This window comes from Saccostrea echinata, unplaced genomic scaffold (genome assembly GCF_033153115.1).
Source record: "Saccostrea echinata isolate AGI-Se365-2 ecotype Australia unplaced genomic scaffold, CSIRO_AGI_Sech_v1 ptg000011l, whole genome shotgun sequence".
Classification (NCBI taxonomy): domain Eukaryota; kingdom Metazoa; phylum Mollusca; class Bivalvia; order Ostreida; family Ostreidae; genus Saccostrea; species Saccostrea echinata.
The window spans coordinates 149083-293261 of NW_026889760.1; the positions used below are offsets into that span (position 1 = coordinate 149083).

At 33.1% G+C, this 144179-nt stretch overlaps 6 protein-coding genes and 1 long non-coding RNA gene across 7 annotated transcripts in view; 5 read left to right on the forward strand and 2 right to left on the reverse strand.

The window, feature by feature from the left end:
- The window catches only part of LOC133184888 (uncharacterized), a 3564-nt gene extending 337 nt beyond the window's left edge, over nt 1-3227 (forward strand). The window contains exons 1-5 of the long non-coding RNA XR_009720861.1: nt 1-209; nt 647-720; nt 1212-1260; nt 1749-1816; nt 2684-3227. The exon at nt 1-209 is cut by the window's left edge and continues 337 nt beyond it. This is a non-coding gene — a long non-coding RNA (uncharacterized LOC133184888). The remainder of the gene's footprint in view (nt 210-646; nt 721-1211; nt 1261-1748; nt 1817-2683) is intronic.
- A 17867-nt stretch (nt 3228-21094) lies between these two features.
- On the reverse strand, nt 21095-24922 carry LOC133184889 (retinal homeobox protein Rx1-like). Its single transcript, XM_061319963.1, has 4 exons — nt 24857-24922; nt 23917-24018; nt 22947-23146; nt 21095-21428 (listed from the first exon to the last, which is right to left on the reverse strand). The coding sequence occupies exons 1-4, from the start codon at nt 24920-24922 to the stop codon at nt 21119-21121; spliced, it is 678 nt and encodes a 225-aa protein (XP_061175947.1). The 3' UTR covers nt 21095-21118.
- A 7056-nt stretch (nt 24923-31978) lies between these two features.
- LOC133184839 (uncharacterized) lies at nt 31979-35795 on the forward strand. Its single transcript, XM_061319917.1, has 5 exons — nt 31979-32140; nt 32514-32628; nt 32759-32890; nt 33070-33125; nt 35658-35795. The coding sequence occupies exons 1-5, from the start codon at nt 32012-32014 to the stop codon at nt 35793-35795; spliced, it is 570 nt and encodes a 189-aa protein (XP_061175901.1). The 5' UTR covers nt 31979-32011.
- Nucleotides 35796-36573: 778 nt separating this feature from the next.
- LOC133184890 (uncharacterized) lies at nt 36574-39626 on the forward strand. The gene is made up of 3 exons (XM_061319964.1): nt 36574-36914; nt 37478-37530; nt 37738-39626. The coding sequence occupies exons 2-3, from the start codon at nt 37479-37481 to the stop codon at nt 39336-39338; spliced, it is 1653 nt and encodes a 550-aa protein (XP_061175948.1). The 5' UTR covers nt 36574-36914; nt 37478; the 3' UTR covers nt 39339-39626.
- A 1678-nt stretch (nt 39627-41304) lies between these two features.
- On the reverse strand, nt 41305-51012 carry LOC133184892 (traB domain-containing protein-like). The gene is made up of 8 exons (XM_061319966.1): nt 50947-51012; nt 50106-50261; nt 49161-49313; nt 48457-48555; nt 45549-45694; nt 43457-43617; nt 42769-42868; nt 41305-41517 (listed from the first exon to the last, which is right to left on the reverse strand). Exons 1-8 carry the CDS (start codon nt 50965-50967, stop codon nt 41388-41390), a joined length of 966 nt encoding a protein of 321 aa, XP_061175950.1. The 5' UTR covers nt 50968-51012; the 3' UTR covers nt 41305-41387.
- A 24930-nt stretch (nt 51013-75942) lies between these two features.
- On the forward strand, nt 75943-78421 carry LOC133184891 (uncharacterized). The gene is made up of 2 exons (XM_061319965.1): nt 75943-77279; nt 77819-78421. Exons 1-2 carry the CDS (start codon nt 76265-76267, stop codon nt 78382-78384), a joined length of 1581 nt encoding a protein of 526 aa, XP_061175949.1. The 5' UTR covers nt 75943-76264; the 3' UTR covers nt 78385-78421.
- Nucleotides 78422-92242: 13821 nt separating this feature from the next.
- LOC133184840 (toll-like receptor 4) lies at nt 92243-94596 on the forward strand. Its single transcript, XM_061319919.1, has 2 exons — nt 92243-92915; nt 93346-94596. Exons 1-2 carry the CDS (start codon nt 92271-92273, stop codon nt 94594-94596), a joined length of 1896 nt encoding a protein of 631 aa, XP_061175903.1. The 5' UTR covers nt 92243-92270.
- Nucleotides 94597-144179: the final 49583 nt, after the last annotated feature.

Below are 144179 nucleotides of genomic sequence, written 5' to 3' on the forward strand. Positions count from 1 at the left end.
ACCATACAGCTGTTATGGGACTTGGACAGTCTAATTTCTGTAAACATACCTACATGTACATGTATGTGTCAAACACAGAAATATACTTGGTCTACACTGGAAAAGGAAAAAAGAACATGTTGTCACCCATACCTGATAGGGGAGACGCTATTATGCAAACCCGTTAACCGAGAGGGTCAAGCTGAATGAGGTTTTGCCTGTTGGAACTGGTAAGAACATTATACAGTTTAAAAACTTAAGGAATTTTGCTAAACCATTGAAATTAACTTAATTTCTGACCTTAAAGTTTTCAGAGAGACACTGTACATGATATTTGGGTTGTCAATAAGAAATGAAACAGATTTATATATAAAAAAAAAAAAAAGCATGTTGGGGGTTCCTCCCCTTAGTGAGGGTTGAGAGGGCAATACCAGAGTAATTGGGGAATTATGTCATTATAGGTGAAGAAATTCCCCAGTCCCACAGGTCTTAAGGACAACCCTATACATGTAAATATAATATCACAAAGTGATATCATAATTGGAAATATTTACTGACTTTGTGTTTATAGTTTGTGAAAACCTATTGATATCAAGTTTATACAACTTACATGTCCAATCTATAATGATTTATATCTATCAACTAATTTGATTCCTAATTGTTACAGGTATATGCAAAAGATGTATAGAAACACACTTTAAAAAATCAGTATGGAAGTAAAGCTGAAGGAAGAGCTTAAAGGTACATATACATATACTGTGTGTTTATAATTATATGTAAATTTTAAAGTTTTATCAAATTATTTCTAAAATTTACTCAGTAGCTTATACATCAAGTTTCACTTATGAAGCAAAATTACCTGCTTTTATTATGTTATAGCTGAAATACATGTAAAAAGTGAAAACTCTTGAGCAGAAGTCCACTTGCTAATTCTTGTTCTCATTTGAGTATATTTAGTACTCACATAAATTAAGGATTCTACTGTAAATGTTGATGAATGGCTTTTACACTCAATAGTTTCATAATATTGATCATTTCACATGTAAATGATCCAATCCTGTTTGGAAATAAAATTTCAATTGCATATTGTTTTGAATTAGTTCTAAAAATAAAATCTCAAGTGTGATTTCTGTTTCATTTTATGTGTACATAACTGGTTATAAGTATTCATGTAACTATGAGGATTATTAAGTATTGTATAGTTAATATTAAAATTAATGTTTATTCTTTAGCAGAAATGTGTTCCTATTGACAAGGCAACAATTGAATCAAACCAAACAGGTGATCACTTACTGTAATATAATATAATATTTTTAAGGTTCTACATAATGATAAAGATAATGTCAATGTTTAATATCTCAAAAAATAAAATTAACAAATATGTTTCATTTCCACACTGAAAAATATAACCAAGTGGACATTGTTCTCATGCAGTTCAATGACATGAACCAGAGTTTGTACATGTGGTTAACATTTTATAATGTATACATACAAGTTACTATAATCATGATAATATACATGTAACTGCTCATTCACATTACTGATAAGTAAAATAACAAAGAACAATTTATGTGAAGTAAGGTCTAAATGGTGAAGATGCCTGAATATGTGACTGATAAACTGAAAAGTCCAGTCCATATAGTTCAAGTTTTGAGCTTTAAAATTATTTAATTATGATTCATTCAAATTGTTTCAGCATTAGCATTTTTAGCATTAACTGTAATGTATAAGGGTATATATACTTCATGGCTTTTTCAATTATTTTACAGAGCAAAGAGTGGAGGAAAATGGAAGAAGTCATGGACTTAACAGAAAACATATGACCTAATACCTGCAGGTAACAGCCTCCACCCCCCCCCCCCCCAATAAATGTTTATTGGTCTGTCCATTGGTCATTCTGTCTGCACATGTATGTACTATAACACTTTAATTTGGGAACAATATCTCTTAAAGCCTTTGAGCTTTTGCAATATCATTTCATATCACAACTCCTTACAGCCTAGAGAAGATCCCTATTGATTTGAGGTCAAAAGGTCAAGGTTGGAAATTCCTACAATACAAAAAAAACTCAAATAATAACTTTAGTTTCCCTTGAGCTTTTTCTGTTAAATTTTATATCATAATTCCCAATGACTTAAAGAAATCCCCTTTGATTTCAAAGTTAAAAGGTTTAGTTGAAAAATTCATATCTTGCAATAAATAATGTCCTGGTGATAACTTTGGTTCTCTTTGAGGTCTTGAATTTATTTCTTTAATAAAAAAAGACACCAATTGACTTTAAGGCCAAAAGCTGAAAGGTTAAGGTTGACCTTTTTCTTTTTCCATCTGCATTTTTTTTTTGGTCCAGTTCTTCCATCCTCATTTTTTTCCATAAGTGGGGGCCACAATTCTCTGAATTAGCTTGTTTTATATTTGGATCATTTGCAGGTTTGCATTAAACTCAATTAGCCATTTAAGGCATTTGGATCTCTTACAAAATAGGAAATAAAGGTGATTCAGGCTAGCATTGCCAAGGTCCCTTTGTTGTAAAATTGAAATTATTCCCTAATTCCCAATGTCATTTAGAACATCAAAATACATGCTCTTTTGCTTTTGGGTATAAATGAAAATTTACTGTACTAAAATGTCTTCTTTGATTATCATAATTATTGCAATATCAATTATGAACTTTAATTCAAACATCAATTTGTCATTGCTTTTACAGATTTTGAATTCATATCATCAGTGCATATAAATTGGTCAAAAGATGAAAGATCTCAGCATAAATTGTTCAATCATGCAAAGCATATCCTGTCAAATGGAGATTACCCTCCCTTAAAGTGCCAAGTATCTCAGAAATTGGACTATTTGCAATACTGTTCAGGAATATTTTACAGTCAGTACATTTAGCAATAGGGCCTGTTGCACCATGCCAAGGTACAGAGTTGATGCTTCAAGCTGTCGACGGCATTCCAAAGGAAAAGGATGAAACTTTTTTTTAGCTCACCTGAGCCGAAGGCTCAAGTGAGCTTTTCTGATCGAAATATGTCCATTGTCTGTCGTCGTCGTTGTCGTGGTTGTAAACTTTTCACATTTTCATCTTCTTCTCAAGAACCACTGTGCCAATTTCAACCAAACTTTCCACAAAGTATCCTTGGGTAAAGGGAATTCAAGTTTGTTCAAATGAAGGGCCACACCTTCTTCCAAGGGGAGATAATCATGAATTTGTGAAAAATTGATGGCATCACCTAAAAACTTGTCAAGAACCACTGTGCTTGAAAATATGAAACTTATATGAAAGCATCCTCAGGTAGTGTAGATCCAAGTTTGTTCAAATCATGACTTCCAGGGGTAGGGTGGGGCCACAATGGGTGATCAAAGTTTTACTTAGGAATACATAGGAAAAAGCCTTTAAAAATCTTCTTCTCAGAAACAGCAAAGCCATGATTGATCATATTTAAAAGGAAGCATCCTCAAGTAGTGTAGGTTCAAATTTGTTCCAATCATGACCCCCGTGAGTAGGGGGGGCCAGAATGGTCGATCAAAGTTTTGCATATAATACATGTACATAGGAAAAATTTGTAAAAATCTTCTTCTCAAGAACAGCAAAGCCATGATTGGTCATTTTTATATGGGTGCATCCTCAGGTAGTGAAGATTCAAGTTTGTTCCAGTCATGACCCCCCCTCCCCCCAGGGGTAGGGTGGGGCCACAATGGGTGATCAAAGTTTTACATAGGAATACATAGGAAAAAGCCTTTTAAAATCTTCTTCTCAAGAACAGCAAAGCCATAATTAGTCATATTTAAATGGAAGCATCCTCAGGTAATGTAGACTCAAATTTTGTTCAAATCATGACCCCCCCCCCCCCCCCAAGAGAATAGGGGGGCCATAACAGGGGATCAAAGTTATACAAAGGAATACAAATGTTATATCAATAAAAATTGTCTTGTTAAGAACAGCATAGCCATTATTTGTCATATTAATTCAAATATTATTATTTTGCTTTATTTCAGTGTAGTAGCTTCAAATGAGTTTTTAATTTTTTTTTTTTTTTTTTTTGACAATTTAAAATTAGAGATCATCTTAGTAATAAAATTTTTTATAATGTTGCTGTCTTTAAATTTTCTCTGTAAAAGTAACATGTACATGTACATGATACATTTGGTATTTTTCAAATGCAGTTGAAGGAATTTAATTGAGCATTGTCAAATATTTCATTTAAATACTAGTTGTGTTTTTATGACTTTATGGTATTAAAAAAGACATAAACTTTGTTCTGTTCATTCATTTGTATATTTTGTATAATTTTAGGGCAAACAAAATCAGCATTTGTATAAAATGTTTTGCATGTTTAAAAACAACTTTTGCAATGAAGAACTGTATGAAATTTGGGCAACACTGTGAAAAAGTGGATTTTATTTACTGATGTGTTCACACTTTTGAACACTCTCTCTGTTAAACTTGCAATTTTATGTATTTGCAGTTTTTGCAATGTGCATTTTCATGCTAAGGGATCCTGTAAAATGAGCCCCATAGCTACATGTATAACCAGTTCATTGCTATAATACGTTAAGCCTTGTCAAAAACTCATGATTTTTAGCTCTACTGGTTAGAGACCAGAAGAGCTTATGCGATAGTAAGGGGTTGGTCGTCTGTCTGTCCGTCAACAAAAGCTACTCCTACAGTTTTGGTCTGATTCCAATATTACTTGGCACAAGTAAAGTACACTGAGATACATAATTTTTTTTATCGGATTTTGATTTTGATGAACGGTGTTGCTATGAATACTAAAATAGAAATTTCTGTAAAATTCTTTTAAAATCTACTCCCCCTTTAGTTTTAGTCAGATTTCCATGAAAAGAGACCAAATCAAGGATCATTATTCTATTTATTTCTGTTGCAAAGTCAAGTCCAACTGCTACTTATCTCTTCCTTTGTTAGAAGTACAAACCAGTAGAGCTACAGTCTCGAAAAAGACTTCTGGTTAAACAAATATTCAAATCATGCATCTTTGTGACATTCTGGATAAATATAAGCTAATTTCAGTCATGAAGATTGAAGGTCATGTGCCTGAAATGATTTAACGTTCAAAATGTAATCACTCTAGTCCAGTATGCCTTTCTACCCAGATACTGTGTAATTTTGCTAGGGTGAAAAAATCAACTAATTCAAATGTGCCACCAAATTGCCTGTTATTTTTACTTAAATATCTTAAAACAAATACTTCTTGATAAAAAATATAATCACTGAAGTGTCTCTTAAAATTCTATGCCTGTTTTTTCTACAGAATATCCCTTAGAATTATTGTGACCTTTTTGCACTTGCAGTTCTGCACTTACAAGAGTGAAAACTCCATTAATTTAAATTTGCAACCAAAATCCCATTAATACTAAATAATATATTTAAAAACAATCACTTTTTAAAAATATGAAATCAATGGAAGCGTTTCTTGGAATTTTATAGCTGTTTTTCTGCAGACTATTCAAATATCTTTATTTCTTACAATTATCGTGACCTTTTTGCACTCGTAGCTCTTCACATTCAAAAAGGTATGTGGAAAAAATTCTGTAAATATTTTTTTCAAAGGTTTTAATTCCTTAAATCCATTAGTTATGAAGATATTATGGAAATTTTTTTATACACAAACAGAATATGTACAAAAGGTGTTATTTTTCCATACTGGGTATAGAAATAGGCTGACGATAAACTAATTCTCCCTGTATCCATGGTAACAAATCAAATGACGTCACCAAACTTACGCAGTAAGTAAGTGACCTTGATCTCACTTTGTATGCAAAGTTTCAAGAAATTTTGAAAAACTTGCTTTCATAGCATTCTGCATGGTTTTCTCGTAGACACGCATTTTAAAATATACCTTCAGGCTCGTAGAATGCGGAGGTTATGAGTATATAGTCTTTTGCTATAAAAAAATTTTCTTTAAGAAGCTTTTTTTGCCCCTTTTTTTGCTATTGTTAGATCAAGCACTGGCAAATTCTAGAATTTGAAAAAAATGTACCAAAAAGTAAGAGAAAGGTCCAAGCCCCCCCCCCCCCCCCCAGTATTTTCGAGTTTGGACAGTTTACATTTTTGTTTTGCTTGTCATATTGTTTGGGACCCCCTTTTTTAAATCGTTGCTAGGATCTGACCTTAGTAACTTTTTTGAAAAGGCAAACAAACTTGTACCAAATTAAGAATGAAAATCCCCTAACCTAAAAATAACTGTAAATTCCACCTTATGCAACCCTTCCAATGTAATGTTATTTAAATTCGACCACCACGATCGATTTTTTAATATTTACTGCCTTAATTTTCTAGAAATAGAAAACTGGTCATTCGGGAAGGGCCCGCAAGATAATATCCTTTAGTTTAGAGTGGGATCAAAGTGATGGTATTACATACATATGTACATGCGTATATATAATAACTAAATTGATAAAGAAAACAAGAGGCCCAAGGGCCTCAACGGTCACCTGAGTACAATACAACAATTTAGAGGATCATAAACTGATAGATGAAGCTTTGTTACCCATAAGCAAGAAAAATAGTATGATTAGCATCAACAAAATAATTGGTCTAGTATCTATCTGTCCCCCATTTATCACTATTACCATGCAGACTATTAACAAAATGTCTATTTTTTAACCCCATATTACATGTATTACTTCTCACACTGCCCTCTCTTGGCCTTTGAGGAATATTTATAGAGATAAGTTATTTTTGTCTTGTTTTATTCATCTATTATTTCCAAGTCTACCTGATCATTAAAACTATAAAAGTACTTTTTGTATTATACAATTAATATTCTTGCATAATTCTCTTATTCTATTAACCTTTCAAATACATTATTTAAGGTGATTAATTAACAAAGGTGAATGGCAAAGAGGAATAACTTTGCTCAACAGAATACAAGTTAATAGAGCCCTGGCCAGGACCAGAACACTTGACTAAACGGTCCAGGTTAGGGATGTACGATTTTATCGGTATACCGGTATATCGTGATTTTTATTTGCGTGATACTGTCGTGATATGGAGACAAAAATACCGGTATTTAGGTATATAGTTATAAATTCCAGAAATTATTCATTTATTTATTCAATCTTTCGAATAACAATTACAGGAAGTGTAAAAAAAAAATGTTGAAAACGGTAAAAGAACGGCATTCTAGCATCCAAAATTACTTGATATTATCTAAATAAAAAAATGAAAAAAGTGAAATTATGTTTTTCCAGCATATTTTTCAGAAAAATTATGAATATTCATTTAAAATCATTGTAAAAATTGCTTGTAAAAATGTCATGTTATTATCGTAAAATTTAGGGGGAAAATCGTGATATATCGCGATACGAAATTTTTGGCAATTACCATGTCTAGTCCAGGTGTTCAAAATTCTGGTAAAATTAACTTTGCATATTGAAACTTTTACTCTGTTTGCCTCGAATATGCCCAGAAGCATAGAAGATTTTCAAAGAAATGCATTTTCACTATATTATTACATAAATAAAGCCCCACCCTAACAACAGATCATTTGACCCAGGGGCCATAAACTCACAATTCTGGAAGAAGCACCCTTGCTCATCATAACTATAGACTTGTTTCTTTGCATGCTTTATAACTAGTTGTAGAAAAAATATTTTTAAAGAAATTATGCATTTTCACTATATAATCAATAGAGTACCGCCCCCCCCCCCCCCCTCTTCACCAGAACCCCTGACCCAGTGGCCATGGATTTCACAATTTTTGAAGAGGCATTCTTTCTTATCATAACGATGCACTTTTGTTTAAATAATACCAAGGAGCAGAGAAGAAGATTTTGAAAGAATTTATGCATTTTCCCTTTATAATCAATAGACCCCCCCCCCCCCCACACACACACACATACCAGAACCCCTGACCCTGGGGCCATGAAATTCACAATTTTGGAAGAGGCAACCATGCTCATCATAACTATGAACTTAGTTTATTTAATACCCAGGATCCGGTTGTATCAATATTTAATGAATAATTAAAGCTTCATTAAACTGATCATTTTTAATGTGTCATTAAATTCCGTTGTATCAATGTTTTAATGAACGAATCGATGCATTAAAGCTTCATTAACTTCTCTAATTTTAATGAAGCCAAGAGGGCTTCTTTAAACGCTCATTAACAATGGCGGCCAACGTAATGTTTGGTCACTTGGGTAGAAGAAGAGCGGATAGGGTTTTTAGAGAACGTTTTTCTGTACAAAACATGAGTGAAGAGGAAAGTCGGAGGCGGTATCGATTTGGAAAGGAATCAATAAAACAAATCGTGGATTTACTTGACCCAATAATCGGCCATAGGACTAGAAGGTCGCAGGCATTATCAACAGAATTACAGGTATATAACTGATAAAATAACTCACTTTGTCATGTACTGTCCATACGAAAACAGTCAACAAAGACCACAACCTCCCCTTTCCCTTGTTTTTTTTTTAGTTGATTACGTCACATATTGCGTCACCTTGGTGGCCGGATCCTGACAATATTTACCCATATAGTACAAGAATAATTAATAATTATTATGCATATTATACATAAACATGATTATACATACATACATACATACATACATACATTATTTGAATAATCTTGTTTGATTATACACAGGTGAACTGTGACGACAAAATTCTTGAGTGATTCTAAAATATTAGAGTTATTCCCCTTTGTGCATATCATGTAAGCATGTCACAGGTGCTTGGAAACTGACGATCTGCAACTATATGCTAGTATCATATTTTTTTTTTGGGGGGGGGGGGTGGTCTATATATGTCCTTGTACATGTATAAAACACCAACCGACTGTGCCTGGGATATCAAAGGCCAGTCGAATGTAAAAATATTCTGTTTTAAAATAAAAGTGTGTGGCTGTTTTAAAAACACATTTTGTGATACATTTAGAGGAGTCGTCGTCGTGGTGGACCGTGTTTTGTAGTATTTGAATCATTTAAAATCTTTCCTCTAAGATTAAATAGACAATTTATGTAATATCTTGATTTTATTCGCCATCATTATGGAAATATGCCGTATTAATGAGGTTGATTTATTTATTCAATGTATGAAAAATGGTGAAGGCCCACATTAATAAAATCTGTAACATAAATTACTAAAAAAAATGAATTAATATACATGTATATGCATGTACACTGTACTACATTTGTATGAAATCCACATATGATTATATATATACATATATGTATAGTGCCAAAAATTACATGTTTAAGATTTAGTTTACAGAAAAATATGCAATTCTACAATAGTAATTTTATCAAATTTCATTGTTAATATTGTTGGTCTTCACCATTTTTCGTAAATTGAATAAATAAATCAACCTCATTAATCCTGCGTGTTTCATTATCATTTAATTAAATTTTGGCTGAATTAATTTTTTTTTCTTCATCAGGTGAATTTGCATTAAAGTAATAAATATTTTGGAAGGATTTTTAAATCAAATCTGCTATAAAATCAATCTACATGTAATTAAAGTTAGATGTTCCGATTCCGCTACCGCTAGAGGTGGTAGCGGATTTGGAACATCTAATTTTAATCAAATTGTTATAACATAATTATGAACTCGTTTGTTTGTTTGTTTGTTTGTTTTTTTTTTCATGATTTAATGCCGGTAAATCGAGAGAAACTGAATTTGGTTTGAATATTATGAACTTTGAACCTAAATTAAGTTTTTCAAAAATCGAAACTAATATATTAAAGAAAAGAAGATTTTGAAAGAATTAATGCAATTTTAGTATATAATCAATAGAGCCCCGCCTTAACACCTGAACCCCTGACCCGGGGGCCATAAAATTCACAATTTCTGAAAAGGCAGTCATGCTCATCATAACTATGTTCTTACTTAGTTTCTTTGATATTAACATGATTAAGGAGCAGAGAAGAAGATTTTCAAAGAATTAATGTATTTTCACTAGTATATAATCAATAGAGCCCCGCCCTTACACCATAACCCCTGACCTTGGGGCCATGAAATTCACAATTTTGGAAGAGGCACTCTTGCTCATCACAACTATGTTCTTATTTTTTTTTATTTAATATCCAGGATCAAAGAAGAAGATTTTCAAAGAATTAATGCATTTTCACTGTATAATAATAAGAGCCCCGCCCTAACACCAGAACCCCTGACCCTGGGGCCATGAAATTCACAATTTTGGAAGAGGCACTCTTGCTATTCATAACTATTACTTAGTTACTTTATTTGGTACCCAGGAGCAGAGAAGAAGATTTTCAAAGAAATAATGCACTTTCACTATACGATCTATATAGCCCCACCCTAGCACCAGAACCCCTGACCCTGGGGGGATGAATTTCACAATTTTGGTAAAGGGCTCAATGCTTATTACAATCATGCCAACAGTTTGACTGCTTGATGTCCAGGAGGAAAGAAGAAGATTTTTAAAGATTGCATTATTTTTGGTGGTTTTAGCCCCACCCCTCAGGTCCCAGGGGGCAGGAACCAGGAAATTCACAATTTTGATGCTATATGCCAAATTTGGTTGAAATTGGTTAAGCGGTTTCAGAGAAGAAGCTAAAAATGTTCAAATGTTAACACACGACGCACGCCGACGGACGAAAACGGATAGCAATAGGTCACCTGAGTGACTCAGGTGACCTAAAGATTAAAAAGAGAATTTAAAATATGGGGAGAAGGATGTGCAATAAATTCTGTTATTTTAAAAATTTAAAAATATATGAAAGAACGAATTTAAACTACTTGTACATGATAAGTAGATTTGGTAGGATGTTATGGACACGCCAAAGAATATTTTGCTTTTAATTAAGTTTTCAGAACACAAAAATGAAAATAAAGATATTTATTTCAGTTAGAGGTAGGTAAAATCAGTAGAGGCGTATATACTTGAACTTGTTTGAAGAATTAAGTCGAAGGATTTTCATTACAGGTAAATAACAGGTAGTGAAGTGTGACAATGTCTTATCAGACAGATAAACCCAGGGAGAATCACGCTCGGATCGTGCGTGCTTTAGAACTCTGCTCTGATATTTATAGGGATATTATTGTTAATCAAATTGCTCCAGAGGACCTTGAAACTAGAGCTGAGGGCAGGACGCAATTTTATAAAGGCTTAATGCGTGACGAAAAACAAAATATCAAGAATGCTTCAAGAAGACAAACACTAGAGGACCTGGACCTTTTTATCCTGTATAAGATCCTTAGAAATGTTTGTTTAATTCCGGCACCAAAGAGTGGTTGGGGATCTTTAAAAATACCAAGTCCTGATGTGGAACTGGCTGACGACATTGAAAGGATCCGATTGATAAGAAATGAAACATCAGGACACAGTGCACAATTCCAAGTTGAGGATGCCGCTTTTAGTATTTTCTGGAATGAACTATCACTTGTCGTTGAAAGAATGGATCGACGGAATTCGAAACACTACACAGGATCTCTAGAGGAAATTCTACATTGCTCCATGAATGCTCAAGTAGAGGCAATCAAAAGTAAGAAAATAAGTTAAAAAATGATCTATACAAATAATGAGATATAAGAAACTCCTATACATCATAAGGTTCTCTACGCTGACTAAATTAAGGAAAAAATTCTGGAAAATTCTGAAACGTATTTTTTTCATTTTAGAATTTGTTAATTTTTCCTCCTCATTTTTTTTCCAATAGGAATTACAAAGGATGTGCAGTGCCTTTTCAACAACACCTTTCATTGTCGAATTGATAGGATAGCAGATGAGGTTCAGAGACGCTTATGGGAAAATAATTGCATTATTCTAACGGGTATTGGTGGTTGTGGAAAAACGTCTATTGCAAAGCAGGCAGTCAAAGAATTGTCAAACAAGATATCAACAAAAGACATCTATTTTATGAATACTGTTATAGAATTTTCCTCTGTTATCGGTCTAGGAGATTTGCAAGTTGTGTTGATTGATGATCCTTTTGGGAAATCAAATTTGAATAAATCTGAATTTGATTCTTGGCAGAAACTTTTTTCCAGAATGGAAGCACTTGTCAAATCAAAAAAATGTTTCCTATTATTAACTTGCCGCAAATCAATTTTCGAGAGTGTCAGGGTATTTACAGATGGGTATGATATTTTTGACAAGAAAAATACCCTGGATCTTTCTACTGAATGGAAGTTCACTTCTGCAGAGAAAAAACATTTTCTTTATGGCAGTGTAAGATACTTTAATATAGAGGTTTATGACTCTCGTCCATTGAACACAGTTCATGGGTGTTTCAGAACAAGAACAGAATTTAAAATCCAGAATCTCATGGAAGAGGGGAAGATTACATCATCATTGATTAATTCGATAAGTAAAACAGATCCAAGAATTGGGTTTCCGCAAGCTTGTCATCTTTTTTTCAGCAACTGGGATTTTTTCAAACAAGGGCTAGACTTCTTTGTCAAAGCTGATAAAAGTTTGGTGAAAGAAATAAACTCGATGAGAGCTCGGTGTCCTGAAGACTATGCAATACTTGTTTATGTTTTGCTTCAGCTGGATCATAAAATTTATACTGAAGACAGACATGATATAGAATTAATAGAGAAAATATGTCATCTTCTAGGAATAATGAAATTATCGCCAGTGAAAATATATGATAAAGTGGAGTTTGATTTATCCAGTTTATACTTGCGAAAGAAGGGAACCGAATCACACATTTACACATTTCAGCACGAGTCAATACTGGAAAGTGTTTTATTAAGTTTTTGCCAGTTTTTTGCAAAAGATTTTTTAGAACTTGCGCCTTTTCATACAATCCGTCATTTCATCCGACCGTCATTTCATAAAACAAAACCAGGAGAAATCTGCTACATTTTATCTCCAAAGTTGGATAGTTACCTGGTATGTTTGTTTGGAGAAAATATTATTGAAAATAAGACACCGATAGATGATTTGTGGATTATTTGTGAATTCTGGGAGGAGAATCTACGATCCTTGTTAGACAGGTTGAATGAAAGAGGCATGGATTGTTTATATCAAAAAACGAAAAACACGGGGAAAAGATTCAGAGTTTGTAATGATGCAATTAGAAAACATCTGCCGTCCAAAAAAGCATCTACTTTAATAACAGTAGTTTTAACAATGTTTCCAGATGTAATATTTGAATATATGTCCTTAGGAACGTTAGTGTATGAAAGAACACCAAGCAAAGCAATGTGCCAAGCCATTTTAGATTGTAATTTTTCTTCAGTAATGCTTAAATACAAAGATTTTTCGAATGAAAATTGTTTGACTGGCTTAATCAAATTGCTGTTGAGGATGTCAGATAGTAACTTCAAGGACGTAACATGTGACGTAATGAAAGGTATGGACAATCTGATAAAAGAAATTGGGAGACTTTCTTGTCGGAAAACAGAACTTTTGTTTTGGTCTCTAGTGATCAAGGAATTTTGTGGGCAATGTGATTATCAAATTGATATGTTTGAAATTTTAGTTGAAAAGGCATGCAAATTCTTATCACCCGGCGAATGGATGCGTTTAGGTGACGTAGATCTATGGAAATGTTTAGATGCAGAGATAAAGAAAAACAGGACAGTAGTTGGTAAACGTATTTTAGAATTCTTGAGAAAGATTCCAGAGGCGGCGTTGCAGGAATGGATCATGACTGAAAAGCTAACTTCAGCGATTTTCGTATATATTTTAGATCATGTGCTAGATTTAGTCAGAGAAACCGTGACAAGCAATATAAATTGTGATTCTTGCTTTGATTTTATGAAAGATGACCCCTTTGTCGATTTATCAAAGCTTTGTAAACGATTACCAAACGTTATTACATTTCGGACTATCAAGAATGCTGTAAACCTAGGAGCTGTGGAGGTGCTTAGACTACTTCTTTTTTATGACAGTATAACGGGCATCCACTTGCAAGCAATTTCTGAATGGCAAAAAAATGATGGCAAGGGTAATACTTTGAGAGAATTATTTAAAAAAGATGACTGTATGGTAATGTTTGGGTTAATACAAAAAATTCCACAAATAATTAAACACGAAACTGTTCGAGTAGCAATAGAAACTGGAGCAATTAATTCACTTAAAGTAATTTTATCTTACACAAACGAAAAAGTTTCTCACCATTCAGTTATACAAAAAATCCTTGATACGAAGATGTTTGCGAAATTTGATGGGCATGTTAAAGTTTTGAAAAAATTGTTAGACAGAGATGACTTTGACTTGTTCAAAATGATAAATACACATGACACAGACAATGGCCACGCAGTAAGAAGGGCAATAACCAAGGCGTGTCAAAAGGATGTCCTGATATGTTGGAATGATTCATTAAACAAAGATAATGCTGAAATAATGAGTCTATTAATTACGGAAATTCCAGAAATAATAACAGGTAAAACAGTTCAAGCAGCAATAGAAACTGGAGCAGTGAATTCACTTAAAATAATTCTCACAACCGAAAGGGACCTTTTAGCAATGGAAACATTTTGCGAAACTGTGGGAAAAGGTACTCAGATGTATGATCCGTTCAATTTTTTGAGGAAAGATGACGTTGAAGCCATGAGGTTGTTAGTAAGTAAAATTCCACAATTTATAACATATCGAACAATACAGACAGCAATAGAAGCTGGGGCAGTAAATTCACTTAAATTTATTCTCTCTACCGAAAAGGATACGGAAAACGGACTCGTAGTAACGCAGGCAACACGTGTGCCGCTGCAAGATTGTTTCAGTATATTTTGGAATTTTTTTTTAGAAAAAGATGATGTTGAAATAATGAGTCTGTTGGTAAGGCAAATTCCACAAATTATAACATATAGAACAATTCAAGTAGCTATAGAAATTAACGCAATGAAGTCACTAAAATTAATTCTCACTTCCGAAAAAGTAACTGACTATAAATACTTAGAAATGAAGGCAATGAATAAGACGTGGAAAGGAACTAGCATGGACTTTGGGTTGACACTTTTCGATGATATTTCCATAGGGGATTGGAGCAGATTTTTAGAAAAAGATGATGTTGAAATTTTGAGTCTGTTAGCAAGAGAAATTCCACAAATTATAACGTGTAGAACAATTCAAGCAGCAATAGAAATTGGTGCAGTTAGTTCACTCAAAGTCATTCTCACTACCGAAATAGTAACTGAAACAATACGCGAGAAGTTGAAAGAAGGTGCTTATGATCCTTTATTTGCAAATGATGGCTATGAAGAAATGAGTCTGTTCACAAAGGAATTTCTACAAATGGAGGCAAGAAACAGGACTTGGGAAAATAGTGCTCTTATACATTGGAACAGATTATTAGAAAAAGATGACGTTGAAGTAATGAACCTTTTAATAATGAAAATCCCACAAATTATAACGGATCGAACAGTTGGAGCAGCAATAAGGACTGGCGCAGTTAATTCACTCAAAGTAATTCTCATCACCGACAAGGAAACAGAAAATGGCCTCACAGTAATAAAAGCAATAAGCAAGACTTTGAAAATGGACGCCCTCTTATTTTGGAAGGTACTATTACAAAAAGATGACGTTGAAATGTTGAGGCTGTTATTAAGAGAAATTCCAGAAATTGTAACATATAGTACGGTTCAAGCAGCAATAGAAACGGGAGCAGTTAATTCGCTCAGATTAATTCTCACAACCGAAAAGGAAACAGACGACGGCCATAAAGTTATGGAGGCAATACGTGAGACTGGGGTGAAGAGTCCTTTAATATATTGGAACAAATTATTAGAACAAGATGACGTTGAAATAATGAGCCTGTTAATAATGAAAATTCCGCAAATCATAACGGATGAAATAGTTCAAGCAGCATTAGAAACTGGCGCAGTTAATTCACTCAAAGTAATTCTCATCACCGACAAGGAAACAGAAAATGGCCACAGGTTAATAAAAGCAATACGCGAGGCTTTGGAAATGGACGCCCTCTTAATTTGGAACATATTATTACAAAAAGATGACGTTGAAATGTTGTAGCTGTTAGTAAGGGAAATTCCACAAATTATAACATATAGAACAATTCAAGCAGCAATAGAAACGGGAGCAGTTAATTCGCTCAGATTAATTCTCACAACCGAAAAGGAAACAGGCGACAGTCATAAAGTTATGGAGGCAATACGTGAGACTAGGGAAAAGGGTCCTCTAATATATTGGAACAAATTATTAGAACAAGATGACGTTGAAATTATGAGTCTTATAATACGCAAAATTCCACAAATCGTAACATATAGAACAATCCAAGCAGCAATAGAGACTGGCGCAGTTCATTCATTTAACCTGCTTTAGGGAAGAGGATGTTTGTGTAAATGTGCCTGATGATACAACAAATACCATATATTTAGATTAAACATTTCATGCCCATTATGTAACTTAACTATTTTCATGATACTATTTCTGATTTGGTCATCAGGTAGTTTTATATATATATATATATATATATATATATATATATATATATATATATATATATATATATATATATATATATATATATATATATACGAGGGTTGTTCGGAAAGTTCGTGGACTGATGCGATAAAATTAATACTATTTAGTCTATGCTTACAAAATTTTTAAGGAACATAAAACAACAAAAGATAAAGAAATGTTGTAAATTTTAGCTTGATACTTTGAATATTTACCAAATAATCATGAAATAAAAAAGACATTATATGATCAACCGGCGATGTCGCCATTTAGTTTCATGACGTCATTGTTTCTCAATGTCAGCCTTCTCTACCTCAAGCACTTATCTTGATAAAATTCCTTGGAGTTAGGTAAAGATTTAAACCCGTCTTGTTTATAAGATTTTACAATTTCAAGAACAGCTGCAAATTTTACGGTACAATTATGTCATACAACATAAGTGGATTAACAGGATTTTTGGATGACAAATGCTCATATTAAAAAAAAGAGTTCTTCTCAGTTACACTTAGGTAGAAAAAACGTAATATTCGAGGTTGCGCCGCCTGGACGTACCATTGCTTTCAAAAACATCAACAATTTATTAAAAAATATATTTAATGATGTATAGTTTATTATATAAATAAAAAATATGATGCTAATTAAACGTTAAAAAAATTCATTGATGTATCTTAAGCGGTTTTAATTTTATGGTGCTAGTCTACGAACTTTCCGAACAACCCTCGTATATATATATATATTAGGGATGGCAATCGAATACAGAATTGCTAATCGGTTAACCGCAAAACGTTCCGACCGATTAACCGGTTAATCGTATCAAACTACACATTTTCTTGACTTTTTTCAGGAAGTTCTATTCCCATGCACAAGAAGTATTAAAAAAAGATGTTAGAGGTCAAAAACATTCTTCATCTGAAAACTACAAGTACATGCATATATTTTTTATTTCAATAGACAAGAAAAAATCAGAAAACTATGAAACATGCCTGAGATATCGTGGATAATTTTCCAGAGTGGAAGTCACACAAGTTCATTCTTCATTGTCACCATAATCAAAACTAAGATTAAACTGTATCACTTAATTTACATTGTTTATTTAATAATTTAATTTGCAAAAGATACACACACCAATTCACGGTGCTCAACGGCGATTAGTATCATTAAAGAATTAGAGGACAGTCGGGGTAATGACATGATGTTTTAACAGTAATTAACACATCTCGGACTGACCAATTACCCCATAATTTTAATCTGGAGAGCCATAATTACCTCCCAATCAGCCTCAATCAATAAATATATGAAAACGCAAAATTATCAACGTTTAAGAAGGAATTTCTTTTTTAAAAATGGATTTAATAATATTGCCTTCATTTTTACATATGGTAAATTTTTTTTCGACTAACCGATTACAGTTTTTCTAACCGATTGCCATCGTTCCGACCGAGTAATCGGTTAACCGGTTAGAAATTGCCATCCCTAATATATATATACATAACATTATGTAGCATTAACGCCTTTTCAAACAAAGTTACAGCCCTGAACCGACGAAAAAAGTTGAGGTTACAGCTCTCAGTACTGTATGTAGTGTTACCATTATACCATAGTTATAGTTTTGGGGTAAGTGTTCAGAACATTAACATCAGATGAAATACGGAAAGCTTCATCCGTCTGGCACAGGATGTATGGCAGGTGGATCAAATAAGAGTTTTTTTTTTTAGATTTATTTTAAAGAAAGAAATATTTGCATACACTACTTAGTATTCACTTTGTTGGAATATATATATATATATATATATATATATATATATATATATATATATATATATATATATATATATATATATATATATATATATATGTTTTCTGACCCATGAACACATATGATTCGGAATATTGCTCTCTAATGTACATACATTATTTTCTTTTTTAATATTTTAGTCTTCCAATTAATTTTTTTTGGTGAAGTACATGTGATTTACTACCCACATACTCCTGTAGAAATTTTATGTGAATCAAACACATTATCAGGTGTATTGTTATATACATTGTAATTTGTTAAGATATATAATTACAACGAATTACCAATATAAAGCGACTCATGGTATAAATATGACTGTAATTATTGTAATAAATACTAATAAATTATGCATGTGAACTGTATTTGCATGGATCCTGTGTGTTGTAACAGTCGTCTATGTCTATGGTTAGTCCTATGTAATAACTTTGCACTTCTTAGTAAAATACCACATATTTTTTGTTACGCTTGTATCATCATTTTTTAAGTGATGGCAACAGCCAGAGATTTATGGAGGCAATGTACGAAAATGGGATAAAGATGTCATGGTATATTGGAGCAAATTATTTTTAAAAAAATGATTTTGAATTATGGTATGTTTTAATCAAGCTTGTTCAACCCTTCTTGTCATTTTTCACATATCCTTTACAGTTTCATATGTATTATTGATGCTATATATCAATTAGGGAAAATCAAAGATGTGTACCTATTTTATAGTACATGTATGTACTTTTTTGATTGCTTCATTTTCGTTTAATATAAAAGTTGTAACATAAATTATATACAAAAATGCTCAGTGTTTTACTTACATTGTCGTTTGGAATAAATACTCTTTTTAACAGTATGCATATGTTTTTCTTATCTTTTAGCTAAACATAGTAGAGAGTAGAGAAAGAACAGATCTTGTATTTGGAAGACAAATGAAGGTATAATGAACCTGTTCAAAGAAAAATCACACCTATTATAAGGAACAAATATCAGGAAATAAAATATCAGTATAGACACTGGTGCAGTTAATTCACTCAAAGTAATTCTCACTCACAACAAGGAAAAAGACAAGAGCAACAGAGTAATTGAGATTGATGAGGTTGGTATCCTAATATATTGGAACGGATTATTATAGAAAAAGATGCTGTTGAAATTATAAGTCTCTCAGTAAAAATAGAATTATGACAAAGAAAAAAACCCATAAATAACATAAATACATGCAGAGCTGTTCAAGGTTTTAGCAGCAATAGAAACTAGCGTAGTCGGTTAATTCACTTCAACACTGTTAAATTACAAATCATTATTGAAAACTTTTCACATCTTTTGTAACAAACAGCACATACTTCTTCCAGAATTTTGTGAATCGTTTTTAGTTAAGCCTTGTGAAGTTTCTTTGATTTTTAATACGGGAATTAACGGTTGCACTGTTTCAGAAAAAATACATAGCGTGCGTAAGAAATTTCTTGCAAAGGAATTTATCTTGGAACGTTTTTATAATTACATATACATTAAATATATTTGAGCGATCATAACCAAATGACTACTTTATCGTATTTTTGAAATTGGATGCTTATACGGTTTCTGAATTTCTTTTTTAGGAGTAATGCTTCGAGAAATTTGATAGGCAAAGGGTCAAAATGGTTGTTTTGCAATGGAACAGTATATATCTAGCATCAATCGGAGTAACAAGTGCATAACTGTAGGACAGATATACAATATGTCACATTACACATTATCCCTTTAGTTAAACCATGTGTTGACTTATTAGTCCCCTACCGGTGAAACCGGAGGGGACTATAGGTTTCCTCTGAGTCTGTCCGTCCGTCTGTCCGTCCGTCTGTCTGTCTGTCTGTCTGTCCGTCTGTCTGTCTGTCTGTCTGTCCCTCTGTCTGTCTGTCAGTCTGTCCCACTTGGTTTTCCGCACTTTTTTCCTAAACGCTTGCAGATATTGAGCTGATTTTTGGCATGTGAGTGTATCTTGATGAGTTACAGATCAAGTTTGCATTTCGTTCCGCTTCATTGATTTTTGACGGAATTACGGCCTTTTCAATTTTTACGGGTTTTCCGCAATTTTCTTCTAAACGCTTGTAGATATTGAGCTGATTTTTGGTATGTGGCTTTACCTTGATTAGTTATAGATCAAGTTTGCATTTCCTCCCGCTTCATTAATTTTTGACGGAATTATGGCATTTTCAATTCTTAACTGGAACCAGATTACACTTGCCGGTAGGGGACTAGTATTGCTAATGCAATACTCTCAGAATGCTTGTTTATCTTTATTTTGTGACTAACAACAGACATTGATACAAAATTTTGCTCAGACGCAGTATCGAAAGTATTTTTTTTTCATTTACACATATCAGCAGGTTTGGTTTGGATACCCCTTGCGCTGCGCAGGAAATACAACAATTTCAACTTTTATTTTCATGCTTACAGACGGACATTGTGATTCTTATAAAATTCTTAGTAAAACGTTGTTTTGGGGATTTATAAAAATATTGATTGTTGAAACTTGATAACCTAATATTTAAAAAAAAAAAAAATCTCCAATTTCCAATTTAAGAACATACCCTCTCCCCCACTTGTTTTTACCTCAACTGAATGTTTGAATACAATTAATGCGTTCATTGGTGTTTCCTCCTTTAAATCTTCTGTATTTGTAATACGTATGATGACGTATTGCCATTTTCTGTATTGAAAAAATATGTTATATTCAACTTAAGAACTGATACATTTCTAACATGAACAAATGAAAAAAAAACGACATGAACTTTTATAATTTTATGTAAACAAAACTACAAATTGTATTTACAAAAATAGCACATATGTTTTACACACATAAAACAGATAAGATCGACACTGCAGATATTAAGAAAGCGTCTTTTCCTTGTGTATCCACTTCGATTTACGTCAGCTTTCTCGGTACGCACTTGTTTCTTAAACTGAAATTTCCATTAATTATTAGGAACAGGGTCACTTCATTGTTAACAAACAAAGGCATTTTAGAATCCTAGTCCACTTGGCACAGTTAGGGAGGGAACGTTGTACGATGGCGGAAACTGAGGGACATTGGTGGTGTACTGACAACTTGGCCTGGAGATAGTCTGATGCTGCTCTGCTTGTTCTGACATCAAATGAGAAAGGATCCTGTTTCTTTGTTGAACGTCCATTTGGTCCCAAAAACTGTTCGTTGAAGGGATGGGTCCATACGATACCGGAAAAGGAAACTGGCAAGCTCTAGGCGGAAACGAGGCTTTTTGGTGATCAAAGCTGGGGTTGCTGTCTTGATGGATATATGGCATGTAGTGTAAGCTATAAAAAGGTGAAGAATAATCATGTAAAAATATTATAAAGAAAAATAAAAGAAATATATGTGTAGATTATAATTAATGTTGTTTTTTCCAGAATTACAACAAGATGTGTTTGTGAAACACTGATGCCCCCGTACATTGTACGGCAGCTTATGGCAAAGGTTAAAGTTTCTTAAATGCAAGTCAAACTCCATGTCAAGAAATCAAAAATGTTGGTACCCAAAGAAAGGTCTTGTCTGAAGAAATATACCTGTGAAATATAAAAGCCCTAGTACAAACCGTTGAAAAGTTATGGCGAAGGTTAAAGTTTTTCCGAAGTAAGCAAAGCAAGTAAGTAAGTAAGCAAGGTCAAGGTCAAATGTGCCCTAGGAGAGTTCTTGTCACAGGTGACAAATATGATCGTGAAATGTGAAAGCCTTAGAACCAAACGTTCAAATGTTATGGCCAATGTTAAAAAAATTTAAAATTAGGTCAAACTCCAAGGTCAAGGTCATGCCAAAATTGTTGGTATCCAAAGAAAGGTCTTGTCACAGGAATATACATGAGAAGCATGAAAGCCCTAACACCAACTGTTCAAAAGTTATAGCCAAGATTAAAGTTTTTCAAAAGTAGGTCAAACTTCAAGGTCAAAGGGTCAGAGTTGTTGGTATCTAAAGGGAGGTCTTGTCACAGGGAATCCATATGTGAAGTATGAAAGCCCAAAACACTAACTGTTCAGAAGTTATGGCCAAGGTTAAGTTTTTCAAAAATAGGTCAAACTCCAAGGTCAAGGTCAAAGGGTCTAAGTTGTTGGTATCTAAAGGAAAGTCTTCTCACAAAGAATGCATATGTGAAGTATGAAAACCGTAGCACTAACTGTTCAAATGTTATAGCCAAGGTTAAAAGTTTTCAAATTTGAAGTAGGTCAAACTCCAAGGTCAAGGTCAATGGTCAAAGTTGTTGGTATGCAAAGAATTGACTTGTTTCAAAGAGTACACATGCAAAGTATGAAAGACCTAGCTCAAATTATTCAAAAATTATGGCCAACGTTAAAGTTTTTTCAACAGTAGGTCAAACTACTACAGGTTCAAGGTCAAAGGGTCAAAGATTTTGTTATCCAAAGAAAGGCTTTCTCACAAGAAATACACTTGTGAAGTTCGAAAGCCCGAGGTCCAAGTGTTCAAAAGTTATGGCCAAGGTTAAAGTCTCAAAAATTTTGCAAAAGTGGGTCAAACTCCAAGGTCAAAAGGTCAAATGTGATGGTACCCAAAGAAAGGTATCGTCACAAGAAATACACGTGTGAGATATGAAAGCCATGGCTCCAACCAATCAAAAGTCAAGATTAAAGTTTTTGCTGACAAACAGACAGACAGACGGACAGGGCAAAAACTATATGCCCGCGAATCTTCGATTACGAGGACATAAAAAGGTGAATATTTACAGTGAATATCTCATTCACCATGTTCATAGCCTCTTTTCATTGGTATATTTTGCATTGAATTACGTCCAGCACAAATACTTAGTAGCAGTTGAAACTTACTTAGAAATTGGTCGGCAGATTGGGTTCTCCGGAACTTCCTGTACTTGGTTTGGTGGCGACAACACGTGTTGTTTTCCGTCACCAGAAATCACTTGGCACGAACTGCGCATGTCTGAGTTGTAAAACTGTTTCCGCATCCAAGCGACGTGAGAATCCTTAGATTGTCTTTTAAACTTAGAACGTCTGTTTTGGAACCAAACCTGCAATTAATTTTTAATATTTATACGAACATACATGTATTCCATTGCCTAAGTTACAAGCACAGTTCCCAAAGTCCAAATCCACTTTCAGTTGAGAAACCAAGAGTTAATCACGTATTGAAATCAAATTAACACACCGTGAAGACCCTGGTATGGCATATTTTTAATGAAATAAAAAAAGCTGCAGATAACGTTCTGTGATCAATCTCAAATAAACTTACAAAATAATACAAATCTGTGAACAGGGCAAAAAAAAAAAAAAAAAAACAGGGACCCCTGGAAATTCCAGAGGTGGGTCAGAAGCATGAATGATTAGCATCCCCTGTTGTCAGGTCACACCCACCGTGAGCCCTATGTATTCATCAAATAGACGGAATATTCCGTAGTCGAATTCAGTATAAAAACAAAGGCCTAACAATTGGTATGAAATATGTCAGTCAAAATACGATCCAAGTGATAGCTTATAATTGCTAACAAGTCATTATAACGACCATAGTATCTACGAAATGCTGACTTTAAACAAGGTTGTTGTAATATCAACTTATCTGTCAGTAGCCTGCCTCGGTTTAAGAATTGATCGTACTTAGAGCATAGTCTTGTGTATCGAATAAGTATGAATATCATTTATCATCATAATACATTTTTAAAAAAACCCTATCTTTTTGTTTTTGTTAACATTTCTTTTTTGATTTACTTCCTGAATTTAAAAATTGCGCTGGAATACTTAATCTAGTTGTTTGTAAATTTGGAAATAACTACATGATTCTTACCGAAACTTTATCTGTACTGATATCTAATTTATCCGCCAAGTCGTCCAAGGTTTCTGTATCCGGGTACTGTGAACTACGGAAAGCGCCCTCTAGCAACTCCAACTGAAAAGGAAATTAAAAAATATTAAGTTACCACCAGTTTTAAGAATTTGCAAAACAAGTGCATTATCATAAACAAAGATTTTTGGAGGGGGGGGAGGGAGGGGGAGGGGTTCAAGACATTTACACAAGCTTGAAATTAAAGGCGGATCCAGCATCGGCGTGATGCTTAAAATAAGAATGAAGTAATCACGGATTAGTGCCGGGATTCGTGGACCAGACTGAAGGAAAACAGAATGATCCATTATTGTCAAAGTATATATATATATATATATATATATATATATATATATATATATATATATATATATATATATATATATATATATATATATATATATATATATATATATAATTTTTTTTTTTTTTTTTTTTGAATAAAAAATTATATACTTTTGAAATTTGTAATTTTCTGAAAGTTGATATTTTAAATGCAACAAGATTTACTCTGAACGACGTGAAAATAATTTTAAAAAAATTATTCAGTAAAATCCTCTCCATCTGATTTCTTTTCTGATAATAAATACAAAAATTACAATATGACACCTCCCTGAAACAAGAGCCCACTAGTAAGAATTCAGTCATATCATGGAAAGCTGCCTGTCCATGAGAAGCACCCTCCTCTCCCCCGACAAAGGCTTATTGTTTTTGCTCGGATCCGCCCTTGAACATCCCTCCCCCCTCCGGTTAAGAATTTTCCGGAAACGCTGCTTAGAGTTTTTAATATACATTTTTTGATGGATTTTAATCCCAATTCATTGAATAAATAAAATTCTAAGTAGGCACAAGACGTGTACTCGGTCAAATAAATACATGTATATAAATAAAGCGCTACTTATACCTGTTCAGGTGAGTACTTGATCCTTGGTTTGGTAGCAGCTTTCTTGTAAGCATCAGAAACACCCATCTAAAAAACAGCACTCAATATTAGACGTGCAATGCTTTCAATATATTTTTATTTTAAAAGTTTTTCATATTTTACTTTACCAATGAATAGCCCATTGAGCTCAATTTCGGATAGGTAAAAAAATATTTTTCGCTTTATAACGCGAAGCTTTCACGAATAAACGCGAAACTTTCGTGTTTATTCGCGAAAGTTTCGCATTATAACGCAATTTTTTTTTTAACCTATCCGAAAATGAGCTCAATGGGCTTTCATAAATGAGTAATATATGTACATGTACATTATTTATTTATTATGATATATTTACCTGAAAATAGAAATGTGTTGTACAAGTATACAGAGTTAATGAATTACAGCCTATTAAAATAGAAAATAAAATCATAGATATATCACATAGTGATACATATGTATTATGGTGATGGTCATTTAAATTTTTCTAGAAATCAGAATCAGGGATGGGGTCAATTACATAGATACATTCAGAATCTGTAGGCATTTACAAAGAATTTCACATAGTACATTGTATTTTTTGATAATATTTCGTACACCCTTCATCACAAGAGACATCTGATTCATATAATTATATATCTTTATGTTATCCACTGTGTATATCAAGCTTTATTTAAATACAGAAAAAACTGAGAAAAGTAACGCAATATAGGTTCCGTTCCGAAATTATAATAAGCATTAACAGGACACCGCAGTAGCAGATCTATCGTGGTGGAAGGGGACGGGTGGGGGTGGGTGAGTTTTCAGAATGATTAAATTGGTGTAGATGTCAAAATGACCTTGGATCTCCTTATGAAAAACCGACCTCTCCTTCGTAAGAAGGCAACAGTCATGGTATAAGAGGCTGTTCATGAAAGGGAAAAGTGTTCAAACCGAAGTGTTTTTTTTTTTTGGTTTTATTTACTTAGTCGTTGATACTTACATGTATTTAGTCAAAAAATTCTGCGAGTCCTCCCTCCCCCCGCCTCTCCCACACACAAATAAGGTTTTCACAATTAAACTCGCAAGGTTTTTTTTTTGTACTTTCCTTGTCAAAAATATTTGAGCCTTTTTTTGGACAGGGTGTGCGTGTATAGACTCCTCTAGGAAAAATTCCTGGGTCCCATGTTACAAAAGAACTTAATTACGACTAATATCAAATTGTAATTTTCAAATATTTTTTTTTATATTCATTCGATAATGGATCTATTTTTTTCCAAATGAATTTAGAAAGATTTTTATGCACACAATTTTAAGAGAATCATTGATTTCGCAAGATTTTACAAACAGCTTAAGTTTTTGGTCTTAGTCATAAGTTCTTTTGTAAAAAGGGATACGTGGATTCGAAATTAACTCAGACAGCTTTCCTCGACACAAAAACCTTGATTCTTCGGAGAGGTCAAACATGTACATACTAAGCATGTATGGTCATTTGAGGTCTTCCAATATCACAATAAACATATGTATACATTCATGAGATCTTTATTTACCAACCTACTCTGATAGTAAATTTTATTTTGATATCGGTTTCGAAGAAATTTTCTCAGAAATGTCAACGTACTTAATTAAATCAAAAACATATAAAAGTACGGAACATATCACTTCGATTTATCATAAAGAGTGTGTTGCGTAAATGCAGCATATTTTCAGCAGGAAATTCCAACTGTTATATTTTAATAATTATAACTGATGCTTAACCCTAGGTCTATGTCTATGCTGTGATTGAAATATTGCCTTTTACCTTCTCATCAAACAAACAAACAAACAAACAACAGACAAACAAACAAACCAATAATATTTATTTTACATGTCGTTCAAAACCAAGTGTTTCTCATGTTTCTGTACCGAAATTGTTAGCTTTCCCGACAATTCGTTTCCATCGAATCCAAATGTTCTGAAATTTGAAATGTTTTATAATGTAACAATTATTTATCAACTTATCAAAATTTGTAAATTGTTAGATAAAATAATTTAGAGAATTGGCTCTCTCTTGGTTAATTACATTCTGTTATCCCTTCTTCAAGCATGTTATATTTTCTGTTTATTATATTGTTTGTACACTTGTACATATTGTATCTTCTCTACACTGACTTCAGTTATGAGAATAATTGTCATCGGCAGAAATTTTTGATATCCAGGATTTTCATCTTACTCTGATCTTCACCATTTTGAAAATTGCATTAGTGGCGACATTAAAAGAAAAAGATTATAATTCTAAAAAAAAAAAAAAAAAAAAAAATTCTATATAAATGCACAAATTTTGAACTCGCTAATTGTCGCTTACTACATTTAAGTATGACTTGCTCGGACAGACCAAAAGGAAAAAAACCCCACCACCAACAACATTGGTATTTCGAGAACTCTTAAAAATACTGTGGATAGCATATTTTGGAACACATTTATCTTCTCCCCTTTTATTCTTTAAAAACTCGAGGTTTCATGCATCGCAAGAGCAGTTTCCCCCAAAATCTATCTAAGGATTTTTATAATTTGATGCAGTTTTTTTTAAACAGCCAATTCTACAGTTCCTTACGTCATAGTTATATACCACTCTGTTTTAAAAAGTATTCGTGATGGTAAATTCTCCTGTATGGTGTTTCATGAACTATCAAAGGCATTTGATAGAGTGTGGTGTACGTGTATAAGGCTAAACTGAACTTTGCGTTACTGGGCCTACAATTATAGGTTCTAGAAAATCATTATACTTAGAAAAAGGTTGGGAACTTTAGAAAACAGAGGAAATAGTAAGAGCTTAACTACATATAATAACAATGAATGAAATGCACAAAAATTAGTACCCACTTGCATACATGTACAACAGGCATGTAGTATCGTTTTTGAAGGTTGGGGGAGGGCCGGGGCAGTCAGAAAAAAAAAAATTGACAACTTACCGGAAAAGACTTTGACAAGCAAAAAAGAGCAAATTGTCCAAATATGATTTAACTATACCGCATTAAAAAGTCGCGTCCGACCAGCTTTTCAAGGAACATTTTCAACAGTAAAAAGTAATGTTTGGAAAAATGGGGCAAGCTTCCCTCTCCCCCTCCCCCTTTCTACGTGGGTGTACAAAAAATACTAGTAGGCCTAATACCTGATATAGGAGGCAATTTCTCAAGACATTCTAATCGAAATACTTTAAACTTTTCTTTGCTAAAAAGAAATACTCAATAAATTTTACAGTTCCGGTTAAGCCCTTAATCGTTACCCTACATTTACCTCAAAGCCTAACCCTTACTCTTGCTCTACAGCTCTAGAGCTAGGTTAAGCTTGGATAATAGAAAGTGGAGTGCACTTCGTTTTGATACAAGGGAGGCAACTCCCGTTAATAAACTTTTTAAAGAACATTATTGTAAAATTTATAAACATTGTTCATCTGAACAAGTTCAAATTTCACAGTACATGTAATTTCTCCATGTAGACTATTAGAAGAATCATATCATTTGTGTTTCATTTGTAAAAACTGCAACAGCAAGTCATTCGGTTATGATAAATCCTTCTATCAATAAATCTGTTCATTATAAATTAAATATTCATTTGATGCTGAGGGGGTACGGCCGGAGGGTATGTGTCTGTGTGATTTCTCTCTGATGTTCAAAACGAAAAAAATCTTCAAAGTTATTCAAGATTTTTCATGAATGTCGTCTTTTTTCTAAAAAAAATCTACTTTATATAAAGAATTACAGACTATCTTAAGGCACTGAATTATTGTATTAACTTTAAGTATCCCCTTTGATTTTTTTGTAAATAAAATATCTTCAATACATCGATCTTTCTAATTTCTTTTTCTCACGAAAGTTTAAAAACAGTTTATTCAAAATCTAAAACCTATACCAAGCTAATATAATACTTAATATACCTATCATGCTCATAGACATAACTGTAAAGTTTAATCTGATGTATGTGTGAGTATAATAAAATAGAAGTCCATATACTGTAGTATCTGTACATACAGCACAGATTTCAATAATTCAATAATTCGTAAATTTTAATGAAGTGGACAGTAAGGGCAAATTTACTTTAATTCTAATTTCAAAGACAGTGTAAATCCCTTATAATGTTTTTTTTTTCAGATCAAAAATATATTATATTATATATTACGCTTTAAATAAGAAACTATATTTGTTACTCTTTTGGTAGAAAACAAACATTTGGGTCCCGAATTACATGTATGCTAAAATTATCGTGACGGGAACCATCATATTAAGCCGAACAGAATATGCGTGAAACGTCTTAGGGCGAACCATGCATTCGAGCGAAACATCCCGTTTACGCCCCCCCCCCTCCCTTAATTTGAATTTTTTTTTACAGTGTTTATATAACTAAAGTTTCTTAATTAATTTTGATATTAACGTAGAATAGACGGATTGGGGCAACATAACTTGTAGTTATTTAAAATATTTTCATATTTTTCGACAAATATATACCAAAAGTATATTGCTAAAATTAATGTATTTTTCAAATTTCATTTATATTCTTAAAAACATTACTTTGAAACCTGTAGCACTCTCCCTCTATCCTGCGTTATCAAGAGGGATTTTACACCAGTACATGCAATAAAAGATTTTGTTCTCGAAGTTACCCAGCGTTATTTATTAATTTCTTAACAGCATCTATTCTTTGAATCAAAAGTCAATTCAAAATTTAGTATAAAGAAGAATTGTTATATATTTTTTATTAGAAATATTATAGTATGTTATAAATATACAGATTATAAAATTTCCAATTTCTTCACTTTATGACCCTCAATCATCTACCCTTCTTAATGGAAAGCCCATTTTGTTTCTGTTATACATGTATGTTTCTGTTATTAGAACACTGTAAAAATGATGATATCGGAAGCCCATTTTGTAGTACAGATTTCATCAAGGACCTTAAACAAAGGAAATATTTTTTATTTTGTACAATTGAAAAAACAAAACAAAACAAAACAAAACAAAACAAAACACGCTTATTAAATATATGTACACACATGCTTTTCATAAAAAATAAACCTTACATGTATATATACAAATATTCAAATTCAGGAATTACTGTAAAAAACTCAATTGTCCCGTTACACTTAATTTAAGTGTTTGAAAATGAATTTACTTACTTTCCTTTTTAGGATATATAATTACAGTACATTTATTTTAAAAATACCTTTTCATTCTAGCGATTAACTTCACATAAGTGATAAATATAAAGAAGAGTTCTTGAGATACTGATTATACATGTAATATAGCTACTTTTATTTTTATTTGAATTTACTCTCTATAGCTTCCGACATTATTCTTCTAACGATCGCGACTTTTTTTTAATTTTAAAATTTTTGTAGTTTATAATAGATAAATTTAAACTCCCTCCTTTCCAAGAAAAAAAATAAACTACATTCAGTTTGATAATTATTACAAAAATGTACATGTGAAGAATTAGAAAAATATTTAATGATGATATCGAAAAATAAACAAATGATTAGAAAAACTTACCTTAGTTCTTTGCACAACAAGCTGTCTGGAATATTTTCTCAAAAATGATCAGTATGAAACCACTGGACACCCCTCTCTAACCGTTATCAAAATACACGCGCATGCTCTTTTCATCTTTCCGCCAATTTAAAAGCTCATCATTTCCGCGGCATAGTGCGATGTTGAAAAAGCGCGCACTTGTTACAAAAACATGGAAGCCATTTGAATTAATTAAGAGATGGGTTTTGTAAATTCACGCAAACAATGTGATTGTTTGTTGTGATAGGACACCTATGATGTGTCCGCTAAATATAAGGGGATTAAGATAATCTCTGATTCATAAAATCGTTAATTATATTGGTTTCGATAAGACTCTCCGTTTTGCGTGGTCGCGTCGTATGTTTACTGAATCAAATTTTGCTCATACAAATAGAAAAATATGCAGATATTCATTATCGCCGATTTTAATTTTGAATGAAAAATTAACACAAAATTTCAGAAAGGTGCACAGTTATTTAAATCATATTCTAAAAAGAGTTTACCATGCTTTCAGAAGTAATATTTCATCAAATTAAAGATATTTATAATCCATGCAAATCTAATAAAAGAAATAATTCGTTCAATCAAGTAAGCTTAATAAAACACATAAAATAGATAAATAAAATAAACCATAAATAAATAGTTTGATTTTATTTTAATATAAGTTGTACTTGATTTAAAAATTTATATTCTCCACATTAACATCAAGAAAAAAAAAAATAAATCAAAGCATTAGTTTAATTAAATTAGGAAATTATAACATGATATACATGACCTTGTAATTACAAAGACCTCAAGAATTAATTATAATTTGTCATTTCATGTTCTACCTCAAAATAAAGGAGTTAATTTTTAAATCATATTAGCCCCGGTCTTCTTAAAATAGAAAAATTCAAACCACTATATTTCAATATAATTTGCAATTGATCACATCTGTATTAATTAATATTGTTTTGGATTAAAATCACGTACAGATTTCAAATGTAAATATTTTAGTTAACATAATGTTAGAAAAAGACACTGTAAATTTAATGACCTTTCATTGACAAGATACAAGCCATAGCTGTATTTAGAACACATTCAAAAACTATATAGATTTTTTTTATATGACCGAATTTTACTTTTTTCTGCATTAAAAATGAGTTAAGAAACCAGAAGCAAGAGGGAAGAAAATAGGCCACGAATAAAATTTTCACGTTTTTTTTAATTTTTATTTTATAGAAGTGTACTTAAAATTCCATTCAGTTTTTAATATCATCAAAGGCCATGTAGAGTAAATAGCAAATAAAAACATCTATATAGCTATTTCTAAATTTTGATAAAGAACGCAGCGGGATTGTTCGTCGAGTTAGTAAATATCAAACCTATAATTCGACTCAGGACTTCGAAACCCTATTCCTTTACTCAGTGGTTGACAAAGCATGCAAGAAAAAAGTATATATGTTATTTTTGTACTCTAACATTGAAACATTTCCTTCGCGCTGGTAGTTAGAATCATTTTTTTTCCGTCACAATGTGTCTACGTCACTGTTAAGATTTGTTATGACGTAACAATACAAAGCGTCAAGTTACCAGGCTTCTGAAGATAAATTGTCAAAAGTAGCAAGATATCAAATACGAAATGGATATCACAATCCAAATAGGATCTGCAAGTGCAGTTCTGCGAAGTTCACAATTTTTCCTTGATCAGCTCCGAAATTATTTCGAGCATTTTATCGAAACAACTTGCCTGGAAACTTTGTTGGAACTGGTATGTTTCCTTTAGTCATTTGATCTTTATATTTTGTTTGTATTTTACAGCAGTAAACTTTATCATATATAGTATTGCTTTCCATATTGGGCTTTCAAGGTAAAAAAAAAAAGGCCGCAGCTTTATTTAATTGTTAAATTAATTTTTAGGAAATTTTATTAATATTAAAGTGCTTAAACAAATGGAAATATTGAGAAGACACAAAGGGTTTATGAGGCAAATATTTATCATATACATTATGGGGAATATCTTTATATCATATTACAAAATTCTCTCTCAAATAAAATTTTATTACATTATAAAAAAATGTAATAACCTAACTGGCAAATTTGCTTTAAATTGTATTTTCTCAGTTTAATTTGCTGCTTTTCAGGGTCCGTACACAATCAAAACAGAGATGATTCTGCAGATTGTCGAGAGAGGAATAGTACCAGAGCATGCTACATTTTTCAAGTCGAACGAAAAGGAAGACATGAAGAAGTATTTCGGTAAGAGAGAGAGAGAGAGAGAGAGAGAGAGAGAGAGAGAGAGAGAGAGAGAGAATTATACTGATATTTATTAATGCTGTAAACTTGATATCCTAGCCTTTTACCCTCCACTTTTGTTGTGTTTTTCTAGTGGCACTAAAGAAGAACTTGGTAATGGCCTATATAGCTACAATCACGGTGTCCAAAGGGGAAATCACGGAGAAGGACGGACATTCCATTGATAATATTTGGAGAAAAGTGGCGGAAAACGTAAAGGAAATAGGTACGAAAATCAATCATTTAATTTACACCAAAAACAGAAATCAGGATATTCCATAAAATATTTCTTTTTCTGATAAGAATTAGAAATGAGTTTTAAAAGAAATGAAATTTAAATGTTCAAACAATTTCAATATTCAGGAAGCCAATAGAATTCTGACATCATTTTACGGCATATTTCAGACGAAACAAATCAAGTGGAGAAATTACTCAGCGAAAGTGAATATGTGAAACATAATGTAAGTCTACTACATTGTAAGTATATAACTCTATAATTCTGTACAACGATAATTTTGTAACCCCATAACCCACAGAATGGGACATTTTAATCTTACTAATACGTTGTTAACCCCCCCCCCCTCCAAAAAAAAAAAAAACAAAAAAAAAAAAAACAAACAAACTATGGAATTCCATATACGACAGCCAACTGCTTACTGCCAACTGCTCACTGCTTACTGCCAACTGCTCACTGCTTACTGCCATCTGCTCACTGCTTACTGCCAACTGCCACACATATTTGAATAAATTTTCATATTTATATTGATATTTATTTGAATTTTCATAAAACCAGGCGCGGATACTGGAATTTTTTACAAGAGGGGTCCACCCCAGTAAAAAAAAATCCAACTCAGAAATTTCTTGACAAGAAAAAAAAAACTTAAACTCCTTTCCTAAACGAGAAAAACCTATTTCGGCGGGGGTGGGGGTGGGGGTTGACATCTTCTGCTTCATATCTATGACTTTTCATATCAACTTAACACGGATCTGCGTTTTCTAGGACGGGGGGGGGGGGTCCAAGGTCACTTTAAGTTGATTTAGTATATACATTAAATAATTCTAAAAATTCCAGGGGGTGGTCCGGACAACCCCTTCCCACCAACCCCATCCCCCCCTCTAGATCCGTGTATGTAAAACATAACTTATTTGGGAAAACAAAGAGATATAAATTTTTAATTTGAGGAAGTATTTCACTATAGGAATTAACGGAAATGGAAATTTATTTTCAAAACATCTTCCCCCGTGAAACAACAAATCATTTTTTTTTTAGTTTCTATTCATCCCAAAGGTTTTCTCTTAGGGGGGGGGGGGGCACGTGTTTTTGAAGATTAAAAACTGGAAAATAGTCATTTTATTACCAATTTCAAATGAGATAACAAATAAAAAATGTTTTTTACAGATCTAACAGATCTAACATTAGCCATTAAAACGATTTACATAAGACACATATAAAAATTCCCACACATAGGTACTTTTTTTAGGGTCAAAAGAAAATCCGAAAGATATTACAGGATATTTTAAACTAGGCAAAAGTTGTTTGTTATTATAACTTTCAGTAATATTTCTAGTATAAATACATATACCAACAAATGTTATTCGAGACCCTTTTAAAAGTTTGTTCTTTTGTCGTATGTGACCCCCCCCCCCCTTACCCGCATCAAAAAAGCTATCAAATTATTTGCCTGCAACGAAATGCAGAAATTAAATGTTTTGTTTTTAAGAAGAAATACCCCTTCTTCCGATTTACTCCTTCCTCGTCTTTACAGTTTAAAAATTCCTAAATCCGCCAAATTTTGTTATTTGTTATTACTACGTACACTAACTCTCGATTCCCGCCTACATTTTCCACCAATTAATTCAGTATAAATGGCAATTTGGACATGAAAACTTGTTTGAATGCAAAGAAAAGTTCATTAGTATTAAGTACTAATTTTAAAAACCAGTGACAAAAAGAAGTTGCTCTTATTTACAACTCCTTTCATAAGGGGGTAGAAAATTTTATCACTTGAAATCAGGCTAAAAACATCACCATTTTCAAATACTCATGAAAATGAAAATGGATAAATGACTCTTAAATCTCACCGTATGTTTTAACTTGTGTAAAATTTAACATATGAGATTGATAAAGTGATAAAGTACATTTTTTTTTGGTTATCTCACTTGAAATTGGTAATAAAATGACTATTGTCCTGTTTTTAATCTTTAAACACGTGCCCCCCCCCCCCTCCCCGTAAGACAACAAAACCTTTGGAATGAATAAAAACTGAAAAAAAGGATTTGTTAATTCACGGAGGAAGATGTTTTGAAAATAAATTTCCATTTTCCGTTATAGTGAAATATTTCCTCAAATTAAAGATTTATATCTCTTTGTTTTCCCAAATAAGTTATGTTTTACATACACGGATCTAGAGGGGGGGGGGGGGTCGGTGGGAGGTGGGGGGTCTAGACCACCTCCTGGAATTTGTACAGTTATTTAATGTATAGGCCTATACTAAACCAACCAAAATTGACCTTGCAACCCCCTCTCCCTTGAAAACGCGGATCCGTGTTAAGTTGATATGAAAAGTCATAGATACGAAGCATAAATGTCAACCCCCCACCCCACCCCCCACCCCGAAATAGCTTTTTCACGTTTAGGAAAGGAGTTTAAGTTTTTGTTTTGTTTTGTTTTTTTCTTGTCAAGAAATTTCTGGGTTGGAATTTTTTTACTGGGCTGGGCCCCTCCTGTAAAAAAAATCCTGGATCCGCGCCTGGTTTTATGAAAATTCAAATAAATATCAATATAAATATGAAAATTTATTCAAATATGTGTGGCAGTTGGCAGTAAGCAGTGAGCAGTTGGCAGTAAGCAGTGAGCAGTTGGCAGTAAGCAGTTGGCTGTCGTATATGGAATTCCATAACAAACAAAAAATATTGAAAATTATTTAAGAGACTGATCTGCCTCTGAGATGATAAATGATAATCTTTTTTTTTTTTTTTTTTTTTTTTTACAGGTGATAAGACTCCAAAAGAAGATTCTGAAAAATAAACGAAATGGAGGGAAACACACAAGAAACTTTACCTTATTGAAAGAGTCTCGTTTTGTGCGTTTTATGCGCTTTTTTGCTAGACACATGCGTATAACAAAATAAACAAAACTTTCATTACCTTGTTATTTATTTCAGTATCTCGGGAGGCAGTTTTGTCACCTACTACACGAAAAGAAAACTGTAGCCTGGCGAGTCTTAATCTATAAAGCGATATCCAAAAAAAAAAAAAAAAAAAAAAAAAAAAAAAAAAAAAAAAATTAATCAGTCAATTTTTAATCAAAGACGAACTTTGACGGAGGAGCATACATGTATAAGAGCAATTTTGATTTTTAAAAAAAATTTCCATTTACATTCCGAATCAATTCAGAAGGGTCACTGATGAAGAATGGGATACTAATTTAAAGGGAGACGAAATGTACACATGTATTCTCATACCGGACCTTTAAGACCGTACATTATTTTGTAACCACATACATGCAATTTTCTAAAGTATTTCTTGAAAGACGGTTTAGCCAATATTTTTTAAAAAATACATTTTATCTCTCAATCCCATTATCCAAAGATGTGTTTACATGAAAAGTGACATTAGTTACCCCCCCCCCCCCTAGAAAAAAAAACCATGATGTTCATGTACATGCACAAGAGAAAGAAGATGTTTCATTGGACATTATCACAACACTGGAACCAAACAGAAAACAATACACAGCTGGTCAACTTCTGAAATTTATCAAAGTACATGGATATATCCTTATTTAGATGCAGGACAAATAAATACATACAACATTATTGGCTATGTCCTGCAAAGATAAGTATACGCCCGATCATTAATAGAAGAAAAAAAATCCAGGCGGAAAAAGAAATTTATCTCATTATGGTAATAAATTAATTTCCAATTCAATTTCTGATCGATAGAGAAATTTTTATTATGCATGTACATATTATTTTCTAAATTTGTAATTAGCGACTCCTCAGTGATTAAATTTATTCAAATAAATTCTCTTAAAAACCGACGGGTCACTGAAAAATGTAGCAGTCCTCGTGTCGCTCTTCAATGTTTGAATTCATGATTTTTAATAGTCAAAGACAAGTAGTTGGCAGTGCATCTATATGATGAAATTTTTACGTAAAGTGGATAAAAGTTAACTGTAGCTGGGATACGGATTTTATAAATTTTGGAAAAAAACTTGCAAGGTGCAAGACGTGGAAATTCAAGCAAACAAGGTAAGCATTCAGATTTTCTTTGTCTCATGAGTTTTTTTAATTGTTGCTTATATACGGTATATATGAACCACAATAGTTTATGATGGTCTAACTACTTTTGTGACAAACAGAACTATTAGTTGAAAACAGCTGAAAATGTACAACATACAATGTCATGTATGTTTCAATTAAGATTTACTTTGACGGAGAGAGAGAGAGAGAATTTAAAATTGGTTAATTCATTGTCTCGAATAAATGCATTTAAAAACAATTTGCCCCTATTACACTCTGACCAAGACAAACCTGATGCTCGTCAGATATTCGACATATTGACAAGAACCGCGTACAGTAAATTCAAAATATTCATCGGCTTGCACGCCCATGTACCATGCTAATCATTATTGTCAAGTGGGCATTACAAGTTGTCATTTACACATGTAAAATTCACAAAAATGCAAATAAACAATTGACTTCGAATTGTTTGCTTTGACAGTCCGATGTACACTTATAAACAAAATTTATGTACTTAAATACTTATGATCATTAATTGTATGTATACTGAGGTAGACTTGTTCCTCTTACAGAATGGGACGGGTTGGTGTTGGAAATTTGGTCTTTCTGGTCTCTGTTATCACAGGTAAATTGTCATTTTATTGAAAAAAGAATGGAAATGGACAATGTAGATCATTACATTAATTTTTGTCCTCCTAATTTCTTTCAAAAATTAATTCTACAACTCTCATGTTAAAAATTATTTTCAGCAAGAAAGAAAATAGAAGGAAATGATGTACTATATTGTATGTATAAAATTCAATATTGAAATGATTTATTTTTTCCTTCACAGGAGTAAAGGCTCTAGTTTCAACAAATAAACCCGGAAAATGTCCACTCCCTACTTACTCCAACGCTGGGGGAAACTGTAAGAGTGACAGAGACTGCTCAGGCTCCCTGAAGTGCTGTCCCCACACGCTGGCTGGGTTTGCTTGTATGAAACCGGAAGCTTCGAGCGACATCAAAATCGCTCGACCGGGAGAATGTCCCGTTATTACGGACACCAAGACTGGAATCTCGTGCGAACGGGACGCGGACTGCATGGAGCCGCAGATATGCTGTACATATGGACAATCCTCAATATGCCTTTATCCTACTATCGTGAACACACTTCCAAAATTTAAAGAACCAGTTTTTAAGCCCGGTCTACACGTTCTGAGTAGTCGTTTGTTTGCAGTCAATCGATGGCTGTTACGAAAATTGAAATTAAGGGCACAGAAACGTCAGAAAAAGCCCACACGACCGAAAAATGTCAACTCACGAATCCAGAAACTTTTAGCGAGATTGTCACCTAAAAAATCTACACAACAGAGGATATTTCAAAGTTTGAACAATTTTATTTTTCGCTTTTTGCAAAAAAGAAAGAAGCATTTCAAACCTTCCATAAAAGTGTCCAAAATTAATAATCCTGTTAATGTAACGACTCTGTCAGAAAAATCCAGCAATACAACCTCATCACCGGAGCTTATACATCCAGGAGGCGTGCCAATTGTTTCTAGACCAGACATTGTCGAATCTTCAATACAAGGCACAAGTGTCCCAGAAGTAGCCCCGGAAGTTTACCCCGAAGACTATCCCGTAATTATCCCAATTGATGAACTAACCTCATCAATAAGTACAGAAAGTCCGAAATCAGTTAACACAGATAGCCCGATTTTTGATATATTGAAAACACCAACTTCATTACTTCCAGCAGGAGAACCTGAACTTTTTCCAGAAGAAAATCCAGTGATCATTTCTGTGCCAGAAGAGTTAGTTACCCCGGAACCGGAACCATCTCTACCAACAAGCACAGCAGTTCCGGATATCAGTACTTCTATGAGTCCAACTGTGCAATCAACAGATGTGAGCTTAACTCAAACGTCCGCATCTATGGCACTGCCATCTAAATTTCAAGTCCCTTCAGTTGACATAACGTCAGAAAACAGCATAGCTGAACCTGAAACAGCGCGTAGAACTTCCCCATCCTCATTTAAACCTGTTTGGCATATCATCGATCCGATGTCTAAACAAAAAATACCTTTGGGCCAGTCTTCCATTCTTGACGTTGTTTCTCCGGCTGAACGCATGTACGAACAACACATTAATGAAGAGTATGGGCCTCTTAAAGAACCGAGCGATGCTCAAACTTCTTTTGACAATCATTTTGCCAGCTACCTCCAAAAAACAATGCTACCACCGGAATCTAACAGTATCTATCCGGAAAATAGTTTATTATATCCGGAAGTGGAAATCTTCAAACCGGAAAAGCAAGGTTCATGTCCTGTGAATTTAATGTATCGGAGGTGCGAGACAAATTGCAAATTCGATGATGATTGCCCAGGGGTTGACAAATGTTGTGACATGGGTTGCGGTAATGTTTGTGTGACGCCAAAAGAGAAGAAAATTTACTGAAAAGGAGAAAACAGAATTATTAGAAAGAGTACACCAATCATGGAGCCACGTGTCAAATGCTTCCCAATATACACCTCTATCTTTAGATTCCAGTCACTCTCTCAGGGCTTATAACTGTTCAAATGAGGCATATAGTAGTAGTTATCAGTATTTTATTTAAATTTTGAAATATAAATTTTTCCAATTGTACCTAAGAAATGTTAACTTAACCATGTTAACCCGGGCGCTCAGAGTTGAAAGTATTGGAGCGTTGATGCTTCTGAGAGGTCATTTTTTGAAACAAAGAAATCATCCCTGAATTCCATTGTATATATCTTTCATGTTATTTATTTGTTAATCATGTTGATCCAAAATAAATAATTTTACTTTATCTGTATTTCCGTTTCTTTAACAAAGACACGCAGCGAATTTCATTTCACTTAATTCTATTTAAATTATAGACATGACAGTTTCTTTGAAAGGTTCAAGTTTGATTGACAGGGATCGTGTCATAAAATTAACTTGTCTGAATTTTTTGCATGCAGTCGGTAAACTACAAAGTCAAAAAGGTGCGGATCCAAGGTAAATGTGTTTATTAATTATAGCGTGATTTGTCAATTCCCAAGGCCAAATATTTTGCTTATAGATATATATTAATGAAAGTATGGTATAAAACTTTATATAAATGAATCTTATTTCATTCTACAGATTATAGAAATAAGGAGTCCCTAACATAGCCTGCAAAGTCTTTGGTTGGCAATCTTTTTCTTGATGAATAGGCTATTCTCAGCATTGTTCAGCAAGGAAAGTAATTTTAAAATCTTGTAATGGGGGGGGGGGGGTCGGTTTATTCAGCACCCAAAGGCGTCGGGACCAAGGAAGGGGATAGATGCTAGTAAGAAATGCATGTAAACCTCGTCACGTTTTTTTTTTTTTGGGGGGGGGGGGAGGGGGTAGATTTTAAATTGTGTAATATAAACAGGGTTGGAATTTTGCTAACTGTATGAGGTACGATCCCTTTTTGTTGGATTACCCCCTCAAGAAGCCATTATTATCTGATTTAGTAGTGGTAAATGTTCAAAGTAGATTCCATGGCAAGACAGAATGGACTGAGGAAAAAAGGTTTTACTGTAATTATATATAAGGTTTTCTCATTTACAAGTAAAAAGTTTAACACAAAAGTAAAACACGCGTTAAATTACTGTTTGAAAATCAAAGCGAACAATCTCTCCTATATGTATGAGCGTACATGGTACGCCAATGGTCTCCAAAGAAGACAAAGTTATTTTATTCTCAGAGCTGACTTGTTCTGGAGTAGCCGACAAACCTGTAAAACAGCACAAAGTTTCGTTCAACCAGACGCTCGGCTACCTCACTTTCTACCCAGAGTTGTCGTTCCCCGCTACGCTCTGTCAACGCTTGTTATACAAAATTCTTGGAAAATTTGTAAATGATTAAAAGTTGTATCAATAATCGTTTTTAATTATATTTGTTATTGGAAAACAGGATTTATTTTAAATTATTACACTTTAAAAGGATTTTTAAATTAAGTTTTTAATTTTTTCTCCGCAAAATAGTTCCCTAAAAACTGAGAAAATATATCGTTTTGAGTGATTATAGATTTAAAATAAATGATAAATTATCATCTTTATCGATAATTACAATAATTAATTACCATTTTACTATCAAATTTTCACTGTTTAAAACTTGTACAAGAATCTTGTACAACGAGCGTTGATGGAGGTGTTGGGAGCGTTACGAAAGACAACTCTGGATAGAGAATGTCGGTTACCTCCGTAAATCTATGCTTGGAGGAGATTTACCAGTTTACGGAGAACAGCCGAGCATCTGGTTGAACGACACTATTGACTGATTGTCAGCAAGAGGACAAAATATTATGTGACAAATAAGTAATGGGCATGCATAATACTTATTTACAATAACAAAAAAGTAACTATCTGATATTAGATATAAGAAACTAAGCATGAACTATAAACCCGAAATTTATTGGGAATATCACATATGAAAATATCATATCTTTTAATAAAATTGATCTACATGCTACAAAGGTTATCTTTTTACATTAAAGTAAAGGTCCCATGCTTTCCGGACTCGAATTCTTCTCGTCATGAAATAAGTAAATGTCATAATCACAGCTCCATACTTCAGGGCTTCGTATACCTCATAATTCTTCTCTAAACTGTGAAGAAACCAAAGGAAAATTTACTAAAAATTAAATTCAATTGATAGATTTAACAAATTTCAGGCATTTAAATTTAGAACTGTTTATATACCCCCTCCCCCATCCCGTGAAAAACCCACACAATGATCTAGTATACTATACACATTTTTTTTTTTTTACATTTTCACTTTACTATTATTTTATAAACACTGTATTTACAATCAAAAAGATATTTCAATACAATATATTTTTTTTACCATTAAAAGTCCTTCATCTTTATACAATTCATGCCTACTGGGGCCAAAATAAAAAATACCTTTGTTTCCCCTAACGCGACTGACCCACTTAAATCGTGCCGACTGAAAAGTTTTTTAATAAGATTATTCAAATACTTTTTTTTATTGTTTATCAACTTTATAAAATATAATTTAATCAAAATCCGGGTTTTTTTTTTAAATCAGAACGGCGGCTTTTCTTTTACTCATTTGGCGCCTACAACATGTGGCCACAGAAGATTAGTTCGTGTTATAAAACAACGGCGATTTATCAATCTTAATATATTTTATCTTTAACTTATTAGAATCCTACACTCTTGAAACATTTCGTGAATTAAATATACCATGACTAGGGAGTGTTAAGATGGTATTTACAAATGTGTCTTCTAAAATTAACGTACGTAGTAAGCATGGCAAAGCCTGTCTCAGGGGCCCACCTTGTGTATGCATATCACTGCATTTCTTTCGTTTCAATCTAATAAACACTTCATGTATGATTCTATTTATACTATAAAAGATCATAGGAGTTGAAAATGTCTTTGTATAATTATTTCATCTTGATGAATAAAATTCAGATGTCGTTTCTTCATTCCTTTTATTTAATGGGGTAAATTTCGGGACTAAAAAATATACTCGGATGGCCTCTGGTTGAGTATCTGGGAATCTTGTCTTTTTGTAAAAATTCAATTTCAATAAATTTCCGCTGGCATGAGATATTTCACAAGTTCAATATTTGTGAATTATTTTAGCATACATTTTACTTTTAAATTTCATTTGTATGATACTTGGTTTAAAAATCGGTTTCTTTTGTTATTTCTTATTTATAAAGATATTATTCAATTGTTCAGAATGTATTATCAAAACTGCATAAAAAAATAATTTACCTACCTACCTACCCAACTTGAAATTTTAGGGTAGGGTTAGGGGAAACAAAGATATTTTTAATAATGGCCTGGTACATCATGGACTCATGGAACATACTGGGAGAACTTACCTAGCTATTTTATCAACATCTAAATCAGATTTATTCCAGTTATCTTTGATGCCATCTAGATGTTCCATTCGCACTATACCCACCACAGTTGGCGTTTTATCTAAAAAGGTTTGCAATGAATCTATAAACAAAGCCCATAAATTATACAACATGTCTATCTATATGTACATGTAAAATCTAAATAGATCATAATCAATAATGATGTTATACATTATCAATTACATTTACGAAATCTGTAACACTTTTGTCAGTTATAGAAACACTGTACTTTTTTTCATGTTCAAAATTGATGGATAAATATCATTAACAAATTCACATATGTAGAATATTTGACATATTACATGTACATACATACATAATCATAAAAAAATCATAAATAAAATAGGAGTTGACCAAGAATCCAGTACATGCAGTATCATGATGCATTAATATATTGGAATATTATCAAAGTCCACATCAAAAAAATTCCGTGAAAAAATTTCAAGCCTCTTGTAATAATTAGTATTATATCTTTCATCCCCTCCCTTTTTTGATAGAAAAACATGGAATGAATTGAAGATCTTACTTAACTTACTTAAGTAGATGGAAAAGTTATAAGCACAGTTCGTTTAAACATTACTTTTCCCAGAATAGCCAGCAGATTGGAATTTCAGCCTGTAAAAGCTAGAGTACCTGGATTATAACTTACCTGTTGCACTGGGTTCTGCGGCTTTCTTCAGTGAGTAGGCTAAATACCTATCCCTATCACTGATAAATAGTCTCTTGAACACAGGTAAGGAGCTGAATTCCTTGTCAATTTCTTGCTGCCTGTAATCTTTGTTAGACTCCAGTTCATGTACATCCTCTGGGCTGTAAACATACAAATATATGTACACAACTAGTAAACAGAACCTTGAGTAATCTAGAAGATGCTTCACAATGTTTACTTGCTGGATTATTGTTCGTACAATCTCAAACATGCTTACTTGTTTTGTGCTATCTGTAGCCTTCTATACAATACACACACTTACTTGTTTTGTGCTATCTGGAGACTTCTAACGATACAATACACATGCTTACTTGGTTTGTGCTGTCTGTAGCCTTCTATACAATACACACACGTACTTGTTTTGTGCTATCTGGAGACTTCTAACGATACAATACACATGCTTACTTGGTTTGTGCTGTCTGTAGCCTTCTATACAATACACACAGTTACTTGTTTTGTGCTATCTGGAGACTTCTAACGATACAATACACATGCTTACTTGGTTTGTGCTGTCTGTAGCCTTCTATACAATACACACACGTACTTGTTTTGTGCTATCTGGAGACTTCTAACGATACAATACACATGCTTACTTGGTTTGTGCTGTCTGTAGCCTTCTATACAATACACACACTTACTTGTTTTGTGCTATCTGGAGACTTCTAACGATACAATACACATGCTTACTTGGTTTGTGCTGTCTGTAGCCTTCTATACAATACACACACTTACTTGTTTTGTGCTATCTGGAGACTTCTAACGATACAATACACATGCTTACTTGGTTTGTGCTGTCTGTAGCCTTCTATACAATACACACACTTACTTGTTTTGTGCTATCTGGAGACTTCTAACGATACAATACACATGCTTACTTGGTTTGTGCTGTCTGTAGCCTTCTATACAATACACACACGTACTTGTTTTGTGCTATCTGGAGACTTCTAACGATACAATACACATGCTTACTTGGTTTGTGCTGTCTGTAGCCTTCTATACAATACACACACTTACTTGTTTTGTGCTATCTGGAGACTTCTAACGATACAATACACATGCTTACTTGGTTTGTGCTGTCTGTAGCCTTCTATACAATACACACACTTACTTGTTTTGTGCTATCTGGAGACTTCTAACGATACAATACACATGCTTACTTGGTTTGTGCTGTCTGTAGCCTTCTATACAATACACACACGTACTTGTTTTGTGCTATCTGGAGACTTCTAACGATACAATACACATGCTTACTTGGTTTGTGCTGTCTGGAGCCTCCTACGCAATACACATGCTTACTTGGTTTGTGCTGTCTGTAGCCTTCTATACAATACACACACTTACTTGTTTAGTGCTATCTGGAGACTTCTAACGATACAATACACATGCTTACTTGGTTTGTGCTGTCTTCAGCCTTCTACACAATACACATGCTTACTTGTTTTGTTCTGCCTGTACCCTTCTATACAATACACACGCTTACTTGTTTTGTTCTGTCTGGAGCCTTCTTATGATACAATACACATGCTTACTTGTTTTGTTCTGTTTGTAATCTTCTATACAATACACATGCTTACTTGTTTTGTTCTGTTTTGAACCTTCTATACAATACACATGCTTACTTGTTTTGTTCTGTCTGGAACCTTCTATACAATACACATGCTTATTTGTTTTGTTCTGTCTGGAACCTTCTATACAATACACATGCTTATTTGTTTTGTTCTGTTTGTAGTGTTCTATACAATACACATGCTTACTTGTTTTGTTCTGTTTGTAGCCTTCTATACAATACACATGCTTACTTGTTTTGTTCTGTCTGTTTGTTTGTAATCTTCTATACAATACACATGCTTACTTGTTTTTTTCTGTTTGTAGCCTTCTATACAATACACATGCTTATTTGTTTTGTTCTGTCTGTAATCTTCTATACAATACACATGCTTACTTGTTTTGTTCTGTTTGTAATCTTCTATACAATACACATGCTTACTTGTTTTTTTCTGTTTGTAGCCTTCTATACAATACACATGCTTACTTGTTTTGATCTGTCTGTAGCCTTTTATACAATCTTCTTGCATAAGTTATCCTCTCCTTAACACTAGGAATCCCCCAGGACTTCACTCCCAGAATCTCTTCTGGAATATCAGCTAAGTGTAGTTTACAATTTGGAATCTTCTTAACCTGCATGGTGAGGACATAAAAAATCCTTTATAAATTTTTGGAACTTAATTCATAGATTTTTCCTTTGACAAACTCCCAGCTGATTGCAAAAAATATTAATGAGTTTCACCCCCTCCCCCCCCCTATTTTTTTACATTAAAAAATTTTTTCGACATAAACCATTTACTCATTTTTTACATTTGTATTACAGTGTATATAGAATGTTTCCCTCCATCATGAAAATCTAAAGTAACTGTTGCGGATGGATTTCGGACTGACAAATCTGGAATAAAAGTTGTTCTGAATAACACTAGGTTTACAGTACTTATTGGCTTGAAGGCATTTCATTTACATCTATTACATGATAAGATATGCTTTTGCAGAAACTGTTGACAATCAACCTGACTTTATATTTGCATTTTTAAAAGAATTGTTGATTGCACACCATTGTAAAGGACCAAATCAAGGCAAAACTCTTCAACTGCTATTTCAAAAAGTATTCATTGAAATATTTAACCAGAACTTTCAAATATAGCATTTTTGGATAAAAGAATCTACATGTAGTTATATAATTATTTAACCAAAACTTTCAACTTCTGCATACTGGCACATTAAACCTTGGTACAATTAATATTGAAATACAGTGGCGCCTCGTTTATCCGGACGCCTCTGTCCCCAACGAAATCGTCCGGATAAATGAATCGTCCGGATAATTGAATCACATCTCAAAAAGCACTCTCTAAGCATGTACATTGTATATATGCACATTCTTGTTTCAAATATGACAGCAAAGAAAAAAAACTTTTAAATTATATTTTAGTTTATTGTTTTAAAAGCAGTAATTGATTAGAGAAAAAAATATATTAAAATGTAATTTACACACACACAAAAAAAAATGGATGGGCAATTTTATGCTGAGGCCTCCTATTTTTATTCGCCTTCTCTTTGGCCTGTGACTTCATGGGCTGAGCAAATTTTGATCTACATTTGTTTATTTAGCCATATATTATAATTATTGAAGCTCATATGATATGACAGAACTGTTCAGCATCATCATTAAAAAATAACCCTGTATATTCCCCGTATATTCATTACACAGGGTTACTTTAAAATTAACTGCAAGCTTACTCAGACAAAGTATTAAAAACATTCGTAAACACAAGCCATCTTCATGATTATCAATATTTTTTTTTCTACAGACGCTAAGTTTGAATTTCGATCATTAAAAATACCTTGATAAACGTAATCAACTTCTGTACGTAACGCCAGTTTTATATATCTTTTCTAAAGCAATGGACGTTTGTAAACGGTAGTACATTAAATAGAGATATTTCTTCAGTTATGTACCTTTCTAAACTGTCTTGTGGGGAAAAAAGCGTTTCAAATACATTTACGTTTTTAGAAATGGAAAACAGTATTTTAAACTAACGCAATCAACATGATAAAGAGCATTACGAAATCGCTCGTTATTTATTGTTCATTTTATTTACAGCTCCTCAAAATTCTCATGAATTTACCAATGTATATACGGTTAGCAATATGATTTTGAACAGATTATTATTTAATTAATGCACAGTATAAGCTAAATATTAAAGATAAACGTGTGATTGAATTAGGGTAAACACACGCTAATTATAGACGCTATTGTTTGTAGGTCACAGGTAACCGTCTTCAAACTGACTGCATGGCCAATGTTTTTACAACAATTAACATGAAAGCAAGCGAAGTGTGAAAAAGTCGTTTCTTGAAAAATTACCGTCCGGATAAACGAGTCATTTTTCAATGAACTATTACGTTTGTAGTAGAAATTGACTGTCCGGATACGGAACGCGAATTTCCGGATTAATGAGACAAAATAACGTGGAAAAAATCGGTTCCCCAAAAATATCGTCCGGATGGTGAAGCATCCGGATAAATGGCGTCCGGATAAACGCGGCGCCACTGTATATGACATGGTAGTGCTGAAATAAATCTTTGAACTTATATTTTGGTACCATCCTACATAGAATGTTCAATCTTTGTTAAAAGCCACTTGTGACGTCACTCTTTTGTTTGAGCACTCCATTATTTTTCAGGAATGGAGAGTTGCAAATTACATTGAAAACGGTATTTGCTATGTTCAAATTCTCCTACCCATGCCTCTTCCAGGGAAAGAACTTAGAAAAATTCATTAGTTTATTTTCATTTTAAGAAAAAAACCATACTGGTACCGCTGTGAATTGATCCTGGTACCCTCACCATGGTAGTCAGACACTCATCTCACTACGCTATCATAGCTGTTGACAGATGGCAGATTTAAATTTCTTTATAACACTTTACTCGCCTCACTCTCTCTATATATATTAAAGCTATAAATACTACTAATATGTTAAATATATATTTATTGTGTACATTTTATATATTTTTTTATTATATATTAACAAACAATAATAACTAGCATTTAAAACAGTGGATTTTAAGTGGGTTAATATACTCGTAGTGCTCCATTCCTTTAAAGCAATGGACCTCGGCCCCTTCGGGGCCTTGGCTCCATTACTTTTAAGGAATGGAGCGCTACTCAAACATTAACCCTTACATGTTGTCCTATGGAGTATGGACCCAGTTTAACAATAGAGTTTTTCTGCATTTTTGTGTAAAATAACAAAATAATCAAAGGCTTGGGAAGATAACTAAAAAAGATAACTAAATTCACTTGAAAAATCCTAAAATGCAAACAAACACCCAAGAAAACTATCCTCAATAAATTTGCTATAAATGACCTAAAATTATCTGGATTTTCTTACCTCAGTGAAAGCTTGTCTGAGATCTGCATCAGATGACAGCCCTGTTTGCTTGGATTTCAACACCTTCTCTTTGAAAAGCAGTGCTGATACAGGTCCATTCTGCAAAAATATATATTCATGTCATTCATTTTATAATCTTAATACTATAACATTATATATTGCTCGGAAAGGAAGGGGAAATAATCTGAGCTTTTCTTCATTTGCTTGAAATGTTATTTTTGTTCATGCACGATGCTTCATGGTTTGAGAAATTTAATTACTCTAATAATTTTTCAAGTGGATTTGATTTAATATATATAAATGTATTATCTGACTTGTTTTTAGCTACGTGCAGCTAACTTGTTTTCAACTACTGGTAATTGCTCATGAAATAATTAACCCTGAAAATTAAATCTATAAGTAAAATCTTATATTTCAAGAGTAAATTCTCCAATGTATCCATTTTCTTTCAGTGAGATATTGTTAGTATATGTTGAACAATGTTTTTTTTTTTTTTTTTTTTTGACAAAGAATTTAAAGAATACAAAAAAAAAAAAAATTAAGCCATGATTTGAGAAATGTGAAAGTTGGTAAATATCCAACTGCAAGTTTAAGTAAAACTAATCTGAAATAATTTTTTTGTGCTATCTTCAAGTATATGGATTATGGACATGTGTCCTAAGTAAGTAACACTTTTAAGGACAATTAACTATGTATAGACTTACACCACCAAGAGCTATAAATAACATTTTCATGTACAAAAATGCTGATGAAATTTGAAGATTTTTAAAGGCAGTTTCTTCATCCTGTTTTATATCATCTAGTCTGGTCGAACAACACTGCAAAGACACAACACTGGGACGAAGTTGTTTGATAACCTGCAAACAGATACCAAGCAAATTAGACAATGGTGAAAATTTGCAGCGATTTAGCATACAACTATATTTGTGTATTTTTTTGACTACATTGTAGATCTATCTATAAGCTATCTTTTTTAATATTTGAATACACATCATTAAATGTTCTACAACTGACCTATAAAACTAATGCATGGCTTTTTACAATTTCACCAATAAGTTTGAAATTCCTTAATATTGGTGACCTGCTTATCATAAACTCATTTCACATCAGCCTGTCCACACCAGCTGCAGAAATGTGAGAAAGAAAAATAGATGTGCGCAAACCAGAGATCTCCGGTATATCTGTCCAAATTTTCTTTTAAAGGAGATCGCCAAAGTTCTGCAGCTACCTAAGCTGTATCTTTCAAATAAGAACATTTTTAATCATCAGATTCAGCAAAGTTGTGTATATTTTTTTCCTAGAATTTTAAACAATGTAGAGGAACTTCTCCAATTAATAGCTGAAGCTCTTGTCTCTTATATTGTTGTTAGCAGCAATCGAATATCCAAAATATCTTCAAAATTGCCTTATTTAATATACTAGAGTGAATGTGCATGTCTATATACAGCCTAGTCCACTTAACAGTTACAATAATTTTCTTCATAAAATTTTTAGATCATTTTTACCCAAGTAAACCTACTACATGTACCTTTAACCTACTGCATCTTCACAAGCATAAAATCATATGCCCTAGAGCAAAGACATTTTTTTTTGCTGCATATTGATAATATAATCATTTGTAATATGTAGTCATAATCATCAGGCCATACCTTTGATACATTATGCAGACATTTTGTACAGAATTCATTAGTTCCCAGTAAATAGACTCTGCTTCCCCATTCTGTGGTCAATACTTCACAGTTCTGTGGCAGTGCTTCTGATTCAGGAACTTTTGGTGCTGCAATACTTCCATTCTGGTCAGCTGCCTACCAAAATAACACAAGCATATCTTGTGCATTTCATTCCGACCTTGATTTAGGGAAACTGGGAAAGGACTAAAATAAGCCGTGCCTGCAGCCCAATCCCATTCCCTTTTGTGTGGCTTATGTAACCTTTGTTACTGGTTACTAACCATTACAACTGAACATAAGTGAAAGGAAGCTGGACTTGACATATAGAACCTACTGGTTTAAGAGGTTCTTTGATGAAAATTTTGTCATCATGCTCCATCAATGTTTTTTTTCTTTTTTTTTTTCAAAACTCAATATGACAAGAATTGTTTAACTTAATAGTAATGATAACAAAAACCCAGAGTTCTGGGGTTAAATGTAGTGATAATTCCATCAGCTGTCCATTCCAGATATAATTTGAATTGATGGATGATAATCATGATGTAAAATATCAGAATAAAAAAAAATTATTATGAACTCAATGATAAAATTAACAACCTTATTGACCTTTCAATTCTATTAACTTATATTTTTCAATATAATATATATTTTTTTCAAGTAATATTTTTTAACGTTATAAGCTTCAGTGTGCATATTTCGAATTTACTCTGTCGCCCTCAGATTATTTTAAAGGCAATTTAGTAATTTATTTATAGATTGAATGAAACTTAAAATATATGCCCTAATAATTAATAAAATGTAACAAAATCGTGTTCAGTACCTTGGATTTCTTGAAAAACATAGAGAATAAGTGTTTAACCCCTGTGACAGCACGCCTTAAGAGAAAAATAATTAATTTTAAAGTACATCGAGCCCGATTTGTATTCGTGTCCCGCTCCAAGTCTTGCGTCGATTTTAGCTGTTAGAACAACCCCCCCCCCCCCCCCAAAAAAAAGAAAGAAGAAAATCTGCATTTTTAAGTTTAAAGCTTGCATTGTAAATAAATATTCTTAAAGTTTATGAATGAAGAAAGTGTGTCTGGGCAAAACAATTGTTTTTTTTTGTTTTTTTTATTTTTAGAACTGGTTGAAATATATGGAATTCCATAATACGACAGCCAACTGCTTACTGCCAACTGCTTATACTGCCACTGCGCATAGATTATATTGTCTGTTTTATTATCTTTAATATCTTTAATACGCATGCTTAATTGAATAAACCCTATGATAGATTACAATAATAACAAAAATTGGCGGATTCAGGAATTTTCAAACAGTGATCGAAGGCAAAGAAGGAATAAATAGGAGGAAAGAGTATTCTCTCTTAAATACAATACATCTAATTCCATTATTTCCTTACAGGCAAATAATTTAATAGATTTTTTGAGGGGGGTGGGGTGGGGTATTAAAGAAAGAAAAATGGGGGTGGGGGTTAGTAGGATCTTGGGTTATATTTGTTGGTATATGCATTTATATCAGAAATACTAATATAAAAAAATCTTAAAGGCCTTTTACTTTACTCTATGTAAAAACAGTTGATTTCAGGCAAGGAAAAGCAAGTTCGGGGGGGGGGGGGCGCACAACCCAACATAATTCTCTTGACAATTAACTGAAAAAAGTCACAGGCGTCTTTATTGAAGGTAGAACTACTGTATATAGATATGTAAGAAATTTAGTGGTTACGCCCCCACCACCACCACCACCACGAATGTTTTAACAGATCTAACATTAGCCATAAAAATGATTTACATACACTGTAAGACACATATAAAAATTCCCACACGTAAGTACTTTTCCTAGGGTAAAAAGAAACACCAACAGATATTACAAGATATTTTAAACCATGCAGGCAAGTTATTTGTTATTATAACTTTCAGTAATATTTAGTATATACCAACAAATATTACTCGAGACTACGAGAGCCAATAGAGCTCATTTTCGGAGGTAAAAAATATATTTTTCGCGGTATAACGCAAAACTTTCGCGAATGAACGCGTAACTTTAATCGCGTTATGACGCGAAACTTTCGCGAATAATCGCGTAACTTTCGCGTTATAACGCGAAACCTTCCCTGTAGACACTTGCCTAAGTTTCCATTTTCTTTTACTTTAATGATCTAGTTTATTCGTTACAATGAAAAACCAAACACTATTTTGAACTTGGATTATCACAAGCTGAAATTTTATGTTTTTCACGCCATTGAATGTGTCTTTCCTCTTTCTAAATCTTTTTTGCCGTCACATTTTGTCTTTCTCAACGCTGTTCAAACATTTTCAAAGTCTCTGCGAGTTTTTCCAAATTGAAACTTTCGGGAAAATGATCCCCCTTTCCGGTGTAACGACGAAAAGTGACCCCCGTAGAATATTGACCAGGGGGTCAAATTTATACGTAGAAAAATGATCCTGGGCCAATATTCCACGACAAGTAGGGTCATTTTTCGACCGTAGAAAACCCTTCCAGGCCGGTAATTCTACGACTCCTCTCACGCTGAAAAATGACCCCCATAGAAATCTGACCCCCTACTTTTTCACAATATTATATAATAAAACCTGTTAAAAAACCTTCAGAAATGAGATATGATACACATTAATTTTTCCCCAAGAAAATTTCAACATATGTTACATTAAAAGTTTAGACTTGATCAAGTTAAACTTATCTATAACAGTCTGTTATAGATAAGTTTAACTTGATAAAGTCTAAACTTTTAATGTAACACATACATGTGGACGGGTGAGAAAAGAAAAAAAATATTTTGTTTTCTGGCAAACATTTTTTGAAAGTTGGCCTGGGCTTGTCTCCAAATCATGCACTGCAGTTATAGAATTTCTAACATGTTTTCTGCGTACCTCCTTCCCCAGTCTTTTCATAATTTAAGGAGGAATGCCAAACCAGAATTTTATTTAATAGATCTTTAAGACATCCCTTTTAAACTATGGTTGCAGCACTGAAATACTGATATTAGCATTTAATACGAAATTTTGTGTATTTTTTCCGAGAAAATGAAAAAAAAATGTTTTATTTGCAAAGATGCTTATTAAAAAAATCAAATTTGTTATAAATCGTAAAACTCTTTCACTCATGTACACAACCTTTCGTAGACCCCAATTAGAATATGCTTCCTTGGTGTGGGGTGGATGTAAAGTAGGGGTTAGCGAAAAATTAGCTCTTAACTCTATTAGCTTCTAAAGATGCACTATACTTTGAAACTGGATGGGAACCATTGTATGAAAGAAGAAAAAATACTAGGTCAACTACAATAACCAAGTTCCTGAATATCTAATTGATATAATCCCAAATTTGCGTTGTAATTCATCAAGTTACAGTACGAGAAATTCGTATAATTATAACATACCTGAATGCAGTTTGCAAACATTTAAGTCAACTTTCATCCCCCTTGTTATTGACGAATTGAACTCATTACCTCTTACTGTAAGAAATTCTTCTTCATTGTCTATCTTTAAAAAGTCCATTTCTTACAATAAACCTATGCCACCCTCTTATATCAGTTACGGGATTCGACGCTTAAATATATTACATACAAGGCTTCGACACAACTGTGTGTTTAATAGCGATCTTTTTCGATGTGATGCAATTTTGAGTCCCCTATGTTCTTGTGGAAGAGCGGATGATACTCATCATTATTTCTTTTCATGCAAAAAATATACAGAGGTCAGAAAAGAATGTTTTGACTCATTTCTGAGAATGGGAAAATTGCATACTGTTGATACTCACACTTTACTGTGGGGAGATGAAACGCTAAACGATGTTGAAAATGAATATCTATTTTCCATTGTACAAACATTTATTAAAAAGTCAGGTTGTTTTGGTTGATACAATTATTACTTTTTACGAATTCTATACAGCTTGTGTATTAAATAAGAAATATATTAAATTGAATATTGTTCCTCTGATTATTATGTTTTTCTGTGTTTATTTAATTTAAGCTTAAACCCATATATGTAAATATGTTTGGTATAATTTATATGTAGGGAAAGGGCGTATTAAGTTTTTTTTTTTTTTTTTAAGAACTTTTGCCCAATCCCATTTGTAAAGTTAATAGACAATAAAATACGTTCAAATCAAAGATGTTTTATGGTTTAAAATTTGCTATTAATAAATGCATAATATGAATGTCTAATAAAATGTGTACAGAGAGGTTGGATAGACATTTTAATTTTTTAAAATTAAATATTATTTATGAATATAAAACACAAAATTTGTAAATATTTTTTATACCTATGGATAAAATCTTCATAAAACTAGTCACAACTAGGGAGAATATGTTAGTCAATCATATTTTAAAAAGAAATTGAATTGAATTTGAGAAATTTTAGGGAAAATAATTATTTTAATATTTGGACCAATCCTGATCAAAATTAAACTGATCCCGATCAAAATTAACACAGAATAGATAAAATAATATTATAATTTGCTGCCTTCTTTTTGTATTTACCACTAAGAATTCTATTTGATTATCAAGTTCAATTACTTTTTAACCTGTATTACACCTAAAAAACATTTTCATTTTCTCTGAAAAAAAAAAATGCAAAAAAATTCGTATAAAATAATTAAAAGCTAATATCGGTCTTTGAATGCTGAAACCTTAGTTTAAAAGGGATTTCTTAAAGATCTATTAAACAAAATTTTGGTGTGGCATTCTTCCTTAAATATCGATCGGGATTGGCCAAAATTAAAAAGAAAATATTTTTTCTAAAATTTGGCATTTTCATTTTAATTTATTTTTAAAATATGATTGACTACCATATTCATTCTAGCTGTGACTTGTTTTTTGAACATATTATCCATAGGTTTCGAAAATATTCGCAAATACTGTGTTTTATTTTCATAAATAATTTTTTAGCAATTAGAATTAAATCTTACTTCAAGTGTTTTACAATTTATAAACTTTATCTCTATAATGTTATGTACAGTACATGTAGATTGAGGATGGTTCCTATGCGCGACAGAGGCAACTGTGGTACAATTTTTTAAGCCCACAATTTGCTTGACTTTCTTTTTTTTTTGGATTGAATGGCTCAATTACTTGAGTGAATGATTTTAATTTTCCCAGAGTCTTTGCTAGGACCTGTAATAAGGTGAACATTTACTCAAATTACGTTGATAGCCCAAAGGTTAATCATTTAACACTGTCCATTCAAAACCGTTTAGTACATGTAGAAATCTATAGTTAGCAGAGTAGAACCATTCAACAAGTAAAGATTATACATAGTTTTATTAAGAGTACGTATTTGAAAAAAACACCAAACGAACGTTTATATGCAATAAGAAAATATGAAATGCCGGGTAATCCATAGGGCAACGAGTGAGTCATGATGCAAGTGCATTTTGGTTAACACTGAAAGCAGCGACACGATGTCTGAACAAGATAAAAATCATGAAAATATAGTAAACTGAAAGCTTACAAGGGAAAAGGATAGTGAATTTCAAACCCTTATTACATACTAGATCAAATAAAGGATATTTATAAACCTCCTCTCTGCATGAGGATAATTTAGGGCATTAGCCGCACATCTATTTTTTATAACGGTACAAAAAAAATATCCAGCTTAGATTTCAAGCTGAAATATGCTCCTTGCACGTTAGTAAGCAGATATATATTGTTTTCCAAGCGTATACAATTAAATGCGCAAACATATAACGCAATGAACAAATTGTGAAACAAAAGGGAAGCAGTATTTTCTGTTGTTTGAAGTTATCGCCCTTATAATTTTAAATTACATTCATTTATTTGCAAAAATAAACAAATTTGCAAAATCCAATTTAAAGTAAAAAGATCAAGAATAAACATTTTATAATTTTTTTTCTACTAACAGTAAGAATTTTGTCTTTATTCTGGAATAAGTAATTTTTCCATTAATTTTATTGTAAATAACTTTAAAACATCTACGTATTATGCATATATAGTTTTTTTTTTCACAATACATAATAATAAATGAGTCAGACGGTCCCAAAAAAAAAAATAAAGAGAGAGGGAGATAGTGGGGAAATAGTAGAGAGAGAGTGGAGGGGAGGGAGAGGGGGAGTGAGAGGGGGGTGGGAGAGAGAGAGGGGGGTGGGAGAGAGAGAGAGAGGGGGAGGGAGAGTGAGGGAGACAGGGGTGGGGGAGTGAGGGGGAGGGGGAGTGAGGGGGAGGGAGAAAGAGAGGGAAAGTGGGGAGAGAGAGAGGGGGTGGGGAAGGGAGAGAGGGAGGGGGAGAGAGAGAGAGAGATGGGAGAGAGAGAGAGAGGAAGGGGGAGAAAGAGAGGGGGAGAGAGAGAGAGGGGGTGAGAGGAGGGAGAAAGACAGCGGGGAGGGAGGGAGGGAGGGGGGATTGAGGGGGAGAGAGGGAGAGGAGGGGAGAGAAAGGGAGGGGAGAGAGAGGGGGTGGGGAGAGGGGGAGAGAGAGGGAGACATGGAGGGGAAGGGTGGGGGAGGGAGAGAGAAAGAGAGGGGGAGTGAGAGAGAGGAAGGGGAGAAAGAGAGAGGGGAGGTGGAGGGAGAGTGGATAAAAAGAGGGGGGAAAGAGTTGGGGTACTGAGAACTGAGAACTTTTTCTCGTTATCTCTGATATCTGTTAGAAATGGATGCAGACAACAATAAAAGACATAATTATCAAGATTAATTATCAAGATTAAGAAAAAATTTATAAAATCGATTTAGGGACATCTTACAAACAAATCACTGCATAAATTGATAATATTAATTAATATTTATCTATACATGATATTTCAGTTGCGGATCCAAAGGGGGAGGGGGATATGGGGGCTGCAACCCAACCTACCATTTGATTTTGGTAAAAATAAAAAAAATATAATTAGATAAGCATTGTTAAAAAAGTTAGAAGAGATGAAAAAGAGAGTTATGTATACATATCCATGTAAATGGAATTTTCAGAATTATTAAGAACTTGTTCTGTATTATGAAGTCGTTCAAATATTTCGATGTCTTTCGAGTTCATATGGAAAACATTTTTTCAACACGTTTTAGACATCGGTTCATTTAAAATGAAATAGAAACCAACCATTTCTTTTTGTTATAATAAATCGGATATATAAACAACAAAATATTGATAAAAAGTTTTCATATATGGTAGATTATATATTTGGCTTCCTCAACAACTACGTATAAACAATGCTTTAATTGATTTAAAAAATACAAATATACTCGTATATTGCTTAAATTGATTCTACTCGTCGATTTTAATCTCAGAATAAAAAGAAGAAACAATTATTAAAGATTCCACTTCATCTTTTTAAGAATAGATGATATAAAATAATTGATACATATTATACTTGTACATGTACGTGCAAAATATAGAATAATTTTTAGCATATGTAATTAAGCAATTTCTTTGTTATACATGGATTCGTATGAATACATCAGAAATTAATACATAGTGTTCATGTAATCCTCTCCATAATTTTTATCTTGGCCATGATCTATATACAATATCTTTTATTACAAAAACACCGATGCAATCTTAATATCAATGCGTGTTGTATTAAAACGTATGTCTCTCAACTTCCCAGAATCAAGAAGCTTGAATCCCTGGACCCCCACCAAGGCTCTTCCCTGTACCCACTGGAAGTTTCAAGGTGGCCACAGATACCAGACCTCCCTATAATTTGGCTGGCTTTTCCAATGAGAATGTAATATTAAGTTATTATGTTATGTTTAGGAGGTAATGTGGTTGTGAATTAGAGATGTAAAATCGGGTGTCGTTTTAAAGCCTTATGCTTAGGTTTTCTTCTCTGCGCCTAATACATGTACGTCGAGTATGAAGAGAGTTGCACTTGTGGTATGTTGTACATAATTATGTTTAAGCACCGGTAATGTTGTTGCATATTCTGAGTATTCCGACAAGGAACTTTCTGTGTGTCTACAAGCAATTTCTGTATTAATATCACATAATCTTTTTTTCTCGAGTGACGCCATAAACCACTCTGACAAAATTTTATTCTATTTTTAATTAAAGATTGTGCCTTCAGTGACACACAATTATTAATAAAAAGATACGTAAGTTTATAAAATTTTCTTAGCTCTTGAAGATCCCTGTTTATCTATTTGTCGTTGGGAATTAGGTGTTATTAATTTGTAAAATGAATCAAACTTTCGGGAAAGGGTGCAAAAAAGTATTCTCCGAAAAGTGGGGACACGCCCCCTGCCCCTTACTACTAATAAGTGTTTGTATACACAATGTATATACAAATAAGAACGAAATGTTATTATCGAGTTCAATAAAATATATACGTATCATTCATATTACTTTTTGAAACGTTCCTTTAAGTGAAAAGTCCGCAGTCCGAAGTCAGTTGTCGGGTGTCTGAGATTCCGAAAATGTTCAATAGTCAAAGAACATTATTATAGCCTTGTTATGTTTTCCTTTAAATGGGATAAACCACCTTGTATTATTTACGTAAAGTATAGTAATACCTTTTAATTTTGTTATTTAAACTTTAAAGCTTTTAGAAATGAACACTTCATATAATAAGACTTCGTGATTTTAATGACCCCTATGTATTTGTTTTACAAAGAATTTCTTTACGAAACCATATTTTATTAAAAAATGACAAGGTCATTATTCTACGGTGTCATTTTTCTACAATCACACGGAGAAAAATGACCCAAAGGCCATAATTTCTACGAAAACGTGGGTCAATTTTCTACGTAGAATATTGACCGGGGGGATCAAATTTCTACATAGAAAAATGATCCCCGGTCAATATTCTACGAAGGTTACTTTTCGTCGTTACACCGGCGTCATTTTTAACACGCTCTATAGAAGTTGAAATAAGATTAAGGTATTCAGTGTATAATGAATGGATTCTGAACAATTTTTAATCATTTTAAACTAGTTAAAAATGCATTGCTAGATAACAATGATAGGGAAATGAACCAAATTCATATGACTGATAACATGAAAAAAGTTGGTCATTTTGCATCTTATGCAAGTTTTTGAAGAGTTATCTGCCCTTGACAAAAAATTAAAATTTTAATTTTGTCAAAATATCTGTTGTAAATGATTTATTTTATTTCATATTTTAATAAAGAGAGAGTTTATGCAAATTTTCACCGAGAGATCTGTATGAAATTCAAATTACTTTTTACAATATCTTAATATAACCTGCGCTGCCCACAGACTTCAATATAAAATTCAAGGTGAAATTTATTTGATAATAATCAAAATTTTGTAAATTCCTTTGGTGGAGTATTTTTATTTAATAACACCTTCAAAATGCTACCATGATTAAAAATATCGGACCATTTATTTATTAGGTACAAAATATTGTTATTATACACTGAATACCTAAAGATATCAGAAATTTGACAACAATGATCGAGGTAAATTTGTATATTTTTCGGAACAATTGTGTCACATCACATGAGTATCCTAATGTGAAATTTATATGACAAATTTTGACTCACTTTTGAAATACAAAATCGTATTTTAAGATTGCGCGACGTGGTCATGTATAGGGAGAATATTTTTGAGAAGTTCATGACGCTATGTTTTTGACGTTACAATATTGTTGAGTTTGCTTCGTGGGTACCAAACATGTAGATTTTAAAATTAAATAACATGAATCTATTAAATCACATGGAATGAAACTTCACACATCAACAAAATAAATATTTTAACATATAATAATGTGCTCATTTTAAATTTTTTGAAGATAGTATAGCGAAGATTTACATGGTCCACGAACTTTCCGATATATATATATATATATATATATATATATATATATATATATATATATATATATATATATATATATATATATATATATATATATATATATAAAGAATTTCTTGGATTCAACGAGTGAAAAACAATAAAATCTTAAAAGAAATATTCATTTTATTAATAAGTAGGGTTTTAAGGTTAAATGCAAATTTAACACTAATCTATCCATTTTTCGCATCAATTCTCTTTAAGATCTTCTATAGAAATGTCATTTATAAATTCATAGAAGTCCCGGTCTGCGTTCATGTTTCTTATCTGTCAGTCAAGATCACAGGTTCCTGAGTAACATGACTATATATGTTTAATTTCGCGTTTATTCGCGAAAATTTCGCGTTATAACGCAAAAAAAATATTTTTTAAATCTGCGAAAATGAGCTCAATGGGCTTTCGTAGAAATTAAATGTTTTGTTTATAAGAGGAAATACTCCTTTTTCCGATTTACTCCTTCCTCGACTTTACAGTTTAAAAATTCCTATAATGTACATGTAAATCCGCCAAATTTTGTTATTATTGTAAAACTACGCACACTAACTCTCGATTCCCGTCTACATTTTCCATCCATTTAATTCAATATAAATGGCAATTTGGACATTAAAACTTGTTTGAATGCAAGGGAAAGTTCATATTTAAAGTACTTAATTTAAAACCAGTGACAAAAAGTTAATTGCTCTTATTTCCATCTCTTTTCATAAGGGGGCAGACAATTTTATCAATTGAAATCAGGCTGTAAACATCACCATTTTCAAATAGTCATGAAAATGAAAATGGATAAATGACTCTTAAATCTCACCGTATGTTTTAACTTATGTAAATTCAACATATGAGATTGATAAAGTGATAAAAGTACATTTTTTATTTGTTATCTCATTTGAAAGTAGTAATAAATGACTATTTTCCTGTTTTTAATCTTTAAACACGTGGATCCCTCCTGTAAAAAATTCCTGAATCTGCGCCTGGTTTTATGAAAATTCACATAAATATCAATAGAAATATGAACATTTATTCAAATATGTGTGACAGTTGGCAGTAAGCGGTGAGCAGTTGGTAGGAAGCAGTGAGCAGTTGGCAGTAAACAGTTGGGTGTCGTATATGGAATTCCAAAGAAATATGATTTCTGTTACTGTCAATTAAGACTAATACTGAATGCACAAAAAAAAATTAAAAAAATCAAATTTAATCCCTTTGCAATAAGTAATTTGTCTATGACTTCTAGATAAAAAAAAATCTTATGACAGGTATATATGGAATTCGAAGACATTTTTTGAAAGACAGAAAAAAAAAGAAAAAAACCCCCTATATTTATATGAACAAGAGGCTCTCAGTTTTATTTTTGAGTGCATAAGTACATGTATATTCAATTCAATTCAATTTATTGACATCACCATGTTGACATACAGTCAAAATAAGAAATCAAATGACAGATAACAGAAAAAAGAAGAATATTATAACATAATTACATGCAATTCAATTTTACACAATTCCTTATAGTCTTTGGGATTGTTTCCTCTGCTTAAAGCATTTATTTAAGTAGATACATAAACGTTTTGTAGTATTATAATCAAATGGGATCAGTACTTTATCATAAAAAAATATCACAATGTTGAAATCAAAGACACAGGACAGTAAAGTACGAAGTGTTTTTCATTTTCCACCAATAATTTACAAGCATAGCATAAACGTTTTTCTTTAGGGATTATTGGTTTACAGCATCTACCTGTTTCAATGAATAGTGAATGTGCACTGATTCTTAATTTTGTGAGCTGTGATCTTTCATGCTTTTTCAAAGGAAACTTTACGTTATCCTGCAATTTATAATCAGTACAGTTTAAGATTTTACTATAAAAAAATAAGGTTTTCCTGGGTTAGAAGATGAGATTTTGCTCAATTGTTCAAAGGTCATATCAACAAAAGTTTTATTTAACTTAAACCTCTAATCCTTATGGGAAATATTTAAAGATGTCAAGTTTAGTTTTTGTTGAAGACTGAAAATCTTGCTTTGCCATGAAATATAACCCTTTTTCAGAGCTAACTCTTTGTCCTCTTTGAAAACTGATACTAAAAATACATTATTATATGTGGTATTTGATTCCATATTTTTTAACCTGATATAATATTTAAACATGTTTTCATAACATAAATAGTAAAGTGGATAAGAACCTAGTTCAGCATTCACTGCTAAATTTGGTGCTTTTCTATGTACACCTAGAATATCTTTGAGAATATGATTTTCAATTTTTTCAAATGGAAAACATTCTGAAGATTTAATATTTAATTTATAGTCTGTGATCCATATTTTAGATCCATATGTTATAATTGGAACAATCATTGAATTGTATAGTTTAAGTAAAACTTGAACTGGAAGATTGTTATTTCCAGGTATACTTGATTTCAGTGCATAATATGCCTTTTTAGCATGGAAACACATGTCCTAAATATTTATATTGATCTGTTATTGGTACGATGTTATGCTTAAAATAAAATCCATACATATCATTCACTGATGCTTTTCTAGAGAAAATCATTGCATTGGTTTTTCCCATATTAACTTGTAACTCCCAATCTGTACAATATTTTTCCAAAGCATTCAGACAATGTTGAAGCCCAGATGGATATTCAGAAATTAATACTTAAGTCTTCAGCAAAAACATGTGTTTAACAGGCATTGAATCTAAATACATGTGTATACTGGTAAAGTATCCGAACTATATAAATATTCTAAAAAAAATCATCCCCTTTATTATCGTCACTTCATATATGTTGCAAGTTTTATTAAATTTGATTTATAGTGCTTTATATACCTGTTTGTGCCATACCTAATACATAAAAATACTTGCTGCGTTACGTTAAGCAAACTACAGAAATAGGATAAATATTTACAAAAAAGAAGAAAAAAAATGTGGACAGCATATCAATCTCCCTCATTCAAAAAAAAATATATATATATAACTACATGACAATATTGAAAACTTAAATTATTTGAAAATTGAACATGAGAGGAAAGAAATATTAATTATAACATTTTAGAGTTTCAAAGTTTACAATTCAAAGTTTATGTGTTTAAAAAAAAAACAAAAAAAAAAAAAAAAAAACAAAAAAACAAAAACAAACAAACAAACAAACAAACAAACAAACAAACAAACAAACAAACAAACAATTAAATCTCTATATGGTCGTAACCTGACATGCAGTCATCCAAAACTTCTTGATCATCCTAAGGACTCCTTTATAATTTTTTTTTGAAAATTTGACTATCATTGTAATCACAAAATGTGTCACTGCCATAAATCAGTACTGAAAGACGTATTACAGTGTATTTATAACTCACTTCAAACCTGCATGATTATTTTCATCCGTATTCATGGTATTAGGTTTCTCTTAATTGAAAGGGGGGGGGGGGGTGCTTAAACCCAAAGTGTAAATAAAACTAATTATCGGACTGTTGCCGTGTTGTATTAATTGACGACTGCATGTAGTGTGGGATTTGCATAGCCCCCCCCCCTTCCCCGATCGGTAATTTTCTTCTTTTTTGGTTGTAATCTTTTTTCCATGACTATTTTAGGTTTTGGGGTATTCCTTGCAATTCATCCTTCTTATTTTATTTTAGAATATGTATATGATTATCGCGTGAGCTATCTCAGAGAAAATTTCTTACGAAATAACAAAGTTTAGCTTGTTAAAGTTGCACACGTTTACTTTCACTTTCTCTTTTAAACTGTGTGTGTGCACAGAAGAGATTTTTTAGTCAGACATCGATTGCAAATCATTTGTGTTCTGCCCTTTTCATTACGCTGTCCATAAGTTTAGGACCCGAAAGACTGATTGCAGAATGAATAAGCAAAGAGAGACAGAGAAGAAAAGAATGAAAAATATTCAATTTAAGATGTTTACAAGTTTGGCTTTCCAGAAAGCCATAAATGTCATCTCTTTGGCTTCATGAATGTCACAGAATAAACAGTGGAATGTTACATTATTTTTTCAGCTATTACATGCAGTAGTATCGCTTTTGAAAAAAAAGGGGGGGGGAAATCGACGACTTATCTGAACAATCTTTGACAAGGGGAAAAAGGGGCTGTCCAAACTCCACATTTTCATTTCTTGAAAGGGAGGATTAAAACTTTTCCAACAAACATATTTTATATTATAGTACATTCCCATGGGATGATTTGACGTACCATACTGCAACAAAAGATGGAAGATGGGGCAAGGACGCGCCTTTGAATGAATATTTTTAATGTTTGGGAAAAACATGGAAGGGGGACGACCCTCCTGTTGCTACATGCCTATATTATTTTACTTGTTGTAAATATGCTTTATTCATTTTGAATATTTTTTGTACAATGTCTGTAAAAAAAAATCTAACCACTGAGTAATATTCGTAAAAATTAGATATAAAACAATTGTTCTGTATGAAGATGGATAAAACCTTAGCGTTTCTTTTGACTTTAGTTTGTAGTCGCCTACTACAACAGCAAAGCAGTTTTAAAGCGCTAACTTAAATTAATCCGAACCTCAATTATAATTTCCAAAGATTTTCCTTATTTTAAACGTATCCTCTGAAGTGACTTGGCTATCGAACCACTGGGAATATCAAGGAAAACATTGAGACACTCCTGCATCATATCCTTCTGCTGCCAATATGCAGATTCATGTGTTAACGCTATATTGTGTTTATATAATATAAGTACATGTACACGTATACGCTTGTGGGAAAATAGCATGCATAGAAAGGTTATAAAATTGAAAAGTTACCATTTAAAATTAAGTATTGGCACACTGAAAAGAACCTCAATCTACCAACATCGATTTTATACGCTGTTTCACGAGACACACATTTTATAATTTTGGCTTTATTTCAAGAATACGAGGAGTGATTTTTTTTTTATAACTTTTTTCCATTAACAAAAAAATGCAAATTAGAATTGCATAAAGAATTAAATTGATAAGTTGCTTTATTTATTAATCCTTAAAAAACCTGAGCCAGGTCAAGAAAATTGTGTTTTTCCTAAAACTTTTCCGCAGGAGTAATTTTAAAGAAAAAAAGAATAGTGAAGACATCCGAGAAAATACTCAAATGATTCTTTACTATTTTTATTCCAATGCCTGCAGCACTGAGCTACTTAAATCAGAGACATTAATTTATGTTTCTGCTTAAATTGTGCTTTTAGGTAAAATTTCTTTTCTTCGAAATTTATTTTTTTGAATAAGTTCTGTTTTATTTTTCATATACGGCAGTAAGTACATATAAAAGTTAAGTATTTGCCATTACATATACGCATTTAACGTGAATGTTTTCACTGTTTTCTTTCGTCAGTAAATCTTGGATCCACGCCTTGGCTTATACATTCAATATGCCACGTTTTGTGTATTTTGATCCCCGCGCGCTGACCATCGTTTCTGCTTCTGCCAAGTATTGCCCACAATCAACAAGCTGATTATTATGGCAAATTTGGTGCGCATGATATGACCAAAAATTAAAACTTTGAAAGGTTAATATTAATAATATTTCTTACTTATGGTTAGAAGATGATCACCTGAGACCTAAAGGTGTCAGGTGTATTCGCCGAGACTATCATTCCATTCTTTGATGGTCCAAGGGAAATAGGAAAACTTTTTACGCAATAACCTAGATACAATGTTTATGTGTATTTTGAAGACCACCACCCCAGCAGTCTAACCTCTATTATCCTAATGAACCCTGTGTAGTTTTACTTTAAGATGGACCATTTTGTAATAATAAGGCAGAACGCTCAGTTTTGTTTACATCTCTATATTTAGAAATCGTGTCATCGTCAGGTCATTTGCCAGACCACCAGCTTATCGATGCAATGGCAGCTTACACTAGGACTTCACTTCCGGAAAACGAACTTAATGTGTCATCTCCCGAGGGAGATGACAATAATTAATTACAGTGTCTTACACCGTATAGTAGGATATTTTATATTCTCCCTCACTATGTTCGTCCGAATATAAAACAATTATATTCTAAGTATGATAGTAATGAAAAGAACTCATATTTTAGGAATGGTACTCGCTATAACCTCGATTCAAAGGGTAAAATATTATGGTTATTTTATTTTATTTGTTTATTATTATTTACAATATATAATGTAATGGTTATAAATTTATATTCCCAAATTTTTAGATATAACACATTGATTTTCAACGTTGTCTTTTATGTATCCGTCCTTAGCAATGTCAGAACGCCATTTCCCGTGTTCTTTAATTAGTCTGTCCGGTAAATTGTTGTTCGCTGCGGCCGTTGCCCCACCACTACGTAAACTGTGAAGACAAAATTCTTTCCTGTTTAATCAAAAAGCTGTCAAAGCATCTAGAAAAATTTCCCTTGCTCTCGTGTACGAAAGAGGAGTATTTCTCACAACTAGCTTGTACACTTTCTTAGATCTAAAATAACTCACTGATCTAAAAATATATTGATCGGAATTGAAATTCAAATCAGCAAGCTTTATGTAATTCAGTAACCAAGTAACTGGACATGTGGAATGACCTGTTTTTGAAATTATAATATTATTTGCACGCCTATAAACATCGGTCTTGGAGCGTTCGACATTCACAATCACATAACTGTCATGAAATTTTACGTTGCACATTTTAAGATTTGCTAGCTCACTATAGCGTAGAAATCCTGCAAACGCTAACAACATAATTGTACATAATCTTATACATTTGGTAAATGTGAACGACCATTTCCGAACTTCTGGATGATTTTCTGTAGATGCGTTGCAGTAATTGGTTCTTTTTTAACGGAAGGCCTTGCAAGAATCCTCCTGGCTCCTTCCATCATCATTTGGAATAATTTGTCGTCACATGGGTTTTTTAACAAGCTTAGATCGTGAAACCACTTAATGCTATAAAAATGAGCACACAAAACTGAATATGACACTGATTGTTGCACTAATCCATTTAAATACACGGCCACTGATGTAACAGTTTCGGGTAGATATTGACAATGATTTTCGATGAACCATTCTTTGAACTTCTTGAAATATATCCGTTGTATTTTTTGTTGGTCGATGTTGATTTGCTGCTCTTGATGATTTGTAGAATCTCTTCATCGTACCCAGAAAATTTCTTATCTCTATATGTGAATCGTTGTATCGTGTCCCATGAAACTTCACCTGAAATTTTGATTTAAATTATTCTTTCAATTTCATTTCTATTATATCAATATAAAAAAAACATCTGCTAGCTTACTATCATGCATTAACCTTTTTTTTACAACAATCTGCTATTACTACTTTTTTTTAATACCAAACTACTACCGTATAAACATTTGTTAATTTCCCAAATTTATAAAAATGAATGATTCAAAGTAGATCTTTAGTTCTAAATCTCTAAGACATGTACTGGAACAATTGAATCAAAATGCTGCTGCGTCAAATCAGGAACTTTTAACTTCTGCTTCTCTCCGGCAACTACAGTTTTTAACAGAATTAAATTATCACTGATACTTTTACTGGAACAACTTGTTTGTTTCATAACTGAATCTTTCACATGCCAATCATATGCTTGCATGATGTACCTATAAACTGCGACACCGTCACTGTATTATCAGCTGCATTCTACTGGAACTACATAATTATACTGGATCCACTCTGCTCACACTCATCATATGCATCGATTTTTCAGCATAATTCATACACAATCTATTCTTAAAATCAAAACGTTTGAATTGAATGGTGACTTTGCGAAAATACTTGCTTTATCCGAACCGCTCTTAAAAAAGTTTGTCGGCATATTAAATTTTATGACTTCTTTCACGAAATCATAATACTTTTGTTCTGCGTAATTCCACAACAAATGCCAGAATAATGCTGATTTCCACTTTGGTACTATCAATACACCTTTTGCTTTACATATTATCATATAATTTAAAACTCTAGATACTAATCCGATAGGTGGTACTAACCAATTGTTTTCACATGACCAGTCGAAAGCAAAAGCATCTACACCATAGGTATCTGGAACCCAAAATCTTGAATTGAATCTCTTGACTTTTTTATTTTTATCGTCAGCAAATCTGTCGATTGTAAATGGACCCCATTTTTTATCGCGCAATTGAAAAATATTTTCAGAGATAGACCAAGTATCATAATCAAAAATTTTACTAAAATAATCTGCTTGAACGTTTTCTGTTCTTGGGATCCACTCCATTTCTAATGAAATACAATTTCTTATGCAAATATCATAGATATTTACAGCTAATTCGTGTAGATCATGCTTCATGCTACCTGCTTGAGAAATATGAATGACATTTTGATTATCACTGTAAATTTTAACAAGTTTGCCTGTTAAATGATTTTTTAAACTTTCTAAAATAAACTGTACTGATTTCAATTCTCTCCATGTGGAACTTTTCTTACATTCGTTTTCTGAAAACATGTTCTGTACAATCTCTAAAATGTCCCCTTGTATGAAGCCTGCACTTGCACATGCGCTTGCATCAGAAAAAAATATTCGCTCTGGTGTTTTATTGATGGGACTAACAACCATATTTGGTAATAACTCACAGTTCTTTAACCAAAACTCTAATTCTGCTCTAACATTATGTGGAATCTTAAAATGCAAATCCCAAGTAATTCTCTGACAAACTGCCATGCATAAATGTCTTGACATCATCTGACATATGTTACCAAACGCTGGAATGAGTGAAATGATCTTACCTAAAACTGAGGCTAAATTTCTTGCCGTTGTATTCTGCTGTAAAAGAATAGCCTTTATCTTATCTAGAATATTTTGAATCTTATTACGTTGTGTATTTGGTACCTGTATGACACCTTTCTGTAAATCCCAGGTAAATCCTAGCCAGTCTAACTTTTGTGTAGGATAAAACATTGACTTTTCATAATTAGGCAAAAACCCGGCTTGTAAAAGAGTCAATAATACAGAATTAGAAATGTGATTACATTTTTCTTGTGTGGCGCATGCCCAGCCGTCATCTAAATACACTATGATAGGGAAACTTTGAGACCTCCAGTAGTTTACTAAAGTCCGTACAATTTTTGTAAAAATGTGACCAGCTGAAGAAAGACCAAACGGCAAAACTGTAAATACGTAATACTTTTGAATACCGTCTTTAAACCATGAAAACCCGAGATATTTCTGATGATCAGGATGAATGTTTATACGATGATAACCGGAGCGCAAATCGAACTTGATCATGTAATAACCTTTTCTGGCGTACTGTTTAGCTTCATTGACCCCCTCGAATTTGATTTTTTGTTTTAATACAAACTCGTTTAGGTGTCTTAAATCTAGCACTAATCTTTGTTTTCTGGTCTCACTGACTGAAACTGTCAACGGATTTACAATATATGGAATATCTGTAACTTCTATTACACATCCATTGCAAACTAATTCATTTATAGCTTTTGCAACAAAATCAGCATTATCAAAAGCAGATCTGTTGTATTTTAAAATTTTTGAAGAAGGCTCTTGAATGAAAGGTATTACATAGCCATATTTAATTGTGCTTAACACTAGTTCTGAGGAGTAAATTTTTCTCCCAAAAATCAGAATGATTGGTCAATCTGTTTTGTTTTGTTTTTTTTTTTTTTACAACATTTTCACTTTTAGCAAATTCGAACTTATCATGTGTATTATACTCAACTTGTTCAACTTGACTGCTGTGAACTGGAACCTGCGCTTGCGACAGCTGCTTGTTTTCCACGAGGGAGAACTGGCTTGAACGGACAGATTCTTGCTGTGTGTCCGGGCCTTTTACAATAGAAGCAGAGTCCGTCGTTAAATTGCTGGGATGCTCCTTGGCTGAAGTTATCGTTGCGCTGTTGTGAATAGCTTTGGCTGAAGCCACGAAAAAAGGAACGTGCATTGAATCCACTCCTGTTGGATTCTCTTGTGTACGGCTTGTATTGGTTCCTCTTTCGAGATGCTCGTATAACTGCTGTTCGTAGCTTATTAGCGTCTTCACTATTATCAGCGAGAGGATCGTCAAGATACTCTTGTACGGTATCCCAACCATGTCTGTCTGCAATCTTTAAAATCTTATTTCTTTGGTTTAACGTGTTTATCTCTGACTTGATTAGTTTTTTCAATTTCTTGAGTTTTGCCTGCATGCACGAGCGATTCTATATTCTTTAATGTTATTATTCTTTCTGAATTAAAGACAAACTGAATTTTTGTTCCCTCTTGTTTAAACTCGAACTTCTTTGGCTGACAAGCATTTGAATCTTTCAATTCTGTTTTTTTCATTAAAGTTATAACTCACGCTAGTAGAAGGTCCCGGAGGTACTGGTTCGGCAGACTGAGTTTTGCGTATTTCTCCCAGAATATCTTCCTTCTGTTGTGCTAGTGCTTTAGCAAGTGATGTATTAAATAACGAAACAGCATCTGCTGTAGAAATATCTTGTTCTTCTTGCAGAATTTTATCGTCAAAATCCAGATCTTGTCCCTGTTCATCAATCATTTCGTGGAACTCGTGTATCACGTATACCCGTAGGTTATAGCGAGACTCGATAATCGAACATGAATGAGTGAGGATATATATAGTATGTGATCACGTGATAAGTATGGAATGCAACGAATTTAATTTTATGCATTTGAACTAAATAAAAAAAAAAGATCATAAAAATAATTGATACATGTACCAAGGTAATAAATTTTATATTCCTGTTGCTATAGTCCCTACTACCATATTTAACTTTGCATCTAAGATGAATTAAAATTGTACACAAGTACAACTTCTGCTTGACCTCCTAAGGTTTTATGTCTCTCCTTTTTGACCAACTTGACAATTTGCATTCTGATGAAGACCATCTCTGTTAGAAACCAGACAACAATATAAATCTACTTCAAAATGTGTTGGTGATCTGATGACTTTTTAGCTAACCTGAGCTGAAAACTCGATTGAGTTTTTCTGATTATATTTTGTCTGGCGTCTGTCTGTAAACTTTTCACATTATTGACTTCTTCTCAAGAACCAAAGGGCTGATTTTAACCAGAGTTGATACAAAGCATCTCTTGGCTAAGGGGTTTCAAGGTAATTCAAATAAAGGGTAACACCCTCTTTCAAGGGGAGATAATAATTAGTGAAAATTTTGTGTCATCTTTCAAAAATCTTCTACAGAACCATTAGGCCAGAAATGTTTAAACTTATGTGAAACCTTCATTACATAGTGTAGATTCAAATTTGTACAAATCATGACCCCGGGGGTAGGGTGGGGATCAAAATTTTACATGGGAAAATTTGAAATCTTCTTCTCAAGTACAACAAAGGTGTGATCAGTCATATTGATATGGAAGCATCATCAGCTAGTGTAGATTCAAGTTTGTTTAATTGATGACCCCCAGGGATAGATGGGTCCACAATGGGGGATCCCCCCCCGGTAACTTTTCAATACTGAACTGAGTTGTGCTTTTACCTAGCCAATGTGCTCGGTAAGCAATGTGGCCCATGGGCCTCTTGTTTATTATAACTTAAGATCCAGAGGCTCTATTGAATACCATGTGGTACTTGTTCCTGAGAATCTTCTGAAATTTTAACCCCAAGGTATTGGTTTCCACTTCATATTGAAAGTTTTGTGCCAATTAAATTACTGTTTCCATCTAAATAATCTTGGTATTAAAACAGAGACATTCTTAAAATCAATCAAGAAGGAATATTTAGCCATATTAAATCCTGAGAAGAGGACCCATGGAGCATGTAATGAATATGTGCTAGTTTACCATGTTTACAGTAGAAAATACATAACTAAGTAGAATTTTTCAGCATTTATGTATAAATATTGTGTCTATATACAGTACAATCTAAATTGTATCAAAGACATCAGCTAAGATAAAAAATATGTTTCAAACACCAAACAACTGTAATTCTAGAGAATATTTTAATAACCGTTTTGATGACTCGGTGTTCAAAGGGAGTAAGATGAAATTTATGGTAAACAAAAAACTGAATTTTAAAAATAAATCATTACTAAAAATTTAATAAATTGGAAGTGTTTTTCAAAAGTATGGAGTACTCAAACCAAACATGAATGGAAAATCAATGTTATCTTGAACAAAAACATGAAATGAAAAATGCTTACAAGAGTTCTGACTTTTGTAAACTACAGTAATTGACAATACATTGAATACAATGATGATCTGAAAATGTAATATATCACATTAACAAAATTCAACAAAGTAAGACGCAAAACATTTAGTCGCAATTACGGTAGTCAATGACAATGTCAAAATCCCAAGGCTTCACCATCATTGAGGACAACAAATGGCATGACCATATATCACCATATATCACATTAACAAAGCAGGGTTCTCACTAGGATTTTGCTAACTTGAGTCCCAGGACTCAAGATTTCTGAGAAGGTTGCGTCCCAGCTAAATTTGATGCGTCCCAGAAAAATTATGTTGAGTCCCAACTAAAATATTGCAGTATTCTTCCATCCAAACATCAATAAAAATCTTTATCATTTTATCAGTTTGTTTACGCAATATTAACATATTCAAGTATATAAACTGGTAATGCATTCAAGCCATATTCTAAAATACACGCGTAATCAATTGCCATAAAAATAACTTGGTGATTATAAAGCTAAAATTAACTGTTGCATAATCAACTAGTACCCAAAAGTTGACTGTGTACAATCACAGGTGTCATGTGCAATGAGGCGTAACTAATCCTGTCGGTCGTCTGCACTGGGTGAAATTCACGAGATAATCAAGCCCCATTGTGTATACAAGCAGTAATTATGGTTTCTGCATGTAGATAACACTCAAGATTCAAAAGTGTTTTTTTTTTTAAGTTTGGCATGCGACACTATTATGACTGGACTAATAAACATGAAATATCTTATGATCAATCCCTGTTTAAAAAAAGTGAAATAAGTACAAGAAAAGTTGTTTCTAATGGATAAACTTTATGATAGTTACATGAAGGTTTCGATTAAATATTTCTTTGACAAATCCTAACATCTAAATTCCCCGTTTTCGAAATCTCCCGAATTTTCTCGCTAACGAGGACGCGTCCGATCACGAGTCCGCGGACGCATCGTTTTTAAGAACCTTGCGTCCCAAGGAATTTTACTGCGTCTAGGACGCAGATTCTTGCGTTAATGAGAACCCTGACAAAGTATGACACAAAAAATTCAGTCACAATATCAGTCAATGACGATGTCAAAATCCTGAGGCTTCACCATCATTGAGGACAACAAATGGTATGACTTTATGGATGTGGTCTATATACCTAGAACACTGTCTTGTAGAGAGCGACTCCCAGAAACTTCGAATTCCTTGAACAAGCTGATCCTTTGTTCTTGGCTTTGTCACTGTTTGCAGGTGATACTTCATAGAAGCCCACACATTCTCGATGGGGTTTAAGTCTGGCGAAGAGGCTGGAGTCTTCATTACTTTATCCAACATTCCTTTTTCTGCCATCCATTCCTTAGTTGACTTCGATGTGTGTTTGCTGTCGTTATCCTATGATAACAAAGATATTCAAATTTAAGTGCAAATCATAGCATACTGGACATCTACTACGTCTATATACTGTTAGCCTTTATTACATGAAAAACATCCAATTCATGCTATAAACATAACAAAATCTTTAATACTACAAAATAAATCACAATTAAAATACAGGGTTTATTTTCTATAGTTGCATTGTTAAAGTAACATACTTGAAATGATAAGTAAACTCTCACCTGGTACAATCGATACCCATTAGGAAATTTGTCTTCCACAAAAGGCAGAAAATTCTGTTGCAATATCCCCTGGTAAATCAGAGAGTCCATGACTCCATTAAAAATACAGATGTTTGTTCGTCCATGGTAGGAAATGCCTGCCCATACGTGGACCTAAAATACACATGTCATTATATATGAATTTGAAATGTTCCTATTTCCCTTTTATTGGAAAATACATTGATGTAATATGTAAATTACAGAATGGGAAAGGAGTATTTTGACTGTAACTTCAACATTATTACCATCTGATAAAAGAGAAACAGATTATGTGCTTCTTTCTGTTTTGAAAAAGGGACATTTAATTTTAAAGAAATAATATGAGCCAGTGTATGAGAAAAGGGGTCTTATGACATAACGTCATAATGCACAGAAAACGTCATAAACGTCAGAATATTGCGCGACGTCTGCATTTTCAAAGACGCTCCATTTCAAAGTGGAAATAGATTACCTACGCTATTGAACGTTATCAGTTGACCATAGTAGTCACCACCATCATGTGATCATGGATGAGGTCAATTCTGAATTTCAGGTATTTATTTAAGATAATTTTACACATGTATGTACAATTTAGTCAACAATTATTAAGATCGATTATGTAACCTACCGACGCTACGTACAGCTATAAAGACCGGCATGGAATAAGATATTGTATAGCTGCTATAGATAACAGGTATTACAAGTTTTATGAAACATCAATATATTAATTTAATACCAAGGAAATAAATATAAGATTAAATCCGAAATGAACTGCAAAAAATGAATCAACATGAGCATGTGAGTCTTATTTTCTCGGTCAGACAGGGGCGTAGCTTCCATTGTGGCAATAAGGTAACTGCCATCACCCCCTCCCATAATTAACAATACATTGCAGAAAATATTTTGTAATATTATCAGCAAATCTTTAATGTACGTTCATATCATCAAGATTGGGCTCTACCTCCTTTACCGAAAAACTCCAGGCAGGTAGTGATGGGAAAATATTAAAAATCGATGAATGTTTGACAATTATAGTTTTGACGAAATAAAAACTAAGTTTGATAAAATGTGTATTCATCTGAAAATGCGTTACAGTTTTAGTAAACATATTGATTAACTTTTTAACATCACCAGAAATCCGAGGTCGGTGAGCTTTTAAATACTTTCATATATAATGTATAGTATCATATCCACGCTATGAAATTGGTAAAGTTGACGAAAATTCTGTGCAGGACAAGTATGATAATTGCATTTTAAAACCCCTAAATCCATTTTCTGCCCGGGGGGGGGGGTCAGTCCACTAAACCTCTACCAGGGCTCTGTTTAACTTTTGGACCTACTGGGGGCTTGAAGCGGCCCATAACCCCGGACCCTATGGTTTGACTCTATAGAATGTATTTAAAGTCAAGCTACGCCCCTGTCAGAATAATGCAGCTATGATGCGTTAAAGTAATTTCTCACATCACTTGTAAAACTGCATTGTTCGGTAATAAACTGAGAAAACAATACACACGCGCACACTGCAATGTGCGCGTGTGTATTGTTTTATAAGTTTATTACCGAACAATGCAGTTTTACAAGTGATGTGAGAAATCACTACAAGGAATTTACTTATAAATAACTTTTAGTCCATATCCACGTTATTATAAAAAGAAGAAAAACAAGTCACCGGCACAATAAATGTTCACATATATGGTAACTAGTCGGACGAGTGTTTGGATTTCTTACAGAACTACAACTTTCAGATTAGATGTTATATATTAAGATTTTAACACACAATTACGTTTTGTACAGTATTTTCAATTTTACGTTTACAAATTGCTTTAAATTAATCCTTGTACTTTCTTTAAATAGTTACATGAACATTAATGAATAAAAACGTCCAATAGATATTTTAAATTTCCCTCTGTTTACGCGGTGCTTAGCATCAGAGTTGTCATAACTCTCAGAATATTGACGGACAGACTAGATAAAGTCTACAAAAAATCAAATAAATAAAAATAATAATGAAGATAAATAAATAAAATTAGAGAAAGAGAGTATATACGAATTAAAAAGTAAATCATATTCTTTTCTCCAGTTTTAAATAGTTGAACACAAATCAAGATTAAAAGAATAGAAATTAAAAAAAAAATTATAATAATAAGAAAACCATACATTTTTTGCAAAATTCTACTATTTAAAATCAAAGTGGATCTTTCAAATTTAATTCTATGTCATTTATATAGGACTAATACATTTAATAATTATAAATGAACATGAAGTACATTTAGGGGATAGATTCGTTAAATAAATCAAGTAATTTATTATATTTCGTCGATTTCAAAGATTTAATAGTCTTTTAATTTTTAGGAACTAGATGATCTTTTCAATACACACTTTGGGTTGGAATCAGCTGCCAATTCACACTCAGATTTTGAGGAAGATCGTTCAACAAGCGATCAGGACGATACACCCTCTGATCCGAATAGATTAGACCGAATACGCAATTTTGTTCTCTCTCAATCAGGAAATGAATTGTCTGACTGTGAGAGTGAAAATGAAAATGACACCCCTTCAGAACTGAATGACATTAAACAAAATTGTAAATGTGGTCAGCGTTGCTTTTCAAAGTTTGAGAATTCCGTAATTCTTGACCATGTATTTAATGTTAGAGAAATGGAAAAAGATGTAAAAGATTTATACATCATGGGTTCTATTAGCATTGCCGGGTCATCTGTCACTCGAAAAGGATCAAGAGTCCGGAACTCGTACCACTACAGTTTTAGAAATGTGAAAATTTGTAGATCGACTTTCCAGTGTTTATTTGATGTCGGGAAAAAGTCTCTCTCTAATCTCTTGAAACATTATTCAGCAAATGGGGCCGTCCCTAGACGACATGGAAATCATGGAAGGAAGCCGAAGCATGCAGTCAGTTTTGACGATGTACAGAGAGTGGTAAATTTCATTTTGGGCTACGCCGAGGAACACGGCCTCCCTCAGCCTGCAGCCCCTAGAGGTAGGGATGATGAGCCTCCCATTTTTCTTCCTTGTAATTCGACGAAGAAAGCTATTCATGGCCAGTACAAGTCGGCATGTGATACAGATGATGTAAGGAAAGTAGAGTACCACACATTTACAAATATATGGAACTCCTGCTGTTCACATATTAAAATATGCGGTCCTCGATTTGATGTTTGTCATAAATGTGAATTGCTGAGGAAGAGGGTACTTGATGCAAGATCAGAAGAAGACAAATTAGAGGCCTTAAGACAATTTCAAAATCACATCGATATAGCACAGAAGGAAAGATATCTCTACAAAAAACTGGTTAAAGATTCGCTAGAAGAATTGCAAGATATCGATCGCCAGGAACACCATAACCAACCGTTATCCTCTGATATGACTAAAGTTCACTATACGTTTGATTTTAGCCAAAGTGTTGCTTTGCCTCATCATGCACGTCAGATGGGACCCCTATATTTTCTTACTTTAAAGAAAGTACACATATTTGGTTTTCGAGTTGACGACAAACCTATGCAATATAACTACTTGATCGGGGAAAATGAAACACTTGGACTGGATGGAACGCATTCGCATGGTCCAGATACTGTTATTTCCTTGGTGCATCATGGCCTTGGCAACTATGGTTATGGAGAAAAAGAGTGCTTGATACATGCTGATAATTGTGCAGGTACACACACACACACTCTCTCTCTCTCTCTGTTTATAACCGTAAACCGTATCACGATTATGTGTAATAATCTTTTAATCCAGTGTACAATATTAAATGTAGAAATATTACTAAGCAAAAGAAAGCAGTTTTACAACAGCACCTCATCTCATTGATGCGTTGTAAGTTTTTTAAACACAAAGAATCTAATATATTATTTTGTTGCAATACCATTTATAATTTTTTTTTAATAAATATTCCGCCTTTAGAATATTAAATCTCTAATGTTAATTTCCAGGGGTGGGGGTGGGGGGGGATATTATAATTTATGACATATTGACTCTGTATGAAGGCAACCTAGGGGCTTGTATATTTAAAACTAAATGGCGAGAATTTTAAGCAGTATATGGACAGTATTTGTTAATTTTCATTTGGGTTTGAATCATGTTTGAGTGCATGAATGAAAAAAAGTATTTGTACGTTTCACTTACATCAAGATAAAATGCCATTTAAAGATAAATACAACATTTTCTAGTAAATTATTGTTCCTGTATTTTCAGGTCAAAACAAGAACAAGTTTTTGATTGCGTACTTTGCATGGCGAGTGATTACTGGTTTGCATCATCAAATTACTTACCTGATGCAGGTAGTTGGTCATACACGATGTCTGATTGACGCAGGTTTTGCAAGGGCAAAAAAGCTGTTCCGTCGCACAGACTGTGATAGTATGAGTGAACTTCAGAGAGTTTTTGATCATTCTTCAACAACAAACAAAGGTATTCTCTACGACAACGGAAGAGAGTCTACATGGAAATACTACGGTTGGAAAGAGTTTTTGGGCCGTTTTTTCAACTCATTACCTGGTATTTCAAAATACCACTCTTTCCGATTTCATGTGGACTTTCCAGGATTTGTATTTGTAAAAGAAAATAGTGATTCGGCCGAGAAAAAAATCAAAATATCAAAACCAGATGGACTTCAGCAGATTCCGGGAAATTTTCCTAGGGAACTTGCACCCCTCGGAATGTCTAGAGAAAGAGCTCAGTATCTTTATAAGAAGGTCAGACCGTATGTACGTCCAAGATGTCAAGATGAATTATGCCCTCCAGCCCAGACTGAAGAATAGCTTACCTAGGCTATTTATTTTCCATTAAAAATGTGACAAATGCCATATTTTGTTTATTTCACAAACAACAAATATTGATTGTTAAACATTTTTTTGAAAAATAGAATTAATGCAAAAGAAAAACAATTTTAAATAGTACTCTGTTCATTAAAACCGTAATTTCACCGGGGTTGATATATGACGTTTTTGACGTCAAAATACAGGATTATGACGTTTTAGCCATTTTTGCACTCTTTTGTAACCATAAAATGAAGCACTTATCATTAAGATATACTATTAAAACTTATATATTCTGATTCCTTGCGTTTTATTCTACAAGAATCAGCAAAAATCTGATTTTGTGATTTTTATGTCATAAGACCCCTTTTCTCATACACTGGCTCATATATATTTTTAGTGTAAAATATGATTTATTTATCAGATTATCACACCTTATAAGCATGTTTGGGTTTGGGTTTTCTGGAACATTTCTTTTGGATTTTCGAGCCCTCCTGATGAAAGAAAAGCCTCCCATTTGCAGACATTTCAACAGTGCTCTCATCAACAAAAATCACATCTCTAAAGTCGTCCTTACGATTAAGTGAATCTAAGCACCACTGAAGCCGAATCTAAAAAAAAATGAATTATTAAAAAACATATTACGGCAAGTACAGAGTATGTGAAATTTCTTACAGTAAATTTCATTTTGATTTACAAAGTTACAGGGACCTGGGTATTCTTGAGCAACAACCATAACATTAACTAATATTTATATATATATATACAGAGAGAGAGAGAGAGAGAGATACACAAGAAACAAATGCACATGCATTATTATATTCCAATCAACTATCATCTTTTTATATTATAACTTATACATATCATATGTGCATTAATCTACAGTAACATGTCTAAAGATCTATATTTTCCGTTCTTTAGCAGCTGTTTTGTAGACAACATATTCCTTACATTCTAAAACTGACTGAATATTTCAATGTCCAAATAAGTAACGTTGCCAAAAGCACATTATAAAAAATTACAGAAAAGCATTTATAATAATAATACATACCAGTTTGTTCTTGTTGCTGATGAGCTGACATGTCTTGGACACTACTGTCTTCCATCCGAGCTCCTGCCGTCTTTTTCTGATAAGGCTGCAAGACACTTTCAAGCCAAAGACCTCAAATAGTTTTCTTTTTAGTGTTTGGGTTGTAAGTTCATTGTTTTTAGAAATCCAACTGTCCATGAACTTCAAATGCAGAGGTTTCAATTTCACGGAATTAGCACCGACAGTCCTTGTTTTCCTTACAAAACCTCGGCCACATTTCCAGCGTTCTAAGAAATCATATATTCCCTGGCGACTTATCATGCAGTTGTGGTGAACACGTAGTCTTTCTCTAATTTTCTGGATAGGCATATTAGCTGCGTGGTATCGGACGATCGCTAATTTTTCTCCAGTTGACATTCTACCTCCTTTCGACTTCGGCGCCATTGTTCTGAATGATTCCGAAATATGATTTTTTTTAACAAAACGAAAGAAAACCTGATAAACGGAGAAAACGATAAACGGAAAACCTGATAAACGCAAAACACGATAAACGCAAAACCTGATAGACGCAGAATACGATAAACGCAAAACACGATAAACGCAAAACCTGATAAACGCACAACACGATAGGATTACTGATAAACGCAAAACACGATAGGAAAAACGGAAAACCTGATAGGCTACACGCACGATACGATAGGCCGGATACACGCACGATAGGACACGATAGAATTGTCAAGAATAACGTTGCGGGTACTGTACATCGTTTCATATTCCAAATTATGACTGAATAGTTTGCTTCATGGAAAAGAAATCAATTTCTGAAGATAGGTAGTTCTCATTGAAAAAGGCGAAAAAGGTGACGTCGTAGAACGTCACAGAGCAGCAGTTTACGATACAATTTTCTGTTGTACTCTGGAAAACGTCAGAATAAAATCTGAAAAGCTTGTAAGAAACATGAAATATCTCAAAACGGTTCATGCATATGTGTGTGTAAATGGCCCAGGCGGTATTTGAATGATAGAGACTCTCTATCAGACGAGGATGATCTGTGAGAAAACGGTTTTCTGTAAAGAATCAACCCAAAAACGTTCAGTTAGTAATGTCTTGGAAAGAGAAAGGCGTTTCACGGTTGCTGGTCTTGTGAAAGCATAGTTAAGCGGTGAAAAAAGAAAACATTGACAATCAAAATTATGCTACCGGAACAATTGTTAACAAAATGAATTTCAATTGATAGAGACACGTTTTAAATGAGCAGATATTGCACCAGACTGTGTGAAATGCATAGGGGGAATATTCTGAGAATCTCATGACGCTATATTTTTGACGTTATAATATTACTTAGTTTGCTCCGAGGTAACCAAACATGTTGATTTTAAAATAAAGTAAATTGATTTCTATTAAATCGAATGGAATGAAACTTCACACATCAACAAAATAAATATTTTTACATGTGATAATGTGCTTGTATTAAATTTCTTGAAAGTAGTACAACGAGGATTGACTTTGTCCACGAACTTTTCGAACAACCCTCGTATTAGAGTACATACCAAATAGAAGTTTATGAAAGTTTCCACCAATACCTTTCTTATAGATTTTATACATTAATGCAGATCTCCATACAGTATCAAATGCTTTGAAAAGTCAACATAACATACATCCAGGTTTTCTTTCTTTTTACACAAATACTTATTGACAAGTTTTGAGTATAAAAATGTTATCAGTGGTTCTATGATTTTTCCTAAATCCACATTGATCTTGACTTAATAGATTATTATTTTCTATGAAGTTATTTAAACGTTGTTGTAATATACTTGTGAAAAGTTTCCCCATACAACTAGTGACACATAAACCTCTGTAGTTATTTGTGTCATTAGGGTCTCCACTTTTGTACAGGGATGTGATCATTGATAAGTTCCATGATTCCGGCATTTTGCCATTATTCAGTATAACATTAAATACTTTTGCTAATAGTGGTAATAGAACATCACTACTTGTTTTGATAAATTCATTCAAATTCGAAGACTTAAAAAAATTACATTTTTTGAACAAATGGTACGCATTTTTTTGGGAGTGTATATGTAAAAAACGATATTTGAGGAAAATTTATCTCTCTCCACCCCTTCCAATTAATTTATTTATTGCCCCCCCCCCCCGAATTTGCAGAGTGTTTAAAGTATGCACTGAAGCAAATAAAAAATGATTTCGGACCCCCCCCCCCCCCCCCCAGAAAACGTGTACCTCGCGCCTGTACATGTAGCTTACTATCAAAACTTGTTATTGCAGTACTGCAGAACAATCAAATTTTGATATTATAACGATTAGTGAAACACATACATTTTGATAATAGCAAAGAAAATAACTCATTATTAGTTAAAGGATATCATCCATCTATTCGTTTTCGCCGAAATACACGTAGGCATGGAGGAGGAGTTGAAAAGTATATATTCGATGAACTTGAATTTTATGAGCGTAAAGAATCTAGAAATTCTATGGTCAGAAATACATGCCATGAAGAAAAAATTCTTGTAGGTGCATTGTCGAAATATTTCAAAAAAATATTTTGATACTTTTGGCGACAATATATATATAACTAGATGAAATCCCGCGCAAGCGCGGGGAATTGAATTTATACCACTACCGACAGAAAATATATTGTAGTTTCTACTGACAGCCTACAGGGTTATAGCAGGAAGAAATACTTTGTTCAAAATGCCGCATGTGTGTCTCCCCCCCCCCCTTTGTAAAATTTTGAAAAAATAACAATTTCATTAATTGGTGTTTATTGTGAAACCTGTTATACTATGTAATGGATATGTTGTATGCTCTTATTTCATTTCCGTCAAGGATAAATTAAAAGCAGAGAATATGCACATTTTACTGATAAATTGATTTTTTTTGGGGGGGGGGGGTAAAATTCACAGGTACTTTTGTCTTGGTTTATAAATATGTATGTTCCTTATTGATTTGTAAAAAATGTACTTTACTTTTTTTACATATCAATAAGGTTCAAACATACATGTATATATAAACCAAGACGCAAGTATCTGTGCCTTTTAATGCCCTATGAATAGGCCGAGTATTTGATACAACAGAATGTATTCAAAAAAGAAAAAAAAAACTGAAGTGTATTGATTAAAGCACAAAATTTTACAGCTTTAATTGTATTTGAACAATATCTTATTCATTAATTTTCTCTTTTCGTGTAAGCAGTGAGGAATATATACACATTTTACCGATAAATTTATTAGGAAAACCTACTACATATAAGTAATAGTCTTCCGATATATAAATATATTCACAACTTATAGTGTTATCAATGATTTACCATTATTTCAATGACCATTCACACATAAGCTTTTCTTATGTTCCTACAGCTATAATTGTCTCGTTTTTCTTTTTAACATCGGGCTCGATGCTATATGATGTTCTAGAAGCTTCCGTCAATATTAATATTAAGATCGGTGAATGACAAAAATAATTTGCACATTTCCCTTTTTAATCGGTTATCACATCTTATTTCTTTTATGTCATTCAAATCAAGTTTTGTTTGAATAATTCAGTGATGACGTTTTATGAAATAAATAAACGTTCGATTGTTGTCAGTTTCATTGAAAATTGCCAGAAACTCAGATCCGCCAACCGGAAACGCCACCGTACTCACGTTTTTGCTATTTCACGGCTGTTTATAGAAAATAAAAGTAGACTTTTAATTTAATGTACGATACTCACAATGCGAGCGAAATCTAAATACAGTGTCCCGCCCCGTTTTTTAATTATTATTTACATGTATTGTATTAAAAGTCGCATGGCACTATTTTTAGCACAGGTGCTTGTGGAGAGTTATTAGTTTACGGACATCATATTGTATCTAGTGTATTCTTAGAGGAGTAAGTAAAAACTCTGGTGCATCCGTTTCGGAGTTTATTTGCAAAATTTATTAATTTATAAGTATAGATTTATAAGCAAAAGATAAGCAACCAAAATAACTTTTAAAATATGCTTTGTTCTGCCGTAAGCTGGCATTAAAATACACATCAGCAGAAAAGACAATACCCTTAGCAGAAATCAAAATCCTGACATAGCTAAGGAACCAGCAGCAAACTTTCTGGAAGTCCAGACAGTAAGCCGAAGTATGGTACATCTGTAACTTATATACTGTAACTGTACTTTTTTCCACAGGGTCGAAATTCGGAGAAAATAACAAATTCTGTTCAATATGCCGGTGAAAAATTACGCGGTTTTCTTAGATTGCCATTGCATGTCTTCAGTGTACTTTACATGCGCTTTGACAATTTAGAGGAGAATTTGTTACCGTATACATAGCGTAAAAATTCAATGCGGAAGAAATATTCCTGCAGTATTAGACAAATCTGATTAAAATCAGATCTTTGTTACGCTCCGAAATACTGATAGTCGCTGTTCAAAGCGTAACAAAGATCTAATTTTAATCAGATTGCTATTAAACTTATCAGGAACATTCCGTGTTTTTTTTATATAATGAGACGATTATTTTCAATTTGAAAAAAAAGAAGATTATTTGAACTGTTCCGTGTTTTTTAAAATAATGAAATGATTATTTTTTATTTGAAAAAAAAAGGATTATTTAGCCCAGGAAACGTTCTTTGTTACATACTTCAAAGAAAAGTGAAAACTTTAAATTTAACGAAATATTCTTTGATACGTCAAGAAATCTCGAAATGGACTTGATGTGAATTTTATGGACTTAATGTAAAAATTATAATCAATGAGTCAGCTATTTGCAAAAAAAAAAAAAAAAAAGTTAACAGTGATAGAGTAGTGTAACATTGAAAGTCAATCCCTCTAGCACGAGTTTGAATATAAAACACAGAGCTAGGACCCCACAATTACAAATGACTTAAAAAATCGTACCTTTTTTTTTTTTACGTTTAAATACATATCACAAAAATTATCATAAATGCCCTAAGCTTAGCGATTGCAGCTTGCAAACGTTTACAGATGTAATAAAGAATGTAAATGTCTTGGTTCAATGCACAGGTCCTTAATAATTAGATCGCTTTAAAAAAATAAGGTGTTAAAAAATTTATCTTTTTTATACACCCCATTTCTTTTAAAGTCGGATTTAAGCGATCCAAAGGCCTGTGGTTCAATGTTAAGATGTATGCAGCTTTTGTTTTTTCTGTTCCATAAAAAATAATGTTTCAAAGTTTCATCTCCTGTTCTTGATTCGTGAACTGCATTAAAACTTGAGGATGTCAAAATGAATACATTTCATTTTGGATAATACGATATCTTTAGTTGAAGGATATTTTGTTTTATAACTATTGATATATAGAATGTTCGTGTAAACATCACTTGCTTATATCAACATTCATGATCATGCAGATACGTATACCATAAAATAAGTTCGAAAGAAAAAACCCTCTTGTATATGGTCACCCTGGTTTAAATTCAAAGCAATACTTAAAGCATTCAGCTTACTGGAATTCATGTTATGTAGAAGCCCTAGTTTTCTAGACCAATAAATAAAATTAATGAAGAAAACATGCAAGTTGCTCTAATCATTTCAAATCAATACAAAATTTCGACATTTTTTTTTATACCCTCACCAATTAGAACAAATTTAGATTTTTCACAATTTTTTTTTTTTAAACCCTCCCCCCATAAATATTAACTTTTCTTTAATACAGTTTCAATAGAGTTAAAAATGTTGTACACCAATAAAAAGGGGGAAAATATGCACAATCTCATCCACTATTGTCATAAGAAAAGAAATTTATGAGCGGATGAATTAGATAATCGTTAAAGATTGAATTCAAGGTGAAGTACTTCTATTGCATCGAATCGGTGGGAAAGGGGTGGAGTTAGGGACGAATGTCTTGTCAATCATCAACGAGGTTTTCAACAGTAATGTTCAGAGATTTTATGTGCCTGCCGATGTATAATATGTACAGGTACTGATGCTTAAAATATACCGACAGCAAACACTGCATGATGGGTAGTGTAAAACCTTGTGAAAAATATAGTTTTTTTTTTCACTATGAATCATTGGTGCATTAATAAATTTGGGCATATATATATATATATATATATATATATATATATATATATATATATATATATATATATATATATATATATATATATATATATATATATATATATATATATATATATATATGTTTGCTTTTTGCAAAGATAAAAGGTAATTGTCAATCGATTCTATAATTTTCACAGCGAGGTACTTTCGATGCTTTCGAATTTTGTCGTCTTGAGCCTTACCTGAAGTTTTTGATTTTACTGATAATTTGCATTTGGTTCCAAAAGGAAAAAAGTCCATCCATTTCTTCCTTTTTTATGTTCACTAGCATGTCATTTCGTCAAGATTTCGGCATTATAATTTTTAGGGTAGAGTGGTGTAACTAAGACAACCTGGGTAATTTCGGTCAATCATCTAAATACCTGTAAATATTTTGTTTATATATAGCCTATTATGTACGTACATCTATTTTATGCAGAATCAAAATGCATTTTTAATTATTGTATACTGTATTATCGATAATAATTTCATTTTTATGAGCTTAATTAAGTTGTTTACTGGAATATTACGATATTCAACAAGCATTCTGAGAGTATTGCATTAGCAATACTAGTCCCCTACCGGCAAGTGTAATCTGGTTCCCGCTAAAAATTGAAAATGCCATAATGCTGTCAAAAATCAATGAAGCGGAACGAAATGCAAACTTGATCTATAACTCATCAAGGTAAAGTTACATATCAAAATCAGCTCAATATCTGCAAGAATTTAGAAAAAAAAATGCGGAAAACCCTGAAAAAATGAAAAGGTCGTAATTCTGTCAAAAATCATTGAAGCGGAAAGAAATGCAAACTTGATCTTTAACTCATCAAGTTTAACCCACATGCCTAAAATCAGCTCAGTATCTGCAAGCGTTTAGAAAACAATGCGGAAAACCAAGTGGGACAGACTGACAGACAGACAGAAGGACAGACTTAGAGGAAACTTATAGTCCCCTCTGGTTTCAGCGGAAGGGGACTAATAAGAGGATTTATCATCCGAAAAATTATCACTTCTGAAAATATCTGTATAGAAAGCTAATCAATAGATATCCCTGGTATGACATTTATCAAATATGTTTTTACAACTAAAAAACATTCTTTTTAATTTAAAGTATTTAGTTTTTACAAATTAAAATGCAAAACAGCTGGACAGAAATCGGCCGAATTTATCTATGCATGAATATCAGGTCAGTGGATAACTTCGACCAATGAAAAATGATGCAATACAATCTGCAACAATAAGACTTTACCAGAAAGAATTCATGAAAGTATATAAAGTTGAACTTCGGTATCTCGAACACAGATGTCTCGAATACATGGATATGTGGAAGTGATGTGGAAGTCCCAAGTACTTTTTCTTTAAGTATTTTACCTTCAATATCTCGAACCCTTGGATATCTCGAAGTTTTTGTAGGTCCCATCGAGTTCGAGATAACGAGGTTTGACTGTATATTAAGAAAATTAGTATTATGCACATGTATACTCCGTAGAAAATAGTTCTACAACAGTAAAAATCATCCTTTCGGTTTACATGCGGTTAATTGCACGTACATTTGTGGCATTACTTGACAAATCAGTAAATGAGCGGCGATAGGATAGGTATACTTGATGTCTTCAAATTAAGGACATTTTGAAAATTACCGTCTCTTTGTCAGTATATTATTTTTAACACCAGTCTTTTTTTTTTTTTAATTTTACAACAGAATACTAGTAATTCGAATTATAAATGTCACTGAGTTGTACATGATGCAAAACGTTTGAATGTAAAATACTTTAATTTGCATGTTTTTATTTTTGCCGAAAGAAAAAAAAACATTACTTAAAAAAATGTTATTAACGGAGGTGAAATTTCTTGCATAGCTAACGAAAAAGGGTGAAAATAACGAACAGTGATCGATGTCATAAAAACTTCACACAACACAAATCTGTGGACCGGGCCGGGCTTAAACACGGACCCCTGGAAATTCAAAAAGGGAACCAATAGGGGTTATTTACCATGGATGTCAGACTGCATGGTAAGTTAATATCGGACCTTTCAGTTAAAAGATACATTTTTTACATAAGTATTTAAAAAAAAATGATTAAAAAAGAGGTTATAACCTTTAAAAACTTTTAACTGGATGAATAATGTAAACTTAAGCATTGCAAAATGCTCTTAATAATATTTCAATTAATTCGATACAAAATAATTGCAAAATGAAGGATACAATCTGATTTGAATAGAAAGTTAACATTTTATAAAATAACAACGTACGCGAAAGTCTGTCCTATTGAAGACTTTCTTGTACTAATGTTTTCCACTTGAGTGAATCGCTGAGTTGAAATATATAACAGGAAGTAAGGACAGCACACTATACATTAATTCAACTTGACTAAAAAAGTCGTTTTCGTACATTTTAATACATATCAGAAACAAAATCATTCATTTAAATGCCCTAAGCTTAGCGATTGCACCGTATGGGTTTGCAGATGTTATGAAAATGTAAATGCAAACAAATGCAGTCTTTAATTTGTTGTTTTCAAATGTAAATGATATCATTGGCAAAGTATCATCTTCTATTAGTGATGCGTGCACCGCATTAAAACTTAAAGATGTCAAAATGAGTAAATTTCTTATTGGAATATTTGATAGTCTTCAATGAAGTACATTCTTTTTTAAAAATGGTGTATATAATATTCATTGTAACCAACCACTTATTTACATCCATGTACAAATGTTAGAATACATATAATACATTGTTCAAGTTATTTCAAGCATGCTAAAAAGAAAATTATCATGTTTTAAATATTTTTCCAGAGGTCCATGTTTTATGCTCTGTTCAAGATTTGTATTGTTTGTATTTTTTTTTTTTTTAAAAATCTACCATGTTTGTTATCCCTTTTCATAAAAATGAAAGTGAAGTTATATAAACTTTTTGCATTGGATAAACAGCTTAAATGGATGTACAATTTACATGTATATACATGTATTTCTTTCTCTGTATGTAAGAAATTAAAATGAACGTCCATCACCGATGTGAATATTCATACACACTAGATAAAATTGCTAACGCAATACCACAGAAAATTAATATTTTACTTTTTAAAACTTTTTTATGAAGTGATTGATATATAATTATGTAACTTCAGTGAAAAATCATTGATGAATAATTACAATGTAAACTGAAGCGTAACCATTTCCTACTTTTTTGTAGGAATAAATTTCTAGTTTTTTCTTTGTGTTTGTGTTTTTTATGTTTGTACTATTTAAATACTCAGAAAAAAATCCACAATATGCAGTGTTTGACCCTAGAAGAACGCGCTAAAGCAATTAGTATAGTGTCTACAGGGGTTCTTTTGGAGAAATTTGTAAAAAAAAAAATAGCAATAAAAAGATTATGCAATCCACATGCACATTGTTGAAAATGGATTAACAAACATAAAAAAGTTTAGATAGCCACGACATTAAGTAAGCACCACACAACAATTTCGAGATTGTTCCATAAAACTGGGGCAACAGGAAGTTGGGTGGACTTGGTTTGGACACCAAGGCACTGGATGAAAACTAAGCGAATGACAGTCAATCTCTATATATTATTTGATTTTGTACAGGGAGGCTGCTTCTGGTGCAACCTCTCGGATCACTGGTCATCAATAATCACCAACCTCATATCTGGGCAAAAACGGTGCGCAGTGCACGTCGGGAAATTGATTTTTGGGCAATAAAGGTTATTTTAGGGTCCTGTTATGACACCAAGACATTTGTGCACCGTATTGGAAAAGATGACATATTAGATATACGTACCAATTAGGCAAATGTTCTTTTAACAAACAAGAATGACAAGTGATGCGTTAGCAATTTTGTGTAGTGTATATATACAAATATCACACAGTCATTATAATCATTGTATATATATAATATTACATTATATACTCAAGTAGATTTTCAACTCTGAATGTGTCTTTAAATAATCTTCTTAACATAAAAATGTATAATGTTTATTTTTCGTATACTTGTAATTTATTTGTTCGACAATCATGGTCAACATTGTATGTATACGTATTTTACAAGGAAAAGATTAATGGAATTGAAAGAATTTGAATCAAATTCTTTTGTGTATATGATACAATAAAATATGTTCGAAAAAACAAACATCATGATTGGTTAGTGATCACTCACCAAATTTTTCAATTCAAATCAATATGCACTCAGTTTAATGTGGGAACATCAACCAATTAAAAACACCCATAGGTTACATGTAGCAGGTGAATTTGTTTATGCAGAAAAGACAATACCTTTAGGCATTCTATCCCTAAAAGCAACAGATTCAATGAAATTGAATACATAACAGATGTGTACGGGTTTGAATACTCAATATATTTAGACATAATTCCCATTTATAACCATTAGCATGTAAGGGTGGGATGTGTCCTAATTTTTGACCTTGTATTTTGGTAAGAGTTATCTCCCTCTGTTTTTAATTAATTAAAAAAATCAATTAAAAAAACTTATCTGATGAAAAAAAAATGTACTCATGCAATTCTCCTTCTATTTCAAATGTTTTAATGCATCTTTCCACCACAGTATTTATTAATATTTTTATCATTTGCATTAATTTTTTATTTTTAAATAAATCGCTTGTCCCCATAGACTTCAATGCAATCTTTGTGAATTAATTACTGCTTAGTTAATTACATTTTTGAAACTTTATCTTGTAAATCCTTTTCTTCTGTCAAATGCTTTATATTAATATCAGAGTATTATGTACGTGATGGACATTTAAGGATAGAGAATTTGGTCTTATTAGGGATGGAAAACCTTAAGCGGGCGTTTAAATTCTGACATAACTAAGGAACCAATATGCGGTAATACATCCTGGAAGTCAGACATTTAGGTAGGTTATATTAAATCTATCAAACAATGAAGTTTATTTTTCTTAATGAAATGATTATTTCTAATTTGATTAAAAGAAGGAAGATAAGCTAAATATGGTCAGTGTTGAAGAAAATAAAAACAGGTGAAAAATGTAAATTCAATCACAGCGAAATGTTCTTTCATATGTCAATTGATATCGATTCAGACTTATATATATATTCTTTTAAGAGAAGTGGACAGCCTGTCCAATTCTCTAAAGAGAATACAATATATATATAGAACGATACATCGCCTGAGTAGAATTGAAAGTTAACATTTATTAATAAACAGCAACCAAAGCAAAAATCTACAAAATGAATGACTTCTGTGACTTCTGTTGTCCACATAAAGGGTTAATCTACCTTAAGTTATGTTATAAAACCCCACAAATACATTAGAATTTGAAATGACTAAAAAGTCGTATTTTTGGTTAATACGTTTTACATTCTAGTACATATCACAAACAAAATCATGCATGCCCTAAGCTGGTGATTAGAGCGTGTATGGGTTTTCAGATGCAATGAAGAATGTAAATATCTTGGTTAAATACTAATATAACATATACGTTTTTTTCTGTTTGGTAAAGTAGATAATATTGTTGTCACAGTTTCGTCTTCTATTCATTTTGCATGTAACGTCTTAAAACGTCTAATTAATATTGGGTTCGTATTAAAACAAAATTAACAATACCCTAATCTTAACTATTATAGCATTGGTTTGAAGATGTTAATGAGGAATTAAATGTCTTGGTGCAATTCTAGCTGATATAGCGTCAGATTTTATTGTTCAGTTAAAAGCATTATATGCACAGTTTCACCTTTTCGTGAAGCATATTTTGCATTAATTAAAACACTGCATAAAGGGCAAAGTAAGGTAATAGCCGAATACGACCTCTTATTTGATACAAAAATTTAAACAGTATTAAATTAATATGTCTATAGTTTGCAATGAAGAACTTTAAATTCTGCTTTATTCAGTATTTTACAACCATTATTGATTATGATTCAAAGCTTCCTTGGAGGCAACAAGAGGATTACAAAGTAGGACATTTTAACGAATTTCTTCAATTCGTATAAAATTCAAATTTGAGATACATTATATTTACATGTATTTTATACCTTGAAAAAAAAAAACAAAGAGTAAAGCTAGCCTATCTGAAATACACAATGTGTATCTCATACTGTTGCATATGGTATATAAATTTGGATAGATAAGCTTGTGCTTTCTGTATTGAGACAATGTTGCTTTAGAATTGATGAAAATATGATTTTAAACGAGAAAATGTGGAAATTGACAGATTGTTGGACCTTCCTGTGTCCTGTGTGTATCATATCACGTAAATTCAATATACGTTTTGAAACAGGGATGACAACTGTTTCTTTTTAAATTAAGAACTATTAAACATTTCTAAGAGACACCCCAAACCAGGGGCCAAAAAGAGGTCCTAGCCTATCTTGCCCTTTATCTTTATGCAATAGAACCTGTTAACACTATCCCTTCCTTGGTCAATTCTGTTATGTCGTTCATAAATTAAAAATCAAAATTTGACAAAATCATCCTAATCAATTGGTACGCGCAATTATAAATAAGCGCATTTGGAGGTAAACTTTTCTTTGTATTTGTGTTAATTATTAATTAATTTGTTCTTGAATAAGGGGAACAAGATGCAGCGCGGAAGGTACTGAAATATGATCACCGCTAAATTAGTACAATTACAGTGTATATGCAATTCTATACTTATATAGAACAGTAATTACACCCACGCACAGAAGAGTTATTTTATTTGTTGGTATAAAAATAATCTCACAAGACCAACCTTATTTTCCGTTTTGTGCATTGTAGGTTTCTGAAATGAAGAAGCTTGGTCTCCAAACACTATTAGTGACATTCTCCCTAGCCACAGGAATGGCAAAGTTGCAATGCTCATCAGAGCCTTCTTGCAAATGTCTAATGGACAGTGACGGACTGTACGCAGACTGTTCCCATCAAAATCTCACTGAATCACCAATCTTTTCACCAGACGTCAAAATCGTCAACCTCAGTCACAATAAACTAAAGTGTTTGCCTTCAAGAGAACGCATTCCAGATGGATTGGTGCATTTAGACCTTTCATATAATTTTACATACACACTGTCAGGCGATTCTTTTCAGGGGCTCAGGAACCTAACTATACTTTTATTACAACATAATAAATTACGCAAACACAATCATACAGAAGGAATATTTGAAGATCTAAGGAACATTCAAATCCTGGATTTATCATACAACATAAATTTGACATCTAAAATCCTTAGAAGTCTTTCTTTTGACCTACAGAACACGTCAATCAGGATCCTTCTTCTGAATAAAATTCACTGTGCATTTGGAATGGGGACCAAAATTCTTGTAGAGGATGTTGAATTTTTAAATTATACAAAGTTAAAGGAATTACATTTAGATAGTAACAGAATAGAAATGTTTGAGAAAACCGCAATCTGCTATCTACCAAAGACCATTGAGTTCGTATCGGTATCTGACAATAAATTCTCGTTTGGAAAATACGTTTATGATGTTTTTTGCCTGAAAAAACTGCAGCTGATCAATATTAGTTCCGAGCATTCTGTTCATTTGTTAGATGAAATGTCTAATTGTGATGAAAATTCGAATGACCCAGTGCCATTTTGTGCCTCTGAGAAAAGTTCATGTCACGAAATATCAAGAGGTCGTGTCCATCTAAATTCAAATAATCTCGGCATAATTTCTAAATTCAAACGAAAAGAAAAAAGCGACATTTTGAAATCTTCAAGTGATGTCATGTCACCAAAAAGTTGTAAAAATTATGGATGATCCAATTAATTTTCATCCTGTGAACCATAATACCGGAAAAGTTGTCCCTGTACCAGAATCATTGCAGATTATATATGCGAATAGAAGTAATCTACGATTCAAAATATATGAAGTACGTTTTATTCTAAATAATATTACTCATGTCTATCTTCAGGACAATGCCTTTTATGTATGGGATGGTCCAGTTCATGGATTGGATTGCATAAATGTTGTCAATCTTTCAAATAATTTCTGCTCTTATGTCTCAGAACACTTTTTCCAATATGCAGGAAGTTCGACAGAGTTATACCTTAGAAACAATATCCTAGGCTTCAGCTTGGCAAGGGACATTGGAGGTTTAATATTCAGAAACCTGAATAAACTGGAAATTTTGGATTTACAAGAAAATAGAATTTCAACATTGCCAAAAGCTGCGTTTCAGGGTCTTATTTATTTAAAGTATTTAGATTTGAGCAACAATTTCCTCAAATCATGGGATATAGACACCACCCATATGAGATCTGTTAACTTTATAGATCTATCGGGCAATGAAATAACTTCTTTGTCTGGTGAATACATGAAAGATTTTGACAGGTTAGGAACAGCCAATACACTAACTCTGAACTTGTTGAAAAATTCTTTTATGTGTAATTGTAGAACAATCACCTTTATGAAATGGATGGCGGAAAGGAATAAAATCAAGAAAATAACATTTTTGAATTTTGAAGATTACAATTGCACTAAAAATACAGAACACGGTGGAGAAATCTTAAAATTTGATGAAATTGAGAGACATATTTTTGATTTACAAAGAGAATGCCGTTCATATACAGCAATTATTTTTGTAACCACAGGAACATTCGTTTGTTTCCTTATCATACTTTGTACTGGAATTGTCTATAGATATAGGTGGAAACTTCGCTATTTTTATTATATGACAAAAAGCCGTTACCATGAGTACAAATCCGTGCGAAGTGAAAACCTTCCCCTTAACCAGTATGATGCATTCGTTTCCTATGCTGATGAAGACAGAGTATTTGTTCTGAGATTGATTAAAGAGCTGGAAGAGGAGGCAGGCCTAAAATTATGTATTCATCAGCGTGATTTTGTACCAGGATTCGACATAGCTGAGAACATTATAACTGCTGTAAACAAAAGTAGAAAAACGATTATTCTCCTTTCCCCTAACTTCATCAAGTCCAGCTGGTGTATGTATGAGTTACATATTGCCAAGATGGAAGAAATTTACAGTAGGAATGAAGAAAATGTGATTTCCCTTATTCTCTATGAGACTATGCCTTTGCAGGATATTCCTCTTACCTTAATGGATCTAATCAACCAAAAGACATACATAGAGTTTCCAAATGATGATCAAGAGTTTGGCGAAGATGTGTTTTGGAGTACTCTAAAGGAATCTTTCCGATGATTCTTCTGAAGTCTTCTTCAACAACACTTAACCTAAAAAATCCATTGAAATTTCTTAGTTAGGAATAATTTTCAGGTGCAGAAATAATGTACATTGTGTTTCACAGAGTATTAGAGTATTCTTGTTATAGTTTTGTAAAAACAATCAGTTGAAAAACCTTTAATCGGGTCGCCCGCGTGGCGCAGTGGTTAGAGCGTTTGCTCTAGAGTCACGAAGTAAGGAGTTGATCCTTACGTCGAGGGTTCGAATCCCACTGTGGGACGTGGAGACCGGTCCTTCGGATGAGACCGTATAAACCGAGGTCCCGTGTCGCAGTAGGTGTTGGCACGAAAAAGATCCCTCACTGCTCAATGGTCGTAAGTACCGAGCATAGGACAAAATTTGCAGCTCTCCACCGGCAAGTGGTGGCGTCTCCATATGAGTGAAAAATTCTCGAGAGGGACGTTAAGCAACAAACAAAAAAAAAAAAAAAATGATAATCGGATAGAAATCACCCGATCATTTAATTACGTGTACAACAATTTCCCCTATTACCGGGTAGTTTCTGATGAATTTGCAAATTATCTATGACAAGGTACTACTACGATCAAATTCCTTAAGGTTGTGTAAAAAAATCATGTTTCCAAGTCTCAAGTAGCTATCCACTGATTTCCGTTGGCTAGGAAGACCTATATAATCGGAACGTAATTGATTATTTATGCTTCGTCTTATCACCGGGAACTACATGGAATCCCAGGATTCCTTTCATTTTTAAAAACTTATTTGGAAATTTTATTGAATCAATGTGAGAAAAGTTGCTACATGTAGGTTTAGACTGAAATTCAAGCATATTTGTATAATGTTCCAAAGAAAAAAAAATCTTTGTACGAATTTATGAGTTGTTTAACTTGTAGAGGACATACACACCAATAAAGTATAACAAACTGAAATTATTAATTGAAAATACTGCGCCGCTTTCGCTTAGAAACAAATACACGCGGACAAACTTCATTAAAATTAAAGTTGCAAATGTTTATTACAAGTATTAGGTTTTCAGACAGTCACCCTATTCCTAATTTATCTTTTTTTTCATTAATAGGGACATTATTCTTGTTGATTTTTGCTGTGTTATTCGTACATATGGCAAAATCATGTCAACTGATCTACTAAAATCTGTTTGAAAGTTGTGCATGCCATAGGAAATTAAAAAAATTAACCCATTTATAATTTTTTTTCGTTCTGATCCCCATTTCTAAAAGATTCAAAGCTTTTTGGAAATTTCTAAACCATCGAATCATCAGATAATATCAAACTAATATTTATACTTCCTAAAATTTGATATTCTGATATAACAGTGCTTGAATTAATTCAGCAAACGTACGGAAAGGTTCAGCCATGAAGAAATGCTAGTAATAGATATTAGGAATGACATAGCAACCCTCTGCTACTAGATAAAATCTACCGGTAATTATATATGCATCTGACAACAAGTTATCTTTGGGAATTTGAAGAAGTGCCGTTTATAATAAACTCGAATAATGTAAAACAGATTGATCTAATTTCCAACCAATAACGTTCTCTTTTTTTAAAAATAATGATGTTAATGAATTATTTTGATATCCACAAAAAAACCCTTTATGTCAATGGACCTCAATTGATAGGCTCCACATATTATAAACACACGAAAAGAAAGACATGTAAAGTTCTGAAATTTAAAAAAAACTGCAATCTTGCTTAGAAACAAATGAACAAAGAATAAACATCGTCAATCAGAATACCAGAAGAGGAAAAGTTCCACAGATGGACACCTAAGGAATCGTTTACTTAATATTTTATAGTAAGAACATTGTTCTGATACATTTCTTCAGTATTGTTAATTTTACCAAGTCAAACCTATCAACTGATCATCAAACCGGTGATTACTTGACAAGTACTTCCTTTTTCTTTGCAATTAAAGCATTTCTCTATACATTCTATGCAATGCATAATATTTCAACAAAAAAGTGTATTCAGTATGAGTTTACTTGTCTATCTTATAATTTATTTGCTTGCATAATAATTTTATGACCGTTAATATGGTGTACATTTTTTGATAATTTTTGTTTAGAATCTAGATGTTTGAAGCTAAACAAAGGTATGCTAAAACAATAACATGTTATAAAGCCAGAAAATCTTCCCAGTAGATTTGAGATGAATATTTGAATACACATATTACAAAAACCGCCCGCTGTATCACTATGTTGTGACAAGCAGTGACCTAGAAGTTATTTGTTCATGAAAGTTCACCTAGCTCCAACATTTGAAAGTTTACATTGATGTTTAGCAATCAAGTTCAAGAAATCTCTGTTTACAATGATAGACCAATGATCGATATTGAGAATATTCTTACTTTATGTTCCTTTATTATACCCGCATCTTCTAAAGAAAGCTCGGGTATATTGTTGTTACCCTAGTCCGTCCGTCTGTCACACGTTCTTCATTCTCAAACCCCTCTTTTCTAAAAACAGTAACCAATGATCTTTTGGAATATGATAGATGGTGTCCTGCAGATGTGCTATAAGGTTTCTGTAATTTTCAATTTTGCCCTTGGGATCCAATGAGGGGGGGGGGTGTCAAAAATGACGTTTTTCTACATAAACCTGGTTCCCAGAACTCAATCTCCTCTTAAATTTTATGCAGTAGACTAATCATCTTTAGAAAAATGATTGCTGTAGTCCTGTAGATGTGCAACAAGGTTTTAGAATGTTCAATTTCAACCTAGGGAATACATTGGGGTAAAAAAAAAACGATTTTTTATCTACAAAAAAATCCTTGATTCCCTGAATTCTTCTAACATTTTAAGCAGCACTTAAATCATCTTTTTGAAGATAAATGGTAGTGTACTCTAGATGGACAATAGTGTTTTGGAATTTTTACTTTAATCATAGGGGTCAAAGTCTTGTTCCCAGAACTCTCTTACACTATAATGAATGGTAGTGTACTCTAGATCTAGATGTGCAATTCCATTTTGGAATTTTCGTTTTCATCCTAGGGGTCAAACGGGGTCGAAAAATGACATTTACTCTACAAAAAACTTTTTCCTATAAAAAAAACCTGTTTCCCAGAATTCCTCTTACATTTTACGAAAAAGCCAAATTATCTTTTGAAAGATGATTGCTGGTGTCACTGAATAAAACTATGCCATTCAGTTAACTGAAAGATGACTGACAATTCACTGAAAGGTGACTGGATGGCAGAGTTCTGCGATTCAGTCATCTTTCAGACCTTTCATTGTCCTTCAGTTGACTGAATGGTGTAGGTAACTGGTTCATCCTGTGTGTCCTGTAGATATGTTTTAAGGTTTTGGAATTTTCATTTTCGCCTTAGGGGCTAAATGGGGTAAAAAATGCCAACATTATTTCTACAAAAACCCTGGTTCCCCCTGAACTCTTCTTACATTTTGAGCAGTCGCCAAATTATCTTTTGGAAGATAATGGCAGTGTACTCTAAATGAGCAATAATGTTTTGGGATTTGTATCTTCATCCATGGGGTTAAATTTGGTTGAAAAACGACCTTTTTTCTGCAACCCCCCTCCCCCAGGCTCCCGGAGGTGTTCTTACATTTTACGTATTAAATAGTCAAATCATCTTATGAAAGATGATTGCTGGTGTCCTGTAGATGTATTAAGTGCTAAGTGCATTGTGTCATGTGCATCACATCCTATATACTATTTACTTTAAGGGATGGAATCTGAAACATTTTTAGATATTTGTACAATTATTAAATGAGATGTGTTACATCTTGCCCAACAGTGCCTTTGAAGAGAACTGTGGGGCTCGGACAAAATATTAATACATGTATATTGATTCCTTGTGATATCGATAAGTACGTGTAAAATTTGGAAATATCACAAACAAAATTTCAGACTTGGTTTTTCTTCGTTTCTTAACATTGTGTGTTTAAAACATTTAAGTATAACAATAATTATGAAATACATAATAATTAAAACCACTTTTGTTAAAAGTTTTGTTTTACAACAGATAAAAGTCTTCTATGAATAAATCATTCTTATTTGTGAAGAAATAATTTGTTCATTTCACTATAAAAAGAAGATTTTGTTACTAATTCAAAATATCCTGAAAGGTATCGTATCGTGACACAAGTATCTTAAAACATATCAATATAGAAATTGTACCATCCCAGCCATATACTCCACTGGTGTGTACTTATGATAAAGATGTATCTTTGTAAAATTAGTGTTGTTAAAAGAATTTTAAAAAGAATTTCTATTTCAGTAACGATGGCAACATATTTTGTTGGAAACCATAAACCGATACAAAAATTATGTATCTTAGTATAGTCTATTTGAACAACAAGACTTATTAAAATCAGACCAAAACTACTTGTTATACTGAAATCAGACAAAAGCTGCAAGAGGAGTGGCAATTCGAAAAAAAAATCAAAATGCTCTCAATTTTAAGTAACCATTGAAATACTGTTCATTGAAATTAAAGAACGATAAACGATATTATGTATCTTAGTATGGTGTACTTGTGCACAAATTGTATTAAAATTGCACCAAAAATGTTTGAGGAATAGCATATTTAACCTACTTTTAGTAACTATGGCAACATCATTTGTCGAAATCAAAAAACCGATAAACACTGAGTTATGTATATTAGTATAGGTTGATTGTGCACCAAGTCATTGGATTTGAACCAAAACTATAGGAGGATTAGCGGTTTGAATGAGATTCACCAAAATATCTTTTTTAGTAACCATGGCAACAATGTTCAAGGAAATTAAAAACCAGGGATCAAACAGAGGTCTAAGCCTATCTTGTTCTTCATCTTCATGCAATAGAACCTGTAAACCCTCTCCTACCTTAGTCCATACCGTAAAGGTGTACACAAATTAGCGCATTCTAAATTTAGCACAATCGTCCTAATCAACTTATAAGCGAAATTATGAATTAACGCATTTGCAGGTAAGCTAATATATATTTATTAGGGATGTCAACGAGTACCCGGTTAACCGGGTACTCGATCGAACGTCCGAGTATCGAATACTAAAAATGGTACTCGGTTACTCGGAAGTGTATTTTTTCTTTTTTCAATGTACATATTTTTATCAAAAACTTATCAATAATTTAAATATGCATACGATAATTGGCGTGTCATCATCTACACCTGTAAAACACCCGTTATCGCCTGTGGCTGTGTATATACAGTAATTAGTTGACCAATCACCTGGTACACAGCTTATATATTTTTTATATATATATATATATATATATATATATATATATATATATATATATATATATATATATATATATATATATATATATATATATATATATATATATATATATATATATATATAAATGTAAATACAAGTTTGTTAATTTTTAATTGTTAATTTGTTAAACCCCAAAGCTGTTTTTATCGCTTTTTATGAATGTATGTAAACATGGAGACATGGAGTCCAACAGAAATGATTTTTGGTACTAAATTTATTTATTAAATTAACACAAATGACGCAATTAATACATCAAAATTACAGATAGTTTACAGTTCTTGTTTAGGATCTATTTCATCAATGCAAAAGGAGGACAATCTGTTATGCAGATTTGTGATGATTAGACTAGCGAAAGAGAAGGAACGGATGTTGTTTGGATCGCTAGTCTAATATTTTTTCATATGTTGGTTTTTTCCCCCGTATACACTAAACTTACTATGGAAACTGACTTTAAACATTTTTTTTAAATCTTTACTTATTTTGAAGTGGGTAGGGGCATTTCTATGCATGTCCGATTTCGCTGCCGTATATTAACTAAATTATGTAAAAATGATTTGAAGATAATAGACCATATTAAACAATGTTCACTGAAAAACAATCATGGAAGCCATAAAAAAATTAAGGACCACAATAGGTGAGAACAGCTGTGTACCAGGTGATTGGTCACTAATTACTGTATATACACAGCCATAGGCTATATTGGGTGTTTACATGTGTAGATGATGACACGCATATTTAAGTTATTTTTTGATAAGTTTTTGAAAAAATATGTACATTGAAATAAGAAAAAATTACATATCGATAAGTTAATTATAATTTAACTTATAAGTATGATTAACTAAGATCAGACACAACAAATCAGTTGCATTGCAAATGTACATATAGCATGTTTGCACTTACGAGGGAATATTCACTCCCTTTCAGTGAAAGTGTTGGCATGCAGGTCAATTATTGTCACCAAATCATCTGTCATATTCTCTGCATGCAGCTGTAGAATTTGATCAGAAAGATTAGGCACACTATTCTATGTATAAGTCTTATGTATAAATCTAAGACATTTTGGTTTCTAGTCACCAGTCTATATTTATAATCATTGTAGTGTAAAAAAATTCTGGTCAATAAGTCGATTGAGAGTTTATGTTTTAGTGAAATGTTTTGTTTATTTATTGCCAACTCACTGTAAATCAAATGTAGTTAAAAATTTCAGCACTTTCATTGTGTTTATGCAATTTATTGTTCTTCAATGTCAGTGACATGTATATCATTTTATGATGCACAATCAGTATTATTGTACTAGATTTATACTTGTCTCTTATTGATCTGCATTTTTTGGGGCTAATTAATGTTTAAATCCTACTGTGAACGTCTTCTTTTCACTTGGTGCCAGTGCTTGAAAGAAACCAGCCTGTCAATAATTTTTAAGAAGATGCTGAGATTAGCTTTACATCGTAAAACAAACTGAACACTGTATATAGTATAGCATATCATTGTTAAAGATGTATGTGTGCATGTGTGTTGTATTGTAGATATAATTCTTGTATTACATCATGTATATTTCATAGAAGATTTTGTTAGAAGCTCTGTTTTCATAATTTAATTATTTTCATGTACATAAAGACTTTGATCGTTTGTTTGTTTGTTTGTTGTTTAACGTTCCTCTTGAGAATTTTTCACTGATATGGAGACGCCACCACTTGCTGGTGGAGAGCTGCGAATTTTGACCTATACTCGGCACTCGGGGCCATTGAGCAGTGAGGGATCTCTTTTTTGTCAGCACCTACTGTATCACAGGACCTTGGTTTATACAGTCTCATCCGAAGGACTGGTATCCACGTCCCACAGTGGGATTCGAACCCATGACGTAAGGATCAACTCCTTTGTGACTCTAGAGCGGACGCTCTTACTACTGTGCCACATGGGCAACTTTGTTCAAGGAAATTGGCTGAAGCATTTAACACGAAATTCTACTGATTTTAGGCCTATATAATCCATTCTAATGAAAGATCTAGAAGTGTACACAGAGAACATTGTACTGTAGATTTTATTATTATACCTCTACTGTTATTACTCTATATAAAATTAATACCATAAAACTGTCTATTTCCCTGAGAAGATACTATTTCCCTCATCTGAGGACTACTCCCTGAAAAATCGGAGCTACTCCCTGGGACTACTCCCTCATGAATATTAATAATTTTAACCAATTAAAATGAACAGTGGGCGGAGCATTCAAGGAATCTCGAGTCTGTGACGTAGTGTTATTAGCAATGTAAGTATGACGTCAAAACATTTCGACATGCGATGTCAAAATCATACTGAAATATTCTAGCAAAATGAAGGCAACAATAATCCTTCGAAGTGTCAGTGAAATTATTATATATTTTTTTTAATAATTTTATTTTCCTCGGTATTGATGCATTAGTTATCTTACAGTATTTTTGATCATATGCAATTGTGATTATTTAAATACCTCTGTATTGTTTTTAAAAATGTCTGAGTCTCTAGTTTAATAAATCTCCCATGATTGTTTCGGTATAATAAAACAGTTATGGAATGGGTACTTGGGAAATATCAAATTTATGGTTCCCCTCGGTAGGAAACTGTTTCCCTCGGAGGCTTCGCTGCCTCGGGAAATAGTTTCCTCCCTTGGGGAACCATAAATTTGCTATTTCCCTCATACCCATTCCATAACTGTATAATATTATGTTGTTTATTATTTGAAGAATTTGATGTAACCTCAGTCACATTACTTCATGTTTGTTAGATTATATTTTGCTTCATTAAGAACCTCACTGGGGGATTAAGGGAACTCTAAGTACAGTTGAACTTCAGTATTTTGAACACTGATATCTCAAATACCATGGATAATTCAAAGTGATTTGGAAGTTTCAGTCACTTTTTTGTATTTATATTTCATCATTGGTCTCTCAATTCCTCCAAGTTTCTTCTCAGTTCCGTTGAGTCCGAGGTATCAAAGTTTGACTGTAATTTCATTGTTTTAGGCCTTTATAATTCACTTGATGAATGATGTAGTAATGTACACAGAGAATACAAAACGGATTGAAAGCAATAAAGTTATGAACTTCTGTAGATTTTCTTGTGTTCATTTTCAGTTCAAATTAAAGAAAAAGGTGGTGATTTAAAAAAAAACTTCCTTTTTATACACACGAATTGTGATTATAAAGTGAAATATAAAATACAAATATACTGAGTGGATTGGACAACAGAGTAAGTCTATAATTGCACTGTCCTTAAATGGTGAAAATTGAACTTTGAGAAATCAACACCTCAAGAATGATATGGGAGAATTTAAGAATAAAGATGTAGAAAGCACAGAAAACATGTTCAATGTATTTAGCTTTACAGAGTTTACCTGAACAGACATCTCTTTCATGTCATTATGATGGACTTGAGCACAACAGAAATGACATCTGTGTGCCTCTGCCACTTCAAGAAAAATAATTACCAAAGATATTCGATGTCAGTTGCACTGGTCAATGCATTACAAAGTAAAATAAACATAAATGCATCCTCAATAAAACAAAATGTAAACAAAAAATACATGCACTACACCCAACAGTGACCAGGTTAAATTAGTCAGGTGTGGGTTCCAGTGCTGACATAGGAAACAAGAAAAATAATATGGCTTAATTAAGCCTATTTAAGAGTTGTGTTCAGCTTTAACAAGACCAATTGTTGCATATAAAGAACCAGTTGTTTATTCAATGATATACTAGTATTTTGATATTTATACTCCAGACACTACTTATCTGATTGGGTTAGGTTTCCGCCTGACTGGGTTAGGTTCTAAATTGACTGTTTTAATTCTGCCTGAGTGGTAAGGTTCTAAACTGACTCTTTCATGATTCTGCCTGAGAGGTTAGGTTCTAAACTGACTGTTTTATGACTCTGCCTGAGTGGGTACGGTTTCTGCCTGAGTGGTTAGGTTCTAAACTGACTGTTTTATGATTCTGTCTGACTGGGTTAGGTTCTAAATTGACTGTTTTATGATTCTGCCTGACTGGGTAAGGTTTCTGCCTGAGTGGTTAGGTTCTAAACTGACTGTATTATGACTCTGCCTGAGTGGATAAGATTTCTGCCTGAGTGGTTAGGTTCTAAACTGACTGTTTTATGATTCTGCCTGACTGGGATAGGTTTCTGCCTGAGTGGTTAGGTTCTAAACTGACTGTATTATGATTCTGCCTGACTGGGATAGGTTTCTGCCTGACTGGGTTAGGTTCTAAACTGACTGTTTTATGATTCTGCCTGAGTGGTTAGGTTCTAAACTGACTGTTTTATGATTCTGCCTGAGTGGGTAAGGTTTCTGCCTGAGCGGTTAGGTTCTAAACTGACTGTATTATGACTCTGCCTGAGTTGGTAAGGTTTCTGCCTGAGTGGTTAGGTTCTAAACTGACTGTTTTATGATTCTGCCTGACTGGGATAGGTTTCTGCCTGACTGGGTTAGGTTCTAAACTGACTGTTGTATGATTCTGCCTGAGTGGTTAGGTTCTAAACTGACTGTTTTATAATTCTGCCTGAGTGGTTAGGTTCTAAACTGACTGTTTTATGACTCTGCCTGAGTGGGTAAGGTTTCTGCCTGAGTAATTAGGTTCTAAAATGACTGTTTTATGACTCTGCCTGAGTGGGTAAGGTTTCTGCCTGAGTGGTTAGGTTCTAAACTGACTGTTTTATGATTCTGCCTGAGTGGGTAAGGTTTCTACCTGAGTGGTTAGGTTCTAAATTGACTGTTTTATGACTCTGCTTGAGTGGGTTTGGTTTCTGTCTGAGTGGTTAGGTTCTAAACTGACTGTTTTATGACTCTTCCTGAGTGGGTAAGGTTTCTGCCTGAGTGGTTAGGTTCTAAACTGACTGTTTTATGACTCTACCTGAGTGGATAAGGTTTCTGCCTGAGTGGTTAGGTTCTAAACTGACTGTTTTATGATTCTACCTGACTAGGTAAGGTTTCTGCCTGAGTGGTTAGGTTGTAAACTGACTGTTTTATGATTCTGCCTGAGTGGGTTAGGTTTCTGCCTGAGTGGATAGGTTCTAAATTGACTGTTTTATGACTCTGCCTGACTTAGTAAGGTTTCTGCCTGAGTGGTTAGGTTCTAAACTGACTGTTTTATGACTCTGCCTGAGTGGGTAAGGTTTCTGCCTGAGTGGTTAGGTTCTAAATTGACTGTTTTATGACTCTGCCTGAGTGGGTTTGGTTTCTGCCTGAGTGGTTAGGTTCTAAGCTGACTGTTTTATGACTCTGCCTGAGTGGGTTTGGTTTCTGCCTGAGTGGTTAGGTTCTAAACTGACTGTTTTATGATTCTGCCTGAGTGGGTAAGGTTTCTGCCTGAGTGGTTAGGTTCTAAACTGACTGTTTTATGACTCTACCTGAGTGGATAAGGTTTCTGCCTGAGTGGTTAGGTTCTAAGCTGACTGTTTTATGATTCTGCCTGACTAAGTAAGGTTTCTGCCTGAGTGGTTAGGTTGTAAACTGACTGTTTTATGACTCTGCCTGAGTGGGTTAGGTTTCTGCCTGAGTGGATAGGTTCTAAATTGACTGTTTTATGACTCTGCCTGAGTGGGTTAGGTTTCTGCCTGAGTGGTTAGGTTCTAAACTGACTGTTTTATGAATCTGCCTGAGTGGTTAGGTTCTAAACTGACTGTTTTATGATTCTGCCTGAGTGGGTAAGGTTTCTGCCTGAGCGGTTAGGTTCTAAACTGACTGTATTATGACTCTGCCTGAGTTGATAAGGTTTCTGCCTGAGTGGTTAGGTTCTAAACTGACTGTTTTATGATTCTGCCTGAGTGGATAGGTTCTAAATTGACTGTTTTATGACTCTGCCTGACTGGGTAAGGTTTCTGCCTGAGTGGTTAGGTTCTAAACTGACTGTTTTATGATTCTGCCTGACTGGGATAGGTTTCTGCCTGACTGGGTTAGGTTCTAAACTGACTGTTTTATGATTCTGCGTGAGTGGTTAGGTTCTAAACTGACTATTTTATGATTCTGCCTGACTAGGTAAGGTTTCTGCCTGAGTGGTTAGGTTCTAAACTGACTGTTTTATGATTCTGCCTGAGTGGTTAGGTTCTAAACTAACTGTTTTATGACTCTGCCTGAGTGGGATTGGTTTCTGCCTGACTGGGTTAGGTTTTAAACTGACTGTTTTATAAGTCTGCCTGAGTGGATTAGGTTCTAAACTGACTGTTTTATGACTCTACCTGAGTGGATAAGGTTTCTGCCTGAGTGGTTAGATTCTAAGCTGACTGTTTTATGATTCTGCCTGACTAGGTAAGGTTTCTGCCTGAGTGGTTAGGTTGTAAACTGACTGTTTTATGACTCTGCCTGAGTGGGTTAGGTTTCTGCCTGAGTGGATAGGTTCTAAATTGACTGTTTTATGACTCTGCCTGACTGGGTAAGGTTTCTGCCTGAGTGGTTAGGTTCTAAACTGACTGTATTATGACTCTGCCTGAGTGGATAAGGTTTCTGCCTGAGTGGTTAGGTTCTAAACTGACTGTTTTATGATTCTGCCTGACTGGGATAGGTTTCTGCCTGACTGGGTAAGGTTCTAAACTGACTGTTTTATGATTCTGCGTGAGTGGTTAGGTTCTAAACTGACTGTTTTATGATTCTGCCTGAGTGGGTAAGGTTTCTGCCTGAGCGGTTAGGTTCTAAACTGACTGTATTATGACTCTGCCTGAGTTGATAAGGTTTCTGCCTGAGTGGTTAGGTTCTAAACTGACTGTTTTATGACTCTGCCTGACTGGGTAAGGTTTCTGCCTGAGTGGTTAGGTTCTAAACTGACTGTTTTATGATTCTGCCTGACTGGGATAGGTTTCTGCCTGACTGGGTAAGGTTCTAAACTGACTGTTTTATGATTCTGCGTGAGTGGTTAGGTTCTAAACTGACTGTTTTATGACTCTGCCTGAGTGGGTTAGGTTCTAAATTGACTGTTTTATGATTCTGCCTGAGTGGTTAGGTTCTAAACTGACTGTTTTATGATTCTGCCTGACTAGGTAAGGTTTCTGCCTGAGTGGTTAGGTTCTAAACTGACTGTTTTATGATTCTGCCTGAGTGGTTAGGTTCTAAACTAACTGTTTTATGACTCTGCCTGAGTGGGATTGGTTTCTGCCTGACTGGGTTAAGTTTTAAACTGACTGTTTTATAAGTCTGCCTGAGTGGGTTAGGTTTCTGCCTGACTGGGTTAGGTTCTAAACTGACTGTTTTATGACTCTGCCTGAGTGGGTTTGGTTTCTGCCTGACTGGGTTAGGTTCTAAACTGACTGTTTTATGATTCTGCCTGAGTGGTTAGGTTCTAAACTGACTGTTGTATGACTCTGCCTGAGTGGGTTTGGTTTCTGCCTGACTGGGTTAGGTTTTAAACTGACTGTTTTATAAGTCTGCCTGAGTGGGTTAGGTTTCTGCCTGACTGGGTTAGGTTCTAAACTGACAGTTCTATGTTCCTGCCTAGGTTCTTAACTGACTGTTTACGATTCTGCCTTACTGGGTTAGGTTCTTCACTGACTTGTTCATGTTTCTGCCTGACTGGGTTACATTCTAAACTGACTATTTGCAGTTCCTGCATGAGTGGATTAGGTTTCTAATTTGCCTTATTCATAATTTCTGCCCGACTTGGTAAGGTTTCAAACTGAATGTTTTAGGTTCAGTTTTAGGTTTTAAAAGTTACTTGATAATGTTTCTACCTGAGCGGATTATGTTCTTAGCAAATGGTTTTTATTCCTTCCAGACTGGATAGGATTTAACCAACCTGGGATAGCTATGAAAGTGACCGTTTATGTTCTGCTTAACCGTTACTTTCACTTATATTTTATGTTTATTTCATGTGTAAATCAGATGTACTAGTATTTTTGTTCCGTTTCCTTATTAAATACATGTACAGGGTCGTAGTATATCACGGGGCGGGGAGGGGACACATCCTTTTACTGTTTAAAATGTTCGTTGAAAAGCTGCCTAGCCCACCACTTTTTTTTGGCAGTATAGGCAAACTAGGCAAATGTGTATGAATAAGTATAAACATTATTTTGCTGTGAAAGAAGACTTAACCTTAACCCCCCCCCCCCCCTTACACACACACATACACACAACAAAAGATTTTCGAGTTTGCCCCCCCCCCTTCTTTTTTTCTTTTGTTGGTTTGTCAAAGTTATTTTAAGCAAGTTGCCTTTGTTTTCTTCCCCTCCTCCCCTCTTTTTTTTTTGAAAGATGATACAACGTGCCAGAAAGAAACAAATGGACTCCCTTATATACCTGCTTGAAATTGATAACCAAGTTCTAAACTACCTTTGTTTAGTTTTCGGGGGTGAGATTGGGGTTATTGTTATTTTTTAATTTTTAGATTCCTTTGTTGATTGGTGGATGCGGACAGGGTTTTTTTTTTTTTTAGCTATTTTAATCCATTCTTTAATATTCTTAATTCCATTCCATTAATTTATATTTGTGCTTTTTTAAAATCATATAAACAGTTTCCTTACCTAAGTTCAAATAATTGCCTTACTTAATGATACCTAGACTAAAAAGGATTTTACAACCAAATAAACTATTAGGTCATTCAATTCAATCGGGTTAGGCCTTCCCTCTCCAATTACATAATCTAGAGTCATACCGGAATTTGTTTTTCCGAACTGCCTGACTGGTTAAGTAATAGACTCTTCCTTGTCACAATTCGGTTTCTACACATTCATTAATAATAATCAAGTTTATCGTTCATGAATCGCCGTGACATTATGGAAAAGTTTACAGTCTATTAATTGGGAGGAACCGCGATCGACCCAAAAATTTGTCATTTTTTTAGCTTTGATTTTAATCAATTTTTTTTCCCGAAAATAGATAAATTTTATACCAGTATTATAGGAATAAGTAAAATAAAATTGCTAAGTAAAAAAATAAGCAGATTATCTATACTTAAAATTAATAAATTTTGCAAACAAACTCCGAAACGTCTGCATCAGAGTTTATGATTACTCCACCTATATTATACTAGGTATGAGATGATGTCCGTAAATTATATTCAGATTTCATTTGCATATAAATTATCGTCAATTTAATTAAAGTCTACTTTCATTTTCGTCGTGAGTTCGAATCTCGGCCGCGACTGGCCTAAGTCGATAAAAAATAGGTACCAACTGTTCCTTCGCCATACACTGGCACTTTGAAGTGAAAGTTGTAAGATCTTAAAAACCGAGGCCCCGTGTCACGGCAGGCGTTGGCACGATAAAGATCCCTCACTGCTCAATGGCCCCGAGTGCCGAGTAAAGGTCAAAATTTGAAGCCCTTCATCGGTATATGGTGACGTCTCTATATGTGTGAAAAAACACACACAATCAATCAATCAATATCAATATATCGAAAGTAAGTGCAAAGTTATGAAGAGCAAGGGTGCCTTTTCCAAAATTGTGCATTTCATGCATATGGCCCCTGAGTTCAGGGGCTCTGGTGTTAGGGCATGGCTCTTTATTTTACAGTAAAAATTTATTACTTCTTTGAAAAATATTCTTCTCTGTTTCTGATATTAAACAGATAAATTAAGTACACAAGATGCCTTTTCCAAAATTGAGAAATTTGTGGCCACAGGGTCAGAGGTTCTGGTTTTTAGCAGTATTTAGCTCGAAACGGAAAATATTGAAACTAATGAAAATGTAACCATCCACGAATTTGTTTATAAATAAGAATTAAATTTTAGACAGGCATACTATAATACACAAAACAGAATAAAAACTTGTTGTTAAAACGATATTAAATCATTGTATTGCGTGAATTATTATAAATACGTGAACTTTGCTGGGCTAACGTTTCATAAGTTCTGCATAGGTCAATCTGGGTCATGTTTAAGTATTTTTATTTACTCAATCTTAGAAAACTTGCTTTCTTTTTGCAAAATAACATCTTAGAAAGAGAATTAGCTTTATAAAATATATGTTGACTCATTACATTTCATGTTATAAACTCTGCACTAAAAGGACCCCCATGAAATTCTTCTCCCCAGAATAATATTTCGAAGCATTTTATTATACATGTAAGTAATTTGAGTGTATTTAGAAAGTTGTACATATATAAAACAATTATACACACCCAAATCGACTGTCCTAAACTTCATTTTTTTTAGATTTAAAAAAAGCCCACTTTTACATTGTGATTTATTGCGATGGGATTGCGGGGCCAAAGGCGGGGGGGGGGGGGGGGGGTGTATCATGGTCAAATGTGGTAATTATATAAAGTTGATATTTAAATGTTTGAAATAATGAAATTCATCAAATTTGTCGCTGTCAAATCGTTGCCAATATTTAATTCCTTTTCTTGTGAGCTATCTGTATTAGCTTCAGCTTGCCTGCCGAAAATAGTGTGGGCATGTCTGTCTTTGGTATATGTAGCATACTCGTGCTCCACATTATCGGTGCATTCTCATCCACAGAAATGTCGTTTATGCTATATCTTTATTATCTCATCGTGTCTCTGTCAAAAGCGAGAGTTATTTCCATCCTTCCTTTTTTCTTAATTTCTCGTTAAACTGTTAATTCAATCTTATGTTTGTTGACGAGACCAGCTTAGGGCAAAATCGTTGCTGGTTTTTCAAACCAGCAAGTCAGTCAATAAAGTTAAAAAATCAAATCTTGGAAATAGGAAATGTGTTTCCAGTTTTACTATTCATTAGTGGCGTAGTGGGAGTATAGGTCTACTTTAGAACCCAAAAGATGTGTAAAATCTGGATACATAATTATAGTGACAATGGAACATGCAAATGCAAATCTTTGTGTAAACGAATGATGAAAAAGACGCGGGGTATTTAAAATCATGAAATTGTCTGAGATTCTTAGTACATGTTTGAGTTATTTCCATTTGGAAATTCATATAAGTGGCAGCATTAAAAAATGTCAGCCTCCATATAGCAAGCTGCGTTTTGCAAAGTTATTTTGATGCATCATGTGGTGTTCATTGCAAATATCTGACTGAACTTACATAAAGTGATAGAAAGGATTGTACATGAAGAGATTGGGAATAAACACTAGTGTAACTAAGTGAAAATGAACTAAAGGGGAAAATGAGCTTACAAGTTTAAGCAATCTGTGCTTGGAAGATGAATTACTGTTATTCATGATATTGACATTTTCCCATATCATTGATATTAGTATAGTCTACGTCAGATGTTTAGAATCTAAGGTAATCCAACAGAATCCAAGAGTAATCCCCCAAAAGGGGATAACGTACACTTGGACAGCTTTTTGAACAGGTTTGATTTAATACACATTTCACGTCATATAAAGTATGTATTAGGAGATTTATTGAGCGGGAGGGGGAGCAGTGGCCAGTTCCAACATGTATCATCTTTAAGTCTATTTTGTATATAACTCTCATCATCAGATACATAGTCTCTGCTCTCATACATAAGTAATTACATATAAAATCATCACTGAAATTGGCTATTTTAAAGGGATAGAGGGGGAAGAGGTTTATAGTAATTCAAATCAAAATAAAATTCAAATTCTATTTATTAAAAGTAGCAAATGTCTTACGTCAAAGGTTTTGCTTAAAAAAATCTTTAATTTATAATTGTTTTTTTATTTAGCTCACTGAACTAAAAGATCAAGTGAACCTTTCTGATCACCCGTTGTCAGGCGTCCGTCCGTCCTTTCATCCGTCCCTCTGTCATTTTTTTTTAACATTTTCGACTTATTCTCTAGAACAACTGAGCCATTTTTAATCCAAGTTGGCACAAAGCATCCTTGGTAAAGAATTTTAAATTGTTCACATGAAGAGCCAAGCTCCCTTCCGATGGGAGATAATCAACAAAAGGCAAAAAACTTCTTCTTAAGAACCACTGGGCCAGAAAAAGTGAAACTTAAGTGGAAGCTTCCTGAGAAAGTGTTAATTCTAAATTCATCAAATCATGTCTTCCAGGGGTGAAGTGGGCCACAAATGTTAAAATTTAATTTTGAAATATATAGAAAAAATCTAAAAATCTTCTTCTCAAGAACCACTGGACCAGGAAAGATGAAACGTATCTGAAAGCTTTCTAAGATGGACTGGATTCTACACTGTTAAAACCATGGCCCCTGGGGGTAGGGTAGGACCACAATAGTTAATGAAAGTTTTACATTGAAATATATATGAAACATCTTTAAAATCTTCTTTTCAAGAGCCTTTAGGCCAGAAAAAAGGAAACTTATGTGAAAGCTTCTTGTGATAGTGTTGATTTTAAATCGTTCAAATTATGGTCCCCCGGGGAAGTGTGGGACCACAATAGTTAATCAAATTTTTACAGTGAAATAAACACGAAACAGCTTTATAAATCTTATTCTTAAGAACCATTTGACCAGAAAAGATGAAACGTAGGTCGAAACATTCTGAGGTAGTGTAAATTCTTAATTATTCAATCCATGGCCCCCTGGGAGGGTAGGGTTAAAATAATTAAAGTTTTACATTGAAATCTATAGGAAATTTTTTAAAAAATCCTCTCAATAACCACTAGACCAGAAAAGATGAAACTTATGAGTAAGCTTCCTGCATGATGAAGAGTAGGTTCTAAATTGTTCAAATTACGGCCCCCAAAGGAAGGGTGGGATCACAATAGAAAATCAAAGTTTTATAGCGAAATAAAAGGAAAATCTTTACAAATCGTCTTCTCAAGCACAGCAAAGCTAAGATAAGTCATATTTATACAGAAGCATCCTCAGCAAATTTAGATTCTGTCATTCAAGTTGTTTGAATCATGGCCCTGGTTAGGGTAGGGGCACAATAGGATATCAACATTTTACATGGGAATATGTAGGAGAAAATATTTAGTAACTTCTCAAGATCAGTAAAGCCATGATAAGTCATATATTTCTCAGGTAGTGTAAAATTAAGTATGTTCAAATCATGCCCCCCAAGGGTAGGACAGGGCCACAGTAGTTAATCAAAGTTTTACATTGAAATATGAAGAAAATTTTTACAAATCGACTTTCGAAGCACATCAAAGCTATGATTATTCATATTAACACAGAAGCTTTTTTCCGCTCGTTTAGATTAAATGTTGTTAGGATCAAGACCCTCGGTTTAAGACGGGGCCACAATATAAGATTAATATTTTACATAAGAATTTGTAGGAGAAAATACCTAAAATCTTCTCAAGATTTAGTCATATAAATATGGAAGCAGTCTTAGGTTGTGTAAATTTAAATTTGTTCAAATCATGACCCACGGAGGTAGGGTAGGACCACATTTGGTGATCAAAGTTTTGAAAATAAATAAATCGGAATTAAAAAGTTAACAAATCTTCTCAAGAACAGCATGATAAAAAGGAAAGCATCCTATCGTAGTGTAGATTCGGGTTTGTTATGGCCCCTGGGGGTAGGGTGGGGCCACAATAGGGAATTAATATTTTAAAAAAGAATATATGTTATAAAAACCTTTAAAATTCATTCTCTCAAGAACAGCTTACCCATGATTTCTCCTATCTAAATGGAAATATCCTCAGGTAGTGTGCCAATTAGGAAGAGCAGGGCCAAAGTGACTCAGGTGAGAGTTGTGGCCCATGGGCCTCTTGTTTATACTTATAGGTGTTGTATGCTGTCACTTTATGACTTAAGTGTCCGAATAAAAATTAAGAAGAGCTTGGTTTCGTTAGAGAGAGAGAGAGAGAGAGCAGATAAATGCACTTTATAAGGATACTCACTGTCGTCCAAACCCGGAGTTGAACTCTCGACCTGCGGAAGCTGTCACCTAGCAGTGCTGGAATAGCTCGGCTACCTAGGCAAGTCAAAAAAACTTGCTTAAGAGGCCGATGGATTTCTTGCGGCACCGCCCTTCACTACATTGTCATCGAGAGTGGAAGTGAAATACCGCTATTTCGAATTTAGCTTTATTAGAGGATCGTTACCGATATACATTGCAATGAAATAAGCATTATATCAAAGCACATTTAATTTACAATAACTCTTGAACTAATAATGTATTCTGCATTCTGTATTACCTGCCTAATTCTGACGTGGACATTTACCATGTGATATTCATATTAATACCAAACAAACGTTAACTGATGAACATAAAACTCACGTTAATTTTTTTGATCTCATTTTATCTTATTAATATTAACATAAAGTTAAAATGAAATATATGGAGATAACGAACAGTATTCAAGCTCAAAAGTCCATTATACAATACAAAATAGGAGCAGAGCAAATACGGACCTCCAAACATCAGAGGTGGGACCAGGTGCCATGGAGGAGTGAGCATCCCCTGCCGACCGGTCACACCCGCCGTGTGCTCCTTGTCATGATCGGGAAATAACGGAAAAATCCGTCGACAATTCAGTGTGTAAATAATGGCCTAACAATTAGTATGAAAAACGTCAGTCAGCATTTGACTCAATGATAAATTACCTCTAAAACGAGGTAAATTATTGACAAATAAGTTGATGAAACAAGAATATCAGCTGTCTCGTTTAAAGTCATCATTTCGTAGGTTCTATGGTCGATACAATGACCTTGTCAGCAAATACAATCTATCATTAAGTCAAATGCTGACCGACTTTTTAATACTAATTGTTGGGCCATTATTTACACACCGAATTGTAGACGGATTTTTCTGTTATTTTCCGATCATGACATGGAGCACACGGCGGGTGTGACCGGTCGGCAGGGGATGCTCACTCCTCCATGGCACCTGATCCCACCTCTGATGTCTTACAGGTCCATGTTTGCTCTGCTCCTATTTTGTAATGTTTAATGGACTTTTGAGCTCGAATACTGTTCGTTATCTCCACATATTTCATGTTAAACATATGATTACCATAAATATATGTTCAAGATATGTTTTGAGTTTGCCATAAGCTCAACATATTTTTTAAATATATACGTTCAATGTACTGTGGAAAATTCATTTATTCAACGTATGTTCAACGTATGTTCTACACAAGGTATTCAAAACGTATGTTGAATATATATTGCAATTTTACCTGTATAAGATTTTTAATCCAGAAAGAATTGTCTTAAAACATGTAACCTGAAATACTCATTCGCTTAGTGATTTTAACATGATGTGATCACGATTACAGGGGAGTAAACTTCGGAAGCTTGTTGTATCTTCATTTTCCATTCACGATTAGACCATGACATGCAGTTGATTTCGATTGATGCTGCTAGTTAGATTCTACGTTTATGAGGGTTGAATATAACTATCCATTAATAATTCATTAAACCATTGATATTCATTTTTATGATCCAGATCGCTTTGAACATTTACTATTTTAAAGTTTTCTGCAATAATGTTTCAAGTTACGTGTCTTTAAATAATTTCATCAAAATATAAAATTAAGGACAATTTTTTTACGCATAAGAGAAAAATAGTTGCTCTAATATTGAGCCAAGAGAAAAATTAGCTTGAGTATTACACCAGTAAGATATTGATGTTTTTATTAAATTTCTGTTTCCGAACCTGGGAAAAAGCTTTGGACCAATACTACAACATAATATTCTAATTTGGAAAAAAAAGCTCATGCTCAATCCAATTAAAAGCACATCAGCTACGAACAAGATATTATCACTTAATATTCTGTTTGATCTTGACTGTCTACATTCACCTATACTGGGTTTGATACTTGCTGTATACGAAAATATATGAAAAGGAAAACTATCTTCGAGATTTATCTGCCAGATATATTTCCGTAGACAGTCAGTAACAAACCGGATAATTAATCGTATTTCTCAAGGGCCATAATGTGAGGGACATATACACTGTATGAAATGATTATAGATATCGAAATGATTTGGCATTAACCAAATTGTTGGATATAAATTCCTTACTGCCAGACAAAGAAAAACTCGAGTAGATTCACGTCACGTTTAAATCAAGGAGAGGAGACATTTCAGTTCAAGGGCAAATAAGAAATAAATCGGGTTGATTACTCTCATAGACAAAAAAGACGAACAAGAGGCCCAGGGACCTTAATGGTCACCTGAGTATAATACAACAATTTAGAGAATCCATAGACTGAGTATAAAATGAACTGAAAGGTGAAGCTTTGTTGCCCAAAAGCAAGAAAAATAGGATGATCAGGATCAACAAAATAATTAGTCTAGCATTCATTAACGAATGCATAAATTAGGTTCTGATCTGTTCCCCATTTATCACTATCACCATACAGTATATTAACAAACTATCAGTGCTTCTGTACTATCTTAGTCCTTGAAGAAATCTCTTACATTAGCCTCTCTTGTCTTTGATGAAAATTTAATAGGACACGTTATTTTTGTCTCATTTTTATTTATCTATTACTTACAAGTCTACCTGATCATTAAAACTATGAAAGTACTTTTTGTATCATACAATAAAAATTCTTGCATAATTCTCTTATTTTATTAACCTTTCAAGAACATTTTTACAGTGATTAATTATCAAAAGGAAATGGCATAGGGGAATAACTCCTCTCAGTAGATTAGAAATTAATAGAGCCCTAGCCAGGACCAGAACAATTAACCAAATGGTCCAGATGTTCAAAAATCTGGTAAAAATACCCTTCCTTATTAAACCTTTTACTCTTTTTGCCTCTGATATTCCTAGATGCAGAGAAGATTTTTAAAGAAATAATGCATTTTTACTACAGATTCACTATATTATCAATAGAGCCCCCCCCCCCCTCCCCACCTAGAAACACCAGAGCCTCTCACCCTGGGACCAGAAGTTTGCTCATCATAAGTAATCACTTTGTTTATCTGCTTAACACTAAGGAGCAGACAGAATTATTTAATAAAATTAATGCATTTTCACTACATTATCAAGAGCCCCACCCCTACACCAGCACATCTGACCCAGGGGTCATGCAATTCACTACTTTGGAAGAAGCACTCTTGCTCATCATAACTATACACTTAGCTTCTTTGCTTTTAATCCAGAAAAGAATATTTTCAAAGAAAGTTTGCTTTTTCACTATATAATAAATAGAGCTCCCCCTTTTTTCACCAGAACCCTTGACCCTGGGGCCATGAAATTCACAATTTTGGAAGAGGCATCCTTGCATATCATAAGAATGTACTTAGTTTGTTTAAATAATACCCAGGGGCAGAGAAGAAGATTTTCAAAGAAATAATTCACCATCACTATATAATCAATACAGCCCCCCCCCCTTCTTTTTCACCAGAACCCTTGACCCTGGGGCCATGAAATTCACAATTTTGGAAGAGGCATCCTTGCTTATCATAAAAATGTTCTTTGTTTAAATAATACCCAGGAGCAGAGAAGAAGATTTATGAAGCATTAATGCATTTTCACTGTATAATAAATAGAACCCCTCTCTAACACCAGAACCTCTGATCCAGGGGCCATGAAATTCACAATTTTAGAAGAGGCATCCCCGCCCTAGCACCAGAACCCCTGTGCAGCTATGTTAAGGCTTCCCGAAGCTTTAAAATGTGCTCAAAACATAATATGTCATGGCAAGGTCGGTTTTGGTTTTAATTTCTAAGTAATAAACTTTAGTACTTCCAATTTATATAGAGAGTTTCCTCGGCTATATATTAACATATTTGTTATGATATCACATGACTTTGTTGATCACGTGACGGTCATTCATAATTTTTTGATGTGTTTTATATAAATCGCTTCGGCGCAGCTGATTTACACAATAATTATTAACATTTTGTTATATAAATAAACTCATCGTATCCTTGTGTATCCGAAATGTGCTTGGGAAAAGTCATAGTATTACTTAGGTACAAAATATTTGGTGAGAAATTCAAATTCCCTACAAATTTGAGGGTATTTTCCACACAATATCGTAATCTGTATTAAAACAAAGCCAACACACATTTTTCCCAAGCAAGATTCAGTTAGAGAACAACCTCTTCTTACAGATTTCCACAAAAATTCTCAGATTAATCCTCATTAATCACCTGCGCCAGACTCTTTTATACACACAAAATAATTTCTACCTCCAACCACGGGTATAAAACAGTGTATATTTCAAAAGTATATTTTTCATAAGCATTTTGAACATGTGGAATTTCAATCAAGGGTAGGTAAGCGGTGTATTTTTAAAATAATCGGACATATAAGACTTAAAAAAAACTTTTGATGACCCGTGAATTTTGCAATAGCTATAACATCTCAAGTTTGCAGTGACTTGACGTCATTTTCCATTATGACGTCATATTTTGGTAGTTCAGAGATGTGAAGGCACAGAGTGCACTGTGATATTTCTTCGGGAAGCCTTAACCTACCTGCGTGACCCTGGGGCCATGAATTTCACAATTTTGGTAGAGTCACCTTTGTTTATCATAACTATGTATTTCATTTGTTTCAATAATACCCAAAAGTAGAGAAGAAGATTTTCAAAGAAATAATGCACTTTCACTATATGACCTATATAGCCCCGCCCTAGCACTAGAACCCCTGACCCTGGGGCCATGAATTTTACAATTTTGGTAGAGGGCTCAATGCTTATTACAATCATGTCCAGGAGTTAAGAAGAAGATTTTTTAAGATTGCATTGATTTTGGTGGTTTTAGCCCCACCCCTCAGGCCCAAGGGGGGGGGGGGGGGCAGGGACCATGAGATTCACAAATTTTGTTCCCCTTTACACATAGATGCCATATGCTAAAATTGGCTGAAATTAGTTCAGCGGTTTCAGAGAAGAAGATGAAAATGTTCAAATGTTAACACACAACGCACGACGACAGACGAAAACAGATAGCAATAGGTCACCTGAGTGACTCAGGTGACCTAAAAATCTAGCCATCTCAAACGTTGGTAAAACTGTAATGTCAGATTGAAATATTCATCGCGGACAAATCGTGTTCTTGCATTTTATTTAAATAATGAGCTGGGAATAGAAAAGAGTTAGATTGTTATAAATGTATGCATATAATTTAAACTAATAATAGATAAACCAAATAATTTTTTTAAAAGCAAAATTCTCGAAATTTCAAAGAAAAACAACCAGATATACTTATTAAATTCATATGCTCTGTTAATGATATTATTTATTCCTTCAAGAAAAAAAAATATAGTATTCACAGAAACATACAATACGTCTGATTTAATTGTTATGTTATCAGACTTCCAGCTAGATAGTCGTTTTGATTTGCCCAGTTTTACCCTGCAACAAGTATGGAAATTGTGAAACCTGTCTTTTTTAGATCGCTATAATACAACGAATCAAATAAAAAAAAAATTTTAAGTCTACATGAGTAAATGAAAGTTATGAAAAATTCGAAATTATTTCACATGTTTGATCAGCTTTAATCAAAGGATGACTGCACTTAAGGACATGGGAAATTTGCGACAAAATAAACTTTCAAAACAAGCATTTTTCTTTGCATTGCAAGAATATCCAACATCCAATCTACAACTTTATGTAATTGCGTCTAGTAAAAGTGAGTATTTACGAAGTTCGAATCTGTTTTCAAAGGCAGCTGGGATCATCACAATTTCTTGAATATTCGTTCGATAATGAGGACTCCCACATTTTTTCTTTCTTTATACATAGTCAGCGCATGTTTATCTATTGTTCTACGTTTAACAGTAGTTGTATATTTGCATAAATAATAATGTGTCAAAAGGAGATTAATAGACAAACATGTGCTCATAGTTATAAAGAGAAAAAAAAAAAACATGCTTCTTCTTACATTCGCTCTCTGTGTTGTAACCAAGGGTTGTGACATGTTGAATATTCTAATTCACCACGTGATTTCTTACCTCAGGTAACTTTGTGAGTACTAAATTCCGTCACGTGACTTGTAAGGTAGCATGTTTTGTGCTAACTAGGACACTGTTTTCGAACACGTTAAGTCAGCTTGTATTGATATAAAATCTGCTTTAATTACATTGACGTGCTCATATTGTTAATTTCGTTTTGAAACCTTTGTCAGAAGTGTATTTATGCCATACAGAATGGAAAGGGAGATTGGAAAGAGTGATCACGTTCTTTTTTCAAATATGTCATTGTTATTCATCAAGTTTAATTTTAGACCCAATCTTCCAATGTTGGCTCCACCTCTCATGCATATCTAATGTTCAATCAAGGGCAGGTTAGTGTAAATTCACCATATTTGGAAAACAGTAAGGACAAAAACATTGAATTATATTATTGTATCACAGTCTAAAATCATTTTAAGATTTAAATTTGGTTCCAAATTGACAGGATCCTTTCATACACGTACAAAAGTGAAATAAGGTTTAGATATAAAAGAAAAAAAAGCAACCGAAAAAGACCCTAAAACAGGCGTTAAGTGCAGTCATCCTTTTTACAAATCCATTATATAAATCATATATATATTGACGCATTGTTAATGTTATTATTGAATAATACTGATTGAAAGGCAGATTGAAAGAAAAGCTTTAGTAAAATTGGTATCTTTGAATACCTTAGTATTTTGCCAGCTCCTTTAATGCCAGCTTTCCTCCAGTGTTTATGACCCTTGTTACACTTTCACAGATCTAGGGATAACCACTTCATTAAATATAACAAATGCATTAAGATTGTCAAATATTTAAACCTTGCACATTTAATTCAAAGAAATGTAATACTTACCACATCACCTAGTTTTTTTCCTATTTTACTTGATGATGTTTCGCCTACTAAGTCATAAGCCCACTTCAAAAAATCATAAAGCCACTTCCAACCGGAATGAATACTTATGTCCACTTTGCTACGTCTACTTCTGCAATTCTCAGCCAGAATTGTCTTATTTTCCAAGTCTGTTATATGTTTAAATAATGCCATTTTACGCAAATCACATGTCCATTTTAACATTTATTTGCCGCGCTTTTTTCTTTTATTCCAGAAAAAAAAAAACTAATTAATTCCAGGATTTGGGAACTTATTTTTGGGACAAAAATCCGAATTTTATATGCACGTAAGATATGTATGGTACATACCTGTTGATATGTCCACGCTAAATCCAATCCTTTTAGCATTAAAATGTAGTTTTCCACTGTCTGTATGCCGAAACCTTTATATATATATATATATATATATATATATATATATATATATATATATATATATATATATATATATATATATATATATATATATATATATATATATATAGCAACTAAAATGACCAACGACACGAACAATAAAAATTGTCAAATTTTCGGGACTACCTGTCCCTTCCTCAGGACAAAGAAGTAAGTTAAGATTTAGAAGTCATAAAAACAAAGAAAACAGAGAAACAAAAACAACTAGCACTACTACTAAACTACCAAACACTAAATATTTACAGTGTTACATCTTTAATTTTAAGTTTATAAACAGTTGTGAAGAAAGAAATCTGGAACGCTATGAATTGCGTCCAGTCTCTTGGTTGTATTCTGGTGAAGTGCGATTTACATAACTGAACGAATTAATTATCGCTAATTAATCACGACCATGTAGTAAATCGTACACCGCCTTATTCTCTCAAAATAGTGTAACTATACGTGCGCAGGGGTAATAAGGAAGCATACAAAATATTCTACCTTGACTTAATCAGGGCTACATTATGACGTCATAGTAGGCGAGATGACGTCAATTTTAGAATACAAGTTTTCGTAATATTCGTATTTAGAGATGTAATTTAACTCTAGAAAATGAATAGAAACGTGTAAACATTAAGAAAAATAAAACGTTTTTATTTTGTTATGCTGTATCAGTCATTTTGATTAAAATCTACTACCGATGACGTCATATGTGTACTTCAAGTAACTTGGGAATTGATCATGTCGTGTAAAGAGAATTTGGCTAAGACGGCATGTACAAAGATACGTAAAATGGAGTTTAAAAGCAAATATGCTGAATATTTTGTGAAATTCATAAAACAGGTATTCTAATTTATTTTCATCGATTGTATTCTCTTTGAAGACAGTCAGCTATATACGTATCCCGGTCGGCCTTTCCTCTGTCATTTGTGACAAAAATAATGCAGCAGAACAACAATAAGCTGTATATTTCAAAACATAAGATTTTTACAGATGGAAAGTTTGCCTCCTAAAATACTTGGAAAGTGCTGCTAGAATCCCGAGTTAAGCATGGTTTTACGAAAAATCTAGGTTTATATGTATAAAATTCAAAACATCGGGTAAGGTTTCGTGCGAATGTGTGGAATTATTATTTTACTGACGGGACAGTGGGATTCTAGCAGTACTTTTTAGGCAAAATAGATGTTTTCCAACTATATTATTTACTCAAAGAAATTATTATACTTCGGGGTATTGTTGTTCTGTTAGCTTTTTTACTAAGGAAAATTTCGCTATTAATAGAAGTCACGTGATGCCGTGGTGGTGGTGCACGTCTTTGCGTTAGACACTCTTTTATCTTTATGCAATAGATAATAATAGTTTACATTTATCAGCGGTTTTGGTAAATTATCAAACCTAATTTTCTTTAAAAAGTCTAAATTTCCAGAGAATTGACTTATATGCTTCCTTAACATACCCGCGTGATAAAAAGAAACCAAAGGAAGATAATCTGGAAGGGCAATTTTTAAATATGGAATTGGATATATTATAAGTTTGGAAATCAGATAAAAGAAATAAACAAAAATGTAAGTTATAAATATTTGCGTAGGTTGTTCCAGAATTGTTAATGTGAATTAACGGTAAAGTTTACACTATATAGAGAGTATGAACGTGTTTGTTACAATCCGGGATTGGGTCTAGTTCACGTTTATCCTGGTGAAGTCATTTAGTTTGTTAATACCATTAGAGCGGAATGACTTCAGCCTGTGCATCCAGAACTTTTCCTTGCCTTTTCTCTGAGCGTCTGTCCATCTTGGATTATAGTCAATAACCACTACTGTCATGTCCTCCCATGCATTTGTGACCTTCAAGAAGGTTGAAATGTTCCCCAACGGGTTCATTGAGTTTTTTTATCCTAATGGTAGAACGGTAATTATTGACTCTCCTGCGGAGATCTCCTGTTTCACCAACATACTGTTTGGAGCAAACTTTGCAAATGATGAGATAAATGAAGCTGTCTGTTTGAAAGGACAAATTCCCTAGTATTTTGTAGCAGCGGCCTGTAACGGGGTTTTTAAAGCTGTGTGTGTCAGAGCTGTGCTTATAGAGAAGACATCTTCTGTCAGAGCATGTTTTTAAGCCCCCGTTAATGGATTGTCCAATCTGGTTCTTACTACCATGTCCTTTAGGATCCTCGGGCGTCTGTATGAAGCCAATGGGGGCTTCTCAAACACCTCTGCCATTCGTTTTTTTGAGTGGAGAATTGGCAGGTTCTTTTGAAGGATACCGCTGAGGTTCTTAAGGACGGGATGGTATGTGGTTACCAGAGGGACCCTGCCCCTATTATCTTTCTCCTTGTCGCGTAATAGGTTTTGCCTGTCATGTCCCGTAATCTCATCAATAGCAGTTTGTACGGTGCGGCATTGTAGCCTTTCTTGCTAAGTGGGACTTGAGAAGAACGCTTTGTTCCTGATATAAGACAGGGGGTGAACAGATGCGCCAAATTTTGGTGGCTAGACCCTTAGGCACACCCTTAAATGTAAATCAAGTCCATCTACCATTAGGACCAAAAAACTCAATGAACCCGTTGGGGAAAATTTTCAACCTTGAAGGTCACAAATGGGAGGACATAACAGTAGTGGTTATTTACCATACTCCAAGATGGATAAACGCTCAGAGAAAGGGCAAGGAACTTTTTTCTTTGTACTGAGGAAGGGAAAGGTAGTCCCGAAAATTGGACAATTTTTAGTGTTCGTGTCGTTGGTCATTTTTAGTTTCTTTATATAAATTTCCATCTGTGACCTTGTATCTACTTAGTAGATCCGACACTTAAGATAATATATATATATATATATATATATATATATATATATATATATATATATATATATATATATATATATATATATATATATATATATACATGTTCATATGAATTTCTCCTATTTGCATATGAAAACTTACCACCCTGAATCATATCTGAACCAAAGGTCACAATTTCCTTTCAAATCTGCGTCTTTGACAGTTAATGTTACAATAAGAGGACTTCTCTGTTTATTTCTAATATTATATCCTGGTGGATTATACTTTGTTATCTGAAAGCTACAATTAATGAAAAAGAAAGTGACAATATTAATGTTCATTAATAGCAAAAATTTACAATGTATATATGTTAAATATGTATTAAAAAAATAATACTTCCCTATAATATATACAATTAATATAAATAAAGATCTCAACATCATTTCTTACTTTAATTAATCCACAGAGACAATTAGACAGTCATAAAATGAAATGCTTGAAGTATTTGTTTATACATTACATGTATTGTGTCCTTTAATCTGTGGTTACAATGCAAACTCTAATTTTATTGTTATACATTTATTATCAGTATCAAATGCATGACAGTCCAAAGTATTAATTAAGGTTGGTCGAGGGTTTAAAATGATGACGCACCGAAGTCGTAAAACAAAAGCTAAAATGAAAACAAGTCTTAAGCAGTTTTAAATGATTATTCTAATTAAAAATGATATAAATGCAACACTCCTGGGAGTTTTCAGTGAATTATATTCATTAAATATTATCATAAATACAAATGTGTGCACTTCCTGTTTTCGGTAAACTACTTTCAATTTTCACCATGCTCAATAAGAAACCCGGAATCTCAACAATATTAATTCAGGATGTTTAGCTTTAATGAAATGACAGTGATGATGAACAAAATAATAAGAATAAGGGTATCACTTCTGTGTACATTTTAACGATTCATTCATGTTCAACTACTTCTGTAATGTCATGTATTTTCAATGTTGACAAAATGAATGACAGGGTAAGTAAAATAATCTTGTGTGTTAACGAATATTCGGGGGGGGGGGGGGTAGCTTGACATGAAATTCTAGTGAGGCAAAACTATTGCGGCCGGATGTGTGAGGGCCGCCTTAGGCCCCCAGTAGGTCCAGAGCGGAGCCCTGGCGGGGGTTCAGGGAGGCGAAGCCAACCGAAGGAAAGTTCATATTGGAGTTTTAGAATGTAAAAATCTAACTTGGACAGAAATTTCGTAATTTTGACAGGTTTCATTAGTTAAGCCTACAGTTTGCATAAAATATTGCCAAAATTTCAAAAAGATTTAATAGAGTAATTAAAAATGTTTATTTAAACTTCTATTTTGAAGATGAATACATATTGTGTTAATTTTATATATGAAAGTACATTTTATAGAGATTTGTTTAAATGTTAAATAAATATAGAGTCTCCCATGATTTGTGGTTGGGTATGATTTTTATCCAATGTTTCATACATCACAATCAATGGTTAACACTGTCGTAACAAAGGAATCAGGCGTCTCGATTCTCTATAATTGCAGCCGTTCAAAACCCCCATTGCCAATTCAAAAAGAGGTACCTTTTTACCAATTGAATGTGATAATTTTCCGAATTTCGCTTCCCCAAATATTAGAGAACATTAAGTAAAATATGTATAGTTATTAAACTTTTAATTCATATTTCTCTATATTACAAAATAAAAAAAAAAATAGTTGATAACAGCCACCAGACGCTCAATATATAATGAATTTGATAAATAATATTTAGTTATGATTTCCCCAAATTTCCCCAAAAGGTTATTTTCCCAATTTTTACAGCTCCTGACCCAGTCCAAAAAAGTGGTGTGAGAGCCCTGGAAATTCACTTTATTTTATTTCGCAAAACCATTGTGATGTCACAACTGTGGGATATCCCCCCAAAAAAAATCAGTGAGTGATATCCACTATATAAAGGGGTAAACATGAGATAAAAACACATTCTATTTTAAAATAAATATTTTCTGCAATGCATTATTAATTACTAGTATAGAAAAGGGATGTTGCTGAAAAATCTAGTGAGGCAGTTGTCTCTTTGCCACAATGAAAGCTAATCCTATCGTCTGAAAAATGCATTCAGTAAGGAGTATCAGGAAAATTTACAATGAAATCTAAACTTTTAAAATCAGAGAAAGCCTAAAAAAGACACAAAAATCATTTATATACTTAAGACCTTCATTACTGTGCCAGAACTAATTTGGCATTTGAAAGTGAAGAAGGTGCCTTTTGCTGCTCTTAAAGCAATTTTGAAGTTACCAAAACTGTGTCTGATAATGAGAGAGACTTTGAAGTTGAATGCATATGTGGTGTTCTTCTGTGTAATAAATCAAAATCTTTCCTCATTAATTTATTAGCTTTTATTGTTTTAAGGTATTCAATGTATAATGAAGGGATTTTGAAGTATTTTGAATCATTTTAAAATAGTTAAAACTGCATTGCTAGATAACGATGAAAGTGAAATGAACGAAAGTCACATGACTGATAACATATAAGAAGCTGGTCATTCTGCACTTTTAACGTTTTTAAAGAGCTATCTGCCCTTGAAGCAAAGAAGAAAATTTTAATTTCGTCAAAATACCTGTGGTAAATGATTAATTTTATTTCATATTCTAATAATGAGAGAGTATATGCATATTTTCACCAAGAGCTTTTTATGAAATTCAAAATACTTTCTACAATATTCTAATAACTCATGCATTGCCCATAGACTTCAATGTAAAATTCAAGGTGCAATTAATTTGACAATAATAATTTTTTTTTTTAAATTTCTTTGGTGGAGTATTTTTATTTCACAACACCATCAAAATGCTACCATAAAAAAAATATAGGACCATTCATTTATTAGATACAAAATTTGGTCGTTATACATTGAATACCTTAATGTATCTTTTAAAGTTCCATAAAATTGTGACACCGGGTTCCTACAAACTAAACTTGTATTCCAAGATTTGGGACAAAAAATTTTTGTTATTTTAAATAAGAAAAAAATTTTCCATTCACTATATTGGAACTTTCAACTTTAAAATCTCTTCGGAAAAACCAAGAACCCTAGCCTATACAATCTTATTAATTCATACCACAAGAACCCGTTACACAATGCCTTTTCAAATGATTGTCATATAAACTGATCACTGGATAAGGTCATTGTTTAAATACAACTTAATACGTTAAGGAAATGTGCTTACTTTTTTAATTTGTACTCAAAATCACCATCCTTCCTTTCCATTTTTGGAATCCGGGCACTGCGGATCTTTGAAATCAGATCATTTACTACAAAGAAATATCAATTATTTGGACGAAATACATTTGTGAAAGCAGTTTCAGTACAAAGTAAATCATAACATTAATCTGTATAGACATACTTAATTGCGTTACGTAACCCCTTTTAGTCAAGGCATTGTCTGATTGGGTTCCAATAAAAACCATAAGCAATACGGTCATCAATGTTCGGATTAATGAAGGGTCCATTTTAAAGAGTCCTGAAATACATGTCCACGCAAATTACATTGTTTTCTACCAGTTTTTGAATATTTCTACAAACTCTACAAGTGTGTTAAACCAAAGAAATTTAAATTGTTAATAAGTTTTTATTTTTTTGACTCTAATCAAACACTTGTTCATTAAGAGGTAAAAAAAGAATAGTTTATTAATATGAAATGATTATAATAGTAACTTACTCGTCAAGAAGGAAAACACATCTGGATCCTCATTTCCGAGCCCATTAAATTTATAGTTCTCGAAGGAGGGAAACACAAGTCGTACGATATACCATTAGATGGCTACATCTGCTGCTTACACCATGCAATGTCCTTCCTGAATTACGGAAGAAATATTTGCCAAATCTAAAAAAAAAAATAAGGTCAAATTTCAATCATATCAAATTATACATAGAAGATTTAAAAAAAAAAAAATACATTTCTTGTCTGTAGAACACTCAATTCCATTGCTTAACTGTCTACTTTCTATTTGGAATGAATTTTACATAAATTTTTCCTGCCATACAGTAGATGAAGCAACTTATCAAGATCATAAAAATTAAAGACGCTGCAAAATGCATCAACTTCAGTACTAATCTTATGTAGTTTACGATATTTGGGGAAAAAATTACAAAAATTAGGGAATAGCATGCTTTAATGAATATTTATTTTCTACAGTTCAGCCGGGCTTTGTGTGGAAATTGTATTATAGCAAAAATTGATTTGTATTCCTAAAAACATACTTCGAATTCTAACAGGAAGAAATAAGACAGAATACATATATTCAGCTATTTCACTTTACTAGCCTCACATTACGCAATATTCCGACTGTTGAAATTTGAGCCGTTGTAAAGACGAATATTAGAATGACCTCATAGAAAATTACCCCGGTCATTATTCGACGTCGAAAAATGACCCTTTTGCCCACAGAAAAAGTGTCATCACCCTAAAATTTTACCCTACCTGAAGAAAAATGACCTCCGTAGAATAATGACCCCTTATGGATTAAAGTTGAAATTTTAAGGGGGCAAAAACAAATCAATCAATCGAGAGACCTATTGGCCAAAATGCTTACCTAAGCTTAATTGGGAATAAATTGACGATATGTTGATCTCATTACATTATACAATTATTGCTATTTTAAGGACAATGCGATAATTCAGAATCTAAAGGAGTAAAATATTTATCGAGCCCAAAGGCAAAGTGAACATTGTTTTTCGATGGTGAAAAATCATCGTACTGACAGAAAAAAAAAAACAGCTGCAATAATTGTTTTATTATATGATTCAACGAGTAAATTGATACAAACTGATTATTAATAAGCAGACATGTCAAGTTTCTTGTTTACATTTGCCCAAGGCCCAGCCAAACAAAGTGAGAGAATCGGAGTTAACATAATGTAGGAAATAAATATCAGGCATAGCATCAAAAAGGTAGATGGTGCATTATAAGAGGCAAAAAATGACAAGTTACCTCTGAAATATCTTTGATGAACCCCTCAGAAAGTTTATTGATGTAACGGTGATTTCCTTTTACTCTACTGTATCAAAAAGTTGGGGGTAGAGCATCCAGACTTACAAGGAACATTTTCAAGCAAAAAAAAAAAAAAAAAAAAAAAAAAAAAAAAAAAAAATTAAAAAAAAAAAAAAAAAAAATATATAAAAATTTACGTTCATGAAAATGGAAGGGGGAGGACACCCCACCCCACCCTGATTCTATGCTCCTGAATGCTATGTGCACCTTGTCCACTCAAGTAAGAGAGTTTTTTTTAACCATACTGTATAAAAAAGAGAGGGTGGCTACAAGACTTTCAATGAACATTTTCAAACTAGAAATTGCTAAAATTTACATTCAGAAAAATGGGGAGAGGGTAATCTTTCCCCCTTCTCCTATTCTCTGTGCCTGAATATTATGTTCACTTGAGTGTAATTTTGATTCAGGTGAAATAACTTTTCAGAATTGTTTTCAATCTATTTCTAGTTCAATGTAGGAAAAATAAATCCTTATGTTCACCTCGAATGTCAATAAAATGGTCTACCTTAATGATAAATTGAAAACATATCAATCTACTTTAATATACACAGTATTGAAATGTTTCCATATATTGATTTGTCAAATGTATCACTGTTTTAAAATAGAGTAAAAACATATTCCTCTTATATGTATGTATCCTATTCTCAGACGACCATGTTAACAGACTTGAATTTACATTATACTGGGATTCATTTTTATTAATTTTATATATTTGAAAAGAAAATAAAATTGAATGCACATTATACGATTGTATATATATTTCAGACATACAGAAATTTTATGTCCTTTTTATGTTTGTCACGTCTGCTTCACATTTCGACGTTCTAATTACTATAGACGATGAAGTCCAACTAACAACTAAATTGTCGGACAAATAGGATGATTTTAGCCTTTTCCACAATCAACTTTCCGTATTTATGCAGTAATCATTTGCATATGATGTTAAAGTTTACCATCTCATTCGATACCAAAGATGTGAAAGAGCACGATTAATTTTTAAAATCGAGGCAGGCTACTGACAGATAAGCTGATGTTACAGGGGTTTCAATAACCTCGCTTAAAGTCAGCATTTCGTATATTCAATGGTCGTACCAATGCCCCTGTCAACAAATATAACTCTTAATTGGGTCAATTTTTTGGCCTTTGTTTTTTATACTAAATTCGACAACGAAATGTTCCGTTTACCTGTTTTTTCATAGGGCTCACGGCGGGTGAGAGGGATGCTTACTCTTTCTAGGCCCCTGATCCCACCTCTGCAATCTTCGTGGGTCCTCTTTATACCCTGTTAACAGAATTGTATTGTTTATGGATATTTTAAATCATTACTGTTCCCTATCTCCACCTTTTATACCATAAATAAATACATCCATAGTATGTGTGGAGGTATTATGTCATTTGCGATACATATTCTACATCATTTCCACGATGCAGGTCAATTCCGGGTTCGTCCAGTGTTGGTCAAAAGGACATAAAAAATTAAACATTTAGGATCAAACCTTGGTATCAATCATCTGTAATAATTTTTGCATCACTCTGTTGTAAAAAGGGGTCAACGGGGGTCAATTTTTTATAGGACACACATATTAAAAAAATGACCCCTAGGGCTCTTTTTCTACAAAAAAAATGAATTTTTTCTACGGTCTCCTGATTGATTGATTTGTTTTCTACGGCTGGGGGGGGGGGTCATTTTTGTCGTTGAAAAATGACCCCCGGTCATTATTTGATGGGGGGTCATTATTCGTCTTTACACCGGATCGTTGAATTTTGATCATAAAACCGTATCAAAATTCAACAGCATAAAAACACATTTAATTAAAATGACATCTACAATTATGATTAATTGATGAAAAATTTACTTATTTATATAACATATGCATATATTTAAGTTTCAGCGTGTCTATAGGAACCAGGTGAAGGGGGGGGGGGTTTGACTGTTCCCTTAAGTTTAATACATACGAATAGAAAAAAAAAGCTAAAAAAACCCGTCACTCTGTTGAACTTTCTTTGGTCTTTTTGCTTGTCAATGAACTTTGGTGCAATTGCCCCCCCCCCCCCCCCCGCCCCCCCAAAAAAAACCCCAAAAACTAAAACTGATTTTTCTTTCTACTGAGTTGTTCACTGCATATATTTTCATTCTTGAGATGAACGTGAATACTGATACATGTTAAATTCTAAATGGTCAATTTATACTAAACATATAGCACTTTAGAAAGGAAGGTCTCGAATTTTCTGAAAACCTATGGCAAAAATCATTATTTTATTTCATTTCTAATCTGTACATAGAAAGCTTTAATATGCAATCAATTTTGTACTATTTTTCAATTATATAAAGCGAAAGTTTCGCATAGATTTATAATTATTCACCATAGAGAGTACTAGTATTTTTATATACCTGTGAAGGGACGACCTACAAAACTTAATAAAAAAAGGAAATCAGATTCATACTTATTGAATACTTTATCCAGCTTGAAAATTGAGAGCTACTTTTATTAATTTTACACAACACCTTTAGCCCTTTATATTATTAACACTCTCCATACTTAATGCACCCCACAGTTAAAAATATGACACCTAATTTTTATTTTGTTATGATCGTTATTCAATAATTTCAACCCTTTCTCGTTTACTTTTCATTAATTCATTATATAAGAATTTTTGATGTCCTATGACTGCCAAAACATATGCAATGAAATCAGAAATGACAAGGGCACATGGTCTAATTAAAATACTTTAGATCTGAAATTTGATAATCTTTCTCTATGAAATGAAATAATTGAAAAAGAAGTACCCTTTCCACGGTAGTTTATGAGTTGAGGCACGGGTCAGATCAACCGACTGAATTTTCCTTACAATATATACCAGTACGCATAATTTTCAACCGAAATGAAAAAGGTTTCTGACAAATTTTTCAACAAGACCCCTGAAAACTCCAGAAATTAAATCAGATGCCTATGAGTAGCAAGCATTCCCTGTCGATCGGTCTCACCCGCCATGAGCTCTATGTATTGATCATGTAGACGGAGCATTTAAGTACTAAACAATGGCCTAACAATGGGTATGAAAAAATATAAGCAATAATATAACCCAATGACAGATTGTATTCGCAAACTATGACATTATAACGCCCATATAAAATTTCCAAAATGCTGACTTTAAACGAGGATGTTGAAATTCCTGTAACATCTACTTATTTGCCAGTACCCTTCCTCTCAAAGCATGCTGTTGCGTATCAAATACGTTTGGATACATAAACACTATAAGCAGGTGATTGTGGAATAATAGTAAATAAATAAGAAACGTTAATTTTTCATCACTTTACACAACCAGTCCCCGTGATAAATAAAAAATCCAGACTATTTGACATCATAGAAAACTGCTTCTTTAATAAGAATGAAACAAGCAAATGTTCTCATTGTCATCTACAAATTTACTTTTATCGGATTTGTGTCTCCCTGGTGATTCGATACACAAGAGCATGTTATATTTTCGAACAAATAAGTTGATGATATAAGGGTACCGATGATCTCATGGTTGATTAACGTCTTTCGTACAAATTGATGGGCCAATTTTCATACTGAACTGACTGCATACTTCTCCATTTACACGATCATGACAAAGGACACGTGGCGTGTGTGACCTCTCGACAGGAAAAGATATCCAAAGTCTCTCCTTTGTAATAGAATAAAAAAAAACTACTTTAAAACACTTTTTGAAATATTTTAACCTTGTTACCGGCGTTCATCAGTCGCGTTTATTTTTAAATAATTTAATTCTGTTTGTAACGCTGCATTTGATTGGATAAAAAATTTACTTTATATCGTATAAAATGCGTTTCCTACGTCACAATGACTTGCGTCAAAAACTTATCGATCCGCCTGACGTTACATTCAAATTTTGCACAAAATGAATTCATTTTTTAAGGACAGTCATTTTTTTTTCTTACACTAAATAAATGAAAATTAAATTATAAGGAATGAATTTAATAACTACCCAATTTATACGGTATAAACTGGGTTGGAACAGTTTACGCTTTTTTATAAACCGCTTCGCGGTTTATAAAGCGAAAACTGCCTCAACCCAGTTTATGCCGTATAAATTAAATTGGGTACCGATTAAATTCATTCCTTAACGTAGGTCGCGGGTTTGCAGGCCTTTTAAAAATGTCCGAAAACATACCATGAAAATTAGTTATATGATTCCTCTACCTTTGTTTTACATTCTCTGAAAATTTTATAAAATTCGTCTGCATCGTTTTTAAGTAATTAAATCCCAAAGATGCCATTGTTGTAGTAACATTTTCGACGTTATTGTATTGAATTATATAGGAAAAACGTCGATTTCGGCTCGTTTTCAGGCATAAGTTTTTTTTCAAAAAATATCATTAACTTTTAAATGGTGCAGACGAAATTTTTCCCCCTTTGGTATCTTAAAATAGAATTGATTTGAAATAAATCTTTATGAAAAAATTAATATGTCTTCGGGTTTGTTTTCTCGTAATTTAAATGTAGATAATTGCTTTTATATCGCAAAATTTAACATTTTTAAGAACTACGTCATAAAATATCGCGACGTCACGCTTGACGTGAATATCGATCTGGTATACAGAGCAGAAAAACAAATTAAAATATTTTTAATTCACGTCTGTCTGCTTTCATATGACCCACGAATCGTATCATAATAATTCAATGGCAATGAAATGATTATTAGACATGTTTCTCTTCTAATATATTCTTTGTACGTCTCATATTAGTGAAAATTATCTCAAGGGACGTAAAACGACAAGCAGTCCTTTAGTTTCTTTCTTTCAATGTATTTTCTTTATGTGTTGTTTTCTTACCGTTTCTTTTCTTTTTGTTTTGTTTTCTTTTTCGTAGATAAGTATCCTACATTTGGCTGTGTATTTTTTCAGCGTGCTAGCGGAAAACGGTTATCCTCTTATTCAAGTATACATATGAAATGTTTTTATTTAGAACATTCAGCAATCCGCTCATAGCTACGATAACTTCTTAATGAATGAATTTCCGCCAAATACGTCCCGGCTAAATACATTGTATTTTCAATATATATTTAAAAACAATGTTTTTAATTTTACATAGAGACAGGGGATAACTCAAAAAAAAATCTGAACTCGATTTTATGATTATACGTATAAGAATAGAAAAAAACAAACGAACGAGACATTTTTAGAGGGTAAATGGGACGAGAATCTAAAAATTAATTTTATCTGACGTAATCAACAGGCCGATTTTTTTTTTTTTTTTTGGTTTCAAAAGACTTTCAATGTATATAACATTAATTCGACTGGTTGGACATGGAAAGCAAAGTAGCGAATAGATAACAGAATTGTAAGCCGTTACTTACATAGGCACTTGGGGTATTGACGCCCCCCCCCCCCCCTTCCATTTTTTTTTCTTTTTAAATCTGGGGTCGAGTCACCCTTTTCCTATTTTTGAATTCTAATATGTAATGTATGTTATCAATAATGTAACCCTTTTGTCTCTAAAAGCTGTTTTTAAATATATCGTTTTCGACTGATACATAAAAATGCCGCCTTCCATTTTTTTTTCTTTTTAAATCTGGGGTCGAGTCACCTTTTTCTTATGTTTGAATTCTAATACATGTATGTACCATATGTGATAAATAATGTAACCCTTTTGTCTCTTTAAGCTGTTTTTAAATATATCGTTTTCAACTGCTACATACCCCCCCCCCCCATTTTTTTAAATCTTGGGTCGAGTCACCTTTTTCCTTTTTTTGTATTCTAACATGTACTATATATGCTATCGATAATGTAACCCTTTTGTCTCTATAAGCTGTTTTAAATGATTATATCGTTTCGACTGATACATAAAAAGAGAGATTTCTTAGTCATTTAACTCACTTCTTAAACTTAAACTTCGCATGATTATTTATCTAAAGCATAAGAAAACATGAAATATGCAGACATCAATAATTTTTTTTACACATTCTTCTTCCGTTTCATATTTCCATTTAATTTTCATGTGCTCCCGATTAGTAAATATTTCGATTAATTCGCCCACATCTAAGGGCATCTTTACGGCCTACGGGTAAATCGTCGGTATTAGAATACAAAAATAGGAAAAAGGTGACTCGATCCCAGATTTAAAGAGAAAAAAATGGAAAGGGGGAATCCATATCCCAAGTGCCTGTGTTTACTTACAGGAGATCAGTGTCGCTCAAAAAATGTATTAGTTTATGTTTCATAGTACCTTAGCAGATGTTAATTTATGATAAATCTTTAAATATATTTTTAAAATGTCCTTTTTAAAAATAAAGGTTAAACGTTTAGTGGAATAGGTGTATTTGTGATTGTTTATATAATGATTTCTTTATTAATTAAACAAACTGTTCATTCAAATACGTTCAAAGGAAAAGAGGTCAGTTGAAACTTGTGACCATATCTTTTCGCGATACCACGTGATATCTAATCAATCGCCATTTCGCGGACCTTTCCGACAAGCCGGAAATTCCGAGCTCTCCGGATGCGATTGATAACACATAATGAAACGCTTTCTAATACTTCCAGTGTTGGATTCGAATCGTAATAACCCTTCATTATATTTGATAACTTCAGTTTGTTCTATAAATAATATTACACTAAACTACCATTTCCAACAAAAGTTATATCTAAATATTGTATCGACTATTCAAATCGTAAAAAGCCTTCATTATTTGTGATAAGTTGTGCCTTAGATAAAATAACAATAAAATACCAATTCCAACAAAAGTTATAGTTAGATAATGATACAGTACTGAAATTTCTTTTTCATTGTGACGTCATAATCAAATGTGCACAAGAAAGTCGCCCAAACCATATAAATTGCGTACTCAGTTTTAATGACGTCAGCAAACCCGCGACCTATGTTAAATGCCTAGCAACTAACGTTGAACAACGTAATATGACGTCACAATGTACATACAATAGAAAGACAACGTCATGAATCAAAATTGCGAAAAAACATCTGAAAAGATTGCAAAAGATGCAATAGTAAAGTAATCAGATGATAAATAAACACACCCACCCACACACACACACACACACACACACACCTACACACACACACACACACACACACACACACACCCACACACACACACACACACATATATATATATATATATATATATATATATATATATATATATATATATATATATATATATATATATATATATATATATATATATATATATAATGATAAAAATTGCACATTAATCCTTCTTATGAAAATGTCATTTTATTATAACATTCGTCAAATAATTTTGACAGTTGTTATATTTTCAACAATATCTGTCTGTTAGACCTCAAATGTAGTGATTGGGAAGGCCATAAAGGTCAATGGGACTATGGCGCAACTGTCAAAGTTTTTAATGGGCCATTTTGAAAATGATGGGCCATTTTATGAAAAAACAAAATGACAAACGTCAAATACGAAAAGAAACGCATTTCTTCATTAACCAAATTTTATTTTGCACGTATGCAGTGCAGAACATTTAAAGAAACCCACAAACAATATAATTTTCTTGTGTTTTGGATCAATGATATCAAAAATTTGATTAAAAATTGGAAATGAGTGAGGTAATGTACCTTTGTTGTCCTATATAAGCGGTTCATGTAACAGGAAGCAGTTTTGGCCGGGTTTTAACCAATGAGATTTGTTTTATCAAAATGACTGCATTTAAAACGAAAGTAAAACAAACAAGAATGTCGTACGCAATATATTTTAAATTAACATCGCTAAAATTTGAATTTGCACGTTGGCACCACCAATGGTTGATTTATTGCGCCAATTATCACTTCAATGCGACTATGACGCGTGGCTCAAGCCCTTCCCAATCACTTCAAATGATATCAAAAATAGTCATTGGAGCTCAATCAAACTTTAGTACAAAGTGAGTTCAATTTGACTTAAATGGATGATATTGAAGAAAATAAAGCTAAAGTAAGGGATTTTTTAACATTATTTTCTATTTTCTTATCGTTTAATCTTAAAGAGTTTTGAACAGTTTCCATGAAAACGGGATAATCATGTATATCTAGACTATAAAAAAATTAAATTAACAGAGAATCTAATCATGGCATAGATGAAGTTTATTTTATCTTAAAGGTCTGATTGCAGTCTGATTTCTATTTCATTGTACTATATTAACTTCCTTCTCATAATAAAAACGGGATATTTAATGTTTTGTACTTGGATATGGTATTAATTTTACGGGTGTAAACGTAAAAAAAAAATAATTAAAAAAAAAATCTGTTTCAAGATTGTATAAATTACATATTCAACTACAACATTGAATTTTTCTATTCATTACATTTAATTTGGTTTTCGTTCTGCCTGTGTATCTTTTCGAAACGCAGTGTTGTAGGTTGTGAGGTAATAGATAGCTGAGTGGCTGCGTAACGTAAAAAATAGCCAAGTGATTGTGAGAGTGAAAACTGTTAACATGAATTTTAACAATAATATTGAGAAACTTTAACAGTTTTGATCGTGTCAGGTAAATTTATTTACACTCACTATTTTCTTTATAACACTCTTCGTGAATGGAAGGAAAAGCGAATGTTTCACTGCGATCTTTATATTTTCACTGTGAAAATATCAGTTGCAAAAAACATTACCTTCATTCAAGGAATTAAAATTTATTAAAATTTTTCTCTCTTGCTGCCAGCTATCCGACTGGCTCAAATTAGATCACATGATCAAGTATAAAAAGTCTTAAGGTGCGGTCACACGATGCGATTTTTCATTCGATTTTCATTCGACTTGCTCAGGTAAGTCGATTGGTGGGTTGGTCACACGATACGATTTTACATTCGATTTACAAACGATTTTGACAAGAAATGAACAGGTACTTGTTTTTTTTTTTTTAGTTTGAAGTTGTTCTGATTATTGTAATAAACCTAAAAAGCATCATTATGAAAATATTTTTTCCCTTCGTTCAGTTTAATATTACGTCATTTGCCCCATTATGACGTTGATGTTGACGTAATCGACTAGTACAGGTTATGTCTGAAGAAAACATACCGCATGTAAAGAACTTGTCCGAAGTATCTGATGTTTTCCAGGATTTTTAAACTGACTAATAAAGGAAAATACATGTATTTTTTTTTTTCATTTCGGCATAAAAAGATTTTAAAAAAGAACCTGCACTAGACTTTCGCTTACAGGAAAGGTAAAATAGCTACGTCGCAAAAGTTTAACTTTTTCCGTTGACCAGCAGTTGACGAAACAATATTATTGAAAACATTTGAAATATCGCCTTTTTATTTTCACAAATTACTGTAAGTGAAATATTTACAGCCCATTGATTACTCTGTGTATATTTAAAATGTGTGACTGGGTACACTGTAAATCAAATTCACCAGACGCTCCAATAATTAAGTTAATCAAAATTTTAATAAAAGTAACTTTTAATAGGTAAGTAAAGAATGTTCACTTCCTAAAAAAAATAATAATAATAAAATGAATAAAAATTAGACTTAAAAACTTCCCTGATTATATGTAAACTAATCATTAATATTTTTAAAGAATTCAATGTTGAATCTTTTTTGGGGGGTTGGGGGGTTGGGGGTGGGGATTCGGGTCCAAGTCCAAGTTCAATTTATTCATTCAAACCAAAACATTGGTACATGAGTTACAAAATTAATAACATACAAACATATATACAGTAGTTAGAGGTACATGTACAATGCTACATCACGTCGAAGTGAAAAGAAATAACTAAAGGAAGATAATTCAAGGAGAAAAGACAGCAACGTAATTTCTTCTAACAAACATAAATAGTTTTTTTTCAGTCTTTTTTTTCGTTAGTAGTTCACTATATAAGGAGAGTAGGGGTGTTTACACGGCGTCAAGTCAAAAGTATCTCGCCGTGAACCCCTATCATACTGAAGTACTGATATGGTGTGTACCGCAGATCTTAATTTACAGCAACATAAGCACTTGAAAGATCTAATTTTAATTAGATTTATAAACATCCGTGCTGGATTTAAAAGTAATAGCTAAAACTTCCTTTTTTAAGATAAATGCGATGATTTGAATCAAGCTAAATCTATGGTATTCAAAAAAAAAAATCTTTAATCGTAAATTGGCATTCTATAAACACATGTATCTCCGTCCTCGCAAACTACGGTAATAAAATAATAGTTTATGACTTGTATGCTTTATATAATGAGCCATTTGTACCCAATAATTGTCGTTTACTGGGTATCCTTATATTTTGTCAATTAATAATTTATATATTCATTATAGATGACAAAAATAACGACTATTCATTTCGCGTCGCGGGAAATGTCATTGTGACGTCACGATTTTCACCAGAAAGTCGATTGAAAATCGGACGCCATCCGATTTCCAATCGACTTTCAGATTTTGCTTTCGACTTGGGTGGTCACACGGTACGATTTTAGTCGAAAGCAAATCGAATGGAAAAATCGGATGGAAAATCGAATGAAAAATCGCATCGTGTGACCGCACCTTTATTATCTGGTTGTTTTTATTTTAAGCTTCTAAAAAAGCTTATGAACCAGCTGGTGTTTCTAAAATTGGAAACATTCTTCTGTGAAGCAACAATAGTGATGACGTCACAATAGTTTTTATAAACTTCATAACTGTGCGTCATAGTGTGTATGACATAAGAATGCCTTCCATGTATATTAGAAACTACTGAGTATCAGAAACGTGGATTTTAAAAAAAAAAGACATTTCTGCTTGCAGTCAAAATTAACCGATATAAAAAATAAGAGGCCCAAGGGCATTAACGGTCACCTGAGTATAATGTAAATATCATCCCTAGATTAAAACAAAATAAGCTGATAAATAAAGCTATGTTGCCCAAAACCAAGAGAAATTGGATGATTAGGGATCAGCAAAATATTATTTTAGTGCTCAATAAAAAATCTTAAAAGTTGAATCATTTATTTGCCTGTACTTTCCCCCATTTGTCACTATCCTCATGCGGACTAAACAAAACAACAGTTCTAGAGCACTATCAGTTAACTCATTTCATTCCTTATTGCACTGGCCTCTCTTTTTCTTTAAAGATTATTTATTGTACAAAGATATGGTATTTTTGTATCATTTTCATTTATCTATTATATAAAACTTTTCCTGACCATTAAAAACAATGAAAGTACTTTCGTATTAAATACTATAAATTTTCTTGTATAATTCTGTTATTCAATTGTCCTTTTAAAGGTCAAATTCAAAGGAAATAGATACACTTGCAAATGATATATGTTGTAAAGGATAGTAAAAAAGAGGGAACCACAATGTTCGTAAAATTTTTAACCTCGTTGTTTTCTTTGTTTACCTGTTTAAAAATCGCTAAAAATAACACTTATCAATAGAGTTACTTCCCCTTTTGTGACGTCATAAGAGACAATCAACATCAGTCTATAGTAATATAATTATAGTATAGTGCTCTCGATTATCATAAAAAGGGGGCAAATTTTAGCGACAGTGATGGTGATATATACCAGAGATCTTTTAGTTAAGAAAAGGCCCTACAGGTTTGAGCCAATCAAGGAAAGTAGACTACGCAAATTGTAAATGATTATTCTTCGATTCTGTTTTGTCCGAAGCAGGCGAAGGTGAAAGTGGAAATGAAAATAACACAGCTGACCAGGGATCATCGCAGCACCTAGCGAATGCAGATAACTGGTATTCAAGCCCTTTCACTAAGCAGTCAATATTTCAGAAAAATGTTAGGAAAATTGATTTCATGTATTGTTTCATATTCATCAAAGCATCAGAACTGTCGCGGATGAAAACGTATACATGCATAATTTTTTTTTTTAAGTTGCATGGCCGTAGGAACCGGGTGCACGGCAATTTTTTCCTACATAAAGTATACTATAGAAAACAAAGATTGTCCTATAATTACGTACGTCTGATAACTGTTTTATCCGTGGCAAGGATTTTTTGCTTGGTAGCCCTCACCCCACCCCTCCGAAATAACATTTCTTTTTCTTATGCCCCCAAGAGAAAATAAATGCTACAGAAAAACAAATATTGTGGACAGTAAAATTGAGGAACAATCACTTGCTTGCATAGTTGAACACGAAGGTTTTATTGTAAGCTGTTTGAAACAATTTACTCAGTATATTATAGAAAAAAGGACAATTGGAGGTAAAGGCCCTGTCCCGCCAAGCTGCGTCCCCACGGAGTTATTACGGCGTTGTTAATTTTTTTTTAAATCGCCGTGGAATCGCAGAGAAATTGCACAAATTTTGTAAAATTTTCACAATGGGAAGATGTCACGGCGTCCCTTAGGCAACCGACGCGTTTCTACGGCGTTCTCGCGGCGTACGTGCTACTGCGTCCCCACGGAGATCCGCGGATTTCCGCAGAACGCAGCCAGCGCAGTGAGAACGCTGTCAGCGCGAGGTGACAACTCCTAGCACGCTGTGAAAACTCCCGGAAGCGCAGTCAATCGCCAAGAGATCTCCATTGTAAAAATTTTACAGAAATTTGTGCAATTTCCCTGCGATTCCACAGCGAATTTAAAATTTAACAATGCCGTAACAACTCCGTGGGGACGCAGCTTGGTTTGACAGGACATTAAATGAATGCATTCATGAGTATGTTAATTCTGAGATAGATATTTTACTATATATTCTAACAAGAAATGAAATCACCAAATCTGTATAATATTTTCATTTCCAAATATTTTTCCTTAAGATTCTTTGCAAATAAGAAAAAGTTCATGTTCTCAAGAACTACCGTGGGATGAGTAAGAATATTTCCATTGTGATGTTCTTGAAGGAAAAAAAAAGTGCAATTTTTTTTTTCAAAAATGATCGTTAAATGAAAAACATATGTGACAAGTCATCAGAAAAATGATGTAAATATAAGATATTAATTTAATTTTTGAGTATTCATGAGGTACATGAACTACGACGTTTCATGCCTGCATATTTTTCATGAAGCGCAACGAGCTTCATGAAATATGCCGGCGTGAAGCGTAGTAATTCATGTCCTCATGAATTCTCAAAAATTAATCTCAGAAATCACCAAATCTGTATAATATCCGAGGAAAATGTCTTACAGGTACGAAGTATCGGGGGGGGGGGGGGCTCCCCTGACTTTTTCCTAGAATTAATTTCTTGCTTTTTACCCATATTTTTTCCTTGAAGTAATTCCTTACCTTTAATTTAAAATGGAAATTTTTATGAAATGCTGGTAACAACCCCCTCCCCGTTTTGTTACAGTACAGGCAATCTCCCAAACCTCAATATATCCAATTTTTTTAGTCAGAAATAGATTATTTCACACCCCTTCACTTTTTTAAAAAAAGTTTTTTGAGTTTTAAACTTTGAATTTATTTTTTGGCTTGTCAAAATTAAATTTTATAAGGCATCTTTTTGGCTTATCAATTATCCCCCCCCCCCATATTCAGCCTTCCCCCTCCCCGTATATTGATTTTTCCCCCATGTTAAAAAAAATTCTTCTTTAGGTATTTGAAAGAAAAACATTTATGTACATAAGTAAAAACATGCAAATGGTATTTCCTTTATTACTAGTATTTCCTACTCCACAAGCATCTCGTTTATCAGTTTATCACAGATTTGTCGGATGGGTATATCAGCGCCTCGGGAATATTCGTCCATCTTGTGTAGTAACGAAAATCCGAAAAACCTTTCCCTCCAAACAGTATTGCGGCTATAAATACCAAAACTGACAAACTAAAATACAATATAAATTTTAAATAGAACCAAGAACTTGTGAGTCATTTTATGTTTAATTAAACTGTTAGCTGATCCATGTAACAATGTCGCTCAGAAAGCTTCGCGTATGTTGATTGAGTTCAAAACCATATCGTCCTTATTTTCCCCAATTTCGGGTCCTTAGGAAATAAATACATTTTCAGGCCTTGACCCGATCAATTGGTACAGCTATAAGTGCACATAGCACCAGCTCGCCAACGATAATGTTCCAAAACCGGTAATATAGGCCTATAGTTTGTACTTTCTATATTTCTCGTTGTCTCTTATGACGTCACGCAACAAGGGAGAGAAGCGATTCACAAAATAGCTCAACTTGTCACACAGGTAAATTTAAACGACGACTAGTAATGACATTGGTGACAAAAAAAAATTAAACAGACCAAATAATGTCATTCATATTGCCCTAAAGGCTGATAATCATGAATAATTTTGTATTTTCAACAAATATATATATATATATATATATATATATATATATATATATATATATATATATATATATATATATATATATATATATATATATTTGACCTTTAATTTACAAATTTTTTTATAGTGATTAACTATTATAGATGGATAGCAAAGGAGAATAACTTCTTTCAGTAGAAATTAGTAAATTGACAAAAGGGTACAGAATTTCAAAATCTGGTAAAAACACCTCCGCTTATTACAACTTTACATACTCTATTTGCCTCCTAGATGACCAGGAGCAGAGAAGATTTTCAAGGAAAATATTTATTTTCACTATAGATTCAATATAGCCCCACCCTGATACCAAAGCCCCTGACCAAGGGGCCAATATAAACACAATTTTGATATAGTTGCCCTTGCTCATCATAAATATATACTGTTTATCTGCTAAATACCCATGGACAGAACAGTAGATTTCAAAGAAATAATGCACTCTCACTATATAATCAATAGAGCCCCACCCTACCATGTAACACCAGAACCCCTGACCCTGGGGCTAAAAATTTCACAATTTTGTAAGAGACGCCTTTACTCATCATAACTATATATTCGTTTTATTTGCTTAATACCTAGGAGAAGAGCACAGATGAAGATTTTCAAAAAATTAATGTACTTTCACTATATAATCAAAAAGCCCTCCCCCTTTCCTGGAGAACCCTACAAACTGGGGCCACAAATTTCACAATCTTGTAAGAGGCACCGTTGATTATCATAACCATGCACCTAGTTTATCTGCTTTTTATACAGGGGGAGAGATGAAGATATTTAAAGAATTAATGCATTTTTATTAGATGATGAATAGAGCCCCTTTCTATAACAAGAACCCTTGACCCAGGGGCCAAGAAATTTAAAATTTTGGAAGTGGTGCACTTGTCCTACATAACTAGGAGCAGAGAAGAAAGAAATAATGCACTTTCACTATATAATCAATAGAGCCCCCCTCCCACAGCACCCCTCAACCTGGGGCCAGAAATTTCACAATTTTGGAAGAGGCACCCTTGATCACCATAACCATGCACCTAGTTTATCTGCTTTACATACAGGGGGAGAGAAGATTTTTAAAGAATTTATGCATTTTCACTATATGATAATTAGAGCCCCACCCTAACACCAGAACCTCTGATCCAGCTGGGCCAGGAATTTCACAATTTTGGAAGAGGCAACCTTCCTCATCATAACTATGCATTTAGTTTGTTTGCATAATACCCATGAGCAGAGAAGAAGACTTTTAAAGAAATTAATGTACGTTCACTATATATTCAACATAGCCCCACCCTAACACCAAAACCCCTGACCCTGGGGCCATGAATTTCACAGTT

Bases quoted from the DNA above. Each gene is read 5' to 3' on its own strand.
- LOC133184889 (XM_061319963.1), bottom strand. From the start codon at position 24,922: ATGGGTGTTTCTGATGCTTACAAGAAAGCTGCTACCAAACCAAGGATC. The intron at 24,019-24,856 runs GTATAAGTAGCG...TTTCCTTTTCAG, and splicing joins TCAAGTACTCACCTGAACAG to TTGGAGTTGCTAGAGGGCGC. The intron at 23,147-23,916 runs GTAAGAATCATG...AATTAATTGCAG, and splicing joins TCAGTACAGATAAAGTTTCG to GTTTGGTTCCAAAACAGACG.
- LOC133184839 (XM_061319917.1), top strand. From the start codon at position 32,012: ATGGATATCACAATCCAAATAGGATCTGCAAGTGCAGTTCTGCGAAGT. The intron at 32,629-32,758 runs GTAAGAGAGAGA...GTGTTTTTCTAG, and splicing joins AGACATGAAGAAGTATTTCG to TGGCACTAAAGAAGAACTTG. The intron at 33,126-35,657 runs GTAAGTCTACTA...TTTTTTTTACAG, and splicing joins GTGAATATGTGAAACATAAT to GTGATAAGACTCCAAAAGAA.
- LOC133184890 (XM_061319964.1), top strand. From the start codon at position 37,479: ATGGGACGGGTTGGTGTTGGAAATTTGGTCTTTCTGGTCTCTGTTATC. The intron at 37,531-37,737 runs GTAAATTGTCAT...TTTCCTTCACAG, and splicing joins TCTGGTCTCTGTTATCACAG to GAGTAAAGGCTCTAGTTTCA.
- LOC133184892 (XM_061319966.1), bottom strand. From the start codon at position 50,967: ATGTTTTTCAAGAAATCCAAG. The intron at 45,695-48,456 runs GTAAGAAAATCC...CTCACCATGCAG, and splicing joins TCAGACAAGCTTTCACTGAG to GTTAAGAAGATTCCAAATTG. The intron at 42,869-43,456 runs GTAAGTTATAAT...AAACCTTTTTAG, and splicing joins CGCAGAACCCAGTGCAACAG to ATAAAACGCCAACTGTGGTG.
- LOC133184891 (XM_061319965.1), top strand. From the start codon at position 76,265: ATGGAAAAAGATGTAAAAGATTTATACATCATGGGTTCTATTAGCATT. The intron at 77,280-77,818 runs GTACACACACAC...CTGTATTTTCAG, and splicing joins ACATGCTGATAATTGTGCAG to GTCAAAACAAGAACAAGTTT.
- LOC133184840 (XM_061319919.1), top strand. From the start codon at position 92,271: ATGGCAAAGTTGCAATGCTCATCAGAGCCTTCTTGCAAATGTCTAATG. The intron at 92,916-93,345 runs GTTTTTTGCCTG...GTCTATCTTCAG, and splicing joins TTGGAAAATACGTTTATGAT to GACAATGCCTTTTATGTATG.